The 143147-nt window shown below is 37.2% G+C and overlaps 1 protein-coding gene and 1 long non-coding RNA gene across 3 annotated transcripts; both read left to right on the top strand.

The window, feature by feature from the left end:
- The first annotated feature begins 43465 nt into the window (after positions 1 to 43465).
- Positions 43466 to 44805, top strand: LOC137020273 (uncharacterized). Its single transcript, XR_010895172.1, has 3 exons — positions 43466 to 43499; positions 44430 to 44494; positions 44612 to 44805. It is a non-coding gene; the product is annotated as an uncharacterized lncRNA (long non-coding RNA).
- Positions 44806 to 70996: 26191 nt separating this feature from the next.
- Positions 70997 to 127624, top strand: runx3 (RUNX family transcription factor 3). Of its 2 annotated transcripts, XM_067386056.1 has the most exons (8): positions 70997 to 71555; positions 71775 to 71888; positions 97749 to 97993; positions 98983 to 99139; positions 100513 to 100617; positions 113354 to 113512; positions 118903 to 118974; positions 124072 to 127624. In XM_067386056.1, exons 2-8 carry the CDS (start codon positions 71831 to 71833, stop codon positions 124593 to 124595), a joined length of 1320 nt encoding a protein of 439 aa, XP_067242157.1. In that variant the 5' UTR covers positions 70997 to 71555; positions 71775 to 71830; the 3' UTR covers positions 124596 to 127624. The 2 variants fall into 2 exon arrangements, with proteins under 2 accessions (XP_067242157.1, XP_067242158.1); XM_067386057.1 differs by lacking the exons at positions 70997 to 71555; positions 71775 to 71888 and adding an exon at positions 75951 to 75954.
- Positions 127625 to 143147: the final 15523 nt, after the last annotated feature.

Genomic DNA, 143147 nt, shown 5'->3' with positions numbered 1-143147 from the left:
GTGAGTCTCCTACACTATTTACGTTGTAGACACAGTGCAGTGGTTCCAAGTTCTACGTCAGAACGCTGGCTCAGTATAGAGAGGTATATAATAATATCTTAATTTGTGTTTCGAAGATGAACAAAGGGGTTTGCAATGACATTAGGCTGAGTAAGTAATGACATAAATTTCATTTTGGGGTGAACTAACCCTTTAAAATGTTAATATGATTGAGATTTGTCTGTAAATTTACCCACAGTTTTTCATGAGGAGTATTAGTCGATGTACAAACAGCATTCGGCCAGTGTTTATGAGGATCTCTACAGGGACAACAGGGAAAAATAAATCCAACTGTCCATTCAGGCGTCGCACTAAACGACAGGCTATAATGGGAAATGAAGTGTTCAGTGAGTACTTATGATATGGGACCCTACAGAACACTACAGAAACATCACACTCTTTGTGCATTAATATTTCAAAAATCACATGTACACAAGCACACAACATGCTTTCTCACACAATGATGTTGGTGGATATCGAAGAAGGGCATGGGTGCTGAATAGTGATATGTACAACTGGAGAACAGGTGTCTCATGTCTTATAGTTGCTATTATATTGTTTTTAGCATGACTGGAGAGCAGTATCGACCAGTCAACATCCAGGACTGGAACTTTCAGTTTTATTATCCTAATTACTGATAAAGATAAAAGAACCTACAAACAAAGGATTCTACAATACAAGTAATTTATCATAAGGACACCGTAACATGAGAAGAGCGGAAAAACAAAGTTCCAGAATTGGCAAGAACAGCACAAGCCTGGACAGAGATGTAGCGTCTCACTTTGGCAGCTTGTTAGTGTGGATTAAAGAGTTCAGTGATAAATGTGTGAAATCTTTTCACAGTTATCCCTTCACTGTTTCTGGATTTTCCATCATACTCCAGTCATCTCTGGTTTAATTTCTGATACCCAGAGTGAGCGGCACCGACTCGTACCCTCTGCCAGAGCCACAGCTGGTTCGTATCGACAGTGTAATCACCTCCAGAAGCTGTTTTACCCGAGATTTAACAGTTCTAACGTATTTTTCACATCTCTGACATGTATGCCCTCACCAATAGAAAAAAAGCCAGTGCTTTTGATCAAATTTACACCACATGCATCTCAGAGAAGATGAGTTTGGGGTTGTGGAAGTGCATTTTATCCCTGTTTTGATCAGGCATTCTCTTTTCTTGTGATCCAAAGGTTCTTGTGTATGTGCTGTGGGTTTGTTCCAGAGTTCTGTGGTGAGGTTACACCAGAAAAATGGGTCTTTCTGGATCTTCTGCTGCATCTGTGTCAGTGACAGAAGAGGGATGAGCAACAGGCTTGGAGAACATTCATCTACTCTGATGCTGAGCAGAATCACCACATGGGCATGTTTAGTGGCTATGGACAATAGTTAAGCCACAAATCTCTCTCTTTCTCTCTCTGTGTGTCTATTTGCACACAAACTGATCCATATGGAAAGATTTCTGCTAAAGTTTGTACCAGCATGTTGGTGTCATACTGCAAATCTTCTCTGTTTGAAAAAGAAAAAAAAAAGGCAATCAATGCCTCATATCAACTATCTCATTGCTGAGACGGGCTAAATGAACCGTTGGCAGTTAGAGGATGGCGCTTGCAATCAAGACCTGAACCAGTTTCTAACAAAGCACAACCACTGGAAAAAGACTGCAATCAACAGAAGTAAACCTAAAGCCCTGTGACTGTCCATATCAGTGGAAACACTGGAGAACAATGGCTGTAATGAAGCCAGAGAGTTCAGGTCCAGACAAATGTTCCTGAACATCAGACAAGCTCTTCAAAAATAAATCTGCTTCTTAAAGGATCTGTGACGGGAGTTGATTTCTCTTTGGCATCTTTGCAAGTCTCAGTTTGGTCCAGAGCTACTCTCTCCTCTCCTCACTTCTCCTCTCCTTCTCTTCTTCTCACCTCTCCTCACCTTCTCTTCCCCTTACCTCTCCTCACTTCTCCTCTCCTTCCTCTCTCCTCACTTCACTCCTTCTCCTCTCACTTCTCTCCTCAATTCTCCTCTCTTCCTTACCTCTCCTCTCCCTCTCCTCTTTTCTCCTCTCATTCTCTTCTCCTCACCTCTCCTCACTATACAATCACCTTCATGGCAATTGTTTCAGTTTGCAAATTTAGTAATGTACCAGATACTGTTTTTCATATATTTTCTGATTGTTACAGAATTATACATCTTTCGGATCTTATGGAGGATATTTTCAAAGATTTTGGTTGGAACTTTTCAAAAACAATATTCATTTTTGGGTTTAAATATTTTAAGTCTCAAAGTGAGTGCAAAGTTAAATATTTGGAAAGCATATAAAATTGAAATTGAAGGAGGATGAATAAATATAGTAGAATTGTTTAAAGCCTTGGTGGAATCTAGGTGTTAAAATAGAGTATGAATTTTATAAAACAAATAATGATATGTTAATCTTTAAAAGGAAGTGGTGCATTAATGTACATTTTATTTATGTGAATGATGATGATAAATTAGTGTTTCATTGGTATTGTTGAAAATTTGATGAAATCAATATTGGTTAGAAGTTGTATATTGTATTTATTATTAATTGTTATTGAGTATTATCAATTATAAAACATTTTTTATAATATGATGGTAAAATAAAGTGTGTAAACGTATCCTCACTTCTCTCCTTCTCCTCTCTTTGTCTTCTCCTCTCCTCAATTCTCCTCTCCTCGCTTCTCCTCACCTCTCTTCACTTCTCCTCTCATTATCTCCTCACATCTCCTCTCCTTCTCCTCTCACTTCCCCTCTCCTCACTTTTTCTTTTCTCCTCTCCTCACTTCACTCCTTGCCTCCTTCTCCTTTTGTCACTTCTCCTCTCCTTCTCTCCTTGCCTCTCCTCACTTCTCTTCTAATGTACTGTTGATGTATTCTTTCAAAAGACTGGGTTTATATGGAACTGGTTTCACAGCTCTCTTAAGTTCTTTTAGAATTTTCTTCACTTGAGGAGGAACATAGTCAACTTTCATTGTTTTTCTGATCATAAACTTTTTAAATGCATCTGTTTTATCAGGTAATGGTCTGCAAAGTGAAAAAAAAAAAAAAGTTGTATAACTAAAGTTATATAATCTTCATCACCAGCGCTGAGAGACGCATACAGTAGCGCCGGATCTTCATCTGCCATCAGGAGCATTGATTTATTAATGTTAGCGAGGCCTGCTACGCTAATAGGGTTTAGATCCAGGAAGTGAGTTAATGTAGCTGACAGCGATACAGGAATTTAATCTCTCGAGTGCAGAGAATTATGACTGCTCTCTATCAGAGCCGTCAGCGAGGGGGAGAGGAAATCAATTGGTGCTGAATGTGGCCCACTCACAGCAGTTTAACAGAGATAACACAGACTCCTGTGATGTGCATGCAAGGTTGCAAACTTCAGTTAAACTACAGTGACATCAACATGCAATAAATCATTTAGAAAAAACTATAAATGAAGCTATTTAAACTGTAAAGAGGGGCTACAGACACCATATTTAACATTATTTATTCCATTCCTACAGTGGCCCATCCCCTCCACGTATGTGTCTGATGCCTTTTTGGTTTTCATTGAAATAAAGTTAATATTCTGACTAACCTGAACTTTTCTGTAAATGCTACGGATATTATATGTAAAAAAAAAAATGTATATTTTTAGATGTTTTGTTTTTATTTTGCACTATAAGAATTTATACTTTTAAATAAAAAAAAACTAATATATATATATATATATATATATATATATATATATATATATATATATATATATATATATATATATATATATATATATATATATATATATATATATATATTTTTTTTTTTACAATATTTTACTGTACAATATGTATTGTTTTGCCAAACATATTTTTTTTCACCACACATTGTAAAGTAACTTATTGTTATGGTTAAAGTATTTATTAAAAATGAATTAAATTGAATTAAACGTTAATAAAAAATTATATTTAAACTCAAACTACAATTATATGTAAACATTATAATAATTTTTTATTTATTTAATGTTAAATTTTAATATTTGTAATATGTTTATTCTGTAAAATAAGTATTGTTTTGCTAAACATACCTTTTCACCATATATGGTGTAACTTATGGTTGCAGTTTGAAAAGTAAATATAAACATTTAAAATATATTAATTATACACATTTATTAACTGTTATCTGTATATGTATATATCAGTTTATAATTGTTTGCTGACCTTTAGATTTTTATTGTGCAGTATAAAAATTTATATTTATTTATAATTATTTATATTTTTATTAAAAACAATATTTATTACAATATTTTACTGTAAAATTGTTTTGCTAAACATACATTTTTACCAATCAACAGGTTTTTATTTTAGCATTTTATAGTATTCGTCAGTTTAAACTGGTTAAAAATTACAGTGTAGTTTCATGAATAGAAGTAATTTTCGGTCTCTATTTTCCTGACTGCATAACCTCAAAATACCACCGAGCCAAGAAAAAGTATTTGTCCATGGAAAAAGCTTGTACTTCTACTAGAATTCATCAGTAATTGAAATTGGTACGGAGCGACCCAGCCTGTGCTGTGCGTCTCGAAACGTAAAGCTAAAAGTAGCACACGGCTGGTGGTTTGTCTGTATGTCTACACTGACTCAGCTGTAATTGGCTGTTGGTTTAGTAGGTGAGGTGGTGTTGAAACGCTGGTGCCGGTGGGGCGATCTCTTCTAATGGTGTCCAGCGGCCTGCCCAAAACCACACAACACACTCAGCATTCACTCCACACGCAGTGCCGCCCAGACAGACGAGGTGTGTGGGCCTGGGTGTACAGTAGAATCACTCGCTCTCTGTGTCTATTACTTACTCCTTTCTTTTTCTTCTTCTAGGAAATCACAGAAATGAGAGGTCATTGTAAGAGGAAGAACACATGCAGAGACAATGAAGCTTCACATCCAGATTCACTTGTGTTTAGCAAGGAAAGTATAAAATGGAGGGAATATTTATCTCGCCTTGTTGGTGGTTCATACATGTAAGAGTTATATAATCTATATTATATCATCTCAACGTGTTCTTCCATAAGTCTTACATCATTTATAGTTATATCTTATATAGTGATATGTCCATATTTTACACAGAATTTTTGGGTATAATATGTCACAGTTTACTTTATTTTGCTATCCTCACTTACATAAATGAACTATAGTGTCCTGCACCCACTAGTAAAAATATATAAAAAATATAAAAAATGTCTGAATAATTTTTGGTTTGACTGTATGTGCTTAGTTGAATTTCCAGATTACTATCAATATGATCAAATGCAAAACAAAACAAAACAAACAAAATAAATAATCCCATCCTAATTTGAAATAAAGTCTGTTTTTGTGCAAAAAAAATAGACTTATATGTGAACTATGAAAAATAAAATGCAACAAAAATGTAGAATAGTGCATTGCATTTTTTTTAAAGATGCATTTCATCCTAATGAGAGTCCACAAGCCAGACTGTTAGTGGAAACCCAGCGTGACCCTATGTGTCCGTAGTGTAATGGATTTAGAAAAGAGATGGATGCATTAGATGAGTCTCTCTCTTTCTTTTCTCAGAAAGGAGAAGGACCGCGCTGCCCACACTTCAAGTCCTCTTGCCCCGAAAACCGCATCTGACCACCAGGACCTCAGGGAAACCACGGCCTGATGGAGGAATAAACGAGAGTGAGAGAGGCAGAGAGAGGTGGAGAGGCTTTGGCCCCACAACAGCTGATGGCGGTATTAAGATATTAATTGCTTTTTGACATTATTTGGTTGCGGGCGGGTCGGTGAGCCCTTGTTTTACACTGAAGGCCACACAACACACTTCATTCTCCCTCTGCCTGAGCACAGCACTAACATACTGAGATACATATGCTAGGCTGAATTTCCTAAATTGCACACAAAACAAAACAAACGTTTGTACGTCAGTTCATGGCCAGAATAAGTTGCAAGGCACTGTAGATCTCACTTTATGCCAACAGTTAATAGTCAGGCTATGCTAACACTAACCTTGCAAAGACGCAAACCTTGTGTAACCTGCATGAACACCACAGGCCCATAAACACCAGCGTTCCTGGTCAGGATCAGAGTGATGGAGAAAGTGAATCACCAGGCATTTGCTCTGAAGGACATAGCCTATACTTAAACTACTGCCGTCATCATGCATTCAGTCTGTGTGTGTGCATGTGTATTTAAATACAGGCAAGCTCACGTTACATATATTAGGTGACTCTAATGCATTTTTTTTTTTTTTTTTTTTTAAGAAATAGCTGCAATTTAAGAAATCTCTGAATGGGTATTATAGTATTCTGTGTAAAATCCCTGTAGTCATTTTGCTGACTTTTCATTTACATGAATCCAGTCAATCTGACTAGAAACTTTGAAAGTCAATAATGAGTTTCATATGTTATATTTCACACATTATATATACACTGTATTGCCAAAAGTTTTGGGACGCCTGCTTTTACGTGCACATTAACTTTAATGACATCCCATTTTTAATCCGTAGGGTTTAATATGGAGTTGGCCCACCCTTTGCAGCTATAAAAGCCTCAACTCTTCTGGGAAGGCTTTCCACAAGTTTAGGAGTGTGTTTATGGGAATTTTTGACTATTCTTCTAGAAGCGCATTTGTGAGGTCAGGCACTGATGTTGGCGAGAAGGCCTGGCTCGCAGTCTCCGCTCTAATTCATCCCAAAGTTGTTCTATGGGGTTGAGGTCAGGACTCTGTGCAGGCCAGTCAAGTTCCTCCACACCAAACTCGCTCATCCATGTCTTTATGGACCTTGCTTTGTGCACTGGTACACAGTCATGTTGGAACAGGAAGGGGTCATCCCCAAACTATTCCCACAAATTTGGGAGCATGAAATTGTTCAAAATGTCTCAGTATGCTGAAGCATTAAGAGTTCCTTTCGCTGGGACTAAGGGGCCAAACCCAGCCCCTGAAAAACAACCCCACACTAGCCTCTCCGAAATTGCCTATCTTACCTTTAAACAACAATAATGATTTGGCCGTACAGTGAAAAAGCAGCTAATGACACCCTGGTAAACACCCACAAAACCCTATCAACTGCATTGCAATGCCCTGACAACCATCCAAAACACCCTAACATTGTGATGACAACAAGTTAACACTTCTCACAACATTTTCTTTGGAAAAGTCTTGTTTACTGTATAATTTGAATGAATTTGGTGTTACAGCCAATTAAAGACAGCAAAGTTTCAGTGCAAAACAAATCTGTGTGTGTATTTGCATGGTCCTGAGATGTTATAATTAACGGTTTGTGTTGGTTTGGTTGATTTTGCTCTACCTAGGTGCTGGATGATATATAGTCCCACACCTCGGAGGGAAAACTCAAGCAGGAGAAGTGTTTCCACTACTGTCAAAGAAAAACAACATTCATCAATAGACCTGCACTGGAAAACAGAAACATGTGCCAGAAGAACAATTATATCCAGAAGGTATCAGAATACATATCATTATAGTGTGATTTTAAGATACAAAGTGAGATAACAGATAAATATTTAGAAAACAGAACGGTTCCATGGAAACTAGAGACCTAATGATGTTCCTTTGGAATTATATTTGAAATGAAATGACATAATTGCAAGATGAGTCTTCAGTTACCTGTTTTAAACAATTGTGAATTTTAGGATTTTTATATACTATAATTTATCAGTTTTGCACAGGGCTCCAAGTGGTTTAAGTGTGTTGCTATCAGTGTTGTTATTGTTAACTAAAATATTGTTAACTGAAGCTATTATTGAAATAAAACAATAATAGTTTTGAAAAAAAAAAAAATATATATATATATATATATATATATATATATATATATATATATATATATATATATATATATATATATATATATATATATATATATATATATATATATATATATATATATATTAATTTATAACCCAGATTTTTAGTTTATCTAGTAGTGGAATTTATCTCTCCAGATTATTTATCCATTCCAAATTATAATCAAAATTCCATTAGCATTCCTTTGGAATTCTTTCTGACTCAGTCATGTATAAGAGAATATTCTAATCCTTGGATAATCAGTACACTGTTTTGCTGCTGGAACAAGCACTTTTGTCTAGTCAATAGCAGTTTAACATTGACATTCTTGGTGTGCATCTCTGATGCAGAACTCTGGACTGCAGCTCATTAAAAATAGACAGAGCATTTAGAGAGAGTTAAAGTCCTAATGTAAAATCTTTACCAGTGACTTAAGTATAGCACTGAGATCTGTGTTCTGCTGAGCGTGCTGAATAATAAACTCACTTTCTACTGTGCGCTGAGTTACAGCAATGATGTCTGTGAGGGGCTTTTATTTGATCTCTTTGTTTTTGTCTTGTTAAAGTCAGCATGAATCCTATGTATATGGGTGTGAAACGGCTTCTCGAACAAGAAAAAATGTAGGGAGGGATTTGATTTTGTCAATGAGGAATTGATTGGATGGTTGTGCTTTGCTGTTGGTGGATCTCATGTGAGTGACAGGATGTCCCGCCCTCACACCAGTAAACATTATTAGAGAAGAGATGTCGCTGCAAGAGGGAGGGGAAGTTAATGAGAGACGAGTGCGACACACAGCTTTGAGAGCAGCGGAACTTTTATTATGCCACAGTCGGCGCTTTCGCTTCTTTCAGTCAAGGGTATGTGGGATAACACAGCGCTGATAAAAACACGGCACTCGCGGAAAATCAAGAAAACGAAATTCAAACAGTAAGACTAAATGTGTTGAGCTATATAACAATGATTAGTTTTCTGTCTATAAGAGTGTACTCACACTAGGCACTCTGAACCCTCAAAGCCCAGTTCGTTTGACAAGTGTGAGCGCTCTGTTCGGTGCCCTGGCGCAGTTCGTTTAGCCGTCCCTGACCCGCTTGGAAGAGGTGGGTCAGAACGTGGTTCGGTTGGGCTCGAGCGGGGTTCGCATGCTGTGTGAGCGCTAACTGTGCCTGAGCACGGAACAGCTATACTTTTGTGTGCGCTACTGTCATCATTATTAAGGCAAACATCTTTATTACTAATCTAATAGTACACTTATCAATTCATGTAATTAATTTGAGTGTATTTGGGTTTATAATGGGTCTGCTTCTCACTTTATTGATCAACAGGAATTGTAGTTTGCGAGTAAAGCTGCAAATTCCTCCATTAACATCAGCTGCTGTAATAATCCTCTGATACGTGCAAGTGAAAATCGCTTGCGCGGCATAAATGGTAAACATATTAGGCAGTATCTTAGTGAAAGAGCATTTCTTCCATTCAAAAAGTTGCATCGTATATGATGTAAGCGTGCACTGGCCCGGAACGTTAAGTGCAATGTGAGTGCGGGCCAGCGGGGGAGTGGGGAGGGGGGGACAATTGCGCTCCGTCTCGGGTCAAGGAAACCGTGCCTAGTGTGAGTACACCCTAAATGTATCCTAACAGTTGTTCCCTTGTCTAATAAAACATATATTAAAGTGTCTTTGATGTTTCCATGGTTTCTACAAAATAAAACTGAAATTGAGGGTAATGCAGATATGATGTCATTGATGGACGACGCACGGACATGGTCTGTGTCCTGGATTTCTCTGGATTTACACATTCTTGTAAACATTTGGGATAAAGTAAGTACAGTACACAAGTCAACAATATATATAACACTCTTCTAGTGGTTTTTGAATATTTTAATCCAACAATGTTACATATTGTGCCTTTAACTGCATTAGTGAACATAAATTAGCAATGAGCAATACTTCTACAGCATTTATTCATTAATGTTAGCCTCAGCATTTACTAATACATTTTTAAGATCAAAAGTTGTATCTGTTAACATTAATGCACTGTGTGGACTGACATCAACATGAGCATTCAAATAAACAATCCCAAACGTTTGAATGACAGTGTATCATTGTCCTAGCAACTGCCTAGCAACCACTCAGAACACTCTAGCAACAAAGCAACTCCTTAGCAACCACAGAATACACCTTAGCAACAGCCTGGCACCCACTATGAACACTTTAGAACACTTTAGAAACTATGAACTACACAAAACTTATATAAGCATCTGTTTTAAACGTTCAGACAAGGCAATGTCAAGCCAGTTTGTCTTGACAAACTTTCCATTTCTAGTACTACTTAGCATTTGGTTAATTCTGTGTTTACTTACATACAGTTTAAATACCATCATTTTGCAGGCTTTCACTGAATAATCCCTTCTCTCCCTCCCTCTATGTCTCTCTTGTACAGCTTCTTTTCAGTATTACAGAGCATGAATGTGAAAAGCGTTGCCGATAGGCAGCCGCACAATACCACTAACGCGTTAAAATGACTTCCAGATGTATCCGACTCCTGATCAAGAGGAGGAAGAGTAGGGGGGAAACCAGAAGAGTACAGGAAACCAAAGCAAAATAAATGATTTGCAAATGTAGCATAGGGGTGGGGGAGACTGACGGACGGCTAGAGACAGCGGTCTGGTGCTGGTTAGATGTGGTGCTGGCTCCGGGTGGGCTAGTGTGGGGTGACAGTGATGGAGGAGGTGAGAGAGAACGCCCGGTGTGATCGAGCAGACACCTGTGCCAGTGCTCGTATCAGCTCCTAGAATCCATTAACAGATTGTCCATCCCTTGAGGGCCCCCGAGGGCCATAAACTACAACAACACTGAGGTACACATGATGAACCTTTGTTTCAGCTCACTAACACTCTGAAAAATAAAGGTTCCACAAGGAGGTTTTCACAGCAGTGCCATAGAAGAACCATTTTTTGGTTCCCCAAAGCAAGTTTGAGTGAACATTTCTTAAAAGAACCACTTTTTTCTAAGTGTGAAGAACATTTTAACAATCTAAAGAACCTTTTTCCACTATAAAGTACAGTGGCCGAGAGAGCTCAGTGTGCTGCAACTGAAAAAAACTCACGCAAATAGAAAAAACACCAGCAAATTAAGAAAACATCTTCATCAGTTTGACAACACATGTCCTGCAAATACTCACAATGCAACCATATACAGAAACGCACTGCAAATACTCATAACGCACTTGACGCAATTTGAGCAGTGGCATGTAATGCACTCACTCCTGCTAGCCACTTTGCCGGGATACATTTTAAATTATATATAGCCTAAATGTACATTTTTCAATTGTAGTCTTTTAAAAAGGCAAAAATTAGCATTATTGTCAAAAATATAAATTTTCAGTATATACTGATACTGAAATATTTGAAACAATTCTAATACTAATTTTCCACAGAATAGCTGCGCTTTCTCGCTCTCTCATCCCTCCGACTGAGTTGACAAACAAACCCACTTCCCCTTACTTATTCGTTACATTTGCTGCAGATGAATATTGTTGGTGTTACAGTGCTCGGATTTTGCCGTGGGATTGCGCATAATTTTACTCATTCCCACAGATTTTGTGCTCACAACCAAAGTGTGCGAGCATAAAGCCGCCTCTCAGTACCGCTGCTTATAGCTCTTAAACAGTCAAATAAAATTGTCAAAATGCAGGAATGGCAAGTATTCATGTAAACACAGTCAGTTATGTTTTAACGCATGTGTAACACTATAATGGATCCATGTGTCAGGTCTTAAAGTGACAGTAGCCAAATGATGAGATAATAAACATATCTATGGCAGTTTTTTCCTTATGGTATCAGTGTCAAAATTGTGGCCTGTGAAAATGCTGAGTGGCTAGTAACTTTGGAAAACCAAAGTTAAAATAATAAAGATACTTTAAACACACACACACATTTGGGGGCCTCAATTTTGGGGTCACATTTGAGGTGACTTTACAGGATCTCAGTGGTGAAATCTAAGACGTTAAACTCAAATCTGCAAATTACTGTTGTTTTTTTTCAGTAATATTACATGTAGAATTAGAGGGAGAATATTCTTCCACAGATCTTCTAGATACAAAAGGGTACTCTACTCCTCATTCTGTAAACAACACAAGCATCATATGATGAATGCTGGAAACAAATATTTTTCAGTGTTAGTGAGCATTTAATAGGAGTGGAATTGAATCAAGGCTTAACCTTCAGCTCAGGGACCTCAAGGGAAAGACAGAGAGGAAGGGAGAGTGAATACAAGGGGAGGGCAGCATGTAAAATGTATGGGGAGTTAAAAAAAAAAAAAAAAGAGTAAAATAAGAACTACACCACAAAGCATGTGAGATGTTTTTCTTTATTTAATGTAAATGTAACAATTTTTTTCTTTTTATGTCTTATATTTTATGATTTTGCTAAGGTATTTATGGTGTTAATTGGATTGTTTAAAAAATAAATATATATATATATATAGATATATATATATATATATATATATATATATATATATATATATATATATATATATATATATATATATATATATATATATATATATATATATATATATATATATATATATATATATATATATATATATAATATAATATAATATATATATATATATATATATATATATATATATATATATATATATATATATATATATATATATATATATATATATAAAACACACATTTTGTCATTTACACAACCATTCAAAATTTTGGGGTCAGTAAGACTTTTGTAATCAATTAATACTTTTATTCAGCAAAGATTTAATTGATCAAAAGTAAAGACTTTATTTCTATTTCAAAAAAAAAATGCTGTTCCTTTGAACGTCCTATTAATCAAAGAATCCTAGAAAACACTGTTTTAAACATTGATAATAATAAGAAATGTTTCTTTAGCAGCAAATCATCATTAGAATGATTTCTGAAGGATCATGTGACACTGAAGACTGGAGTAATGATGCTGAAAATTCAGCTTTGCATCACAGGAATAAATTACAATATATTACAAAAGAAACCAGTTATTTTAAATTATAATAATATTTCACAATATTACTTTTTTTTTTTTTATCAAATAAATGCAGCTTTGGTAAGCACAAGAGACTGAAAATTTGTATTGACAACAACCATGTGAACGGTTAAATAAAAATTAATAGAATGTTAACTTTATTTTGATACCCTCATGTAAGCTACCTGTCAATTATTTACTGAGCTATAACCAACTTAGCTGTTTATTTCCATTTAAATTTACTTGCTATTGTGTAAATAGTAATGAAAAATTAAGTGCCTAAGCATGACCAGGGCAAATTTCTGAAAACGTGGTCTACACTTGACTTCATTAAATTGGAACACAGGCATATTCATTATAGTAGGAGAATTCAAAACAAAAACCAATATGTGTTTTCATTACTAAGTTAGCATTAAATGATTCTTTCAGCATTTTCACTTTAAGCTTTGCTTCTCTCCATTTAAGCATTAATTTCTCTTTTTCTGTCTTCCGTCTACTCTGCTTCACTGTTTTCTCTATTTGTCTCTCTCTTCGGGCTCAGAAAGAGTCAATTATAGGGCTATAAAGTTCTCTTTAGCCCAGAGACGGGCCGCCCGTGTCGGGGGAAGCTGAAAGCTAACATGATTACCGGGTAAGTTTATAAGCTGTAAGTGCTGAGATGAAGTGAATGCTCTCTCAGAGGAGACAAACAGAAAGATAAACTCTCTTATTCTCTTTCAGAGTGGAACAACTAGCAGCACACAGGAGACACACAGGAAAACTGTGTACATGCCTCTGGAGGTTAGCATTGACGGATCTGTGTCCTGACTGCATCCTTTTTTCTGGGTAATGTAAAGCCTGGAGAGTTCATCAAGTTGGTGAAGTTCATTTGAAATTCTTTGAAAAAGTAATTATCCAGGCTATCACTAGCAAACTACTTTAAAAATGTAACTAGATAAGTTACACTATAGAAAAATGGTATTCATATTGACCAGGGGTACCAGAAAGGCCAGAAATCACCACAAAAGTAGTTCATATGGCTTATGCATGATATTTTAAGATTTCTGAAACCATACAATATGGTGTAAGTAACAGGACTACATTCAAGTCAGTCATTCATTAATTTTCGTTATTCTGAAGCTTGTATCTAATTTGTTTTTGAGTGCCATTTTTGACTTATGGCATATATAATGTAAAGCTTGAGTGTAACTCTACACCCTTGCTTCATTTAGTATACACGGAGCCATGGATATGTAAATAAGTCCCTTCCTTCACTCAATCACACCAGCTCGGACTACCCGATCCACTCGGTCAACTTTAGAAAACGATACACAATGGCGAGTGGAAATATTGATTTAATTCAGTCATATACTGTATGTTTGAACCAGAAACTGATTCAGAAGAAGAAGTGGAAGAGCGAATTACACACGGTCATCTACACTACAAGTCAATGTATGAGAATGGTAATGGGTTTTAAGTGTCACCCTCTACAATGTCGGACACATAACAATAATTGATAAGATTAGACTTTGGCTTGACTATGTTATCAACAGCTAATAATGTTTTGCTAATGTTACACAAACCATGTTGCCATTCGCCAACTCAGAGTCAGACAGCTGCCTTCTAAAAATCATCATCTTTAGAAAAGCTTTGAATATCATAGAAAGTCAGTGGAGAAAAGCCTTGCACCATGCATTGACGGGATTGGTTACATGTTTGTGACGGTAGGAAACAGGCTTTTTTTGAGACTGTCTTTGGTACACTGCCGTTTTAAGGAGAAAGTACTCAGCAATGATGTAGACTGATGAATTCGCACATGGTTTATCTTAAAGCATATTAAAAACACCACATAGACATATAAACAACATGATTTCACCACAGGGGGTCTTTAAGATATATTACAGTATGTAATGTAGTACAGTATGTAAATCTAAGGGTGCGTTCACACTTGTCATGTTTGGTTCGATTAAAACGAACCCTGGTGCGAATGCTCGGTTAGTGCGGTTCATTTGAACATAATGTGAACACTTCCAAATGAATTCTGGTGCGGTTCGAATGATATATGAATACAACACGGACCAAAGACATGTAACCGAACCAAATACAGGAAGACGAGACCCTAAAAAGGACAGAATCCTCACGCATTTCGGTTTTTCTCGTCATAGACGCGAGTTTGCCCATCACAGGCATCAGATGCGCGTCTCCATGCAGCAGATCATTTGTGTGTGTGACTAATCCCCGCTGTTTTGACTACTTTACACATTTAATAAGCTCTTCACGAGTTTCCAGCTGGCCAAAATACCATCACATGCAGGCTACGCACCGCTACACACACACAACACACACACAACGAGCACATTTACCTCAGCAAACAGCACTGTTTTGGATGTTCAGTAAGTTCCGTCTCAAAATAGGCAATACGTCATAAAATCCGACCAATCATGTTGTGAATGTATCCCTATGCCTTAAGGTTCGGTATCTTTTGGTTCGGTGATAAAATTGCCAATGTGAACGCTAACCGGACCAGGACTAAATGTTTTTTTTTCTTCTTTGGTCCGGACCAAATGAACCAAACGAACCGAACTACAAGTGTGAACGCACTCTAAGTTGCCAAAATAAAGATTATTAGAGTATGATTTACAAGAAAATACTATTTGAGTCTTTCTACTTCACTTGCTGTTTCTTTGTTAATTAATTAATTAATTGTCAATTTACTAGTAATTTCTGATTGAAAATTGTTTTGACGCCACATCTTTTTTCAGTATATGCACAAATTGAAACGAACAGCCCTTTCCTTCAATGACCCCTTTAGATTTTTCACTAACTGTGTTTTATTTCACCCAGTGGTGAAATCACACATATCTGAGGAGAACCACTGACTAAAAATATCTCCTCTCCACAAATGGAACATCCATTCACACACACTTCTAAACACCACATACTGTACACGTGTGAGCGAACACACACTCACAGCACCGCCCCGGGTACAGCTTGCCCTCAGTTCTCCTGATCTCCAGCCAATGTCCTGCCAGTGTTCTGGGTGGTCCCATTCCTGTGGTTCTGGCAACCCATCCATCCACCAAGCCAAAATATTACAAACACACCCATTTACTTGTCATGACAGAGTGAGGTTAAATGACTAGATCATGAATGTTAGTGACCCTCCTATCCAGTGGTCCCATGTGCCGTACACTTACACATTGTGGACTATTGTACGGCTTCAGAAGACTTTGAATATAGCGCCCAAGTAGAATTGGTGACTGTTATGGTGCTTTTGTCATTTTTGGAGACTAACAGCGAAAAAGCATGTCCACTTGCAAAAATTTAGCTTTGGGTTAAGTCCTGGGAAAAGTTCTGGTAAAATCCTAAGAAACAAACCGATTAAGACATTTTCTTATGAGAGTGTGTTGAACCTGCAACCACTGCAAACTAGAACTAGGCAAACATTTTGACATATTTCTACCAAGGGATGCCATGGTGGCCAGATACTTGTCTTGCATTTTGCATGAGTTTATACATTTTTATATATTATACTGTATTACAGTAATCAGAATCACCATTGCAAACAATATATATATATTATAATACAGCATTTTAAAATACACTTTATTTTGATGGTCCACTACTATTATAAGTAGATATAGTTAGGCTGGTATACATTGCAACTACAGGTCAACTACCAGTCATTAGAGTATAAATAGACTGTTAGTTTAGAGTTAGTAGAATAAGTTGCAAAGTTACTTATAGTCAGTAGAATGTCTAAATAAAGTGTTAAAAGATATTAATATAAAAAAATAATTAAAATAATAATGGTTACATGTTTATGTAATACAATATTAAATACAATTTAATAAAACTCTGCTCAGAATCACAATTGAGATTACAAAAACAAACAAAAAAAGAATTATAATACAATATTTAAATAGATATATTTTTATGTAATACAGTATTTTTATTTTTTTATGTAATTTAATAACAAAACTGTATTACAATAATTAGAATCACCCTTGAGAATAATGGGAGTTAAATAAAAATTGCTTTAATAATTAGGTGTAATTGTGTTTACATCTTGGGGCTCTGTTAGTCTCGGACACAAATTGCACACCCTCGGACCACCCACAGCCCAAGTGCTGATTGATGTACTGACTGAAATTCATCAGATCCAATTGGATTGGTTGGATGTTCATCAGTTCACCTTGATACAAAGTCGTGCTTACAAGCTACTGAGTTGATACAGTGAGCACTTCTGAGGAAGAACTAGATTGGATTTTGTCCTCCAGGTTAGTGGAATCAGATCTTTGAATGATATTCAGAGCTTTGTTTTGGACATACAAAAGTTATGATTACAAAATCTCTACACATTTCTGCTTATATAAATGTTGTGTAAAGTACTTTAGATAAACCCCACACCTAGACAAAGCCTAAAAAAACGAAAACAAATTGTTATTGTTTTTTTTTTAAGTTAGACTTTCTGAGAGAGTGAGACTGCAAACTAGACCAGAATTCATGCTGATAGTCAAACATCTGACTATTGAAACTATTGCTGCGTCTTAAATCGAATACTTCTCTACTGTATAGTATGTGAAAAAGTATGCCAAAAGAGTAGTATGTAGTACATACAATACATAGTAATGGAAAAACAGTAGGCGAAAAGTCCTTGGATTACCTACTACTTCCAGCAAGATTCTGAAGTGCAGATGGACACTTTACTATCCCATGAGGCCACAGGAGGGGATTTTTGAACGGCAGTGAAGAGATGCAACTGATGCCCTAGGTCACTTGACAATAACAACATGGCGGATATTGTATGTCCAAATTCCTTCATACTACCCACATTAATAATATATAGAGTGTACTTTTTCTAACGGTCACAAAGTCCATTCAAATTCAAATGTAGTTACTATTCAGACAGTATGCGATTTCGGACTCAGCGTATGCTCTTGTTTGTATGGGGACTCTGGCTATAGTGATTTGCAGCTAAGAAAGTGGGTAGAACTTGTTAATTTAAGTTGGTGATTTCTGCATGTTGTGAATGCAACATACAACAAACAATACAGCCAGTCTGTGACCTCCAGAAGTAAATGCCTTAGTAAGGCCTGAGTAAGACCAGCCAGCAGTTAATATATCAGATGGAAACAGCAACTGTCTCACCATTGCATTTATCACCTGAATTTCATAACTTTATAACAGCGTGATTTATTTTTCTTTAACACCATCCATACTGTACCCATTAGTCCTCTCTTGGGATGTGTTTCATGCAGAGGAGTTGATTCATGAGTCCGCTACTCTGTTCTGGACTGAGTTACTTGCAGCAGTTCACCCCGCGAACCACAAAATGCTGTTGCTTTATAGCAACAGGTGTTGATGGATCACATAAAAGAGAGATAAAAACAGACTGAAAGGTGTGTGTGAGTGTAAGAAAGAGAGAGAGACAGAGAAAGCGAAAAAGAGCTCCCATCTGCTCTGCATTAGCCACCATTCTTCGCAGGTCAAGGTTTTGCTCTTTGTAAATGTATGTTTGCACAGGTTCGTGTCACAATAACTTGCAGAGTAGAAACAGCAGTTTTTCAAAGTGTGCAATTGCTCTCCACCCTTTAACCAAAGAGTGATGTTCGCTCCATCCTCCAGGTCTCGCTTATGTAAGGCTCGTACCCCCACGCCAGCTTTGGCTTCCGCTCTTAATGAGATCCAATTGGAGAACTGCTGCTCTCGTGGCTTTTGATGGCTGTCACATGTGGAAGTGATTGCCGAATCTCGTGCTGCCGACAGTAAGCGTGAGGACCAGAAAGCCCCGGGTGTGTCTCAGCAGTTTCGGTGTAAGCTGTCCAAGGGAGAGCAGTTTGTAATGGAGGCCTCACAGGGGCAGATTCACTGAAGGTATTTTAGCCCAAATAACATTGTTATATATTCACTAAGTACTAGTGTTTTAGTACTCCAGACCATTTGTACTCAGTCTTGTCTCGGTCTCAGACTAAGCGGACTTGGGGTTTTATTTCAAGATTGGTCAAGACCACAACTGTGCATTGTCTGATTTATTTGTTAACATCATTAATGTGACTTTAAATGCAATAAATAACTTCCAATTTGATTTCTGTTGTGCCGGGTCAGAAATGAATGAGATCTTGATTTTATATTATAAGATATGCTATAATTAAGCAATTGTGCACACCACAGGTTCAACAAATTTTTATTTTTAAAACATTAATCTCAACATTATTTATGCATGTTTTAATTGTTTAATTGTACCAATTCAGATGCAACTCTGCTGTGCAAAGATGAATTTTGTTGTTACTGATTTGATTTGATTGGTAGCAGCTCTATATAGCGTCTTATCATTTGGGTGGATCTTTTAGATGGATTTAAGGAGTGCTGGTCTGGTCTTGGTCTCGACTCGGTCTCGCCCTGCTTTGGTCTTGGTCTCAACCCCTCAAAGTCCTCTGGAGTTCCATAAACTTAGACCTGTCTTGTTAGTCATCTAAATTTTTTCTTCAAGATATGTATCGTATTGTGAAGCCCTTGCCAATACACAGCCCTAATAAATAAAGTATTACAGTTATCAAAAATGCCATTGAGTAATTGGAATTACAAAAATAAATCAAATTTAAATGTCCAGATGCACTGCTGCAGCAATGTAATGAGAATTTGGGGGTAAATGGGCTTAAAATAATTTAAAAATACATTATTGTATACACAAAATACATATATAATTCATAGGGTTCGGTAAGATTTTTTTAAAAGACTGCATTAATTTGATCAAAAATACAGTAAAAACAGTAATATTTTGAAATATTATTACAGTTTAAAGTGTTTTGTTTTAATATATTTGAATATGTTTTGAAATGTAATTTATCGCTATGGCACAGCTGAATTTTCAGCATCATTACTCTAGTCTTTAGTGTCACATGATCCTTCAGAAATCACTCTATGATGATGATCTGCTGCTCAAAAAACATTTCTGATAATTATCAATGTTGAAAACAGTTGTGGAAACACAATATTTTTGTGGAAACACATTTTGTTTCAGTGTTCTTTGATGAATAGAAATTTCAAAAGATCAGTATTTATTTGAAATAGAAATCTTTAAGATTATAAATATCTTTACTGCCACTTTTGATCATTTAGATGCATCCTTTTTGAATAAAGTATTAATTTATTTAAAAAAAAAAAAAAAAAAAAAAACTTTTTTAACCAAAACTTATAGACAAAACTGTTTGCTGGAAGCTTTATTTTTCCTTATCTTGATTCAGGCCTCTTTCTCACACAAACTCTGTCTTTCCTCATTTCATCTTTTCCCCAAAGAAAATGACAGGAAAGCCCCTGAGAAGCACAGGCAGGCCCTCCTCATCTGTAAGCCATGTGCATGTGCATTAGAGTTGTGCGTAATAAGCCCTCAGAGGGATCTAATGGATTATGGGCCAAACACATGAAGACCTGTACAAAGAGCAGGGCCAGAAAGACCAGCATTGTGTAGTGACATTATCCTTGTCTAATGAAGGTTCTGGTGAATAAAGGAGAGTTGGGTGAGTAAATAATGTATTGGTGTTGTTTAGGGGGGATTTCTCTCAGTATATGAAAACACACAAGCCATAGAGAATGTATTTAATGGGAATACATGACATCATTTCCCAGAGGAAGGAGAAAGGGTGTCATTTGATTAGTTCAAAAGATAGACAAAAAAAAAAAAAAAACACATATGTTTTAGTTTTTGCACCAAATGTGGGACAGGTAGAAAACTTCTGCTGATTACTTTCAAGGTTCCAGTATCAATGCAGATTTGGGGCTGTTCACACTCTGTGAAAAAGTTTCAAAGTAAATCCTACGCACATTTTTTTTTTTAACTTTGGTTAATCGGCATGGGTAGTTAAGAAGCCCGGAAAGGACACCAGCATCCAAAAGTAACAAAGAATCTGAGCATTTATGTATCCGTTTCTACACTTTATCTTTCATGTTATTTATTGAAAATCCTTGAACATATTTGAAGAATGATACAAATGACATCAGACAGTCATATGCAGGAAGAAACGCATCATTTTAATAACATTGAGATGGAACGTGTGCGCTCGGTTAAATAGAACAGAGGCAGATTTTTATTGATATGCCTAATGAAAGACTGCGGACGGATAGATGGATATATTTCATGCTTTGACGGACTGCCATTCCCGGAGACGAGGCTGAGGATCAGTGTCAGCTGGTGAATAATAGATGTTGTTTATGAGAGTATATATTCAATCTGACCCCAGAGGTTACCGACAGAACTGCAGCACAACTCCCGTAGGAGGAGAGAGAGAGAAAGGGAGAGATAGAGAGGGAAAAGTGACAGATGATGTTCGTTCAGGGACGTGATAGGTCATTGGGTGAGGAGGGACTCCACATGAGCCATTAGTGACACATCTCAAATGGTCTAATAGACACACACACAGAGCTATTAGTGATGTCAAATGTCTCTGTAAACATGTAATAACACAAAGCACTCAGTCATATGGTGCAACAACATCACATGTGCTGGTATGGCCTGTAAGTGGGTTAAAGACAAGGACATCTAAGATCATGAGAAGATAAAAAAAAAAAAAAAAAAATGTTATAAAGAAAACCCCACTGACCTTGACACACAGTTATGAGAGTGTACTCTGTGTGATGTAATTTCATGTTGAATGGTTTTACATGACAGTAAAATGACTTCCTGCATGTTGGTTACAGTGACTTTGATTTGGTGGACAAAGTTTTTTTCAAATACTCCTTCACTATTTATTTTTAGAAAACTTAAAGGGGTAGTCCCCCCAAAAATAAAAATGATGTCATTAAATACTTACACTCATGTTGTTCCAAACACTTAATACTTTCGTTCATCTTCAGAACACAATCTTTTTGATGAAATCTGAGATCTTTCTATCCCTCCATAGACAGCTACGCAAGTGACACTTTCAAAAAGTTCATGAAGAGATCGGAACAGATTTAATTTAGGCTTTTATTCACTCATCAGCTCACACATCAGTCATGGTAAACGGAAGCTCAAGCATGTTTGCTTGACATGCGAGAACCAATGAGGTTCGTTCTCGTGTGTTACACAACACGTTTGAGCTTCCGGAAGAGGTTGTTCTCGCGTGTCAAGCAAGTTTGGTTGAGCTTCTGTTTATGTTTGCTGATTAATATTAAAGCCTAAATTAAATCTGTTCTCCATATAAAGCGATCAGTTCATATGGATGAGTTTTACGATCACTGTCAGTTGCATAGCTGTCTACGGAAGGACAGAGAGCTCTCAGATTTCATCAAAAATATCTTCATTTGTGTTCCGAAGATGATCGAAGGTCTTACGGGTTTGGAACGACAGTGAGGGTGAAATTAATGACATAATTTTCATTTTTAGGTGAAATAAGCCTTTAAGGTTTGACTACTTTGACATGTATGAAATTATATATTTATTTTATATTTATTTATTGTTATTAACTTATTTTATTTTTTTATTATTGTCTTTTTATTTTTATGTATTTATTTATTGTCTTCTTCATTTATTTAATTATTTTTATTGTCTTTTTTTAACCACAAACTATATCAAAATAAGTTGCTCCCCAAACGACTACTATACACTAATACTATGCACTTTGTCCCCTGCTGCTTAGTGTATGAGTTTTATAAGGTCATTTTGTCATCCAGCATCAGAGTCTGTTGCCCCTCCCCCTCAACTACATGAAGCGAAGCATGAAGTGTCCAACATTCCACACTTCTGTTTGTTTTGTTTTTTTAGATTAAGCATCATTTAAGTATTTGCACTTTTTCTAGAATTTTAAAGTGTGAACGCACTCGACTGTTTGTGCAAAACAGCATAGAATAGTACATAATTACTGTACGCAAATAGGGACACACCTAATATTTTCCTCGTAGCAGTGATTGTGTGTATGAAATGCATTTTAAAGTTAATATTTTTATTTTTATTTCATAAATAATTTCATTATTTAATTTCATATTATTAATAGGTCCATGCCAAAGAATGAGCTTAACATCACTGACCCAGATATGTTCCTCACACAACCATTTATGCATAAATGGTTCAATACTGACTAATTAATTCACTCACTGTACATGCATGGACTCACATGTTTATGTAAGTAAACTCAGATGAATGGAGTCAGTTACTTCTGATGGTTTACATGCTGTCAAATCTGATTCAGATACAGAAACATCAGTCTGATTTGTGTCTGCCAGCAGGTGGAACCCCGTGTCTCCATATCACCCTCTCCTGTGACAGCTGCACGTCTTTCTCTCTCACTTTTTGAGTTCTTTGTCCTGTTTAACTTTCATCAATCTTTAAATCAACACCTACCAGCAGTTGGGTAAATGTGTATTTGTTTTTTATAAAGTGTTTTATTGCTTTATTAAAAATGGAGCATGCAAATTGTGAAGCACAGAAATTCATGCATGCACATAAATGTGCAGACTAAAGTTTGCACTGATGAAAAGTTGCCTCTTCTGAAAGTTAATGTATCTGAGTGTGGGCTTACTTGGCTATGTTTTGGCGCCAAAATTGTACTTGACCCAAAAGCTGCCTTCACAAATGCATATGATATATCTAAAAGAAGAAAGCCTTTATTTTGCAGAAGGGATCTCAAGAATGTCTTAAAAAATATATAATAATAATAATAATAATAATAATAATAATAATAATAATAATAATAATATGGTGAATATACAGTCAAACCAAAAATTATTCAGACACCTTGAACATTTCATTCATTAATACAGTTTATTCATTATCGTTTAAAAAAAATGGTAATAAAATATGACAAGATCTCAAAGTTAAACTGTGTCAGAAAAAAATAATCTTAATTATGTCAGATAACACTGGTCTGGTCAAAGTGTCTGAATATTTTTTGGTTCCAAATCTTTATCAATTTTACTGGTAGTCCACTGAATGAAGAATTGTTGGGTATAATATGTCAGTTTACTTAATTTTGCTATCCTCAATTACATAAATCAACTATAGTGTCCTGCACCCACTAGTAAAAATATATAAAAAATGTCTGTAAAAATGACTATACAGTATATGCTATACTATCCACATTTACTATCCATTTGTCTATTTTTATTAGGAGGATGTTTAGGATAAATATCTACAACAAAGTTGATGCTTCACTGAAAAAATTGAAAACTCATTAAGTCTGAGCTCCGAAATGGCAATTTCTGAGCTATAATGTTTTCCTCTGAGGATAGCTGGGTAAATGTGTGTGAGCATTTTTGTGAGATAAAGTAATATGACCCAGGATTGATAGAGGATTTGTGAGAGTAAGCAAGTTCATAACACTCTCAGATCTATTCATGACAGTCATTTGTCATGCCTTCGGCCCTCTAGGGACTTACTATCCACTATAAACACATGATCATCATCATACAAACTAGTTCTGCGTCTCACAGTGGGCTGTTCTAGACAATATGGGCTGTCTGTCTGTTTTGCGGCTAACGTCCAGGAAGCAGAAGTGTGAGAAATTAACGAATCGTTGCTAAATGTTGCCTGTGGTTTCAGACTCAAATATTTCTGATAACAAAGTGTGACTGATAATATAAACATGTTTAAAAATGACTCAGAATAAGGAACTGTCTGGCTTCTTAGGGGAAAACTTAGAGAATAAATAGAGATAGAATCAAGAGTGAAAGAGAAAATGAGAGAAGCAGACTTTAAGTGAGAAACGTATGAAACAATGTCTTGAGGATAGTATAAACACGCAGAAATGGTTAGGGCCGGAAAATCAGTGGACGTTTCCATTATGATAGAGTGTGTACATTAATGAGGGGTGTGTGTGATCACAGTTTTGTCTTGTTTAATAATTAACTTGTCTTGGGACAGTCCCTTTCTGAGCACATGTCCATTAGAGATGTCACGCACCTTGTGTGTGTCTCTGTCTCTCTGAGCGCTGCTGTAATAGACCAGAGGTCACAGGTTAGCATAGCAAACACACGACCTTTAACACTAATGTGCTCACACACTCTTGAAGCCATTTAGCACGGGTTAGAAATGGGCCCCAGCAGGCGCTTGATCTCTCAGACACACACATACATAGGCCAACATTTGTCTGCAAACAGAAATGTTTTTTCTTTTATTTAATGGCTTTTGTCTTTAAATGACAGGACATTGATGGTATAGTGAGAACGATGGGATTTGAACCCTTGTTGTGAGCGCTACCCACTGTGCCACAGCTCTGATGAACAATGCTGTATGATCATCCTCAGCTTTTTTCACTCTTTGATTGAGTCCAAGATTGCAGCTATGAGGAAAAATTAAAAAAAATATTATTAAAAATTAAAATCTTTTTGGCTTGGCTCTATTAATTGTTTTAAATTTAATTTAGAAAAATATCAGTCTGTGTTGTACATATCAGGAAAAAATAAGCATAATTTGTACAAATTGATTTGTAATTAATTATTATTATTTATTTGAATAATTAAATAGAAGTGTATTTATTTACAGTAATGCTTTGTGATTATTAATATTGATAATATATATATATATATATATATATATATATATATATATATATATATATATATATATATATATATATATATATATATATAAGTAATTAGTTTTAATAAATAGCATTTGTTAACTCTTTCACCACCATTGACAGAATTTTCTGGCATTCCATGTTTTTAGTGTTATACAGAAGGGGCATTATTACACATCTTCTGAAAGAGTACAGATCAGTGTCTGACAAGAGTAAAGAATCTCCGGATCAAAACACAGGAGAAGAACAAGCAGAAAACTAAATACTGAAAAACCAATACTGAGCCCGCATTCAGACAAACACTGAAGCTCTGCAACGAAAACAGCATAGCATTATGACGGGGGCAGATGAATTTGTTGAATAAAGTTTTTATTTTTGTTTTGTTTTTGAGCATAAAAAGTATCCTCGTCACTTCATAATATTAAGGTTGAACCACTATAGTCACGTCAACGGTTTTCTTTAGTACCTTTCTGGACCTCAAAATGTGCAATGTCATTGCTGCCTATGTGTGGATCAGACACCCACAGATTTCATCAAAAATATCTTTATTTGTGTTCCGAAGACAAACAAAGGACTTACAGGTTTGGGACGACAAGAGGGTGAGTACTTAACCCTCTGAAGTCTGAGGCTGATTTGGGGCCTGGAGAAGTTTTGACATGCCCTGACATTTGTGCTTTTTTCAGTTGTTCATAAACATATTAATGACAAAAGTGTTATTACACTGTATTCAGCACAAACTAGGCTACCATAATATGTGAGGAACATGTATGCACATGTTTGTGTTTTTGAAGGAATAACGTTTATGCGTGGTTATTGAAAAAACAAAAAACTTAAGTCACTGAAATAAGGCCAAAAATATATATTAAATCTGTGTTAACAATACTTCTGGGTACTGGAGGTTGTAGGCTAGAGTTTTTGCTTCAAAATTATGTAAAAATTATAATGCCTACTTGTTCATATAAAACAATATATTGATTTAGTTTTTGCAAGACACTTTTTGTCAAGAAACACAGTATGCGTGGAGGCGTGAATCATCATGAATAATGGCTCATTTACACCTGAGAAGACAAAAGAATTACATAACAATGACCTGAAATTACTTGCATATAAATGAGGCCTTTCAGTCAGGTAGGTTGTGAAAAAACCTTTTTAATCATGTCTCAGCTCAATTTAAAATAATGGTATTCTATTATATTCTTTAAAATATAATGCATTTCTGTGATGCAGAGAGTCTGAATATAGGCTTTTAGTTTAAAAGCATGCACATTTGGAGAAATATTGATGGATTCTCATATGTTTATGTCAATTTTCTATACAGAGGAGTTATATTTATTCTATATTCATTGTCATAACTATGAGCGCTGGTGTTTTCAGGTGATACTTGCAGCCGGAGGGCGCTCTGTACACCTTTAGTCCACAAATTATTCTACAGAAGAAGAGGAAATATCAGGAACTAACGGCATGTCTTCCAAAGGTCATTAACCATGGCTTTTACATACAGATAAACACTTTCAAGACAATAAATACTCGATTGAGACGATGAATGCCTGTATTGACTCATAATTTGCCTCTGAAATAGCGCTGGCTCCATGGGCGTGGCCGCATTAGCAGATAATGAGCTGAATCATGGACTTCTGACATGTCTCTTTTCACACAGATTACATAAACACAGAATTTTTGTTTTCGATATGACTTACACGATTTAAAACCTGACATTTCAACGTGTCTTTAGACATAAGTGTAATTTTTATGTGATTAGTATTCACTAAGTTATAGTTTATTTTCTGAGAACTATCAGATTAGACTGTTCAGAGGGAGAGGACAGATCATGCATCGTTTTAGTTTTCTTTATTTTACAAAAAGCACAACATTTTGTTTTTACTCTGAGTGTATACAAATAAAAGAAGATATTCTATAGTTTCAATTGATATATTACTTATGTCTCTATGACAAAAAATGACGGAGTATTTTAAGTCTGTTTTGCTGCAATGTGAAAAAAAACTGCAAAACGCACCAGCGCGTTTTCAGACCTCAGGGAGTTAATGACAGAAATTTCATTTTTGGGTTAAATAATACTATTTCATGTATTCTGACTTATTTACACTGTTAAAGAGTTGAATTCTCATGCTAAACATGGCCAAAGAGTTGGACGTATGATGTAGTATTTCTGTGCCAAAAATACTCTTCCAAATCCTCATAAACTTTGCAGTCTTTTTTTCGATTATGTGCCTGTGTGACATCAGAAAATTCAGAATTCCTTGTACGGGCACTTCTGCCGGAAGAGCACGCACACACACATCGACCAGAACAAGAGACCAAGAGCACGGCCATCAACGTGCATTTGGCTTCACGAAATTTGTCGGCAGCGCTGCACAGGTCACAGGACTTCACAACATCAACAATGTCACCAAAAAAGTGTGTTTTTGGTTGTGAGGGAAAGATAACCTTGCTTCTCAAAGAACCCAGCATTAAGTGGAGCTGAGAGTTTTGTGCTCACACATTATATTGATGTGCTCTCGATATTTGTTATTAAAGGTGCCGTAGAATGGCTTTTCAAAAGATTTTTTTTAATAAATAATTTTGAACTGCCTATTTTGGGCCATCATTAACTATGCACCGTTTCAGGCTACGCGGCCCCTTTAAATCTTGTGCTCCCTGCTTGTGCTTAAATACAGTTGTTTAGCTGACCATTGATAGCTTGCAGACGATCGCTACACAAAAGCTGTGCGTGCTCGTGACTCTTTAGCTCCGCTCACACAGCACGCCTCCAGGCGCTCGGCTGTTTTCGGAAAGACTTGGTACAGCATATCTATCTTTTATAAATATGATAAAACTAAAGACTTTTCAGAGATATGAAGGATGCACTACTACTCTATAAGTACTCAAGATTAACATGAGATTGACCGAAACTGTGTGTGTGCTACAATAAACATGCTTATTAATAAAACCTACTGTAATTGAAAAACAGGAATTGTTTTCAATCTAATTAGCCAAACTTTGACCCCCTGGTTGCTGTGGTTTAGTTGATGGTGACATCTGACCTATGACCTCTGACACTCATAGTTGAAGAATTGAAATGCACAGCACAGATGATACATGTGAGCATGTATGTGAGAGAGAGTTAGATAAGGCAGTTATTTGTATAACTCTCTCACTCTCTTTTCCTCTCTGGGGCCATAAAATGTTACTGTGACATCTGATACCACTTGATTGGGCCGAGGGCTGTCTGACCCACTGCCTGTCAGCAATTACCTCACGTTAAAAAATCCCCCTTGAGTTGCAAATTTAATCAGGCAGGGCTATCATTGCCAGCCCTGTCTCCAAACTACAGAGCTGTAAACCAGATTACTGTGCCGACCTCTCTAAGAATCAGATCTCTTACCCGGTTGATCAATATCTGAATATGTCTACAGGCGGCCGTGAAACTCCAAAATGTCTTCCTCAAAATGGGTTCCTCAGACGGGACAATGAAATCTTTAGATGTGGAAAAAAAAGAGCTAGGGTTCATGATGAACTGCTAAAGACAGGAGAACGAGTTTAGTTGATGGTTCAGAACATCTAAAGCTAGCAAATTATGGTGAAATGGCATCTTATGCCTCTTTTACAGATTTAATTGAGTACATGTACAATGTTCATGTAAAATGAATGTGTAAATATGCACTTTTTTATCTCAGGATTTCATTGGTGCGGTGCATTTGTGGGCAGTAAATGGTCATTTTCAGCATGATGATGGAGGAAGTGGTCATAATGGTGGTCCTGCTAAGTCACAAATGGGATTGGCAGGTTTTGTTATGTGTGATTTATGTCTACTGTGCATTTCCTGGAAAGAGGGCAATCAGTAATGTTAATAATGTGGTTACATTTGTATGTGATAAATGGATGTGCAAGATGAATAACGTAGTTATTCAGAGTGAGTGCATCTGCACAAATATACACACCCTTATCTATATACGTCATGATTAGATGCTTTTCTTATGGTATGTGCGTATGGTGTGTGTGTGTGTGCATGTGTGTGTGTTCTTGTTGAGTCTATGGAGTATGTGGTCAGCGCTGGATTCAGTGGTTTAGGTTTGACCATGGTGGCTCTCAGCTGATGGCCGTGTCTCTTCTACCTGATAGAAATGGGCATTATCATTTGTTAAGTGCCCTCTTTGCCTCTGGCCAATAACTGTTAACGCAGCCTGTGGTCACTCTGAGCGATCGGGAGGGTAAAATATTCATTGCTCAGAAGTGGTGGTTTTCCTTTGGCCAGGTCTAAAAGCTCGGACTGGTTTTGTGTCTTTTAACCAGGCCTCTAAAACTCGGTCGCTGAGGGATTAGTGCTGCCTGGAGTAATGATCACTGCACTCAGATGTAATGATCACTGCAATCACAAGTGATGATCACTGTTGTCAGCAGTAAAAATCACTGCAATCAAGAATAATGATGACTGAAAAAAATCATTGTCGTCAGAAGTAATAATCACTGCAGTCAGAAGTAACATAACTGCGGTCAGAAGAAATGATTGTTGAAATCACAAGAAATAATCACTTAAGTCAGACATAATGGTAGCTGAAATCAGAGAAATTATTGCTGCAGTCAGATGTAATAATCATTGCAGCCAGAGGTAATGTCATTGCTGTAAGACATAACGTCACTACTGTCAGAAGTAACGATCTATACAATCAGATGTAATAATCAATGCAATTAGACATAACGTCACTCCAGTCAAAAGTAATGATTGTTGCAGTCAGATGTAAAAATCACTGCAGTTAGAAGTAACGCTCACTGCAGTCAGAAGTAATGATTGTAGCAATCAGATATAATAATCACTGCAGTTGGAACTCCGCAACATCGAGTCCCTGGCCAAAAATAGTTGCAGTAGGATGGCATAAAGAGGTGAAAATATGTAACAGAACATTTCCTAAAAATGCATTCAGATACATTTGCGCATGTCTACAGTTCTCTGAGGTTGCATGCATAATTGTTACTTTGACGTTCAGCTATGTGTAGTTCAATGTATAATAATTAATAAGATAATGTCAAAGACATCCGTTCAAATTTCCTTTTGGAACTGTTGAAACAACCCCCAAATAAAAATGCTTTCATTGTGAGCATGAAAAATCTTTCACTGTAATAATTACTGCCATGCTATCATATCCGATTATACATTTGAATTATCGAACCGAGAACAAACACTTTCACTATTCCAGAATATTAAGAATATTATATACTATAAGTTCTGCATTGATTCAGTATTCCACATATTCTGTAGCTTATAGAAATAAACTAATTTAAAGCATTTAGGCACTGACACCGCAAAACAAACTGCACCTTATCTCTGCATTTGACAGCACATTTTGTGAATTTGTGAATCCTTCAAACCTAGTGTCCTTCATTATACACTGTGTTCATTTAATTGGTACATGTCATTTTAACAGAAGATTAAAAATAAATATTTTGTAAAATTTTGGACGGATTCCCCCAACCACCCACATGAGAAAACTCAATGGTTCTGCACGAATCGCAGTGTTGGGTATGTTACTTCAAAAAAGTAATTCATTTACTAATTACATCATCAATGTTGTATTTAAAATACTTTTCTAATTACTCTGTCTGAAAAGTAATTTAATTACTCAATAAGTAATTCAACTCATTACTAATTACTTCTTAAAATCCCTATAAACCTTGACCAGATAGACAAACAATAGAAAGGAAACTCTTTTAATAATTTAAATACGAATCAAACATGGAATAGTTTAGCCTTTGATGGCTTTTTAAAACATTTTAGCTTTATTAAAACATACTAAAAAAATATTTACTAACAAATAGGGATGCCATGATACCAAAAATCTAGTAGTCAGTAGAGATACCACCAAAAGTGCACAATACTGATAACAAAGTCGATACCACGGTAAAAAAATATTTAAAGATACAAATAAAAAAATGCTATATATTTTTTTCAGGTAGGACTAATATTAGTAAGTAAAAATACCACAGAAAATGAATAGTCATAACTGTATATATTAAATATAGATTAATCCTTATTAAAGCTTTTCTTTTGTTGTTTGATTATCATTTATAATACATACAGCCAATAGTAGTAGCATGTTAAAGGCTGCTGTCACTAAGACCTAATGGACGGAGACAATATGCTGTTACACATGCTGTTCACATTCACATAACCAACGCGAATATACGCCAAGATGGGCATTTTGAAATAACTGTGTGTGTATTTGAACGTTAATGTGTAATAAACCGCGAAAATCTGACACTCGCGAGAGGCGGCTATGTGTGTGCACTTTGGTTGAGAGCGCACTGACTGAAGACCATCTCTCAGAGCGCGAGCAGGTTTTTCTAGGACATACAGTATATAGCTTACATTTTACCATAACGTTCTTGCCTACCTGTGTCAAAAAAGTGAAGTAATTGGAATATTTCCATTCACAAAACAGAATGTTTTCAGACAGCAAATATGCAGCCAACTGCACTACAGCCAACTGCACTACAGCTAACGATTTTAAAGAGGCAGCGTTCACTTTTACCTTTAGATGACAAATTTTGATTTTTAAATTCAAAATTGATTTAAAAAGAACTGCTGAATTAATTTACAGTATGTAACGCAAGTCCATTATAATTAACTGCAATTAGATTACCTAAAAATGAACAGTAATCCCTTACTTTACTTTTTCAGTGGATAAGTAAGTTAATTGCAGTACTAAGTAATTTAATTACATTACTAAGTAACGCGTTACACCCAACACTGGCTGTGTGACATATTTTAGCTACAAAACTAAGAAATTCACTAAAAGACAACAACATTTTGTAGGCTACCTACAATATTCTAAGATTAGAGTAAACCCTACACTGTAAAAAATGACCGTGATTTTAACAGTAAAAGACTGTAAAAATGCTGCGGTGAAAAACTGTCAATTGGTTTACAGAAAGTTTCCGTACTATATATGGTGAATAACTGTAATAGATCTAACGGTACATTTAATGTAATTTTACGGTAAAATACCGTTAAATTCACAGTTTTTGGAAGTGAAAAATAACAATTCATTGTAAAATTTACAGTGAAAAAACATAAATTGACATTCCCACAATTCCTTGCGTGACACTTCACATTTGATATATTTTCGTTGAAATAACTCTGTTTCTTCTTAGTTTTTCTCATTTTTTTCTAATCAGTTATGTACATTAGGGTTTTATGTTACATCTAATGTTGTTAAATTAATGTGTATTGCATTTTTAAAATGTAATGCATGTTACCATGATGGTGTTCAGTGTGTGTGTGAATGACACTGTGTGCACCTTCTATATATTAGTATTGTCCTCCTCAGCTTGTGGAAAAGCTGCTTGTTATGAACTTTGATCATGTGACTCTTATCACCACTGTGTTTGGTTACTATCAGTGTATTATAAAGGTATTAAATTAGTACTTCATTAGGTTGGTAAATTAACATTATATCAGTTAATGAAATACGTTATTTTACCGTAAATTTAACAGATTTTTTTTTTACGTTGCTACTGTATTTTTTACGGTAAAGTTCTGTTAACCACAGCTGCCGTTTTTTTACCGTAAATTTTACTGGGATTTTTTTTACAGTGAAATAGTTGTGATACATGCCAAGTGACAGCGTCCGTCTCTGTCTCAGTGTCAGCAAAAGCATGAACGCAGAAGAACGTTCTAATCAAATTATCAAATGTGAAAATATTATTTCTTATTTCTGTCTATTGGAAGCTGCATTCAGATCCAAATCAAAAATCTGAGGGAGCACGTGCCCTCTGGGCCTCATGACGCCTCTGGTCACTGCAGTCAAAAGTAATGATTGTTGCAGTCAGATGTAATAATGACTGCAGCAGCAGGAGTAATGTTTCTCAATCAGACTTATTAAAATGCTAGTTCTGATTATTCCCTGGTTTATTTCAGTATAATCAAATTGAGTCAGTGGAATAAACTGCTAAACTAACTGCTGTTTATTCAGAAAACTTGTGGTTTTTGCTGAATATTTTAATTGTTTCATGCGTCCAAAAAAATATACACCAGTCAAAGGGCTGAACACACTTGGCTGAATTTGTTTCTTTTGATCTTAAAACATTTTGATTTAAAAGCTTAATCAGTTTTATAGACAAACATATATTTTGCTTATGTACAAATTTCTTTACAAGACAGAAAATGTAAGTCTGTGTTGTTAGACTGCAAATAAAATGTAGCTACTGCATGCTCAAATCGCAGGCAAGTCAGGAGCAAACAAAAAGAATCCTGCTCATATGGGACATTCCTGTAGGCACGTACCTCAGATGAGTTTCCTTTACCTGTCGTTCTTTTTATATGTCATGCTGCTACATTCTGATTCATATCTAGATCTGCTTTTAGAGTGCAGCACGCTTCAGAAGGTCCCCCGACCCCTTTTGTGAGCGTGCTGCTCTCTCTGGGTTTTTCCAGCACAGAGTGCTGCTAAACCACAGGTCACATGAGAGCAGGCTGACCTTTAGAAAGGCCCGCTCAGTGTGTCATTCGACTGCTGCTGATGGGAACGCTATGATGAGTGAAAATGGAAATCAATCTGTGTGGTCTATAGAATGTCAAAAGTATTGGGGCCGTTACTGATAAGTGCATGTTGGAATTTGACGTAATAAGTATACACCGACTGTAAAAAATGATTTTACGAAGTTTATTGGAGTATGCTTTAAAAGAAAATATGATTTCAAAATGACATTCATTTAATCCAATGTGTTACAAGCTGTTAAATTAAATAAGTGTGAAATTTACTAGCAATTTCTGAGTGAAAACTGTTTCAAAGGAACCATATTTTTCAGTGCATTTGAATAAATAAATATATGTTTCAATGTTATTATGTAACATTGTGCAACCACAAGTGGAAGTTTAGTCATTATTTACACGCCTTCATGTTTCATTCATTCATTCTGTTCTTCTCTTGCCCACCCATTCTATCTCTCCCCTTCTCTTCCTCTGATCTGTGAGTTTGCCATGGCTCTCACTGGGATGTAGGCAGTGGTTTCTGTTCTTTCACTTCAGGCCTCAAATCATATCTGTAGGGCTCTCAGGCATCACACCGCCGGATCCGCCCGTGCGCAGCCAGACCCTGGTGGCATGCTCGGTCAGCCATGCTGGCTCAGCCTGCGCCAGTTGTGGCAGGTGTGGCCTCAGCAGCGTGGTGGAGAGGGAAACTGCAGGCTGCACACCACACTGCCATTATCACGTACTACTCCTCGCCACATGCAGCACGCCTGCCGGAGATCTATAGAAAATGGTGTTTAAACATCTCAGAGTAATATTTTCACTTTAAAGCCACCAGAGGACTGTTGACTATGAGACAAGGCTTAAAAGCTTGCCTCTCAGGATGCAGATGTGTTAAATGAGTAATGTCTCTCATTGTGGTTTTTATAGTTAAATTTCCACTCTTTCTCCATCAGCATTTTTTTAAAGGTGCCATCGAACGTTTTTTTTACAAGATGTAATATAAGTCTAAGGTGTCCCCTGGATGTGTCTGTGAAGTTTCAGCTCAAAATACTCCATTAATTTTTTTAACTGCCTATTTTGGGGCATAATTAGAAATGCGCCGATTCAGGGCTGCTGGCCCTTTAATTGCTCGTGCTCTCCGCCATCGGAGCTCGCACTTGCCTTAAACAGTGCATAAACAAAGTTTACACAGCTAATATAACCCTCAAAATGGATCTTTACAAAGTGTTCGTCATGCATACTGCATGCATGAGTCGGATTATGTGAGTATTGTATACTGTTATATTGTTTACATTTGATTCTGAATGAATTTGAGGCTGTGCTCCATGGCTAACGGCTAATGCTACACTGTTGGAGAGATTTATAAAGAATGAAGTTGTGCTTCTGAATTATACAAACTGCAAGTGTTTATTAATGAAAATAACGACTCTCTTGTCTCCGTGAATACAGTAAGAAACGATGGTAACTTTAACCACATTTAACAGTACATTAGCAACATGCTAACGAAACATTTAGAAAGACAGTTTACAAATATCACTAAAAATATCATGTTATCATGGATCATGTCAGTTATTATTGCTCCATCTGCCATTTTTCGCTGTTTTCCTTGCTTGCTTACCTAGTCTGATGATTCAGCTGTGCACATCAAGACATTAATACTGGCTGCCCTTGTCTAATGCCTTTCATAATGTTGGGAACATGGGCTGGCATATGCAAATATTGGGGGCGTACACCCCGACTGTTACGTAACAGTCGGTGTTATGTTGAGATTCACCTGTTCTTCAGAGGCCTTTTAAACAAATGAGATTTATATAAGAAGGAGGAAACAATGGAGTTTGAGACTCACTGTATGTCATTTCCATGTACTGAACTCCATGATGATCACGCCATTTTACATGTGCATTAGCAATGCTTCTATCACTTGTTTCTGCTTCTTCTTCACCTGTGTTTTGATCCAGAGATCAGGGTTGCCAAGTTTTAACTACAAAACCCTCCCAATTGCTACCCAAAGCTAGCCCAAAACTAGTCCAATCATTTTTCGGGGGTGTCCCAGTAAAAATAGCATTCCTGGGGCTAATCATATTATTTGGGGTCGCTTCAACCCTCTGACATGAAAAACAACCAGTGGAAACAGTGTTAAAGAAGCCTAATTCTGCGGGAAAACTGCAGACAACACTGGCAACACTGCCAGAAATTCTGTACTTTATAACAGTGAATAGATGGATTGCTGGAAAATTTTGTCAATGGCAGAGAAGCATTGAGTCATAAAAGATGAAAAATTCCATCAATGGCAGGGAAAGAGTTAAACATCTCTGCTGAAAAAAACCCTAAAAAAATTTCTGGTCTAAGCTGGTTTAGCTGGTCTCCCAGTCTGACCAGCAGGCCTTAAAACCAGCAAAACATACCAGACTTACCAGCCTGGCCTTGCTGGGAGACTAGAAAATCACCATGAAATCAAAATAGACCATTCTTATTTATTTATGGAATATTGCAGTGTTTATTATAAGTAATTTATCCATGAGCATCATGTGTCTAGAATAGATCAAGTCCCATCCTACATGTTTTTTCATTTTTTTTAATAATTTTTTTTTTATTTCCATCACAATAGGGAAGAAAAGATGATCACCAACTTAAATACTTAAATAGCTTCACATTAACATGTCTCTAAGCTAATCATGTGATAAACACAGAGTACACATAAATATTGAGTTAAATACTTGATTTGTAGTTAGATGGCACTATTTTATAGATGCATTGCTGTATTTACTAAAATGTAAATATATTTTATATTTTTAAAATACATATATATTTAAATATTTGCTTGTTCCAATGCATTAGATTTAGTTTCAGTTTTATTTAACAAACAGGTCACAGCTTCAAGTACAAATAATGAACTATACAGCAATATTTAATGCATATAATGTATGTCTTGAAACATAAACCATACAGTGATTGCTTGCTGATTTCAGAGCAGGATATTTTTACTACCAAACCGGAGACATGACAGAAGACATGAGATGGAAGGAAAAGGACAGACGGATGGTGTGAGAGAGAAAGAGAGAGTGAGAGAGATAACAAAGGGAAAGAGACATAACGTGAAAGTAGAGACACTTCTTTTGGTTTTTGCTGGAAGGACAGAAGACAGTCATCATCTGTGTATGAAATTCCATCTCAGGTTTAATATACATTGAGTCTATGAAATTCTGCCCGATGCAGACTACCTCCAGCCAGGCCGCAGTGGTCAGGCCGTGGGCAGGATAACCCTCTCTCTCCCTCTGTTTTAAAATTTGATAAAGATCAATTGTCATTAGTTTCTCCTAACTCGGGAAACTGAGCCCAGACTCTGGAAACCTCAGCTTGAGCTCACTATCAGCAGGTCAAAGCCATTAAAACCTCGATGGTGGTTCATATTTATAAGCAGCCTCTCATACCAAAACCTCTGTGTTAGCATGACGTTAATTCTGATGTTAGTTATTTGATATATTTCTATGTAGTCAGAATTACACTCTAATAGAAGACCTTTTAATGGCTTTTGTGGCTTTTAGTTCATGTTTGTTATTTTACCTTTTACATATTACTATTAATATTTGGAATATTTTATTTTATTAGTTTATATTTTTATTATAGTTATATATATATATATATATATATATATATATATATATATATATATATATATATATATATATATATATATATATATATATATATATATATATAATATTTTTTTTTTATTTTTTTATTTTTTTTTTTTTAAGTATTTCTATTCAGATTTATTTTTATTTCAGTTATAGTAATTTTAGTATTTCAACATAAAAACCTTAAATGGAAATGCAACATGTTGAAATAAGTTTAAGTTCATTAATATTACATTATCCTACAAAATTAACATTTTAAGCTTTTCTCTTTCAATTTATGGTCTGTTTGATTTAGAGGAATAAAATATCTGTTACTCCAGGGTTCCACACTTGATTTTTTACAGAGTTTTCATTTACCGACAACCATTTTTAATAGTTTAAATCAGCACTTCTCAAAGTCCAGACTCTGGTCCGGATCCGGACCCGGAGGGAATTCCATCCGGACCCGCCTCCATTTTGTATTTCAACAGCAGTAATTGTGTGTAAGGGATTAAAAATCCGGATTTCCTACTTTGATAAACACATGTCAAAATCATTTGTTTAGTGTTTTGGAGATGGTCCGAAATTAAAGTGAAGGTGAGATATTTAAAGTTTTCCTCCGTGATTCAGTTGCCATGACATCCAGTGAGTCGCGCAACGCGTTTGAATGGGTGTGGAGCAGTGGTTCTCAACCTGCGGCCTGTCACAAATGTAAATGCGGCCCGCGATATGCCGACCACAATAATAATAATAATACTAATAAATAGCATACAATTTATTTTTGTTTTAAAATTTAAATTAAAGTGAATTAAATAAATATAAATGAGCTATAATGCTTTATTTGTCATATAAAATAATTTTGGTGAGCATTTATTATTTTCAGACATCAGGCAATGTAGGCTAATGATGCAATCAGTTAACGAAACAAACACAAGTGCGCGCTTAGGAAGAGTTCAAACAGTAGCCATTAATTTTGTAAATTTAAGCCTCAAAATGGTCAAATTTGTTATTAAAGGAGAAAAGCTAAATGTGGAAGATAAAATGAAGAAACACATGCAAACAAGAAGAGTCGCAGCATCAGCAGCAAAGGTAAGAAGAATGGAAGAATCAGTTTCATGTTAATGAGCGAGATGGGCAGCCTTCCTGTTTGCTCTGTAGTAAAGTAGTTGACAAGCCTTCAGTCTTTCAGAAGACTGAACTGTGGATTCGATGTGTTTGTTTGATGTATTTTAAATCAGTAAAAATAACCACATCATCGCACCCGCGGCTGGAATGAGCCCAACTCTGCGCGCGCTCGCGGATCCGATGCTGCGCGAGGGATTGCGACATGACAGAATGCTTGATATCGTCAGAGATTGTAATTAGCCTACAGTGCGCTCAGTGTTGTTTGTAAAAAGAGCTGAGTAACATTTGCTTATTAAGGCGTTTATGTGATTGTTTGGTGACTATTGCGATGCTGTTGAAGAGAATCATACAGAATTAACAGAATACAGAATAGCAACTTAAAGTGATGTATATACAGTTTGTGTGTTTATTGAGCATTACTGATTATTACTGTAAAGCTAATGTCAGTAAGTTAGTTTTTATTTGTTATCTATTGTGTGCAACATATTGGTATCATAATATTATTATCTGCTAATACCATAACATTAAATCTGATTGGTTTGCATTGGTGACGTCATATGTAAATTATATGCGGACCGTGAGACTTGCACTTGGACCATTGTGCGGCCCACTGGGAAAAAAGTTTGAGAACCACTGGTTTAAATTAACAATAACAACACTAGTCTGTTAGCTTTGAGGTCATCTGTATACTAGTTTATGCCAAATATATATATATATATATATATATATATATATATATATATATATATATATATATATATATATATATATATATATATATATATATATATATATATATATATATATTCTAGTCCCTATAGTCCCTCATATATATATAATCTGTACATTTTAAAATTCTAGAAAACCAGACTAAAAATATTGATGACTGTTCTTGTTCACAGAGGTGAGTACAAGTCCCACCCAAATAATGCCAAATGGCAAAAACAATTTTTCTTTCAGTTTCATTATATGCCTTTTTTGCAGACACAGAGCCGTGAGATACAGTTAAAAACAACCAGATGAAGACATCTTTGTAGACAGGATGTTATGCAAACAATGATTCAGATGTGTCTTCATGCCTTCCTACCAATGTATGCTGCCTGCAGAGCAAGCATTTTTCAGGTTTGGACAAACACACTCATATTAACAACATAATAATATGTACAAGATGTAAAAATCATACAACTTTTTTTGTAACTCTTTTTTCCTATTACAGCAGTGGTTCTCCACCATTTTGACTCAAAGTCCCTCATTGTCCACAACAATATTTGAAGGCTGCATGACTTCTCCAATTGTTCATCATTTACTTGATATGGATTTTAAAAAATATTTCTACTCATATTTTAGAGCTTGGTATAGAAAAGAGCATGGTATATTAATAATATTCCCACAAATGTCTAGGGGCCAGATTTACTAAACAGGGCAAATTAGCACAAGAGCGCAATTCGACAAATGCGCCGATGGGAGTGACATGTTTTGCGCATGATCTACTGCTGATGTGCGAGTTAAAGAACACAGACGCAGTCAAATCATTTACGTAATGACCAAAGCAATCTACCAAGAGCAGTGCAAATTAGCATTGGGTCGCAAATAAACAGAGATGTTGCTCATCAGGTGTGAGTCGACACAGGCGCAACTTGTTACATGTAGAGTGCATTCGGAAAGTATTCACAGCGTTTCACTTTTTCCACATTTTGTTATGTTACAGCCTTATTCCAAAATGGATTACATTCATTATTTTCCTCAAAATTCTACAAACAATACCCCATAATAACTACATGAAAGAAGCTTGTTTGAAATCTTTTTAAATTTATAAAAAAAAAAAAAATAATAAAAAAAAAATCACATGTACATAAGTGACACTCAAAATTGAGCTCAGGTGCATCCTGTTTGCACTGATCATCCTTGAGATGTTTCTACAACTTGATTGGATTGACTGGATAATTTCTGCAGCATTGAAGGTACCAATGAGCACAGTGGCCTCTATCATCCATAAATGGAAGAAGTTTGGAAGTCTTTAAACCACCAGGACTCTTCCTAGAGTGGGCCGCCCGGCCAAACTGAGTGATCAGGGGTGAAGGGCCTTAGTCAGGGAGGTAACTAAGAACCCGATGTGTCACTCTGACAGAGCTACAGCATTTCTCTGTGAAGAGAGGAGAACCTTCCAGAAGGAAAACCATCTCTGCAGCACTCCACCAATCAGGCCTGTATGGTTGAGTGGTCAGACGGAAGCCACTCCTCAGTAAAAGGCACATGAAAGCTCACCTGGAGTTTACCAAAAGGCACCTGACGGACTCTCAGACCATGAGAAACGAAATTCTCTGGTCTGATTAAACAAAGATTGAACTCTTTTGCCTGAATAGCAAGCATCATGTCTTGAGGAAACCAGGCACCGCTCATCACTTGGCCAATACCTTCCCTACAGTGAAGCACAGTGGTGGCAGCATTATGTGGTGGGGATGTTTTTCAGCGGCAGGAACTGGGAGACTAGTCAGGATTGAGGGAAAGATGAATGCAGCAATGTACAGAGACATCGTTAATGAGAACCTGCTCCAGAGTGCTCTGGACCTCAGACTGGGGTGGAGGTTCATCTTCCAACAGGACAACGACCCTAAGAGATAACAAAAGAGTGGCTACGGGACAACTCTGTGAATGTCCTTGAATGGACCAGCCAGAGCCCAGACTTGAACCCGATTGAGTATCTTTGGAGAGATCTGAAAATGGCTTTGCACTGACACTCCACATCCAACCTGATGGATCTTGGAAGGTCCTGCAAAAAAGAATAGGAGAAACTGCCCAAAAATAGGTGTGCCAAGCTTGTAGCATCATACTCAAAAAGAGGCTGTAATTTGTGCCAAAGGTGCTTTAACAAAGTATCGAGCAAAGGTTGTGAATACTTATGTACATGTGATTTTTTTTTTTTTTTCTGTTTTTTATTTTTAATAAATTTGCAAAGATTTCAAACAAACATCTTTCACGTTGTCATTATGGGGTATTGTTTGTAGAATTTTGAGGAAAATAATGAATTTAATCCATTTTGGAATAAGGCTGTAACATAACTAAATGTGGAAGTGAAGCGCTGTGAATACTTTCCAGATGCACTGTAATATATGGATAACGTCTTCCTCTGGCATTCCAAAGAAATTAATACGAGTGGAAATATTTTCTCCCTTCTAACATGCGCTCTCTCTTCTCTGCAGTGTCTCCTCCTATAGAAGCAACAATTGCAGCCATGTCGCAAAATAGGTTAAGACATTTACATTTTTTGGGGTGTTAAATAAATACCAGTAAATTGACGAGTGCAAACATTAGTAAATCATGTTGCATGATTCATCTAAATACTCTCCTCCCATAAATTTTGCATCTGAAGGGAAACTCGTACAAATGCATATGCAATACGGTCAGCTGCAAAAACAACTGCGTGTCTTTAGTACATCCTGACAGTACTTTTTTAATGCCACAAGAGGGTTTGTGCTGGCACAAGGTGTTAGTTAATCTGGCTCTAGAAATTTAGTTTTTGAGGAGGTGAAATTAAATTTTTTTTTGTCTAAATTTAAATAATTTTTAAGTGATGAAGATTCAGACCCCCTTATTGAGAACCACTGTATTACAGTGATGGTTAGGTTTATAGTTTGGCTATAGAGGTTCGACTTTATGGTTAGATTTAGGTTTAAATTGTTTATTTGTGTATAACCCACCTCATATGATTTCTTCTTTTTGTGATTTTGTATTGCAGCTTCTTGAGGTTGGGTTGGTTTGGACACAGCCTTTGTTTTGTGATGTTGACTCCTGAAAGTCAGCCTATCAGATCAGGCCTTGCTTTGTGCGATCAGACAATCCATGAACCACTCTTGGGCAATCTGCGGGCATTTCTTCTGAATCTAATGTCCACCACAAAGTTAAGGAATAGGATGGTCATTGCTGTTTCTCGTTGGTTAACGAGGGAAGGGATGCGGCCCAAACCAGCTCTACACTTACTTCTCATCATGTTCAGTGGTTGTTTTTATGTCATATCGTAAGTCTTTTATGGTTAGCAAATGCAATCCCTGTTACTCTTATCTCTGAGTGTTCAAGAACCTGCCTAACCTTGGTTTGTGGCAGCTACCCTCAGTAACAGAAGCCTTTCCACATCTCTGTAAACACACTGAAACCTCATCACAAAGACGAAGTAAAGGGCCTCTCTTTCTTCCTCATATGGCGAATATAATCGCAGAGAGGAGAGTGGTTTTTAACAACCTGAATGCAGCCACTACATGGTCTTGAATCTGTCGAAGGGTCACCACAGTCCTCTGCTAGCACATGTGGCAAACAACTGTCAATTCATAATGCAGCCTGGGATTGGGTTATTGTGGGTGATATCATTGATACCATCTTGCCACATGTGAAATTACAGTACCTATATCTCAAATCTGTCTGTCTAAGAACACCTAGACATGACCTCAGCTCTGGTGTTAAAACTCTTCTCTTTCTTCACCTTGACTGTAGCGCTCAAATGTCATTCAGTTCAAGCTGCATCGAAAACCATTGGGCTAAGTTTAACATGAATGACTTCAAACTGGGCAATGCATCTTGATGCACCATACAACAGCAGAGAGCAAGATTTTCAGCAAATAATGACTTACAATCTGGTCTGTTTCTCACACATACAGTACACTGTTAAATGTCGCTGTAGATTTAGCAGCACATTACTGTAAAAACCTACAGTACAGTACCACATTTCTATATTACAGTAAAATACTGTAATTTATATTGCATTCTGGGTAATTTAGTTTGAGCTGGAATATTTTACAGTATATTTTAGTATTGCTGTAACCCTGCTGTAACCTGGCTGTAATATACCAGGCAACAATACAGGATTGCTGTAATTAACGCGCCACCTGACATCACATCACACAGACAGAAGAACACAATCCGCTGGTGACTGGAGAAGCAGAACGGTGTATTTCTGGAAGTTTGGTAAGTTAATTTTACTATTAGGTTTTTACAAAGTGCACCGTTCTGAAATGAAACTGCACATTTAGTCAGCGAATGTTGCTAGCTGTAGTCGAAAACACTGTTATTAGATGTGTACGCGCTGTTTCGCCCCGCTTCTCTCCTCACATTTTAAAATCTAACTCAGTGAATTAGCTTACGGTTTATTTCGACCAAACTCGATGTCAATGACTGTTGGAACCGTGGAAAGATGAAGCGAAACGGGTTTGGTGAGTTTTAATTTGGTTCTGTCGAGTTTGAACGAAGTTTGTTTTACTAATGAGCGCGAGGTTGGAATCTGCTGGGAGATCGATAGACGGCCGTTTGTGTTTAAACAAAAAGGATCTTGGGATTAAAAAAAGTCTATTCCTGTGGGGATCCTTTCCATAATGTTGTCCGATCCGAGCCTGTTAGTGACAAAAACAAGCACTGACGGTGCACAAAAGCTCAAACGCATTATATTTGCAGTCCGCTGACGGCTGCAACGGCTGCAGCGGCTGCGGTCAACACTGCATCTTCAGTTAGTGCTTAGGCACAAAAACATGGAAAAAGATGGCCCACATCGAAAATACATAAGTTTCACTTGAAACTTACTGTAAATGGGTGGTTTGGGGTCAGAGAGATTGGCTAATGTTAACTTGACCAGATTATTACTGCATCTGTTTGGGCAAGAAGTCCCTGTTCTGTAGCATTGTGATTGTAATGACAATAAACGATTATGATAACAAAAAAAATATATGAATTAGGGTGTACAGTAAATTACTTTTATCACCATTAATAATTATCTATTAGGCAACAAAGCAAGTATAATGCATGCCATGGCAAAATATTCAGCACGGTCAAGGATATTTTACGAACCTAGATGTATTACTGAAGTGTATGAAATGCATAGCAACAGTGTTAGCCTTCTTCCAGCAGTGTGGTCCACTTGTGCATCCTGGGAAGTGCATTGCTGTCACAAGGAAGCGTATGAGTATTTTGTAAGTATTAGCCATAATAATACAACCTTTTAAACTTTAAAAATAAGTTGCATTTTTGTTGTGGATAACAGTTTTTGTAATAAGTGTATTTGTGTGTGTGCCTTGACTTTGTTACAGTTTCGGCACTGAAGGGAAGAAGTGTACTGCCAGACAGAGAGTGAGCAGAAGATCAGGACGGTGGTGCAGAGTGATGGCCATCAACCTGTATGTCAACAGCTTCGTTCGGTCCTTTGTGTTTAAATGGAAGACTTCACACTGAGGGTCTGTGGCCTGTTTGCAACCATCCACCTGCCCTTCAGTTAGGGGTGAATGTTGTGGGACACTTGTTGTTGTTGCTCACTTTTTAAGATAAATCAAATTGCTGATGCACTTCACCAGGGCCATTGCTGATGGGGCGAAAGATGGTGACAATTCTGAAATGTTTTGAAATGTTTAAATATATTAATTGAATAAAAATATATATTTTTAAATTTACTCTGTTTGGTTTGTATGTATATATATATATATATATATATATATATATATATATATATATATATATATATATATATATATATATATAGTAAAGTACAGTAAAAATTGATCAAATTACAAAATACTGTAAAAATACACTAAAATACTGTAATATAGTTATACAGTACTGTTCTTTGTACTGTAAAATTGCCGTGCTGCCAGTACTGTACTGTAAAAATACAGGGAAATCGTTAACAGTGTAGGCTACTGTTCAAAAGTTTGGGGTCAGCACGATTTTTAAAGGACTTACCAGTAATACTTTTATTCAGTAGTTCAACTGTTGAATGTCTTCAGAAGACTGTATATATATATATACACACACATATATATATATATATATATATATATATATATATATATATATATATATATATATATATATATATATATATATATATATATATATATCAATCATCAAATAGATCTATAAAGATCTATAAAGGTGCTCTAAAAGCACCTGAAAAGGAAAACGCCACACCATCTCAGCATTATCAGTTCCTTGAGAATAGTACAAGGAAGTAAAGATGGAAATTCTCAGGATTTTCCAGCACAAGTCAGCAGTTCAGTGTTTGGCCACAAAAGAAACTCAGACTGAAATGATTTACTCCATAGTAAAGCTGGCCATCATACAAATACACTGTAAGAAACTGCTTTAAATTTACTCATTTCAAACCCGTAAGGCCTTCGTTCATCTTCGGAACACAAATTAACGCATGTGTGTGATGCTGGCGCAGGAGCCGGCCAATACAGAGTCGGCGTTCTGACGTAGTACACGAAAACTCTGTTCTGCATTCACTATGTGAACTGCGTAAGGAGACTGACAGGGAAGAGAAGAGATTGTTGAATAAAATCTTTTTTAGGACCTCTTGGATTTCATCAAAATGTCTAAATTTGTGTTCCGAAAATAAATGAAGGTCTTACGAGCTTGGAACCACATGAAGGTGAGTAATTAATGACAGAATTTTAAAAGTTTAGTTTTGCAATTATGGTTAATTCCATCTTTCATATAGATGAGTCATAACTAATACTCCCATGTTTAGCCCTGTCATAACCTGTCCTGTCGATGTGAGGTGTGGTATCACAGGGCAGGAAGGTGACAGGTCTGTGGTGGGAGTTCTGGTTTCTTCAGATGACATTCACCTACTGTAGTAATTATAAATATAGCATCACATAGTGTGATTCTGTATTGCTTTTGCATGATCCTATAAAAATTAACATTTTAATTTTTGCTCTTTCAACTTGTGATCTGTTTGATTTAGAAGAATAAAGTAAAATTCTGTTATTTTTTACTCCAGGGTTCCCACACTTTTTGACCTCCGTGATTATTCCTGTTGTGTGTTCACTGGATAAGGATTTCATTTACATCTATTTGGCAGACATTTTTATGTAAATTACTTACATTGCAATCAAGGTATACATTTAATCAGTTCATGCATTCCCTGGGGATCGAACCCTTGGTATTTGTAGCACCATACTCTACTGTTTGAGCTACTTAAATTTCCAATTTTTATGATTCAAAGTGATTTGAATCATTCAGAGCAATTTGTGAACCAGTTCAACCAATGGCTAGCAGGAACGTTTTAAGGCCTGTTCATACCAAGAAGTATAACTATAAAGATAACCATAATGATAATTATATTAGCATCCACACCAGTGGACAATAATGCTCTGTTTATTCTAAGTGTGTGCTACAGGTTGGTTGTCTGCCAGTTTAATACTTAAGCTCTTTAAAGCAGAATGGATTCTAATTGGCTGTCGATGTTCATCAGTTGTAAAAAAATCTTTCTGAAAGTGGTTCAAACAATATTGTTTCTTTGTGCCATTATCGTTATAGTTGTGGTGTGATCGCTGCTATTCTTTTATATTCAGAATGATTTTTAGAACTATATCTTTATCATTATATCATAGTTACCGTCCTTGGCATGAACGGGCCTTTACTCTACAAAAGCTCTACACAAGAGCTCATGTAAATGTTTTACAGCAGAGCATAACTAGAATAATGTATATTTACTATAGAAATCTCCATGAGTTTTAAGATTGTAATAAGTTCTTTTATTATTAATATTAACTGTATTAACTTCCATAACACCCTTAAAAACACTATTTCCAGATAAGTGATTATGAAAATCCTGCTCTTCACCTTCACTGTCATTTCAAATTTTACAAAAGAAAAACATGGTACAACATGAGGGTGAGTAAATAATGGCAGAAGTCTCTTTTGGGTGAATTACTGTTTCTAAAAAAAAAAAAAAAAAAAAAAAAACATCTACAAGAAAAAAACATTAAAAAAAAAAAAGTAGTGGAAATGTACAAGGAAAAAAAACATTTTTAAAAAGAGTTTTAAAAATTTTGAGAGGGCCTGACAAGTCAATTAAGTCTATCTGTGAATATAAAATCATGCTACGATGAAGGAAATGCTACAGTGAAGTCTGCTTGTTCTCTGTTGACATGTAAAAACACATTTCTCCAAAGATCAATAGAACCGTCTTGTCCTTTCCCACGCCAAACATCTGACTGCCCCCCTCCCCTTTGTGAGAGAAGTCTGAAAACCACTGCAATGGCCATCAAAAAACCAACAACTTCCTCTGTCGCCTGCTCACTTCCTGTTTCTGCGTCTGAGGGCCCAACGGTGCTGTGATGATTAGCCGGGCCTTTGCGTGACTGTCAGGCAGCCAGACGCTTTTAGTTTCCCCCATTCAGACCGGAAGCAGCACTATTGCAACGGTAAACTGTTTCTCACTTCTGCTGCGGCAGTCACAGGCCACACGCTGTCTGAACATCTTATAAAATGTGTATTGTTTTGCTTCTTATTTTTGCAGAATCATCTGTGAAATCTGTCTGCACATTTAAAAAACAGGAAGTGTGACTGAGATCAGATAAAGACCCTCTCAATTTGATCCAGATCACACGGGCATCAGTCATCAGGTGTCTCAGTGGGTGTCCTCTGATTTTTCTGATTTCTAAACATGGTTTGTGTTAATCGTAATTTGTTGTGCATAGCAAATAATTGGTTCCTGAGCACAAAAAATCATCAGAACTTTCATAAACATAATAAATTGTATGCAATTTATGGTAGAGGATTACATTTTTTTTGACCACTGTATGCATGAAGGTTTATCTGTCCTGCTGATTTAATCATCAAAGAAAGTTATAATATTTTTACTTCGTCTGGCTTGATCATGCATATTCAGATTCAGATCTTGGATGCAAGCAGAGTTCGATTCATTTGGATGATATGAATCCTATCTTCCGAACTTGGATGCTTTCCCTTGAACCATACCCGAATCCACTTAACCCTTTCACACGCAAGTTTAAAATATTCTAGCTGAGCCCCCAGGATTTTTTTTTTTTGGACGACCATTATTTCAGAATGTTCCCCTTATTGTTTTGCATGGCGGCACGTCACGCTTGTCACGTGACACAATGCAGCCACAATAGCGCTGTTTGACAGATATATCGCTTCTATGTTTTTCCTTTTTTATTCAAAATATTCACACACTTGTTGGCTAGGTCATCAACTACCTGATATTCCGATTCTCAAATATGTGTAAGTGAATATGTTTTGTAGTTTAAAAACCTTTATAATGATCATGTTGTGTGTGATCTATAATGCGCAATGGGCGCCGCCATGTTAGTTTGCGCCGCATTTCATCAGATCTGTTGGATTTACAACACGTAAATCCACTTCTCCCGAAATACATGAAAGTAAGTTGCTGGTGCAGTGGGAGAAGAATAGAAGAAATGTTATAGTAACCTATACAATGTGTATCTGATATGAGTAATCAATTTATCATTTATAATTAAAATAAATGACGGTGTGATCATACGCAACATTGCGGTTAAAGAGGGTGGTCTCGGGTACGGTTCACGTGAACTCTTGTACAGTTTGCTGCTGATATGAATGCAATCGTACTAAGTCGAGGAAGTAAACCACAATTAATTACATGATTTGATAAAAATGTGTGTTTGTGAGTCTTTTACTGTAAGCAGAGTGCTGTTTTTATTTCTTTAGAGCATTTGCAGCACATTCGCGGCAGATAGTGCCGAGCATTTGCAGCACATTCGCGGCAGATAGTGCCGTTACGTACGGAAATTTTGGAAACAAAACCAATGGTTCAACCAATGTATTTTTTGATGGCGCAAACACACCAGACCCAAATAATATAATCTGAACACAGTCCAGCGGGTGCAAAGGCAGGGGGGAGCAACTGAACTCAGGTTTGGATCAGGCAAAAGTGTGAAAGCACCCTTATTTGATTATTGTAGCTTTGACTTGGTACAAGTACACATACATTTGTCATCCCTAGTATTATGATCTGTGTATAATGTGACCCGTCACAGAAACCAGGGACACAAGTCGGCAGCACAACTATTGAGCAAACTGAGAAAGAAGCGGTTTTTTTTTTTCAAAATTGGTGATTTTCGTTTTTTTTGCAGAATCTGTTATTTGAGATCATGAAGAAGCATCTCCGTGTTTTAGATAGCAGTATTGGTTTATTTAAAAGCTTACATTTTGAGGTTGAAATCGGCTTGTTTTTCAGAGATTCTATCTCGCAGTAGGGGCGTGTCATTGTCTGTTTGTATTTCCATACTGGAATCGGATACACCGGCTTTTGTTACTTTTGTTATTGCCGCCGCCCTCCAAGGGAAGCGTGGCTACTTATTTATGCAACGCTCTGGCCGGCTCTAGCTGATAGCAAAATTTAATGAAGATGGACGCCGAAAAGAATATCGCAGACGAGCTGAACTGTGGCTGTTACACCGAAAATGTTTTGAAGTACAACATACGGCTGGATTCTTTAGCTGCGGAAAAAGAGTGGCAGGACATGCAAATTATTGAACATTTAGAGGCAAACAGATGCATAGTGCAAACTTCAGAGATGGTTACATCCACAAAGAAGACCCCGACAAAGAGAAAGTGTGCCCGAACAACAATTTCAGGCATCTTTTCTGTTTCTTATGGGGTGAGTTTCTATAAACATTCAAAGTTTGTTCATTCTAAGAACACGTAGGCTACACGTTATCTCATGTGTCTATTGTTATTAGCTAGCTCAGGACTGTCGTTTTAATTGTAATCGTTAGCATCGTATCACTTGCCAAAAACCCCCATTACTATAATGGGCTTTTAGATGGTAATGTTAGCATGTTAATTTGAATAACGCTTCAACTGCTTGAATTGAGGAATTGCTCCTTACTATTCTTGAATTGAATGTGACGCTAATAATTTTAGCCAGTTACTACTTCTTAACAAGGATTTACTAATGTAATAGTAAATGTATCAGATTAAATTCCTACGTAAGTAAAAGTATAAAGTATCCATAGCCGTAAAATGTGCGTTATAAGTCAAAAGTAAAAGTATTGAAGAGTTTAATGTACAGGATTTTTTTAATCCTTTGACTCAAACCAGGTCTAACCACTAACTGAGGTCTAAATCAGGACTATACGGTTATCACAGAATCCTGTTCAAAAAGTTCTAATGTCAAAAAAGATAAATTACTGACATTTACAATGCACATTATCTTTTATTATTAATAGTATGCGGTCCGATTTTCCCATTGCGTCTGTCGTTGCTATGCAACCATGCAGCTTTACAGGGGGTATGGCTTATCTAAATGAGATGTAAATGAAAACCCTAAAAAAAAAGCCCTATTGTCACTCCCAGCAGGTGAGAACAGGCGAGAACTGCAAAATCTTTAGGTCATTTTCTGCCCTTTGAGCTTTTTTGAGTTCCTACTTTCAAATGGCCACAACTTCTCCAAATATTATCAGATTTCCATGTGTTACACATCGTTGGAAAGCTTGGAGACTACACTTTCAGAATCTGTGAATAACTCAAAATGCCCCAGAACCGACTTGTGTCCCTACTTTCTGTGAATGGTCACATATGTGTGTGGGTTATCATATTTTTGTGGAATTTTTTTTATTATTTTTATTTTATCATATTCAAAAGCCAGATTTAAGTCATGACTCACTGCCTCTTTTCTCCAGAATAAATGTGAGTGAATTGGTTTGAGCACTACTGAATTTAGGTCTGAAGTTTCCATGAGTCATTGGACTTGTCATAACGTCTGTCCACTAAACCTACAATTGCATTTATCACATTAGCATCAAATAGTGCTGAGATCATTTTCCATGATTAGTTGATTCCATTTTGCAGTGCATCAATGAGATGTTTATCAGTGGAAGTTTTGACTGTGCACAGAAAAACAAAATCTGTTGAGGCTGGTTTGGTGCTGGTTTAGATGATGTAACATCCCAAATAGCTGGTGAAACTGGATGACCATCATGGTCTTTCAAGTGACATTGGTCAATCCAGGAAGTCTTGATAGTTAAGCTTGTTACTTGTTAGGTGGTTGTCTGGCCTACTTTATTTTAGAGGTTTATGTTAATATTGTTCTATAAATCCTAAACAATAAAAAAATTAACATTTATTAAAACTATCATTTTAATAAAAATAAAAGTTCAGTGCTAAATAATGCACCATTAACATCTAGGTGATGGCCTGGACATGCAAGCTCTTGTCCGATTATATAGTAAAATATCAGGATTGTGTAATATCTTGTCAGCGAATAATAATAATAACAGTAATATCTTGTGTACTCTTTTTGTGAAGAAAAAGTACATACTTTGAGTGTGTAGCAGAATAGTAGGCAAACTTTTGGACATACTAGTTCGTCATAATTGCGTCTTTAATGAACTGGTCTGTCACTTAGTTATGCATCCTGCACAGTTAAAATCCTCCACATTCAATTTAATTTTCTACCATTTTGGAGAGAAATGTAGTAGCATGGTTATCTGGCAGACAATTTGCATAATGATGCATTTAAAACTGACCAACTGTATCTTTAAAAAAGTTCATAATGCTGTTGCAGATGAAATATAATTTGGATAAAATTGAATAAATATCTTTTCTTCAGGTTAGATACTGGTTATTAATCACTCAAACCACTTTATCTAAACTTCTCTACTTAACCGTCATATTTGCACATTCGCCATGTTTGTAGTTTTTTTAACACTTTTTATACGTGTTTGTAGTTCTCATCGAATCCTTGTCCAACGCGCAATGGGTTGTGAGCAATATTAGCCAATGGAGTGTGCACGGATCTGCACTTCGGATTCTAACCAGAAAAAGTAGACCACCCGGGTATCTTTTGTCTTTTGAATTCTAATTTCGACATATGATTTGGGACACACTAAATCTAAATTTGAATACTAATTAGTCTCGATAATATGCGAATTGGGACGCAGCACCACTGTCTTGCAAAGTTTATTTCCAACCTTCTTCAGCTCACCTGGCCTGGGATTTTTCAAGCGATCCTGAAGACCTTGAATAGCTTGTCCAGGTGTGTTTGATTACGGTTGTAGCTAAACTCTGCAGGACAGTTTGGAGCAGGGTTGATGAATCTAGGCCACAGGATATCAAAGATCAATGTTAAAATGTTCATAATAATTAAATGAGTTAATCTAAAGAGTTTAACAGGGAAAATGGTTTGAAAAGATCTTCTTGTGTGAGTCAGAGTGGTACCAGTGGTTTGTTTAGATGTCACTGTGGCCATCGACACCCACGTTTCAATGAAATAAAGGTGAAATTGCATGCATGTGAAAGATGTATACGTGTTAGGATGGAAGCTCTGAAAGGCCATTCGTTATTTTTTTTCCTGTCCTCTTTTCTCATAATCACACCTTAATTTATATTTATGCATTTAGCCGACGCTATTATCAAAAGTTACTATTTAAACAGCATCTGTCAAACATCATGCAAGCGTTCGGTCAGCATCTGTACATTACACGAAGTTAATTTAAATTTACATCATGCAGACAGGGGCGGAGCCAGGGGTCACCACCCCTTTGGCCACCCCGCTCACAACCGCTGTTTCAGAATAAATTTTTTTGTTGACAAGAATTGCGTTTATTTAAACGCAGAACCGTGTCTTTAAGACCACAAAAAAACGGGAGACTTTTCAGACGCGCACTCCAACTTCGCCTCAGCGCCAGGCTCAAGTCAAACGCGCGCAGAAATGATACAGGTGCCGAATGAGCTTCATCAGAATTAACAACAGTGAACGGCGAACATTATATAGCTTACGTAAATGTTTCTCAACTGGTGGGTTGCAAGACGCGCAGTTTTCAATCACGCGCAAATACGGCGCGCGGTATATTAGCTTACTCACAATAAATAAAGCGTAAAAGAAACTACGAGCATGCAAAGTCGTAGTTCTGTCGTCTATTAAGTTATGAAATGACAAAAAAGCGATTAAAACTGCATTAAAACTGTGCATGCATGTATGTAGGCCTATTTTAGATTTATGCGTCACATGTCTCTGGACTAAAATATTCTGCTATGTCAGATCACAATATAGGCCTAAGGCACAAACTGATATGTAATTTTTTTAATGCATAAATAAATGTAAGAACTGTGCATTTGTATTAGAAGATGCTAATTTTGCAATCATTTATAAAGTACAAACAAAAGTTATAACATTTAAATGCTTAAAATAATTAATTTTACATTCTGGCATTTATGTGCTGTTGACTTCTGCATCAGTAAATGGGAATTCAAAAGAGAACACTTTTTTTTCTTTGTACTGAGTTTAATTTAGGTATGATAGAACTGTTGCAATTATTTATTTTGACTATATAGAAAGTTTAAAATTTAGTGTTTACTTTTTTGGTTAATTTTTGAAACTACAGTATGTAGTTATCTGCATGTCTCATCCATAGATATGCAACAATGGAGAACGTCTCGGGTTACGTTTGTAACCCTGGTTCCCTGAATAAGGGAACTAGACGCTGCATAGTCGCTTTGGGAACGCCTCTGCGTGATTACGTCTTGAAGCACTTGTGTAATCGAACCAATAGTGTAACGGGACGTCAGAGCGGGTGACGTCACGGACCAGGAAACTATAAAGCACCCCTGAGAACAAAGAACGCTAGCTTCTGATACGGATGAAGCAAGCGCTCACAGGCGTGCAGGGAGTATGGCTAAGCTACGCAGCGTCTCGTTCCCTTATTCAGGGAACCAGGGTTACAAACGTAACCCGAGACGTTCCCTTTCATAGGAACATCGACGCTGCGTAGTCGCTTTGGGAACGCTATCCCAACTAGGCCATAAGACCAAATGCCTGTCTGAATCACCTTTTAGGATGACAGTACTGAGGACCCTGGAGTGGAGCCCAAGTCAAGGTTGTAGAATCTAACGAAGGTATGATGAGATGACCACCCAGCAGCATCGCAGATATCATTGAGGGGAACCCCCGAAATCAGAGCCTTTGAGGCAGCCATACCCCTGGTAGAGTGTGCCCGGACGGCCAAAGGCGAGGGCTGTCCGGATGACTTATAAGCAAGAGAGATGGCCTCGACCACCCACTTGCTCATTCTCTGCTTAGACGCAGGACCTCCCTTGTTAGGGGACCCGTAACATATAAACAGCTGTTCTGTTTTTCGCCACAGGGCAGCTCTGTGGACATAGGTGTCTAAAGCCCTCACTGGGCAGAACAGATTTAGTTTTTCCTGATCCTCATTCGTGAAAGGTGGAGGATAAAAGGCCTGCAGTACAATAGGCCCTGGGACATGAGTAGGGACCTTGGGTATATACCCAGTTCTAGGATGCAAGAAAGCTTTGACCATTCCAGGCGCAAAGTCTAAGCATGAAGGAGCAACTGAAAGTGCCTGAAGGTCTCCAATTCTTTTAAGAGATGTAATAGCCAGCAGAAATACGGTTTTTAGCGTGAGGAACCTCTCATGTACTTCCTCCAAAGGTTCAAAGGGAGCCGCAGACAGCCCTTCGAGTACAATAGCTAAGTCCCAGGATGGAGTTTTTGTACGTACAGCCGGCCTCAGCCTCTGGGTGCCACGGAGAAAACGTATGACTAGTGGGTTTCTTCCCACAGAAACACCCTCCAAAGGAGAGTGATAAGCGGAGATTGCTGCTATATAGACCCTTAATGTAGAAGGAGTTAGGCCATCCAAGAATTTTTCTTGGAGAAATTGCAGTATGTGACTGATAGAAGAGTGGAACGGGTCCACTTGAGACTGGCTACACCAAGTAGCGAACAGCTTCCACTTGTATGCATATAGTTTTCTCGTGGACGGAGCTCTGGAGTGGAGTATGGTCTCCACAACCTCAGTTGGGAGACCAGATTCTATGAGCTCGGCCCCCTCAGAGGCCAAGCCCACAGTTTCCATAACTCTGGGCGGGGATGAATTATTGTGCCGCCCGCTTGAGACAGAAGGTCCTGCCTGATTGGAATCTCCATGGGGGAGCCGTCTAGAAGGGACACTAGGTCCGTGAACCATACTCGGGTTGGCCAGAACGGGGCTACCAATATGAGACGGGCCCCGTCCCGCCGAACCCTCTCCAGAACTCCGGGGAGCAGAGCAATCGGGGGAAAGGCGTACAGACGCAGCCTCGGCCACGTCTGTACCATGGCATCCAACCCCAGTTAGTGAGTACCACAGCGGGCAGTGAGACGTCTCTTTCGAGGCAAATAAGTCGACTTCTGCGCGACCGAATTCTTTCCATATCAACTCCACCGCCTCGGGGTGAAGTCTCCATTCCCCGGGCCTCGGCCCCTGCCTCGACAGGATGTCTGCCCCCACATTTTGATGCCCCGGGATGTAAGCTGCTCTCAGGGAGAGGAGCTTCCCCTGGGACCACAGGAGGATCCGAAGGACTAATTTGTACAACTGACGAGACCTCAGACCCCCCTGATGGTTGATATATGAGACCACCGACATGTTGTCTGTATTTCACCCCTTTCACGGTTGAGAGAATGGAATTCACCCGAGCAGGAGACAGACGTGCCTGCATCGTAGTAGAATCCCAAACTACCCCTAGATAGTTGGTAGTCTGAGCTGGTAGAAGCACACTCTTCTTGGCATTGAGTCTCAACCCTAACCTTCTCATGTGTGACAGAACTACATCTCGATGTAGAACTGCCTGTTGCTCTGATTGAGCTAAAATCAACCAATCGTCGATATAATTCAGTATGCGGATGCCCTGGAGTCTCAGAGGAGCCAGGGCTGCATCCACGCACTTCGTGAAGGTGCGGGGTGAAAGGGATAGGCCAAAGGGAAGAACCTTGTATTGGTAAGCTTCGCCCCCGAAAGCAAACCTGAGGTACTTCCAATGTGAAGGATGGATTGACACATGAAAGTAAGCGTCTTTCAGATCTATTGTCACAAACCAGTCCTCGGACCTGATCTGAGTGGTGATCTGTTTGAGTGTTAGCATCTTGAACTTGAGTTTTTGTACTGAGCGATTTAACATAAGTAAATCTATTATGGGACGCAACCCTCCATCCTTCTTCGGAACGATGAAGTAACGGCTGTAAAACCTTCTTGAGACAGAAGGTCCTGCCTGATTGGAATCTCCATGGGGGAGCCGTCTAGAAGGGACACTAGGTCCGTGAACCATACTCGGGTTGGCCAGAACGGGGCTACCAATATGAGACGGGCCCCGTCCCGCCGAACCCTCTCCAGAACTCCGGGGAGCAGAGCAATCGGGGGAAAGGCGTACAGACGCAGCCTCGGCCACGTCTGTACCATGGCATCCAACCCCAGGGGGGATGGATGAGTTAGTGAGTACCACAGCGGGCAGTGAGACGTCTCTTTCGAGGCAAATAAGTCGACTTCTGCGCGACCGAATTCTTTCCATATCAACTCCACCGCCTCGGGGTGAAGTCTCCATTCCCCGGGCCTCGGCCCCTGCCTCGACAGGATGTCTGCCCCCACATTTTGATGCCCCGGGATGTAAGCTGCTCTCAGGGAGAGGAGCTTCCCCTGGGACCACAGGAGGATCCGAAGGACTAATTTGTACAACTGACGAGACCTCAGACCCCCCTGATGGTTGATATATGAGACCACCGACATGTTGTCTGTATTTCACCCCTTTCGCGGTTGAGAGAATGGAATTCACCCGAGCAGGAGACAGACATGCCTGCATCGTAGTAGAATCCCAAACTACCCCTAGATAGTTGGTAGTCTGAGCTGGTAGAAGCACACTCTTCTTGGCATTGAGTCTCAACCCTAACCTTCTCATGTGTGACAGAACTACATCTCGATGTAGAACTGCCTGTTGCTCTGATTGAGCTAAAATCAACCAATCGTCGATATAATTCAGTATGCGGATGCCCTGGAGTCTCAGAGGAGCCAGGGCTGCATCCACGCACTTCGTGAAGGTGCGGGGTGAAAGGGATAGGCCAAAGGGAAGAACCTTGTATTGGTAAGCTTCGCCCCCGAAAGCAAACCTGAGGTACTTCCAATGTGAAGGATGGATTGACACATGAAAGTAAGCGTCTTTCAGATCTATTGTCACAAACCAGTCCTCGGACCTGATCTGAGTGGTGATCTGTTTGAGTGTTAGCATCTTGAACTTGAGTTTTTGTACTGAGCGATTTAACATACGTAAATCTATTATGGGACGCAACCCTCCATCCTTCTTCGGAACGATGAAGTAACGGCTGTAAAACCCTGACTGTTTGCTGGGAGGAGGAACCCTTTCTATAGCTCCTTTTTGCAAAAGACTGCTGGGGGCCCACCACTGTAGGGAGGACCCCATTGAACCGGGGCGGGCGAAACCCGAATTGTATTTTGTAACCCTTTTCTATCATACGCAGTACCCATTGAGAAATGTTGGGAAGACGTTTCCATTCCTCCAGAAATTTCACTAAGGGAACCAGCCTCTCGAGACTGGCCTCTGGTGTTTTTTGAGCACTTGGCTCGGTGCCCTGAAGCGGCGTACCGGCAGGGAGCAGCCGAATCAAGCGCTGGCCGACCCCCCTCAGAGGGTCGGTGGGACCGCTGCGCCCTGAAGCACACGGGGTGGCAGGGTTGGCAGAACGGCCCCTTGAGGGTGCCGGAGAGGAGTTAATTTTATAGATTTTAATACAGGACCCTCTCCGGAGGGGGCTACCCTCGGAAGTCCTGGGCCACTGGCGTCAGGACTTCTTCGAAGCCTTCCTGGCGATAATAACAGTCCTCAGATCTGTTCTACCCCGGGAAGGCTTCGACTGTGTTGCCCGTCCCGGTCCCCAAGCTCTTTGCGGGGGAGCACGGGCAGCAACACTCTGTTTTTGTTGCGCTCTCTGCGCGGATGAGGAGCTGCTAGACGCCCGAGGCTGCTCCCGCTCAGCAGCCTCGGGCGGGAGAGAGCGGCGAGGGAGGAACTTCTGGAAGGCCGCTGACTGCTTTTTTGCCTCCTGGAACCTCTCGACGACCGAAGTGACAGAGTCGCCGAAGAGGCCCAGGGGAGACAGCGGCGCATCCAATAAGACGCTCTTATCTCTTTCTCTGATGTCTGATAAGTTTAGCCATAAATGCCTCTCCGTTGCCACCAGGGCTGCCATAGAGCGACCGATTGTTTTTGCCGTCTCCTTGGTGGCACGGAGAGATAGATCAGTGGCTTTACGATGTTCCTGAATCACATCAAAGCTAGCCTCACCGCTCTCATCGATCTCCCCCAGCAGGTCAGCCTGATATGCTTGAAGGACAGACATTGTGTGTAAACACGCTGCGGCCTGACCTGCTGAGGCATATGCTTTGCCCACCAGAGCTGATGTTGTTCTTAGTGGTCTGGTGGGCAGCGTCGGGGATTTTAGGGACGACGCAGACTCAGGCGAGAGATAGCTCGCGAGCGTCTCTTCGACCCGAGGCATCGTCCCATAGCCATGTTGTTTAAGCCCCAATATATTGGAATATATAGATGTTTGAGGGTTATATACACGATATTGTGCTGGCTTTTTCCACGACCTCGTCACCTCGGTGTGGAGGTCGGGAAAGAATGGTAATCCCCGACCCTGAGGCTGTGACCGGGCAGGGAGAAAGCGCTCATCCAGTTTGCTTTTGTGACGCGCTTCACTTTTTTCTGCTGGCCATTCGATATTAAGTTTTGCCACTGCCCTAGTCACAACCTCCAGCAGCTCCTCATATGCTGGAGATGAGGATGGCGAGTCCTCCTCTCCAGCTTCAACGCTCACCACATCCAACTCCTCAGAGCTAGACAGGTGAAGCGCTGGTGCCTCTCCTCTGGGGGAAGAAACCGCAGCGCGTGCTTCCGCAACCAAAGGAGAGACACTGGGTCTGGCGGGTGAGGGCCGAGATAGGGCTGGGCCCGTCTCTAACCCCTCCACCAGATCCATCTGTGAACCCCAGGAATGCAGCCGCCGCTGTGCCTCAGCAGCAGCGGGACCCGATCCCTGGGGAACACTCGCCGCGGCGCCCTCTTTATCTTTCTCGAAGAACGCCCGGCGTGAACGGAGTGTACGGAGCGTTAACTTTTCGCAATGCACACAGACAGCTCCCTCAAGAGCTGCCTGGGCATGCTCCACTCCCAAACAGGCTACACATAACTCGTGTGTATCCCCGCCCGTGATGAAGCGAGGGCAGGGAGAAGCACACTGAATGAACTGCTGCTTGCCTGTTTGTCCTGCCGCCATATTTCCTTTTATAAACGTGTCTTTCAATATATATATATATATATAAGTGCTTGGTGGACTGAAAATACTCTTGCCCTCGGACTAAGAGATATTTTTGAACTGTATAACGGACAGACAACACCAAATAAGACACACAATACACAGAGCGCTTGCTGAAGACGCAGAAGCTAGCGTTCTTTGTTCTCAGGGGTGCTTTATAGTTTCCTGGTCCGTGACGTCACCCGCTCTGACGTCCCGTTACACTATTGGTTCGATTACACAAGTGCTTCAAGACGTAATCACGCAGAGGCGTTCCCAAAGCGACTACGCAGCGTCGATGTTCCCATGAAAGGGAACAAGTTATTGGGGGTTTTGAGAACTAGAACAAGCTGACTGAACAAGTTGAAATTTAGCTATAGTGTGAGCCACTTTACTAATATGCCTGCAAGTGAGGAACGCAAAAATAAATAAATAAATAAATAAATAAAAAGGTCACATTCACTCATCTCAATTAATTAAGTACAAATGAACTGTATTAGTTGTGTTGTAGGCACAGTTCAGTACTTTATAGTCAGACTACTTTTTATGTTGAAATAATGAAGATTTCTGTGCCACCCCAGACTGGTTGCTGGCCCCCGCCTTGCCACTCCTATGAAAAAATCCTGGCTCCGCCACTGCATGCAGACTATAGATTTAATGCATATTAACACACTGGTTAATAGAAATGTTTAGAATTGACAGAAATATCAAGATTTATGATCCCTGACAAAAGCTGATGTCTGAGTGTTATGAATCAATGTTAAACACACGGTTATATTTTGAAAACCTTACATATTTTTTATGTTTAAACATTTAATTTTATTTTATTCTGCCATTTTCATTTTGTTTATATTATTTCTCTCCTGTCTCTTTTCATAGACCATGTGGCTGTCCTATGAAGGCAAATATTACTCCTCTGCAATAAACAAACAAATAAATAAATAAATAAATAATTAACCTGGATATTCCACAAAATGGCATCTCTGAAATCATGGATGACATGGACCTGTATCAGGTAACATCTAGATCACATAGCCAATCACAATGTGGCTTCAGCTGGTTCCTTTGCATTGTGCCTTGCATATATTCACCATCTTGCATCCCACCTAGCTGTTTTTGAATGTAGTAATCATTTCTAATCCATAAAGCATAGCCGTTGAATGCCAACTACTGTGAAGTGATGAATGTCTCCGTATAAAAAAACAACAACATTTTGACACTTGCAAGCTACTTGCAGTACCATTCTGGAAGCAAACTCATTTTATAGAAATAGAAACTATAATTAATTTAGATGTTTGTAAAAGTAACTTTCACCAACCATCATAACACAGGTATTGGTATAAAACGCTTTCAGATTTTGCTTCTTTCTGTCATCTAAATTATTTGAGTTGCATTTTTTATGCATTTAAAGTTGCTTTCTACCTCCCACTTTAGTGTTGACCAGTGTAGCATTTAGCGAAAGTGTCTTCTAAGTGAATAAATATCTCAGACAACACACTTGAGCAATGAACTGTGAATCCGGATAAAAAGCAGTCAGCTGTATCACTTTTGGCAGTTGTGTGTGTTCATGCATTTGATTTGGTCTGATTTCCTGAGCTTTATAATGCAGAGTCTTTGCCCACAAACCTCTGCTGTGGCCCCAATCACAGAGCCCACAGGAGCATTTGGCCCTTTTAACCTCCTACTGCAAACCTCTCATACTGATAAACAAACCTCTCTATTCTGCAACCCTATAAATCTCTTCACTACTACACTATGAAGACGACACGCCACACGATGATCAAACGAAACAATGCTTCCTTATGAACCCCCACATACCAAATGAGAAAATTCACCTTGTGCCAAGTAACGTTTTTCTCACTCAGTAGTTTTTTCACACACACTGACTAATAGAGGGCTGTTCTCACTGACCGCATTTGGCTGTGTTGATGTATTTATTATTTAGGCAACAATATATTCGGTAAGAAGTATTTATGGCTGATCATTTTTCTCAGTTGGTGAAAAATCTGGTTAATATGGTGAATAGTTATTTTTGGATCTTAGTTGCACACCTCTAAATTTACACTAGAGTATCTCATGATTAATACAGAATAATACCGCTGGACCAGAAAACAAGCAATGAGAGGATAACACAAACAATCTGGCTTTAAAATTGTATATGGAAAGTTAAATTACTGCATGCATAAGGGCAGACAGACATAGAGAAAGAGAGAGAGAGAGAGAGAGAGAGAGAGAGAGAGAGAGAGAGAGAGAGAGAGAGAGAGAGAGAGATGTTTCCACACACCCACGCTCAGGCACATATCGCAGTGGCGGAAACCAGACCTCGACTATTGTCACGAAAGCTTCATGTGTGACACAAATGATGCAGAATTCAGCATGGTGTGTTCTGCATGTGTCCTCACAGTCAATTCCTTCATTTGTGTGCAGTAGAGCTTTGACTACAACCACAAACCCTGCAAACACCTGCCACCATGAGACACAGAAAGAACACTGACTATCTGCTCTTTGGATCAAACATTTGTTTGAGATCTTTCTGCATGATTATTTTACTGATGTTCTAAAACAAAACAAAGTACAGATGCAGCAATTATGATAGTTTGGCTGGAAATGAATTGAACAAATTGAACAATAATTTTTGTGTAATATATATATATATATATATATATATATATATATATATATATATATATATATATTATACAAGTCCAATAATAATGATAATAATAATAAATTTGTATAATATTTTAAAAGAATAATAGTTTTAATAGTCATGGAATTTTAGAGGGAATTTCAAAAATTCTATTTGGAAACAGAATACATAGAAGCTCACCATTGCACTAAAAAGACATAAAAATATAGATTTCTGTATTCGCTTAAAGTTCATTTATTTGGACAGATCTGGAAGTGCATGATGGTCATGGTTCTCGCAAATGATCTCTTACAATAGATCAGATAATCATAATCAGGTCATTTCCTAATAATGGCAACAGGCCCACAACAGCCATTGTTTTATTTAGAGTGTGTTTTATGTGCTCTATTATGATATGCAGTTGTGTGTGAGAGTATTTCACACTGCATGTTCACGTCAATGTGCAGAGTAACAAAGGAAAGCGTGGGAAATGGCTGTGCGGTCTTGACAAGACATACAGAGAGAAGAGAAAAATAAAGAAAGAGAAGACATTTATCAATAGCATGATATAATGATAATATCTTCAGAATAGAATTTTTGCAACCACCACACTTTAGCACAGAGAAACACATCATATGATGATCACAAAATAATATATTCACAGACACATGAGAAAACATACATACACAACATATGTAATTACACATGTTTCGGAACAGGCATACACACACATGCTCAGATAATGGTAAGTTCTGGATGGCAAACGAGGACAAACTGGAGACAACGGATTGAAATAAATCTCTTTTCTCTCACATGAAACGCACTCTCTGATTCATCGGATTTCTCTGAACCAAATGAGTGATGGGCCCAACTGAAAGCAGGTCATACCAACCGCACAACTAACCATGGAACACACACTCACACTCACACACACACACACACAAATAGAGCCGTTCTAACGTGGAACACAAACTCTCACACTTCACACACTCAGCCACTTTACCGTGGAACACTCATTTCTCAACCTGTGGTCACATCCCTACCCAGAATGCACTCTGGCTGTGGTGACTCATGGCATTCTGATAATCACCCAAAAAACTGAAGTTCCACAGAACTTGAAAGTGTGCGTTTGTGGGGGTGTAAGGAACGAGATGCATGGATGGATGATGCATTTGCAAATAAACAGAAATGAAAATGTATAAACAGACATTTTCATGTATTTTTGTATTCAAATTGATAAAAAATCTATTAAACTACTAGAGAAATGCAAAGCAGCATTTTCACTGGTTTCAGATTCCACTATCTATTGCTTACATTATTTTGTTGCAACTCTTTTCCTTAAACATTTACAATATGATGGACATAGACTTATTTATTATTATTTAATGGTCATTTTAAATTTATATCATGAACATTTACATCTAAACACCCACTGTGCTGCTAAACTGTGCAGGTGGTTAGCATTTATTATCTCATTTCTCCATGTGATGGTATGATTTTATCAGGACTGCAGAAAGATCACATCCATCTAACTGAGAGAGATCACATGCATGCAACATTAACTCTCAAAGGTAACGATCCATTCATTGCATTCACTACTTAAGTTGATGTTTTATATTTGTTGCAATTGACATTCAAACATTTATAAGTGTGCAAATATGTTTTGGGGCTGCTGTATATTGGCTGTATTACATGCATGCACCCAGTATACTGTATGTAAATGTGTCTACATTCAGTGAGAACAACATCTCTACATCCTGTCCCAAGCTCTGAGCTCTTCTTTTTGTCTGGCACTTTCAAACCTCTGTCTGCACCACAGGAAATCAACAGGTCTAATATACACACACTTACAGACACAAACACTAACCCAAACGTAGACACACACAGCCATGCATATACACAGGCATTTAGAGCTGTGTGTCTGCGCTGTAGCACGCACTGCATGACAACACGCACATCGCACACAAACAAAATCGTGCATAAACACATGAACAAAAATATAAATGCACTGTCAACCGTACACACAGATGCAAGTAAAGAGAGGGAAGTAAATGCATTTGAGGCATACAAAATTGGTAAGTCATCTGCACTGTTACTGTAGAAACCCCAAACAGGTCTGGCATGTGAAGTGATGAGCTTGTTTCATCAAAGCCATTTGCAAACGAAACTGAGAAAATCTCATGCTCCGCTCGGGCTGTGGGAGAGAGTGGGAGAGACAAAACGAGAAATGCGAACGAGGGATAGACTGGCACGGCTGTATGTGACACACATCTGCATGCTTGAAGTGCTCTGAATGGTAAGGAACAGAGGTTGGTGGTTGGGTTTTGGTCGACCATGCTCTGGCCCAGATCTGGTGTGATCTGGTCTGGTCTGGTTTGAGGAATGTGAGATGGTGAATCTTGAGGTGGAGACCGTGGCTTTCAGGGCTCCCACGCAGTGGAGTCTGCCAGTGGAACTCTGTAACCCCACATTAATGTTGTTTCACCCCGTCAGCAGCTAATATGGAGGAGGTCATTATAGTGATGCCCCAGGACATCACAAAAATGACAAAGGCAAAGCAGCATCATTAATTTAGGTAGCTCATTACTGACAAAAAATAATCCCGATTTACACTGATTACACTGAAACAAAAATCGCATTCTTAGTGAGTATGTTTTATTTTCCAGTAAAAATATCTATACTAAATTATTTGATAGGCACAGTTTTCTTTCCTGTGATGACGTATTACCTATTGAAACAGAATGATGGGGCAGGACATTTTTTAAATAGCCAGTGGTTTTTATATTGCAACCTTGTACCATTTTAAAAGTTGGCGATATGAAGGAACATTTCCATTCTGGAGAGCATTTGATCAGACAAATTATGTTTGTATAGTCCAAAATGAGTCATGTTAGAATATTTTTGGTTTGTTTTCCCACAGAAGAATGACTGTACATTTTAAATGTGTATATCTGCTAAAAGCTAGTGTTTTTTCAGCTTTTAGGAGTACCTAAAAGGTAACAAACGTGGACTAAAAGCCACTCTAAGATGGATCTCTAAAACTCTAAGTATATGACCAGTAAAGCATTTTAAAAAATAGCTAGCAATGTCTTTATGAGAGTTTGACTGTAAATGGTTAATTGTACACATATTTTTCAGGTTTTTGAATTAGGAAGTTGTGAAGAACTTGATTTTTGGTATATTGCATATTGCACTTTGTGCATGGTCAATAGCGATTAGTTCACTTTAAAATGAAAATTGCCCTATGATTTACTGTGTAAAATTACCCAATGATTTACTGTGTATATGACTTTTTTCTTTCAGATGAATACAGTCAGAATTATATTAATAATCACCCTGATGCTCCTAAGCTTTATAATGGCGGTGAACTGAAACCACCTGTTTGAAGCTCAAGAAAGTGCATCCATCCATTATAAACGTACTCCACGCAGCTCCGGGGGGGTTAATAAAGGCCTTCTGAAGCGAACCAATGCATTTGTGTAAGAAAAATATGCATATTTAACACATTATAAAGTAAAATAACTAGCTAGACCGCCTTCCGTTTTCAACTTAGGAAGAAAGTGTAAGTTCAAAATGCTTATGCTACTTCCTACTCCTTCCGTATTCAACTTAGGACATTTTTCGTAACACGTAATGAATACAGAAGGCGGTTTGGAGAAAGCAAGTTATTTTACTTTATAATGTGTTAAATATGGATATTTTTCTTACACGAAAGCATCGCTTAGAAAGCCTTTCTTAACCCCATAAGAGCCGTAGCTTAAAAGGATCGTTCACCCAAAAATAACAATTCTGTCATCATCATTTACTCAATATTAACTTAATATCTTCTTTTGTGTTCTACAGATGAAAGAAAAATTATGTTCAAGTATGCACAGACATGATTTAACATACATAATTATGCTGCCAAACTATAAGGCAGCATTGCATATATTCAAAGAGGAGAATGCAATCATTTTATTTTTGGGTAAACTGTCCGTTTAAAGAAATTACTCAAATAATTGCACTAGTCATATTAACCCCCTTTTTCAGAGACAAGGCTTAAGCTAGTCCCAGACTAAAACGCCAGTTTGAGCTGTTTTAACTGAAAGCAACTTGTACTGACATATCTTAAACTATGTCAGTGCCATTGTTTTGTCTCAAGAAGATGCACACCAGTAATGTTTTTTCTATACGTTTATAAAGGTACTTAAATACCCTAATTGAACTAAGGCCTAATCCTGGCTTTATCCTAATCCTAAAGTCTAAGCCCTGTCTGTGAAACCGGGCCTAAGTGTTCTAATATTGAATTTTTTAGTCGTCAAAACAGCGACATGACACGATGAAAGTATATTTGTATATGCACTTGCACTATAACTGTAGCGAGGACTGACATCAAAGCTTTCTCGTGAGAAAAAATATTTTTTTACAGCCACATAAACCCAACAAACATGATCTTTAAGGAACTTAACGAAGGGGTAGTGGGTGATAGGAGACTGTGTGAAATATCGGAGTGAGGGTGCAGATTGGGCATTTCAGTTACAAAAAATTTGTTCACAGATAGTGTGACTGTATTTTTGTGTGTAAAAAAGATTGGACAGTAACAATCAAATTTAGAGGCATCATTAATGTAGGTAACCTGCAACATCTTGTATATATTATGTTTGATATTCGTTATATTGAACACTCATTAATATGCACCACTGGAATAACATTTAGCCCAATTGCTTTTTTCTTTAATATTTAGCTTCAGAAGAAAATTCGGTCGGCTGGTGTGTTTTTCTGCCGGTAAAGGCTCTGTGGTTGAGAGAGAGTGTGAGAAAGCGGAAGGCGGGAGGTGCGGGTACAGCTCTGTGGAAAGGGGCGGAGCTTATCAGACTGGCAAGGCGATAAACAGGCACAAGTTGTTGTTTTTTTTTATCTCTCACTTTCTCTCTTTTAAGATTTAAACTTGATAATTGCTTATATTGTACAAATATTTTTTTGCAACGAAAAATATTCAGCCTAATTTTACTTAATGTGCTGTCTTTTCTAACTAACTGAACTTGCAGTTTTCCAGTAGCAGACAAAAAACTGACTGAATGTTGAAAGTAAATGAGTAAATGAGATTCCTATATTACTTTCAAAAAATCTGTCCAGTTCAATTCGCATCAGCAGTGGCAAGAAAAAAGTTGAAGCGAAACCACCATCAGCTATGGTACCTGTGGGGGGAAAAAAAAGGATCCAACACTTATTTGAGCTTTATGTTATTTTAGAAGTGTGAGAAGTCTGGGATTGACACAAATGTTATCTTTCATTAACACATATGAGCATCCACTTCCCCATAGAAAGGGTCTCAAACAGGACTAGTCAAAAACAGACAAACACGATTATTTTAGAAAGAATGCTATAATAATGATATGTAGCAATCAGGAGTAAAACAAACACATTTTTAGTGTTTATGTATAAATATTTCTGGCCTACCCTGAGATCTGACATTGATCAATTACTGATAATATTAATGATTCAGTTACGTCATTTGCAGTGCTGATTTTCTCATAAAAGACCTAAAGTACCTTTTGTTCTTCAAATATACTGTAATCAAATGTAATGTGATGAAATCTTGGAGCAGGTTGGTTTAGTTTATGGCTTCCCTATGGAGAAAATGAATGGGGAAAACCTTCAAAACAGAGGCCGCGAAAAAGGTAGGAAGTCCGTTTTGTGCTCTCTCTATATAATATTGATATAATAATTGACTGAGAATAAACATTTCAGTTTCCACAGAAAGAAGAGATGATAGTAAGAGAGAAAGCGATCAGTTGTGGGGCAGGCAGAGTGTGTGCAGGAACACGTTGAACGATGCTGTGAAAGGTTGTTTTTTTGTGGTATAATTTTCTGCTGAAATGGCCTGACAAACATCTTTTTTCCCCTGCTGATGAATTAACTACACATTCACAGCTCTTCATAGATGTTAACACATCCTAAAAAAAAGTCATCATGTCAGCATACAACTAATTGTTGATCTTGCATTTCCTGCTAAGCGGGTTAATATCATGCACATATGCTAGTACTACAATTAAATGTTTAAACATTAAATATATATATATAGTATATATACAGTGCTGGGTGGATAACTGTAGTCTGAGTATTTTAATATAATGTAATTACAAGTATTTCATTTTTGGATTCTGATTAAGATGAATATAAGACCAGTAGGAACATTTATCAAGAAATTTAAAGGTGAACTAATTTCTGCACCACTAGTGTCACCAGAATTTCTCAATCAATTATTATTTTCAAACAGGTTTCCATTAACTGGAAAAACAGACAGTCAATGTTGCTTTAATAGGGTCAATTTTAATCTCACGTCTTTCATTTTTAAGAAATTAAACGTCACAGGATTAATCAAAAATCCATACAAAGATTATTATTCCGGGATTAATGAAATCGAACTGGCTGACTGTAGTTCGTTTCTCATATTCGTTTCTCATCCTTCCATCCAAGAGCCTAGATCCCCCTTCAGCGGCATAGACAGATTTAGACTCTGGGCGTTCGCTTTTGGTCCGAAAATGCGTTTGAAGTGAAGATGGCCACCTCATCACTGTATTTTTCCTTCTGTCCTTTGCTGTGTTCCCCCTTTATGAGTTGCACATGGAGCAGCCTGCAATTTATACACCACAAAATAAGCCCCTGCACATCTGCGCTCACGACCGCATGCTCTAGCCACCGCCCCGCTCTGCCCCACCCGTGGGGTGGAGGGACATTGGCAACGTTTGGCCCACCGCAGGTCTCTCAGCAAAACACTACAGTTATATTAAACTTAAATACAGGGGCTTGATAAACAAGAGAGAGAGGAAGAAAAAAAAACATCTCTGTCCGATCGCTGCCGCACTGCTTCGACCATTTTTGCTTGTGGTTAGTGAACGACGCTGCTAAGAAACCCTGTTCCCAAAACACAGAGCAGATGGTGTTTGTGTCTGTGGAAAGAAGCTGGATGGCCCCATCCTCAACGTCTGATACACACTCTTCGGGAATACATGCACTTGTGGTGTACTTCCTAAATTAATACAGTTATAATATGCATAAAAATTAGAATATCTATTTTGGACTTCAAATTTAATGTCTTAATAAATACGTTTCATCTGTGCACATTATTCCAAAAATGTTTTTTAAAAAGTTGAAAAGTTCTTTAATCCTTGTTTTAGGCTACCATTGAAATAGTCTTGCTAAAATTTTGCCACAAACAAAATTAACATTACTAACTCTACTAGTTGTGTAACATTCCAGCAACAGTAGCAAATAACGACAGATTGAATGCATCAAGATGCTATCAAGGGTAATTTTGACCTACAGCCTGCACTTCCTCAAACAAAACAAAACAAACAAACAAAAACAAACCTTCCATACCATTCTGATACTAAATGCCCACTTGTATCCAATCAATTCCCACTTAATAAAATCAAGTCCTGCCCTACAGTGTTCTCTCTGTTACACTCATGTGAAAATGACGTTCAACTATCAAATCCCACACAGGTGCACACACAAACACACACTGACCGAGCTAGGTCATTCTCATAGGGGAAACTTTGAGATTGATTTGCATGTGTGTATGTGTGAGGCTGGGATAAGGTTGATAAAAAGCCCTGAAGTCATTCTGTGGCTTCACCATAGGCCACACTCCCTGGAAGTGTGTTATTTGCCTCAGTCACACACACACACACACATGCCAGCAGCCAGCTGACCAGCACACAAGTGCTCATTTTCATGGCCCTGTGGCTATAAAGTGACAAGTTACAACATCAGCTCAATCACACACACACAACACAACCTTCTACACACATAATGATCTATCGATCTATCAATCTATCTACGGGATTGACACAAATGTTATCTTTCATTAACACATATGAGCATCCACTTCCCCATAGAAAGGGTCTCAAACAGGACTAGTCAAAACAGACAAACAAGATTATTTTATAAAGAATGCTATAATAATGATATGTAGAAAACAGGAGTAGAACAAACTAATTTTTAGCGATTATGCATAAATATTTCTGGTCTACCCTGGGATCTGTCATTGATCAATTACTGATAATATTAATGATAATAAGGCAATATTTTTTGTTTTGTATCATTTGAATCAGTTACGTCATTTTCAGTGCTGATTTTCTCATAAAAGACTTAAAGCACAGTCTTTTAACTACTTTTTCTGATTTTCATATACTTTTGTGGTTCAAATATACTGTAATCAAATGTAATGTGATGAAATCTTGGAGCAGGTTGGTTTAGTTTATGGCTTCCCTATGGAGAAAATGAATGGGGAAAACCTTCAAAACAGAGGCCGCCAAAAAGGTAGGAGGTCCGTTTTGTGCTCTCTCTATATAATATTGTTATAATAATTGACTGAGAATAAATGATTCTGTTTCCACAGAAAGAAGAGATGATAGTAAGAGAGAAAGCGAACAGATGTGGGGCAGGCAGAGTGTGTGCGGGAACACGTTGAACGCTGTAAAAGGTTGTTTTTTTGTGGTGTTATTTTATCTATCTATCTATCTATCTATCTATCTATCTATCTATCTATCTATCTATCTATCTATCTATCTATCTATCTATCTATCTATCTATCTATCTATCTATCTATCTATCTATCTATCTATCTATCTATCTATCTATCTATCTATCTATCTGTCATTACATGTGAGGTTTGTTCTAGGGACAAATTTCACACGCACACATATCCATATCTACATGCACAGTTAGATGGCGTAGATAAACAGATACACATTTTTGCTTTTAATAGGGCCACTGAAATCAGGCCATACATGATAGGTGTGTTAAACACCGCAAATATTTCGGAAATAAAAAGTAGGCCGCCCACAGCCATATTAAACTCTGAAAGCAGAGAGTATTTAGTACAAATTAGGGTAAAAAAAAAAAAGAGCGGGAGGACGAATGAAAAATTACTGGCATGGCTGTTTTTAATGAGGCTAACACTGAGATACTATCAAGTGGTGAGTGAGGGTGGAAGGGTGGTTTAACAGGCCCCAAAACCACGAAAATACACTTCAACACTCTCTTTTCCCTAATAATTCTCTCTTGTCCTGCATTTTCTACAATTTCTTTCACTGGAGAGTTTGTGTATTTTTGTGGTCCCTCTTATAGAAGGTCACATCATCCACTGAGAAACCATTTAAAAAACACCTATCAGCCAATCATGGGTGAGAAACACACTGGGAAATAAAAGAGAACTTCACTGCATGCAAGTGAGAGAGAGGGAGTCATGTGACCTGAGTTCCACCAATCAGATCATGGGATTTCCGTGCAGCAGCATTACCGCGGGAGCTGTGACCTCGGATACCTCAGACATGCGACTGACAGGCCGTTACCACGGAGATCACCATTGCAAGAGCGTCAGACACCTGAACTTTCAACTATCTGACTAAAACCACGTAGACACTACAACAACTACTTCTAGAGGGAGACAGGCAGACAAAAGTGTCCATCGTCAAAGGTGAGTCCATCTCTCAGAGTTGCTATCCTCACTTGGTCTTTCTCTCTTTCTCTCTCTCTCACACACTCTATCGCTCGCTTTCACCACACGGCACATATGCTGTTCTGTTAGTCGGCTTGTGGCGAAAGATTCCTGTGGCACTCTCAAACCCCAAATTCTTGGTTGCAGGCAGTCTATGTAGTTTCTCTATTTCTCTTTCTCCGACTGTCATTCTCTCAGGCTGAAGTCAGTAAGGCGGTGGAGAGGCCAGTTCTTTTCCCTCCTGAACAGGACACATGGCTTCAAACAGCATCTTCGACACATTCTCCAGCTACTCGCCCAGTTTACTGCGAGGTAAGTCACCCGTCGTAGCATTCCCTTCCCTCCTTCTCCACCAGTGTGGTGTCCAGAAAGTTAGTTTTGGCGGTTGTAACGTTCATAAGAGATCTGTCTGGTGTGTCTGCTGTAGTTTGCATGTGTGTCTGTGGCAGTTTAGCAGTTGTGAACGTGTGACAGTGCATGCTTGCTTGTATGTGGGTTTGATGTGTTGTATATGGACTACAAACCCACTATTGTTACACTTTTTAAAGTGCAACCTGACAGTTTACAGTATTAATATAGACCAGTTTACCAGCTTGTTTTGTTTTGTAACAAACTGATTTAAATGTCTCTTTTGATGTAATAAAGCATCATATGAATGTTTGATGTTGTGCCTGAATGGCCTTCTGAGATACCATGGCAAGGTACGAATGAAACCTAGACCAGGGTATTCAATGCACAAATCTGTCTTCTGATGTAAACTGCATCTATAAACTTGGAGTCTAAGTTACCTGCGCATTTATCTTCCTTACGATGTTTGTTTTATAATGCCGCAGTCTGTTTGGAGCAGTTCTGATGGGTTTGGATCATAATGGCCTGCTCACCGCAAGCATTAGCACTATAAACGCACTCTCAGTGCAGGGCGCAAGGGAGGAACCAGCTAGACCAACCTTTACTGGAACTCACAAACCAGTCAACTTCTGGAGCCAGGGCACTCTCGGCCTTTCTGTGGTCACTGTGTATATGTGTGGGTACGAGCCCAAGTCAACATTAGTGATTTACTGGCATCTGCATCTCCTGAGCTCCTCAGAAGAGGCCATTTGTCACTATGGTAACGTCAACATGTGATGAGGTGCTTCCTGTCCTTGGATTGAGGTTTCGTTTTAAAACAATGGCAAATCATTATCCTCATGCAATGCTCATTTAGGGTGAGATGGTGAAGTTTAGTTTACATCCGATCCTGTTTACTTTCTTAATGGATGTACCTGGTCTAATTGTGCATGATGCATTACTGAACATTACTCCAAATTAGAAATGTCTGTCTTTATAATGATTTTCTTAGTCAGCTGACATCACAAATCCCTCCAACCACCTGTTATTCTCATGAGCAGGTTTTTTGAATCCCCGTTTTTACAATCCAGTCCGTTCTCAATGGATAAATTCAAGTCCCCTCCTACATTTTTCAAAGTTTTACTTATGTAATATTAAGGAAGTAAAATTGGTTGCAAACTGCACTTCATTTGTTGACTAATTTGTTAATCATTTTGTCTGATGACACAAACTTCATATATATAATGCGTATATATAATTTTATATACAAAAAGAGCCACTCCTCTTCATACTATGCCTATTTCTTCTTTTTTTCACTGTTTTGAGTGGCTTAATGCCTGCAATCACATGATATAAGATGCTAATGTTTAATAAAACATGCAGTTTAATAAAGTTTACATTTGTGCATTTGGCAGACACTTTTACTGATAGCATTGCACTGGATTCATATATCTGGGGTCCGTTCTTCATACCTTGCTTAATACATCTGAGATGATTTGACAGATGCCAGATCTTAATTGAACTCTGGCTAATTTGGTTCTTCAAACAATTTTGCTGATTGGATTAAAATATCTGGATTAAATTGGCTGAGATTACTGCACGTTCTTGTGTTCCTCGAAAAGGGCAGTTGTATCGATACTCAAAACCACGATCAGCAATACAGCGATTGGCTGCCAGAGAGCTGTCATATAATTAAAAAAGACACCTGACGAAAACGTGACTCATTTCTGGACCTTTATAAGAAAGCAGGCAAGCAACCAAAACAACATAAAAGTTATAACAGATAAATGAAATGTGCACTGTTTTTTTAAACATGATTCCAAATCATTTAGGCTATTTTCACGATTTCCTCCAGGCTTTACATTTTTATTTCAATGGTGTAATTAACAGCAATTCATTTAATTTTACCTTTGAAGGCAAGGCAAGGTAAGGCAAGGCACAAATAAATAAATCTCTCACAAATACATCTCTCAACGAGTAAAACTGGCGGTGTCTTTATTATGATAGCCTATAAAACATTATAATATTATTTACAAATTTATTTAAATCATTATTATTGTCCCTGGTTCACATTAGGGTACTCTTGTAAGAAAGAAACAGTGGCTGGGACAGACTTTATGCATCACCTCCGCTTAAAAAGATGCAGTCTAATCCTGTTTACATACAATAAGCCTGATCCCAAGCAGGTTTATGCTTACGGATCTGTTGCTATAACAGCAAGTCCAGGATGAGCATTAAAGAACCGAACAATCCAAGATCATGCCAAATCGTCATCAATCCAATCCAGCTAACTGAGTTAGCGACGTATTAAGAACGAACCCCAGTTCATGCATTCCCTGGGAATGCTATATATTAGTAATAATTCTTCTAGCAAGCACAATTCATTAGAGTAGGCTGTTTACTGTTGCCAAGCAATGTATTGTAGTAGCAACTTGACAAATTAATGAAACTGCTTGAAGAATCAGAATTAAGAGTCAAAACAAGTTTTTTCGAAAACAAGTTGTGTAAATTTAAGATCAAAGAAACGAAGAGCAAATCACCCATCGCCAAGATTACAAGTGATGCTTTCGGCCTTGTTAATTGATGACACCCAGACCTGCAGAGACAAAATTAATACCACCTGCCTATGTTGTTTTTTTCTACTTTGCAGTCCATTTCACAAACTGTAGATGACAAAGATCCATCAACATCCCACTCATCTGCTCACATGAAAGTGTAGAAGTTTGAGTAATTGATCCTCACATGTACGGTCGAGTCTGTGTTTACATGCATCAGCAGAATTCTGAGCTGGTTAACATTACCGTAGAGTCTGGGATGGATCTGTGTGTGTTAAATAAAGCAGCTCAGAATTGGACAGAGTGAACACTGATGTCATCCGCTCTATGTAGTAAACAGTAGCTGAACGCTAGCAGGGGGTTATGTTTGCTATGTTCCTATAAACTCCCAGCATGTTGTTCTACTCTCCCTCCAGCGTTCACTCTCATTCTTCATGTGAACTATCTTGATTAATCACTAATCAGAACATTTGGGTAGATGTATCCCAATGTCTGTGGTAGTTATGTCCTTGCTTGATGAGCTGAGGGTTTTAGTTTAATTTAAATAAGTGCAGACAGCCAAAAATAAGGAAGAAAACGAAACACAGAGACGAAAAACAGAAGTGTTAAAAAATGTGTTTGCTTTAGTAACAGTGTTGCCAAAATAAGAGTCTGGGATGAAAGAGGTACCAGCTCCAAACTGTTTGCAGGATATTTTTAACCCGTTGGTTTCTGTTTAAAGTCAACATGAAATATCATTCGCAACCCAGATTTATTTCTGTAATCTAACTTATTTACAATGAAAAAATGTAGGGTGGGGATTGAGTGTATTTGCAGAATTGATTCATAAAAGTCAGAGGAGCATATCAGAATGGCGTCAAGTTATTGAACACGAGTTTGCGTACTTATGCACTAATCCATGCCGTTTTGTAGTATAAATGGTATGAGGGGTGTGTTCACACTGAAAACTTAAAAAAAAAATGTTGGACACTTCATGCACTCAATTGTTGCAGCTTTAATTACATAATAAAGGGGAGAGGCTATCAGACTCCAATGTTGAATGACAAAATAAACTTGTACAATTTATACACTACATGGCTAATTACAGTGTACAAGAGCATATTAGTGTGTCATTTGGTACACAACTTGTTTTTACTAGCAATAATGTGCATTGATGAGTCGATAACAATAATAATGGGTATTAAGAAAGGCCCTGTTTCTACCTGGTATTTAGATGCGTTTTGGTCGATCGGATCACAAGTGGACTAGGGAGACACCGGTTTACATCTGGTATTTTAATCCATCTCTGTTGTCCACTTTTAACCACTTCTGTCCTGTTTTCTTCAAGGGGAGGGTCTATGGGCGGGTAAATGTAAGGGTTTTTTCAGATCTTTTGATCTAATGGACAAAATAAGCTTATGCAATTTACATATGAATGTGACCATGAGGACAGAAAAACATACAGAGAGAAGCAGCTTTCGTTTCTGCTCTGACAGCTGCAAGACTGGCCGAACGTGGTGAGTGTGTGTTAGAAATAAGGAATGGTGAGAGAATATTGTTCTTGGTACATTTTTCGTCTTCAAACCAAACTGGGGTCTTTAGATGACAAAGTTTAAATCCCATCTGGCTAGCGTGCTTTCCATAATGTTTATGTATTAAGTCAGTAGGCAGAGAGTAGGTGTATTTAGTGGCTGTTTGAACACATTTGACCACATGAGCATCTACACTGTGAAAGCAATGGAGGTGGATGAAAGTGGACAAGCTCAAAACGTTTTACACCCCGTTTACACCTGTATTTAGCATCGTACACTTGTGATCCGATCGACCAAAACGCATCTTAATACCAGGTGGAAACAGCCTAAACAGGCTCAGTTTTGATTTCATGAAGACTTTCAACAGTTGTAGATCTTTCTTCCTTTCTTTCTTGACTAAAAGAGCTCTGATTTTTTTTTCTTTTCTGGTTTTAGTCAGAATTTCTCAGATATGAAAACATCACTGTAATCACCTTTGGGAATCATTTGTGCTGTATTTGTGCAATATCCTTTTTCAATTTGTTCGGCAATAAAAAAGGAAACCAAAGTGAATCTGTTAAAAAGACTAAACATTAACCCTCAGTTTCACAGACAAAGCTTAAGCCTAGTCCTAGACTAAAATGCATGTTTAAGCTGTTTTAACTGAAAATATGTCACTGCCATTGTTTTGTCTCAAGATGCACACCAGTAATGTTTTTCCTAAGACACATTTATAAAAGCTACTTAAATATCCTAATTGAACTAAGGCCTAATCCTGGCTTAATCTAAGCCTAAACCTAAATCTGTGAAATTGGCCTATATTATCCAGTCTGAGTTTTTCATATATACATAAAAAAATCATCTTCATCAGCTCATCTTCATTGGAAGAAGACAGTCATAAGACGTATGCCACACACAGCACGCACACACACACACACACACACACACACACACACACACACACACACACACACACACACAACACACACAGCACACACACACACACACACACACACAAAAATTATAATAATAATTTTAATGTTTAGTATTTTCTTACCTGTTATCCAGTACAAATATTTAACCATGCTTAAAACAGGATAAATTTACTTGAGAAACAAAATTGTTTGAGATATAAAGACAGTTATTCAGATAATAAAGCTTATTTTTCTTACCAAATTGGAAAGTTTGTTCTTGATTTATGCATAAATCTAACAGTTGCTGAGTTTAGGAATAAAACAAGAACATTTGCCTGTAGGGAAATGAAAATAAACTTAATTTAAATGCATATATAACATTTTCTTGTTTTAATTAATTTAATGAATGAATTTCACTGGAAAGCACAAGACAAAAATATTTAAGAAAAAGATTTTTCGCAGTGCAAATGTACGTTGATGTATGAAACAGAAAGGATCTCGTAAAACAGTTCACATGCAATAGAAACTGTGTGAGAAAGAAAATTGATGGAACAAGTCGAGAGGGTTTGTGTGTGTGTGTGTGTGTGTTGCGTGTTAATCTGATGCAGACTCTGTTTGCTTCTGCTGCTCACCAGCAACCACAATGAGGTCACACCTGTTGCACTGAAACAGCAATCTAAAACACACACACTAAATATATAAATATATCTAAACGTATTTATACAAGCCTACATACTTACAGAGATATATGGACGCATACATGAACACACAACCACATGCACAAAAGTACGAAATACAATGCACAATCTTAAACATGCAATGTAAAAATTATTCATAGATAAAGTAAATAATGTTCATTTACGTGATCATTTACATGATTTATGTAATTCTAGCAACTTGTCATATTCAGGAACTATACAGTCTGCAAGTGTTTAAAAATGAAAATAGCGATGGCTCTCTTTTCTCCATGAATACAGTAATAAACGATGGTAACTTTAACCATATTTAACAGTACATTACCAACATGCTAACGAAACATTTAGAAAGACGATTTAAAAATATCACTAAAAATATCATGTTATCATGGATCATGTCAGTTATTATTGCTCCATCTGCCATTTTTCGCTATTGTCTTTGCTTGCTTACCTAGTCTGATGATTCAGCTGTGCACATCCAGACGTCCTGCCCTTGTGTAATGCCTTGAACATGGGCTGGCATATGCAAATATTGGGGGCGTACATATTAATGATCCCAACTGTTACGTAACAGTCGTTATTATGTTGAGATTCGCCTGTTTTTCGGAGGTCTTTTAAACAAATGATATTTACATAAGAAGGAGGAAACAATGGTGTTTGAGACTCGCTGTATGTCATTTCCATGTACTGAACTCTTGTTATTCAACTATGCCGAGGTAAATTAAATTTTTCATTCGATAGCACCTTTAATATAAAGTTGCTACTACTTACATGTTTCAAATTAGCCATATTTGAGGTTGATGGATGATAGGCGAACATTTGGATTTCCTGACCGACATACTATAATTACCACAAGGTATATTTTGGTCGAATAAGCCTCTTCTAGTCGACTAACAATTAGTCAACTATTAGGGGGCAGCCCTAGTTGCATATGTTTGACTGTTTGCCATTTATTTACACAGTTGCTGTTGACACATTTAGTAACTTGTTGTCTTGTGATGCCAGGATAAGCTTGATCCTCTATGCAAAGTTGACTTTTACCCTTGTTGTGTTTCATATACTGATTTTTGAGGTCTGGTGTTTTAAGGATTTTTATTACTTTTTTTTTTTTTTTTTTTTTTTTTATTCTCATGATTGTTCTTTTGGAGTTACTTAATCTAAACAGTTAATGGACTTATTGATGAAAAGTATGGCAATTTAACATTTTAAATTCAGTTGAAAGCATTTACTTCTAGTTATAATTCACCCAAAAATAAAAAAATGTTCATTTATTTACCCTCATGTTGTCCCAAACCTGCATGGCTTTCTACTGTGGAAAATAAAATAAATTATTTGGGGAAAAACAATTCCATAAAATTAATGTTAGTGTCAAACAGCATTGGACCCCAAAGTTCTTCAAAGTATCTTCTTTTGTGTTCCACAGAAGACAGAAATGCATACAGGTTTGGAACAACATGAGGGTGAGTAAATGACTACAGCATTTTCTTTTTTGGGTGGGTTAACTATACTTTTAATAATTGAATTTAACTCAAAAGCCATGCAAACACCTTATTCTGTACAGTGTGCAAGCATGTGTACACAAGCATACATCTGCATGCATGCACATACATAGGTGTACATAGTGGAGTCAGCAATAGAATCCTCCCTGAGTATTCCGGTTGAATTCTACTGACATGACCTTACATAACACTAAAAGCAGAACTCCAAAGCAAAGCCAAACTCCATCAGTTGGAGCTACAGAAAACATTTATCACATTATGCTGAGTGCTTAGCCTGCAGATTTACCAATGCAGCATGTAGGACATTCAAAACTTCAGATGACTGCACAGAGTTTATTAATTTCATAAACACATGGTTCGTGCTCCTATAAATTGATACTTCACTGCACTGGAGCACATTCAAAGACTTTTGACTCCTGCCCATTACCCTCGGCCCCTGAAAATATCAGCATCCATGGCAAGAACTGAAATCTGTAACCAGATATTGAGGGTCTAGATATTGGACAGGGAAGAGCGTAATGAAAACTGCATGAGGGTCTCAGCGGAGGGTCTGGCTTCTGTGTCTAATTTAGCTCAGAACAATTCCTATTTATAAAGCACAGGCTCTGTTGTGGGACTGGAGTTGATTAGGGAAATGTCCTGAGTAAGGGAGAGTGTTTTGCAGAGATTTCTTGTCACTGGTATTGAAGCTAGCGATGTGTCAGGGCATAATGGCAGTGATGAGGGAGAGATTTCCTCCTGTTGTCGCTCTATATTTTCAGAGGGATAATTATTTACAGTTTCATTCTATTTTCTGAGAGGGTCTTAAGGGGTTGTTATTCTAGCTTTTATTTAAATTGTATGTACATTTGCATTTATTATTTTAGCAAACATTTTTATCTAAAGTGACTTTAAATATGCGGGAACATGTTTGAGGAGGACGTCCTAGGTTGACTATGTAAGCATGTAGACAGTTTTTTATGTGAAGGACTCGGGACGTTTTTGAAAATGAAATTGATGTGATGTTTGCATGTGCTCCAATTTATGCTTATACAATGCTCAGGGTAATTTCCAAGCTAAAGAGCCATTCTGTACTGTAATGTCAAAGTGACTTGCAAAGAAAAGGGATTAATTTAAACTATAGTCTCGCATAGCCAGATCTATACTCTATAGTCTCAAATATACTTTATAATCAAACTATCATAACAGTGTCATTTTAATTAGCCTACCTCATATGTCGACATGATGTCGGTGAACTGCAGAACTTGTGCAAACATCCACATCGCTATGATGCTTTCTTAACTACTGCTTTCTCACTGCAGTCATTTTTGTTGTGTTTATTTTGTTATTGAGAGGAAAGCACACAGCACATATTTACATTTTCATCTAAACATCGCTCTCAGCAGTGTGAAGTGTCAGGATTTTCGTTTCGTTCGAAAAGAACTTCACCATGAGCATATCAGGGCCTTGAATCACATTCAGTCTCTTGTATGTGTGATCGTGTGCGAACCAAGCACGAGCAATAAGTTGCTGGCTGCAGTTCACTTAATGGTCACCAGTGTCGCTAATAACAAGGGTTTCTAAATTCTATATTAATGTCCACAAACACGCTTTTAACATCCATGGAACCTTTGCATTGCACTTAAGGTTCTTTATGGTGGAAAAAAGGTTATTATTGAAATGTTCTTCACACTGAGAAAAAAAAAAAGGTTATTTTAATAACTGTTTATTGATAGGTTCTTTGGGAAAGCATAAAAAAAGTTCTTATACAGTATGGCATTGCTGCAAAAACTCCTTTTCCTTAATTTTTAAGGGTGAAGACAGCATCCTATTTGTACATAATATAAATGTGCAACTCATGCAAAGTGTAGGATAAACTTTACTCTTTCAATTGAGCTTGTGTGAATAGATTGCAAATATTTCAAAAACATTATACATACATAAAATATAGGTCAAATTTTTGTATAAAATCGAAGAGTTTTAATTGAATGAATAAAGAATATTTATAATCGTCTTACAGTTTGTTGGAATGTTTTTCACTGAGCATGTGGCAATGCATTATTGGATTGTCTCCTCCACTAAGAATGCATGCAATGAAGTCCAAAAGAAAGTATCTTAAAAAGCAGCATAATTGCCTTTTGAAAGCCTTTCAACTCTATAGTGTGTCTACGCATACTTGAACATGATAGTTCACCCAAAAATTTTAATTGCCATCATTTACTCGCCCTTATGTCATTCCAGACCTGAATGATTATCTTTCTTCTGAGAAACATAAAAGGAGATCTTTTTTTTTTTTTTTTTTTTTTTGTCCATATAATGAAAAGAAGAAATAAAATTTGCGATGTGCATGAGCGCGAGTTATTACAACAGAATTTTTTGGTGAACTATCCCTTTTTTGCTTAGTATGATTCTGTTCAATTATTCTTCTGCCGTGACTGTAGAAGATAATTCACTATAGTGCAATTGCAGCAACATTGTGATTGCATACTTAAGTTGATTTATAAATTACACTCACAGATATTTCAGAATGCAAAGATTAAACAAAAAATAAATCAACAAAATCAAGTATGTGTTAGTTTTAAGATTTTGTGTTCACATACTAGTATGTTTCGGGCTTAAAATGCTGCCTGAAACAGAGCAGTGTGTTTCTTTTGTAAACCAGAGTACTAGACCTTTGAGTGTGGCCATTGAGTGTGGATCAAAAGTGTTTTTCATGTATGTGTGCTCCATTCAGAGGCAACAGTGTTCTGGGTTCACCTAGAGTTATTCTGTTTTCAGCACTTGGGTGTGTGATTGTGTGTGACAGCATTGAATGAAGCCGAATCCTGGGTGTATGCTAAACACATTACCACAACACACAGTGAGTTTGAGGAACAAGAGGTGTTCGGTGGTCCTTGCATAACGATCTGTCATGATATGAGGAGGTAGAGGGATGTCAATGTCATTTATAATGTCTAGACAAGCTATTTTTGAGAGACCCTCACTGCAGTGGAACAAACGTCATGAAGTCAGGATGTACACTTCCAGAATATCCACAGCACTGGAAAGCTCAATGGAAATGCTCATAAAATAGTTTCTGTTTGATTCTTTGAGCATGTTAAAATAAATGCATCTAACATCTCTATAGCTCACATGTTCCAGTGAGTAATGGACCATTAGGACAGACTGCAGTCCCACAGAGCAGTTTGTTTCTTGCTTATGAAAAATTTCTATATTTTTATTGCAGTACTGCTGATTATTGCTCCTTATGATAGACTGCATGTTTGTGATTTTTTTTTCATTCACTCATTAAGTTTTTCAGAGAAGTGTATGGCACATGACTAAAATGAAATGCAGTACAGATAACTATAAATTTTACTTACGTATATTTAAAATATATATTTAAAAAAATAATGTATTCCTGTTGAATTTTTAGCATCATTACTCCAGTCTTCAGTGTATCCTTCAGAAATCATTTTAATATGCTGATTTGTTGATCAAGAAACATTTCTTCTTATTATCAGTGTTGGAAACAGTTGTGCTATTTCATATTTTTGTGAAAATTAATGAATAGACAGTTCAAAAGAACAGCATTTATTTTAAATATAAATAATTTGTAACTTTACAGATATATTTACTGTCAATTTTGATCAATATAATGTGTCCTTGCTGAATAAAAGTGTTAATTTCTAATACTGACCCCAAACTTTCAAACAGTATACGACGTGCACTTGCAGTATATGTAGCATATATAGCGTTTGACGTGCTAATGTGTTCCATCCAAAAATGGCAGTTGGCCATCAGCATGAGAAATCAGCCTCTAGCAGATCTACTGTTAAAAAATATACAGTGATAAGGTCTGTTTTGGGAGTGAACTTGTTTGTGTGGTGTGACATACATTGTTGATGTGTATGTTATGTTTTAAAGTTACAACATTGTGGAGTGAGAGGAACTGAAAGGTTTACACCCTACTTTCAGTATAAGAACATCAACAATTGACAGCCTTTTTTTCATAAACCATAATGGAGCACCTACACTTCCAGTCAAAAGTTTGGACAGACCTCATTCTTTATTGCGACTATTGTCCACATTTTAAAATAATAGTAAAGTCATCTAAACTATGAAATAACAGAAATGTAAGTAATGATGTAGTGATCAAAAAATGACATAAATGAAAACTCTTATATTTGAGCTTCTTTGCTAGATGTTCTGTCAACCAAATTCAAGAGGTATAGGATTATATTTAAATGGTATTTAAGGAGTTGCAGCTGGACGCTTGTTGGCTGCTTTTTCTTCACTATTCAGTCCATTTACTATTTATCCATTGAAAATATATAAATAATATTAGGGTTTATTCATAAGTAGAAAATATATTTATATTTCTATAATTCAGAAAAGTGTGTCCAAACATTTGACTGGTAATCAATAGTGTGAGTTTGGGGAAGATTATCTGTTTAATAGAAGACATCAGGCCACACTTTGGCTTTAAAGGATTAGTTCACTTCAGAATTAAAATTTGCTGATAATTTACCCACCCCCACGTCATCCATGATGTTCTTCTTTTTTTTCGTCAGTCGAAAAGAAATAAAGGTCTTTGAGGAAAACATTCCAGGATTTTTCTCCATATATTGGACTTCAGTGGGGTACAAATTGCAGTTTCAGTGCAGCTTCAAAGGGCTCTACATGATCCCAGACGAGGAATAAGGGACTAGCGAAATAATCCTTCATTTTCTAAAATAAAAATGTAAATAAAATAAAAAATAAAAATGTATATACTTTTTAACCACAAATGCTTGCACTGCTCTGTGATCCACTAGGCATCACGTTAGAAAGATCACACGTGATGTAGTTGGAAGTACCACAGTAGATCGAAAAACAGACATCGTTGTTTTACCTTTTTTTGTAAAGGGCGTTTGGCTTAGTCTTCGCATGTTCGTAGACACCGGATCGGTACTTCTGCCTACGTCACGCGTACCCTTTCCAGCGTGATTACGCCATTCATAACAGATCGCAGAGCAGTGCAAGATGAGCATTTGTGGTTAAGAAGTATATGCATTTTTATTTTATTTTTTTTAGAAAATAACCAATCGTTTCACTAGACAAGTCCCTTATTCCTCGTTTCTGATCGTGTAGAGCCCTTTGAAGCTGCACTGAAACTGCAATTTGGACCTTCCACCTGTTGTACCCTGTTGAAGTCCACTATATGGAGAAAAATCCTGGAATGTTTACATTCAAAAACCTTAATTTCTTTTCGACTGAAGAAAGAAAGACATAAACATCTTGGATGACATGGGGGTGAGTAAATTATCAGGAAATTTTAACTCAGAAGTGAACTAATCCTTTAAATACAGTATATGCAAGAAAGACGTTACAATATCACAATTAAAGACGTAAGAAAGAAGACCAATTGTAAGATTGTGAGATTTTCAAACTTTTAAAATAGACACGCAAAAAAAAGATGACTGCAAAATGCTGTCTGGTTTATTATTTAGTGTTAGAGGTTTAGAACAAGAATATTTGAGGAATATCAATACGGTCATGCTTTAATGTGTTTACAGATTGGACTATTATAGTAATTTTTACTGTAATAAGAACATGCAATATAAAAATTGAAGCTTAGTTGTGCAGAGCCACAGACCATAGGAATTTTATCAGATGGACCGAGGAAAATCTGGTCAGTCTGATTTTGTGTGTTTTCCGCTTTTCCAATGTATCATTAAAATGTCATTTGTTTTAGCCAGTCCTAGCTCTTGCTGTTATTTTTTTTGCTGTTGTAAACTAATCATGCATTTTCACCACACAGCTCGACACCTGCTCTTAAATGCTGATAAGCTTGTTTTCCATTAGTATTACTTTCAGACCTCACCCAACACCTGAATCAAAGTGCAGAGAAGCTAACAAACATTCGCATTTCAAACAAACACACACAGATCCTCCCAAACACACCCTATAACTGTTATTGCTATGGCCCCACCAAGATGCAAAACCACTAAGAACATTAGTGCCGCATTTTTAGCTCCGGTTCACACTGTGTTTTCACAGTATAACTTGAACATTTCCACATTAGGACTTTAACCCTCAGAGATCCACTGTCAGAAAATGGCAAAGCTTCTTAAAAGCAATAAAGTCATGTCTACTTTCACCAATTATAGGTTAATATGTCATAAACAGTAAATATAATATTATAATATGAAATATAATATTGCTACAAGTAATGTTTACAATTTTGTACAACAAAGTTTGGTCAAGAATAAATGAAATACATGGAAAATTAGAATTCGCAAATGATTGAATCGCCTCGTTAAAAACGTGCCCTGAAGCGTCTGCACACAATCGTTTTATTTGTCGTTAAAACCTCAGACCGATGCGTCATCAGTGTCTCAATTATCCGTCTGACGGAGAGTCTTCTACCATGAGAACTCTCGTACACAGACAAAAATCCTTAATCGTCTTCAAAAACCTCTCCCTTCCTCTCTCCCTTATTTGCCAGAGTGCAATAAAACAAGTTAATTATGGCGTTGAAAATATGAGGATAATGATAGGATATAAGATGATGGTCGCCCTGAGGTTATGAGTTCTTGATTCTCTCTGTTGCCTTTTTGTTTTGTTTTTTACTTGCTAAATCCAAGGCGCCCTTCCCAGAAAAAGCTGAAGTTGTTTACAAGTGGTTTATTGACTTGTGTTGGGTGATGGTAGATTTTTAGGTTTGTGAAAGCTTAGAGATCTTTAGGTGAATTATTTCAGATGATTATTTCAATGCATCTGTGGTTCACTCCAGTTAGAACAAATGCCATATAGAAGAAGAAAAAAAAGAAGAAGAAGAAGGAATAGTCATCTGAATAACCCAAATAAAATTAAATTTGCTATTTTCTATGCATTGTTAGGCAGAATGTACATGCTCGTTTTCTTACAGTAAGAGTGGATATCAAACAAGAAAAATGTAGGGTTGGACTTTATTTTATCTAAAAGGTATTAATTGGATTGTGAAAGAAGTGTCTCTATATGGCAGGTGGTTTGAGGGAAGAGGTTGAAAATTAAGATGGCTTGGTGACATCAACAACAAATGAAAATTGTTTGAAATTGGTGGAAATTGAATTTTTACATGTTTAAAAGGATGAATTACAATCTTTTTGATTTGGAATAACATGCACAGATGAATCATCCACAGTAAGACCAGTAACATTTATTATGGAAATAAATAGGCCCCTTTTTGATTTCATGTTGACTTTGAAGTCGCAAGCTAAATAGACACATGCACAAACATCCAATTTTATGAAGCTACTGTGCACACAGTGTGCATTTTAGATGGGCAGCCTTAAACTACAGTAATCTAGTATCTTTGAACAGTTCATAAACTATAGGGAGCTTGAGAAGGTGGCCTTTTCATTCATCTGATGAGTTAGTAATTTTAGTTTCACAAGTGAACTAGTTTTAGTTTTAATTTGACAATGCCTGGCATAATTTATTCTTCAACTGTGCACATGCTTGACCTGAGGTAGTGCAACAAGTGTGTTTGTGTGTTTATGGAGCTGCTGCAGTTCCTTTTTGAGGAAAAGCCCCAGACAAACAGACAGGGATTCCCCCTTCCTCTCTCTCTCTCTCTCTCTCTCTCTCTCTCTCTCACACACACACACACACACACACACATGCATGCTTTCTCTCTTCTCATTCATTTGCCCTTCCGTGTCTGGACTTTGGTCAGACTGTCTCAATCGCTCTCACGGCATTCCCATGCAGACACACTTACATAATGTACAAGTTGCAAAATCTCTCACACTTTCTTTCATTCTTGAAGACAGATGACAGACATCATGCTGCTGACTCGTTATGTCACAGTGATGACTTTGCGATTTCGTTCCATCTAGAAAACTTCATGATAAATTTTCACACTGTCACTTCCTGTTGGACATTCCATGCTTCATTTAACTGTTGTCTCTTTCAAAGTGCAAAAAACAAATTTAGGAAGTGAACTTAGAGTCAACATTTAACAGGAACATTCCTCCTAATGCAGGTTTTAACTGCTTTTTTTCCACATGAACTGAGAAAATTTACCAGCAAGAAATATTTTGTAATGTCTATCAAAATTTTTATATATATATATATATATATATATATATATATATATATATATATATATATATATATATATATATATATATATATATATATATATATATATATATATAATATAGTATAATATAAAATATATATTGTTATTATTATATATACTTTTTATAGTAATAATTATATTATTATATGATTATTATTATAAATATCATTTAATTCAATAAATACACTTTTGTTAATTATTTCCTAATGGCAGTTATTCAGATGTTTTTTCATATTGTTTGGTGGCTTAATGCAAGGAATATTGCACATTTGTCTCAACTTAGATTTCACAACAGATGTTTTCTTTAGTATACGTTTACTAAATAGATTTACGGTTACTACATCGGTTAATTTTTACTTTACCTTATTTATTATGTTGAATTTCCTGATGAAGTCATTAATTTTTTATTTATTATATCATTTATGAGTTGGTACTTGAGAGGATCAGCACATGTAATGTTTTAAAGCTTCATTGTTTTTACATTTATTTCTCAGGAAAAACATGTTTGCCAGCAAACATGATCTCAGCAGTGTGAATACACTTTTATCTCTCATTTCCCAGCCACTGATAGGAAGTCAAACTTGCCAAGCTCATTATGAGTGATTAAACATGCAGCAAGTCTGTTAACAAGCTCATTTTAAAACTCACTGGTAATCAACTCAGTGGTAAAGACTTTACATGCTCTCGGATTGATTAGCTCAAATAATAGTACTGAGTGTGTTTACAAACACACCAGAAGAGGGCTTGTTGACATCAGCCATAAAGGAAAATTGTTTTAGAGGCCGAGTAGTTCAAGGCCTGATTTGAAATTCAGATACTGTCAAAGTTTGCAGCATATAATAAATGTCGAAATCATTTAAATGATCAAATTTTTAATGCCTTTAACAGATGCTTTCATCCAAAGCAACTTACATTGCATTTGAAGATGATTTTAGCAATGAATTAATTCCCTGTGAATCAGACCCATGACCTTGACGTATTATGTTGTGCATCTGTGCCTTGTGCGTTGCAGTCAGAAAATCTGCATCAGTATAATAATGCATGTTCACAGCATCATGCATCATGTACACATGCTCTGACAAGCGTACTGTTATGATGAATTCCTGTTTTATGTCGACCTACTTTTTAAATTCCCTCATTCCTTTCATATACAGCATACCTCCTCCCTCTCAGACGCTCACGAGATGGAGCGCTTCGTCTGAACAAAAAAAAAGATAAACATGTGGCTTTTGTTGCAGGCATAAATGAACGACAGCATTCCGCATGACACCACATGAAAGGCATCCCATATCTCACACCATTTCTGTTCTTTCTTTTCTACAACTTTATGATACTTTCATTTTTTTTTTCGTTCAGCATTTGTTTTCCTCTCTTGGTTTTAATTGCCCTTTTCAAATATATCTATCTATCTTTCTATCTATCTATCTATCTATCTATCTATCTATCTTTCTATCTTTCTATCTATCTATCTATCTATCTATCTATCTATCTATCTATCTATCTATCTATCTATCTATCTATCTATCTATCTATCTATCTGTCTGTCTGTCTGTCTGTCTGTCTGTCTGTCTGTCTGTCTGTCTGTCTGTCTGTCTGTCTGTCTGTCTGTCTGTCTATCTATCTATCTTTCTATATTTCTTTCTTTCTTTTCCCCCCTCTCTCTGTCTCTTTCTCTGTCTGTGTGTTCCGGCTAAGAGAGGGCCCACCGCACGCAAAAACAAAGGGGCATTGTATTCTGGGTAAAATGTGGTAAGCAGACGCTGGTGGACGGCCCTAGCGGTCGCTGGCAGGCAGACACACTTCCTAACGCTGCCGGCACATGAGCTCTTGTTTTGGGAAAGCCCTGAGTTATGGCGGCTGTGGCGAGGGGCATTTATGAAAGCGGGACGTGGCTTATTTTGGGAGCCAGTGGGGTGGAGTGTGAATTTAGGCCCCACCGCAAGGTCACTCCTGGATCTCTTTCTTTCTCTCTCCCACATCTATTGTCAGGGTGGGACCACCATGTGCCCACTGAAACTCTTCTCTCACTTAATCCATCAAAATGGTTCCAACAAGTCTGAAAATGCATCTCTATGCAGTACTCAGGGGTCTTTTCCAGGGGCTTTGAAGTTTTCCTAGAGGGTCAGACTTCCTAGCGGTGGTGGTGGATTACTGCGGTTCTGCTGTAAAAATAGAGCTGCATAATAGAACTGTTTGCCAATTGAATTATTTCCATGAGAGGGTGTATTATATAGAAATGTGGGAGATTTTTCAATTAAGGATATTTTTATTTTTTTTCCCAAAGATTTTTTTAAATAAAAAAAAAAAACAGTTTTAGTTTTAAAGATGATGTGTGTAATCTTTTAAGTACTTTATTCTTTTTGCATGCTTAATGTGGAGAAACTACAAAAACTTCACAATACATAGCCATCCGCAGTCATTGTGGTACTGCGTTCAAAATTGCTCTGTGTGTTCAAGCATCACAAACAGCCAAACCTAGCTATACTGAATGAACCAATGATGTGTGTTTGGGGGCGGGACAATCTATTTGCTGACCAACTTCAGATGGTGCTCAAGAAACCGGTTTGAAAACTATCATTATTTAGTGTTTTTATTTGGGGGTGCTAAAGGCACAGAAATTATACACTTCAGGATACATCATCTTATAATATCTTATATCTTTATATATATATATATATATATATATATATATATATATATATATATATATATATATATATATATATATATATATATATATATATATATATACACATTCACTGATGCTCCAGAAGGAAACATGATGCATTAAGAGCCAAGGGGTGAAAACTATTGAATTCAAATATCAAGGTAAATTGTACTTAATTTTTCTGCCGGGAAACATGAAAGGTTTTTTTTTAGTACTAAATGAAAAATAATGATATTTAAACAAAATAAGAAAAATTGTGACATCTTCATCTTGTTCAAAAGTTTTCACCCCCCCCCCCCAGCTCTTAATGCATCGTGTTTTCTTCTGGAGCATCAGTGAATGTTTAAACCTTTTTTAATAGTTGTGTTTGAGTCCCTCAATTGTCCTCAGTGTGAAAACACAAATCTCAAAATCCTACAGTAACTGCTGGAAAGGGTTCAAATATGCAAAAATGCTTGAAAACTGATGAATCTGCAGAACAGAGCTCAGTTTAACTGCTCAGGACAAACAAGAGACTCATGAACAACCATCACAAAACATAAAAACAGTCGTAGATCATCAGGTAACCACACACAGTATTGAGGATCAATGGTTCACATACTTATGAATGGGGTTATTTTAATAAATTCAGCTATTGTTTTGTCTTGTGAACTAAATGCAAACATCTTTTATGTAAAATATCTCACTCAGGACAGTACTCAATAAAAAAAATAACATGCATTTTGTATGATCTCAGATTCTGCAAGGGGTTCACATACTTTTTCATTGCTCTTTATATATACACACAAATTCCTATACATAGGGTTGTGTGCGTAATGATAATGGTGATAACTCTATGAATGACATCATAAATGTATCACAGAGTCATGGTGATTCTCATGTGTTGTGAACTCATAAATGAATGCCACTGGTCAACCACAGTCACAGAGGCAAAAAGTGCTTGGTCAACGGTATAATTTTAATGAAATACTGTACATTGTCTGACCACATATGAAAGAACATTTTAAAAGAGCAGACTTGAAGAGTCTGAGAAAGTGACTTTCTGGCTTGAGAAACACAAATGTTTTAAATGAAGCATATTTTGCTGGGAAAAATCCGCCTGCGGTTCTTTACTATGGTGCAATGTGTTGTAGTCGGTTTAGAACCTTAAGACTGGTGTGGTGTATTTTAAAAAGGATTCAGAACCCCTTACCTCCAATATGGTATTTTTTGCACCAAAGAAATGCATAATTTAGTTTTATATGCACATTTTACACCCTCTCTCTGGCTCTTACAATTAATTAACTATTTTCCTGCTGTGCCTTTGAGACTCTTATATGTGAACTTCCTCTGCATATTTTAAATGAGATAAGGCACTGTGCTGCACTTACGCACAATCTGTGGATTTGCTGGGGTTTTCTTTTAGAATTTTCTGTCTTTTATAGATTTTAACTGCCTGAAACAAGCAATTACCGTAGATTTCAGATTCAGTATCACAGCATCAAACAGATAGTGAGAAACAAAGTCATCTCATGAATGTGTGTGTGTGTGTGTGTGGGTGTGTGAGTGCAGTTGTGATTGCAGATGTTTGTGTCTTTACAGATCATGTGCAAACATAAGAAATTCAACCTGATGAATCATAATACTACTAAACCCAAAACTGGGTTTAGTACTAAACTGATGTTTATGCACATTTAAACAAGTAGAAAGAGCCAGGGAGACCGTGCAAATATGCACTAACAAACACTAGCAAATACGATGTTTGCAAATCAGAACTTACGTTGTACTGATGTTTCCTGTGTCTCCAGCCAGTGATGTTTCAGAAGCCTCGCTTCAGCTGATGCACAGACCGTCTCCTCCTCTATGGGCCAGGAGGGCGACTCTACCGCCATGAAGTTAGCCAAAATCCAACTGAAAGAGGAAATGACACTTGAATTGCACACATATCCATAAAAAAGCATTTGATTTATTTCTCAAGGGAGGCATTTTACTCAGACAGTTCTTGCTTCGGAGTCTCAATATTCCTAACAGCGTAATAAATCTGTACTTTTCTACCGCAAACATTAACTCGGATCTCTCTTTGTAAAACACTTCCTGCATGCTCCATGAAAAACAGACTTGTTTTGAATGCTTTTTCAGTGTTATGTCACATCTCTACAGCATCTGAGCATTCTTAGTTTATTAACATTTCTTGTAAAATAGATACTTCTGGTGCATTCAGCCATGCAAAAATGTAGACATTAGTATTTGAACCTTATCACTTTAATAATGAATGAGAAATTGAGAAGGCTGGTGTCATCTGAACCCATCAGATATTTCATTGAGTAATGAGTTTTTTGGAGAAGTTTATTCATCCTAGACAGTTTCTGTGAGGAAATATGGCTTTAATTCTGTGGTCTGTGACAGAGTGAGCACTTCTGGACAGAAATACAAAATAATTGTTTGTTTTACATTCGCTGAAAAGATCCATATACCTTGTGAATGCCGTCATCTGTAATATTTCTGTGCAATAACAATTCAGATTCATCCATCAGCCAAATATGCTTTGATCTGACATGCTTTACTTAAAATATAAAACAAATTATAGCTTAGAGTGAATCATTCACCACAAGCGTCACTGTATTTGACAAAAGACGGTAAACTAAGCTTCATTACAGTCAACAGCGCCGAGAGTGTTTATATATTGTATTAATATGAGCGTGCATTGATGTTTTTTCCTCATTTGAATTTACATTCATTTACAAAGTATTAGCTGCATGCAATGAAAATGAAAAGATGACATCACAAAGACTTCGCAAAGATGCATAGGACACTGTGATGATGTCATTAGGGACACCTTATATGAGGTGGGGCTGAAATTCAAGCATGTAAACGGGAGATTTAGAGTTGACTGCAGGTCATCCGTGCTGCTTTCTCAGGCAGACAAACCCGCAGTTGAAACACAAGGAGACACTGTACGGAAGGAATGCTCTCTGTGGCTTCCAGACTTGCTCCCTCTGTAATTTGTAAATGTACAGAAATGTGCTGCCGCCCACAGAGGGGGGAAGATAGCAAATCCACAGACTTATGTCAGCATTTTATGCCCCGATTTGATTTTTATCTGCGGGTACGGTGGCCGGTGTGTGTGTTCGGGGGGTGATGACTAATAAAGTAATGCTTTACCAGAGCATTTGGGCAAATATCTGTGGTTTTTTCAGATTCAGTATTCTTCAGACTGTCGTACCGCTTTTGCAAGAAATCTAAGTAGGTTCATTTGTGTCTGTGTGTGCTTTCATCATTAACTTTTGAGACATATGAAGTTATTTTTGACTTGCTATTAAAAAAATTGTGATTATAGGTTGGCATGTGAACATCTTTCTCACAGGGTTCAATGGGGTGAAAAGCCTACATTTAAGGATTTTTTTTTCACACAGTATGACTGAGCAGCAACATAATTTGTGTCAAAATAATTTGTTAAGTATATTACAATGTAAGTTTTGATGATGGCAGAGGGGAGTATATTGAGTAGATATGGGCAACAGTTATTTGCAAAAAATACATGATATTTTTGGAATAACATTTAAGTAAATACTCTAAAATAACAACTTCAGCAATGGTTAACCAATGTTCTGTTTATTTAACCACTTTTGGCAATTCATAACCCCTCAAGTATTTTATACGAGTATTGTTTTTCTTTTAGTAGGGTGTGTCTTGGAGCTGCAGTGTATAAGCGTATATTACAAAATGAATCTCCATTGTGATTGGAGCAGACAGTGTGAGCCCACTTTGCACATCCTTTGCAATAAATCTATTCCATCCCAATTATTTAAAGCAGTTTGTTGCTGTTCAGGCATACTGTGTCAAACCCGTGCCAACCAAATACTTTTTGGTGGCGTTTTTGGCCACAGTGTTTTTTCTTTTCTCCCACATAGAGCATTTGGCTCAACTTAAAAAAAAAAAAAATAGCCTTTTGAAGAATGATTAATTTAGTATATTTTAGAAAATGTACTATCCTTCTTCTTAACATCATACTTATCTGAAATAAAGTACATGTGGTTTTACTTTTATCATCAGATAGTTTGCTTTTTTGCAAGTCTGAAAGGGATGAAACTTTTAGGCTTTTTTTTTTTTTTTGTAAAATTGTGTAGAGGATTCCCTTTTGTTGCAATGTTCTTAAAAAATGTTTGCTTTGCTTAACTCAAAATTATAAAGATATTCGCATTAGCTACAACATGTTTTAGTAGTCTAGTAATGTCAAGTTATGTTAACATTACATGCAGTGACTTCATGAATCAGGATGCTTGTGCAATGCATAGTGACAAACATGTTTAGGAAAGAGCTGTGGTGTATTTTTGTTGCTGTTTAGTGTTTTGGGAGAAAATAAAATCAAAAGGATTTTTTACTCCTGGAGGCATTTAACCCCATTGTACCCTTGTAGAGAATGATGGCATGTGGGTGCTCTCTGAGTCCGTGTCTGGAATATTTTTCACTGTTTGAACTTCAGGCTGTTGTTGAGGCCTCGTGCCTCTTTGTATCAACTCACATCATTTCTCAGCGCTTGATTACTCGATGTGTATTTGACGCGGGCTGTAAGCTGCGCCTCACTCAGATCACATATCAGAGAGACGCGCGTCATTAGGGAGGGCACGTTGCTGCGCGACTGTAACCGTAGAAACTGCGCGCGGAGTCTGAATATGACAGGCGCGCGGAGTCAGTCTGAGCTCGTGCGGTCACATATTAATAATGAACAGATGCTGAAAAATCATCGATATATGCACCCACAAAGACCTCTGGCCAGCTTGTGTTTGGGGAGGTTTCTTGGCACTTTCGTGTTCAGAATAACAATGTATGTTACAGTGCTCTTGTGAAAGTACATAGCCTATTCTTATATATATATATATATATATATATATATATATATATATATATATATATATATATATATATATATATATATATATGTTTTTTTTTATTTGTAAAGATGACTGACGTTTAGAAAAATATGCAAGTAGCGTCAAAGGATAATTTACGCAGCGCGAGACTAATCTTGACAGATTGCGCTCCAAAAAAAACAAACATTTATTTTTACATGTAATTATTTAGCAGACGTTTAAAATTTGTCTACACATATAAACATATATATTACTATACTATAGCATATGTTAGTCTACTACATGTTATTGTAGCCTAGATATTGCAATATATTAATTAAAACAAATGCATGCTTATTGTTCATTAGAAATGAATATATTTTCTAGTACTATACATAGCAAGAACACTTTGATGTAAAGTGTGAATCTGTCATTCCGTATCTGTAATCAAAATATTCTGCTTTTTAAAGTGTTTACTGTGTGCAACACGTCAGCATGTGCATCTATTTCAACAATATTACTCAGTGCGACGCAATGCAAGGAAGCTGAAAATGTGAAGGCGTGAAAAGAGGAAGATATATTCGCAATAAGTCCTTCGAGCAGGTGTTGATGAAACATGCTAATGATCTTGAGAAGTAGAGTAATGTGCACATTTTTGCTCTCTTAGACCACTAGTGTGGGTGAGACTTTGACTCTTCTGTTCTATATTCACATTTTTTCCTTACATCGAGATAAAGATAAACCAGTGGTTTAACAGCGATAACAGAAAAAATAACAGTCAGATTCTTTAATAATAATAATAATAATAATAAACTATTATTATTATTATTATTATTATTTTACACGGCTGTTGTTTTTTATTGTAGGTCTATTTAATTCTAATTATTAATTTTTTTTTTTTTTTTTCTGTTTTTATGAATTTATTTGTGGAGTGGAAGTGTTTTGTGAGTGGATGTTCTCTCGTGTCTCTCGCTGGTTTCAAACTGAGTTCATCTTTAATTTTTAGCATGTAAGCCCGCAAAATTCTGGCACGAATCCTGCCGGCATGAGTTAAACCTCAAGCCCACTGCACATAAATAGCTCGCTGAAACATAAACTCGCTGTCCGTCGCAGAATGAGCTAATAAAATAACGAATAAAAGTAGAATAAAATGAAATAAATGACCATTACGAATTTATCTAAATTTAAAATTGTAAATGACTACTGTGAAGACATATCTGTTGGCTTTGAGTGTAGTCAATAAATAATTTAAATTGTAATAAAATTACATTTTTATATAGGAATAATTTAATAATAATAATAATAATAATAATAATAATAATTTGTTTTGCGAATCATTGACGACCAAATTAAAAAAATAATCTGATTGCATTTAAATGCTTTAGCCATGCAGAGTAAAACTCTTTATTTACCTCAGTATTTAAATATGCACTATGCAAGATATTGTATTAGCTGTCGGGTCATTTGTGAAGTGAGAAGATCTGTTTTTTAACTTGTTAATGTACAATGTTAAAAGGACCTGTTAATCAGCTAGTGAATACATTTTTAGCGTCACGTTTTCTGTATCATCACGAATAACCTTTGAAAAAAACTACCTAACTCAATAGAAAAGGATGGATTATATCAGATGATCAACAGTAAAAGCGCGAATCGCTTTGTTTTTTCTGTTTTCAGTTTTCTCTCTGTCTTTTTCCTCCCACTCAGTGTCAGTTTAATGCTGCTTTATATCACTTTTTGAGGAGACACTGAAGGTTTTTAAACGACAAATGCGCCTACTAGTGGTGAGAGCGTGAGCTCAGGGTGTGTCAACCACACGAGAACTCATTAGATTCTAATTAAATACCATGTATGAGACTTATAAAATAGCCTAGGCTACATTATCTTAATTATTGCTGTTCTGTTATGATGCAGCAAGCCCATTAGTTCATTAATTAATTGAATTCAGCACAAAGAATTGTCAGTTTTTCCTTTTCAAAAATAGCTGTTTAAATGTTGGCACAATTTGAACGTTGCCACTGAATGTGTTTAATTATTGTTATTGCTGCTGATTTTGTTTGAAAGATATGTGTTGAAGCACAAATGAATGTTAATTAACCATTATTCTTGGATTGCTCAATACATTATCCAAGTTTTTTTTTTTTTTTTTTTTTTTTGGCAAAAACAATATAATGGTAAACTGGCACACAGACATAAATAACTTCAACAGAAAATATTTTAATTTTTGTCTGTGGTTTTTAAAGGTCACACCTGGCAGACTCTAAACCTTTATCCATTATGTGCCATAACATGTGAGGAGAGGATTCAAATATTTATTGATTGTTCATTAAGTATATTGCTGATAATGGAGGAGCTTTCAGTTTTGCTTCGGCGCGTTTGATGTGTGCATCAAACCCAGCCCTGTTCGCTGATTGGTCAGTTAGACCCAGCCCTGATCACTGATTGGTGGAGCGCTCAGCGCACTCCAGGCTATAATGAGATGAGTAAATAACTCTTGTCTGCATAGCGCAGAGCGCCGCGTTTGCGTACACGCACGTCTGACTACCAGAAACGTCTTTCTAATTTTGACTCACTTTTTTACGCTTGAACATTCATTTGGAAGCAGAACATTTGACAACTAAAGAGGACTTTATTGCAGAAACTCTTCTGAAACTGTTGGATTAATTTGTTTGGACTTTATTTTCGGAAACTCTGGACTGATAGGACGGAAAGTGTCGCTCTGAAAGTAAAACTGACATCCAGGAGCAGCACAGACCTGCTGTACACACTCTGGAATAAATGCTATTTAATAAGTGCATTTAAAATAATAGTTTCATATGCTTTGACAGGCATACTTAAAACAGTTCTGTTTTTCCCCCATATTTCTTCTATCGTGCAGCACGAGAGAGTGTGTGCGCGCGCGTAGCCTATGTGTGTGCTTGCGGTTTTTTGTTTTTTGCTGAAGTCAGTGGGAAACTCAAGCGCACTTTAACGCTTCTGCATCCTTTGTGAGGCACTGAAACGCAAAGTAAACGGTCACGGAGGAGTTTTCCGTGTCCACTACCACGGACTTTCTGTACTTACTTCACTTAGGTGCCTGAGCTCTTCACGGGGTCTCATTTGTAATCTGTTGTGATGCATATTCCCGTAGACCCGAGCACGAGCAGACGGTTCACGCCGCCCTCCGCCTCGTTCCCGTGCCCTAAAGTGACCGAGAGCCCGAGCATGAGCGCACCGGGTCCACTGCGGTCCGGGCGGCCAGTGGAGGCCCGCTCCGTGGTGGACGTGCTGGCCGACCACGCCGGAGAGCTGGTGCGCACGGACAGCCCAAACTTTCTCTGCTCTGTGCTGCCGTCACACTGGAGGTGCAACAAAACTCTGCCTGTGGCTTTTAAGGTAAATAAAACATTATTTTCTGTAATATAACTTATTTAATGGCTTTGTCAATTAGATTACAAGTCAGTCAGAACGCGCCAAATAGCTGCTTGTGAGCAGAGCTCGCGCTCTCCTGAGGAGATAACCATAGCAACATCAGGCTGCTCGAGAGTTTTAGTATCAGTACCGGATGGAACATCAACAAATTAAGTACTATTTTTATTTATTTTTTTTAATAATTTTTTACTTATTTATGTATCATTATCCTGTAACAAAATGTGTTTTTAAAAATCTGTAAGATAGTTGACGTTTGGTTAACCATAGGGGCGCCAAAATACAGTTCTGCTGCGCGAGCCAAGTTTACCAGTTCGTGCCCTGGAAATTACAGACAAGAATCCTTTAAAAAGTCCACTTACCTGAACTTAACTGAATAATTCAAACACTGCTTGTAGATTTGATCTATTTTCTGATAGCATTGTGACATAATTCTACTTATCCGATAATATGAACAAAATTCGGCACGATTTTCTCCACTCGGAGACTTTGCATTGAACTTTTATTGTCATTATTATTATTATTTAATTGTAAATATAGCAATATTTTTATAATTATCGCAACAACGACATTTCGGTTAAAATATATAATTTACAAAAATAATATATTAGGCCACTATTTTTTTTCATTTATTTTTATATTTACCGTATAGGCCTATACAAATTTGTGAATTTTTTTTTAAAAGTAATTTAAATAAAATTGCTCCTTATACATTATCTGTGAAGGAAACGATGTTCTCTACTCGTAAAACGAAATATTTAATATGCTATGTATATAAATAGAATATTAGTAACATTAACCGCCAATACATTATAATCATAGGCTATATGCATTTCACTGTATTCACAAGATTATATTGTAATAATTATTATGAGAGTTGCAACCCTGATTTGTTTGGTTTGGGGTTTGTGTGTGTTGCTGATTAGGTCTGCTGGGTTAATCTGTGTGTTTATCAGGTGGTGGCTCTGGGTGATGTTCCTGACGGTACTCTGGTCACAGTGATGGCGGGAAATGATGAGAATTATTCCGCGGAGCTAAGAAACGCGTCTGCCGTCATGAAGAACCAGGTGGCGCGATTCAACGACCTGCGCTTCGTGGGCAGGAGCGGCAGAGGTGCCACATCTACCAATCTGTTTGTGTATCTCTCTGTCTGTCTGTGGTCTGATGCATGCATGTGGTTGAAATTCAACAACACGGTGATAAAAAAAAAGAAGGAGACAGAAAGAAATTAATTTAAAGCATAGCAGTTCATTCAGACAAAGACAGGACACAACTTTAACTCCTGAAATGTCAAGCATTTAAACTTTTATTGAAGATTTCATAAACAAATGGTGGAGCAAAAATATAAAAAGACTAAAACAGCATCCTTCAGTTACTTGTCCCAGAAAAATAATTTCCCCACAGCAGAATTTTTTCTTAAACGATTTGAGCTTTACAAACCATCTTGTTTACACACCTAAAAACACCCTACCTCTTACATAGCTCACATTCTTTCAGAAGCTTTTCCTTCTCGTCTTTTTCCTCTTGGCCCCGCTCCTCGCACTCACATTTTTCCTGTAAATGTTACACTTTAAATAGTTGCAGACGGATGAGTGGAAAGCGCTGCAGTGTGCGAATTAAAAGTACCTTTCATTTCTGCAGTCAATTACCCCACCCTCACAGCCCTCATACAAGCCACGGCTTTCTCCCCCTCAAAGCGCAGCTTCATTGCATTTAGAGATCACACACGCACGCACACACACATGCACACAGACACAGTGGAGTCCCGGGAACAATCTGGAACATATTGTCTGACTAATCCACATCATAAACGCATTTGAAAGCGCATCAAAGCAGTAGTGCTGTCTCTTTTCAGAGGAAACTCATTCATTTCTCCCAGCTGTATGTGACCCACCTCACTCGGATTGTGCATGAATCTTTATTTCATGCAGCCTGAGGGAGTTCCTATCTTTACCCGAGGGCTTTTCCGGAACATGGCAACTTTATATGATGTTATTTTTCACAACCGAAAGAACTAATACAATGATCCTTTTCAGATTTAAAGCATGCAAATATAATTTAAAGGTTATTCACATTGCTAAAATACTGATTGCACAATATTTGTTTTTGTTGTAAACCACAAATACTTTTCCTGTTTCTCGTTGCTACACTCCATACAAACAGTGGGGTCGAAAAATCTGAAACCACTTGAGAATGTTTTCTAATTTTTCATTACAAATGTAATTATCTGCATAATATTCTCAGAGAATAGCTGAACTGAATAATTTAAATTTGGGTAATTCTCTGTTTGCTTTAATGAAAACAGCACTCACACTACATGAACAAAACTTGATCATGTTAGCAATATTGATTTGAGAATTTGTATGTTTATTTAAAGGATTAAATGAATTTATGTCTGTGGTCTCAGACTTTTGGATCACGCAATACCTTTTCAAACCGACAAGTGATCATGACATTGAATCTCTGTGTATTCCTTTCGTCTTCAGGAAAGAGCTTCACGTTGACCATCACAGTGTTCACTGGCCCACCCCAGGTCGCCACATACCATCGTGCTATTAAAGTCACCGTGGACGGACCTCGAGAGCCAAGACGTGAGTACAATTCCCCTAAATGACTATCAAAAAGAGTGTTAACCGACTGTTTCCAGAAGCGCTAACATTTACAACATTATCTTGGTTTGATGACTACTTCTTTGTAACACAGTTTTCTGCTTGAACTCAAATGGTGTGTTTTATCAAGTATTTTATAGAATTTAGAAATATTCAATGAGTTATTTGAACTGATTTGGACTACACAGGACTTGCTGTGTGTTTCTTTGTGCATTCAACCAATGCGGCATGCAAAGAAAGATGTCTTGTCTGATTTATTGATGTATTGTCTGCATATAATTTCATACTAGACTGCAAATCACAACTCTGTTAAAATTGCATTTCTTTTGCGGTGAAGGAAGCACTTTTTCATGGCGAAGGAAAGTATTTGAGGAGATGATATAAGATGAGATAGTCTCTTCTTTGTGTCTGCTTTATACCGTGTTATTTACTGAAGTAAAAACTAAGCTGAGCAGTCTTTAGAACATGTGCCAAGTAAAACAGATTAGATAATCTGTTGGTGCCTGGAGTTTTCTTTCTGAATTAACGTGGTAGGTTGATTACTGCACACTGCGTTGCATTGTATAGCTAAATTGGTGATGGCGCGTAATAGTTTTGATATTATACTATGTTAGGTGGAGTATTCAGATTGGGCGACGAGTATTTTAACTATTTGCAGAACACTGACGGCTTTAAAAGACCTATGAGTCATCGCAGATGATACCAGGGAATAGAGCCACTGTGTGTGTGTTCCAAAAACGTACCGTACAGTGTATTTCTGTGAGTAAGTGTTGGTTTCGATGTCTCCTTGTATTCTCATGTTTGGGTTTATACATACCTGCACAGCAGTATGTGTTAATATTAAACAGCGAACAGTCCTTCGTGGTCTAGATGGTTGCCAACCTCAGATGTCAGTTGTGGTGTGTTATTAAGCCTTTCGGCACAGAGAGTGAGGGTGCGTCTCTGAGCCGCAAACACAGAGGGTTCAATGAAAGTGGCCACTCTCTCTGACCAACGGGGTCAGCAGTGCCTGACCGCATTAGAGTCGCTGAATTAACACAGCACTGAACGCCTGCTAGGGGTACGGATCCATAACACTAATGCAGCCGCGACCACAACCAGAGAGAGCAAGAGATAAAGGAAAGGCAGTGCTGCTGTTTACAGAGCTGTTGTTGTGTTTTTTTTTGACAGCGATTTTGTCATATTTTTGTGTGTACACCAGCTCCCAAAAATAATTTAGACACTTTAATGAATTTATTTAATTACAGTAGATATTAAATCAAGTGGCATTTAAAGAAAGATGGCACAAGTGCATGTTTCAAGCAAAAGCACAATTTTGTTTGGTTTGAAATGATAAAACAAAGTGTTCAAAATGAAGATAAAAAGTATTGTGAAACTTGCTAGTGGAACTTGTCCATAGTAAATTTGATGAACTACACCTGTGGTTACTGAACTTGAGGAGAACTGACTTCATACATCCACAAAAAGTTACAAAAACCCCAGTTGTTTCAAAGTACCTGAAAAAAATGGTTTTGTGTGGGGGAAAAAAGTGATGTTGGGTCTCATGAATCTCAAGAAGGCTGTCAAGAACATGCCTGACTCATATTTCCAAATTAAAAAAATAAAAATAAAAAAATTAAAAAAATAAAGAATATATATTATATTTTGCTTAAAGAGAAAGCCTAATGTTAGCACGAATATTTTTTTTAATTTGTTTGTTTGCATTTCAACATTATTTTTGACAATTAAGCACATCCCCTCACCAATTCTCACAATTGATTGCAAAGACTACTGTAGTCATAGAAAAAAAAAATATATACATTTTTATCTTAATAAATATATTAAAATATTTTAATAAAAATGTTAAATTAATAAAAATCTTTCTTTTGAATGTTTGAAATGTGACCTACCCAGTTAGGTCTATGAAAAGCTCTAGCATCACATGAGCAAATGCCACTTGGTTTTATATTTTATAAAATGCAGTGATATGTAGTAATGTAAAGTATATACAAAAATCGCTTTTGGTTAAATCCGGGGCCTTTATTTACCTTTTTGCTACGCTTGTAATGCTCAATTTCCTCATGCGTATCATATTTATCATGTTGGCTGACTGACATTTGGCCTGTAATGATTCTTTAGAGCTGTTTCCTGTAGAGCGGGTCACATTGCCATAGCATACCTGACCTGTAGCCTACGCTCACTCAACTATCACTAATGAACAGGTGCATCAGGCACAATGCAGTGGGAAATTGTGTGAGTGAGTGATTGATTGATTATGGTGCGGTTACATTAGTTTTGGAGTATGCGAAATGACTTCGGACTACACAATGAAAATGAGACACAAGATATGAGAAACGTTTTTTTATAAATGATAAATAATAATAATAATCTGTGATGTTTACATCACCTATTAAAAATGTTTTTTGAAACCCAGCTAAAATACTCGCCCCTATCTGCAAGTGTATGGAAGTGATTGGAACACTAAGTAACCATCCCATAATGTGTTCACCACAATGATAGATTGAAGTCTTTGAACTCATTGTGTTGTTCATTTGCTGTTTCTGTGTGAATGTGCGTTGGAGTTTGTGTGTATTCAGCTTTTGTCAGATATGTTGTGTTGATGGCATCTTTCATGAGAAAAACCACACCCTCTCCTCCCCCAGGCACAGGCTGACTGAGGCTGTGTGTGTGTGTGTACTTTGATAGTGCTGGCAATAGAATAATACCTCATTAATGTTTACTTGTGGAGTTGATAAACCTGATAGACGGGACCCCCCATGCACACACAATATACAGAAGCACAGGCATTTTGAAATGATGAACTTAGTATAGATACAGTGACTCCAGAAATAGTTGGACATTTTAGTCGCACTTAAAATGCCCTGTAAAAATGTCAGCATTTGAGCACAGATGCCAGTTGAATCGATACTGTATTAAGAGAAGAGAAGAGAAGAGAAGAGAAGAGAAGAGAAGAGAAGAGAAGAGAAGAGAAGAGAAGAGAAGAGAAGAGAAGAGAAGATAGTCAGGGGTTTCAGGTTCGACTGTATTTGCATTTTGGCACACATTTCGTAGATGCCATGTAAATCTGTTCACAATATCATTTGCTGTGTTATTTTTCCACATATATCATTCTGTTTCTGTAAATAAAGGAGTGTACATGCATACATTACTATGTATGAGTGTGCGTAAAACACCTGCCAGGTGTTTCATCCATTAAATAATGTATGCCACACCTGTATATATGAATATTGCAGATGATAATAATTCAAAAACAAAGAAAAAATATAGATAAAACTCCTACTGGGCTCTTTGGGAAAGTCTGATTGTATGCTTTAAAGGGATCATATCTGCTGTCTTTTTCTTCAATTGAGAGGTTGAGATATCATTTGAGATCCTATGGGAGGATAAAAGTTGTGCATTTGTGCGTGAGTTCTGCAGTTTTTGATGGTGGTGTTATCACACTAATGCTATTAACAGTCGTTCTGCTATTTGTGCATCATAAGAATGTTTCTTCAAAGCAACACTGGTGGACATCGCTAACGGCAACTAGCAGCTTTCGTCACCACTGACGCTAAATATGAATGGAGCCAATATCGGATGGCAAATGAATGGAATGCGTTTGAAAAATGAACAGACATTTCATTACAGTGAAAACAAATGGTCAAGCATGCAGTGCAGTATGGTTGCTTTAGCATGCATGCCATGAATCCTTGCAGATCCTAGAGCTACAGCTCAGCATTTGACAAAAAAGTGTCTTTGAGGATATAAAGGATTATTCTGTCCTCATTATCTTCACCTCCCAGTCATATTTTCTTTTCATTGAGGGATAAACTTGACAAAGGCTGACAAAAGAGGCATTGGGTATCTACACCCCTGCACAAGTCACAAATACACACTGAGTATCTCCATCCAATATCTTCCAGGCTCAACCTGTGTTTGTGAACTTCCTTGTTTATTGTTTGACCCAGCAGACACCATTAGCAGCTTTAAAGACTAATTTAATAAAGTAGCATAATAAAGCACCTCACAGTCCATGATAAACGTCTGAGAGACATTGGGTAGGAGAGAGACACAGAAAGGAGAGGGAGGAGTGTTACGGGAACATTATAGTGAATCATCTGTTTATTTTTCTGCCATTTTTAACAGTGAGGAAAATTCTGCAAATAGCCTAATTGAAGAAGCGAGATGTGCCCAGACTTCCAGTAACACACACACACACTGAGCTTGTTGGGAAAAGGAGAATTTCTTTGTCAGAGCACAGTGTTTTAACATTTTAAATGGGTCATATCATGAGGAATCAATTTATCCTTGATCTTTTGAGATAAAAGACTTCATTGTGCCACGAAAACTCCAACTTTTCAAGCTCAAAACTTTCTGCTAACATCTTTTGTTACACACTTCCTCAACTTTCTGACGTCAGACAGATACATTTGACTATGACCACCACACATTAATGATGTGCGTTTGAAGTTCAGAAACGTGGCCAAGTCAGTGATGGTAAGATAATAAAGAGGAAATGGAATAAATTCTATTATTTATAAATATGAGAAGATTTGAAGATAAGATTAGTGGGGAAGTATGTCAAATTGATTCTGAAGAATCCCATTATTAGAAACGAGTCTTAAAGGGATAGTTCACCCAAAAATGTAAATTCTGTCATCATTTACCCACCCTCAAATTGTTCCAAACCTGTATGAATATCTTTCTTCTGCTGAACACAAAATAAGATATTTTAAAGAATATGTGTAATGGTCCCCATTGACTTCCATAGAATGGAAAGAAATACAAAAGTAGTAAAAGCTGTTTCTTATTTTACATATGCAGAAGACATTTACATAGAAGTCTTAAAGGAACAGCAGCAATAAATGGCCATTTGATTCTAAGGCTCAAGAGAAGGTGTATAATGGTCAAGGCTAAACTAAATGATGACTGTATTTGGCACAAGAAAAATTTAAGAAGAAAATAAATAATTAAAAAGTATGATATGACCCCTTTAAAGGCAAGTACTGTATTTGTTTTTTTAATCAGTGTGTGCATATGCTTAGCTATAGTTTGTGGACAAAAATAGTTTGTCTTCAAATGTGAGCTTGATCTGACAAAAGATTTTTTAATTTTTTTTTATTTATAAATTATATAAGATTTTCTTTTAAGGTTAGGGTTAGATAATTCTAGAATTTAAAATGAAAATATATTATATATAGTCTGTTGTATGTCCTCATTTAGGACATACCACATTGCTAAGTAAACAATTGCTTGTGTGAACTGTAAGATTGAAACCTATTCTGCACGACAGATATATCTCTGTATCTTTTCTCACACTCCTGCAAGCTGCAGTTGCGTCAAATCCTGTCACAGCCACACACATGCGTAGGCGCTTGCATTTTGAAATTAAGGGTCTCTTCCTGCCTTTTAACACCTCTAGCATTTCTCATCAGAACACCTTTCTCTGTCATCTCTCCTCTAATTTCCACTCCGTCTTCCAGAATAATCTCAAATAAAGTCTTCAGACAGTCAGTCTCCTCTTAGAGCAGCATGTTTAAAGAGCTGGATGAAATTCCTCACACTGAAACTCAGTTGCGTTTGAATTTCATTAGTTTGGCACGGGAATGCGCTCCTAAATCACGCTCTTAACACAAAGTGTGCTCGTTCTTTTGTCCTATAAAACCCAGGCATTATATTTCAGAACATTCCAGCTGCGTACAGCCAGCAGAGAGCAGAACACCTCTGTTAGATGCATGTTTGCTTGAAGACACTGTGTGCTTGCAAGAGTCAAAAGCATGTCGAATCATCTGGGTCAAAAAGGTTTCTTGGTTTGAGTTACAACTAGGTCAACCAAAACCAACCAAACACCAAACCACTCAAATGCAGGTGCATGCACATTTGAATACAATATCACTGACATGCACACTGCCAGTCAAAGGTTTGGACGCAAACCTTTATCCTCGTTCTTTATTAGGACTATTTTACACATTTTAGAAAAAGAAGAAAGTCATCAAAATGATGAAATCAGTGTGAAAATTATAGTGAATTATGTGTGACCAACAATTGTGAAACAAGTGAAAAGCTTTTTCTTTGTCTTTCATAATTCACAGTCATTCATAATTTACAAATAATTATTTTTGAATGTTTTCTAAAGATCGAAAGAAATATATATATAATTATTATTATTAAAATATTTTAAAATATATAATATTTTTGTCTGGGAGTGTTTAGCACACATCCAAAAAAAGATGTAATTTCTCAGTGAAGTCACAAAAAACCCACAAACACATGTGCGCTGTTACACCCTTTTTGTTTTTAATGCTTTTTCTGCATAAGACCTGAACAGGAAAAGCAAAGAGGGTGTAACAAACACAGACATAGAAAACACAAAGCGGTGGGTGACTGCCTCTGGCTTGTGTATTGTCTAATGGATATGGGCACTATTGAAGGGTCTTTATCTCACCTGCTCCAACTTGCCCTAGAGAAAGAATCAAGGAAAAGAGATAATAACAAAAGAGACTCTTTATTCCCTCGGCACCATTCGAATTGTTTCTACCATTTCCACATGATGAGAACTGTTTGAGAAAAACACTGTACAACTTATTACAGGGACATGTTCAAAGTTTATGCCTTAACCACTACACATGAATGTTTTAATTTCATTTCTTAATATACATATTAATATGGTTGAATATTAATATAAATATTAACTAATTTAATTAAAACATTTGAATGTAGCTTTCAAGTATTTCTCAGTTAGGAAAATGCAAATTAATTTCTTCTTTATTTTCTTGCATATATTTGAAAGCAGCTGTATCAGTAAGACACAACCTAGTACCAAAAAAAAGTACTGTAAAAATTTCTTTAAATGATATTTAAGTACTAACCTGCTGCTAGACTATATTTGATATCCTTATTATTAATATTTGAGGGGCAAAAAAATCAGCAAATCTCAGAAAAAGAGTGTCGTGTGCAGTTTGAGGTTGAATAGAGGCTCTGTTAAGGATTTTAGTTTTCCTCCCAACACACTTCACTGGCACAAACCCACTTCCTGTCATGGGCTGATGGGATTGGTCACACACTGCTCTGACATTACGACAACTCTCAGATGGACAGAGAGTGAATGTACGAGTAGTTCGAAAAAGAAGACAGGTGCAGAGATCTTAGCAGATGTAGAAACGTCTCCAGCGTTCGTTACTACGGAAGCACACTTTCATTTGAGGCCTCGGTTTCCACACCTGACGTACGCACAAACTCACTCCCACCAACTGTCAGCTACAACGGTGGAGAATAAAACAGGTGGAGCTCTACATTCATTTAACATATCAAGACATTTCAAGTCATATAGAACTGCTTTACAATGCATTGATGCTGGAGTTGATGGTAACCCTAACAGATTCAGACTACTCTCATCCTCAAACAGGCCACCCAAAGTCTAATATTTCCATGTCTTTGTATATTGGTTTATTGTCTGTAAATGGCACATAAAAAAAATAACTGGTGGGTAATTGTATGCCAAAAGTCAAAATTATGCCTATGATTTGCATTTAAAAATGAATTATTTTTATGAAACATAGCACATGAAAAATAATTGATGAAATTAATTGTTTGTTAATGTCCCTCATTTTGAAAGGTCTGCAAATTTCTCGCTTCTTTTGGTTAATTAAATTCTTGATGTTTTTAGCTATCAACAAGAGTCTTTGTTTAACACATTTTCGAATATTTTTGCTGATAATCCCTCAAAAAAAAGCACAGAAATCTCAAAAAATTCAGCAAAATCCATCTGAGCCTGCTTGTTTTTTTTACAGCTCTAAACTAATTTACAGCTAAAACCTTCAGTCAGTTGAGCTAAAGCACTCTTTACCCTCAGTCTGTGCAGATCAATTTCACAATGTTATCAAGTGCCTATCGGCCCCATTTATAGACACCCGTACAAATATTAACAGTGTGCCCGCCGTAACATGTCTGGCCCCTCCACAGTGAATGTCGAGTTTCAGCCCTGCCCAAATGCATACACACTCCACCAGAGCTAAAAGAGCCTGTGTTCTGTCTGTCCAAGGGGGAACATATGTTTCTTTCTTTTCATCGTTACAGAGAGAGAATGAAGAGAGAGAGAGAGGGAAGGAAGCTGGGCGTATCAGTCAGTTGATCAGTGCGAGTATGAAAGCTGAAAGTGTGTAGAGAGGGCCTCTGGGTACACATACTCCATGTGCAGAAAGTACGGACTCGAATGAACAATGACGATAGCTATACTGCTTATATCGCAGAACTGTTACTGGGGAGGAACTGTTAGTTTGCATGTCGGTTTGCACATTATTGGTGTAAATTAGTGTGGGGTCATTCATGAACATGTAGTTTATAGCATCTGTCACATGACAAATGAATTAAAGACTCAAGAGGTGAACTAATTTTTGTTTCTTACTATTTATGCTTATCTCTGGTTACATTAAATTATTTCCTAATATGGAATATGATCAAAGATTGTTTGTGAACTTGTACGGGGAATATGGCTAATGAACATATAACATTTTAAATTCATAAAAATAACTTAAATAAAGACTTTTTTTTTTTCATTTTGCTGAACAAGATCAGAGAGACTCTAAAATTATCTGATCTTCCCATCACTAGTGTATAGTGACGCTTCCTGCAGGCTTCATTATTACGGCAGTAGGTGGCGACAAGTTACTGTCCATTCTGATTCATGAGTGAGTCATTGAATCATTCATTCAAATGATTTGTTCAAAAACATTAATTCATTCAGAAACAAATTAGGGCTGCGTTCCACTCCAATTTTAGTCACATACTCACAAACTTCCCTAAGCACTTCCCCTCGGTGAAATCCCTGCAGCCGTTTTGAAGTGCGTTCCACTTCATGAAGTGGACGAGGGAAGTTTATATGGACAGACCCTCGCTCCCTCGATTTTGACGCGAGTCTACTTCATATGTACACTTCAGGCAGCTCCATATACCACAATGCAACATGATTGTGATGTCACCGCATATCGCGTTTAATTTACCCCACCACAAACAACTCTATGATATATAATTTTTTTTTTTTTTCAATATTAAAAACAACCATATATATATATATATATATATATATATAGAATGCTGCATTAAACAATTTTGTAGGGGAAAAATTAAATAATAAATCAACTCCATAGCAGATTCCAAGTGATCAAGGGCTTAGGACGTTACAATTCAGCCCATTGCAAAGGTTGTGCCAGTAGTGGGCACTCATGTAATGTAAGCAATGAAGTACATCCGAGTCAGTGAGACTGAGGGAAGTTAGCGAGGGAAGGGCATAAAAAATTAACTGGAACACAGCCCAAGTGATTGAATCATTGAATCATTGAATCATTTCCTCAACTTATTCATACGAAAACATTAAAATGACTGTTTTTGAGTCATTAAATCATCGGGGGTTTTTTCGAAAATATACATTGTAAATATAGTTTATATAATTTGTATATAACCTGATATATAATATAATCTGACAATCTGATAAAGCTTCTACTTTTGTGACTTGACAAATTACAGTTTGTAAATTAATCTATGACACATGAAAAATAATACATACAGTACAATAACCCATGGTAAAACACAAAAATGCAAGGTGAGAATTTGATTTTAACATTTTTATTTTAAGAGTGTATTGTGTACATGTATATCTCCATCATACAGTGTGTGTTGTAGTTGTGTTCATCCCAGACCATTTCCCCATGACATGTGCGTGTGTATGTGTGTGTATGAGAGGGATCCACTCTAATTAGTGTGTCTGTGTGTGTTCTGTGGTTATGATATCATTCTCACAAAAAGTCAACATTCCTGTCTAAGTGCCCCCTTACCTATGAAATATTCATTCATCCATAATAATTCAGACAGGGTGGATGTAGGCTGGGCAGATGTAGGGCTTGACCCCACAGCCATCCAGGAGAGACACTACCCATGCTAGTGCCTGGACAGAAAGGGTTTAACTGTATAACTTTACAACTGCATTAAGAAGATATACAGTATGTCACACTAAAGTGACTTAAAGTACAGCTTTAACACAAATGCTTAGTAAAAGTTAGTGCCTGAGGATGAAAGTGTAATATTTATGACTATGCATTAGATTTGACTTGCTCTTTCATACATCTGGAGCTGTGAAGGAGATCTCAGTTGTTTTGCATTTAAGTATTAACTTTGTGTCAGATATTTCTTCTGAAATGTATTGAGAGAAATAAAAATCGACACAAATGAGTCATACAGTAAGAGTAGAGCTAGAACATGAATGTGGATAGCAGCTCATATCATTTAATGATACATTTGATTGACATTGATTGCAGATTTTTGTTCAGATCTTTTCTGAGACACTTGTGAGATTTCTCCTTTTTCTCAAGAGAAACATCTGAAAGTAGGAGAACAAAAGTAACTAGTTGGTTTCTATTTAATCTCATTGTAGACTAGGAGAAACAACTAAGAAATAATTTTCTTTCCTCAGGGAGTGTTTGTTTATCTCGCACTTTATAAACAAACCAAAAAGTACAAAAAATGACTACTGTATTTACCATTTAGATCGAATGAGATAGGGAGACAAATGGAGGGAGCGATAAACTATCAGAAATTTTACCCCAGGGGTAAAAAAACGTGGAGTGATGCATTGCCCTTGGGTGAAAGAGAGGGCAAGAACACACAAAATCCATATCACAGCGTCTGTTATCCCTCTATATCTGAATAAAACATTCAAATACAGCCATTACTCTACATTAAAAACCACAAAATGTTCACATGTTCCTCACACACGCCACTGATAGTCACATTAAACTCATCCATTAGAGCTGACCAGACTACACATATGATGATGACGGTGTGTGTGTGTTTGTGTGTGTGTGTGTGTGTGTGTGTGTGTGTGAGTGTCTGTAATGGCTATTGAAGTTGGATGGCAACTTATTGTCAGTGATAAACACACACACACACACACTCATAGCAAGGTTTTCTTGGTGATTTCCTCTGTGGATCATCAAGCATTACATGAGTCACGACTGAGTACACAGCTCTGTCTGAAAGCCATAAGCTCCTTTCCAGACCGTTTACTCAATATTTGTGTATTTTTATGCTTATTAGAACATGATGTTATTAGCTTTGTGAAACGCTACTGTGAAATTTTATTGGAATAATTTGTGAGTTTGCTTGCTCCAGTGTGAGTTACTGCCTACCATCTAAAAATGCTGGGATAAAAACAACCCATGTTGGGTTGAAAATGGACAAATCCAGCAGTTGGGTTAAATGTTTGTGTTTCATTTAACCAATCTATTGAACATTTATTAATAAGCAATTTAATATATGTTCATTGTTTAATTATTATTCATTAGACTTGTTAATAAATGTTAATAAATGATAAATTTCCAACATAGCAAGCAAGCAATACAGTAATTTTTAAAACAATAGTTGAGTTAATTAAAACTACCTAGCAGTAGGGTTGGGTACCAAACTCGGTACTTTTAAGGGTACCGACCGAATTACATCAGTACTACCGAGTACCGATTCACATTAAATCAATCGGTGACAAATGTCAGTACCTAAGAACGCATCTGGGCATGAGAGGTATGTTAGAGAAAAAGAGAGAGAGACCATGCAACACATAGGCCAGTGGCTAAGCGTTCTGAAGTGTGGTTACATTTCACAAAGCTAGATGCAGACTATTTGCAATATGTCCATAAAAACTTGAGACACGCTTTCTCCAGTCCGTTATGATATATCATCCGCATTGCGAGTGTTGTTAATCTTATCGCGGCATTCCACGCAGAAACCTTTCACATGCGCTCCGCGTGTTGTTCCATAGCCTACTAAATATTGTCACAGTCGTATTTTCCATGTGTTAGTCAAACTCTAGATCTGACAGCATCGTGAAAATGAAACAACACTTTTTTGCTACTGTGTTGAGGAAACATACACTCATGGCACATGTGTCCGAACGGAACGCTGAACAGCAGAAGGAAAGACCAGCGTGAGAAACAGTCTTTCATGACATTTGAATTCTCTGCTGTAATGCGTTCTAATGCATACTACAGCGCACACATTGTCTAGTGTATAAAATTTCTAAATAAATTTTTAAAAAATGCTGAAATTGAGCGGTTTGGACTTTTTTTTACTGAAATAAATGTTTTTTCTATTACACAGAGAGTAAAGTACCGAAAAAAGGTACCGATGGGTACCGGCACTGAATTTTAGGTACCGATACTGTTATCGGTGCAGGTTATAATGTGAATGGTACCCAACCCTATCTAGCAGGTTGGGCAAACATTTAACCTAATTGCTGGGTTTGTCTATTTTCAACCCAACTTGGGTCGTTTTTAACTTAGAGTGTATGTAAAGTGTTCCAAATCAGGTTCCATAAGTTAGTTAGAAGGCAGCTGCCTGTGTATTTTAATTGCTAAATATTAAAATCTGTCCTTTTTATTAAGAAAAAGGGCGTGTTCTGTAAATTAATGTTATGGAAATTATATTAATTATGAATGAGACTACTGTGACAAAATTTCTTACTGACATAGCAACTTTCATGTAGTATGTGCATGATTCCAGAGAGGGAATGTTTACAGTAATGCATAACCATATAGTCAAAATAACTGAATTAGTCATTAAATTGAAGCATTTCACATTTCTGGCTTGATTTACTTCAAATAAGTGTGTTTACTATAAATTGTCTTTACCAAAATTATGTTCAGGTTCATTCTCATTCTAATAACCCATTGAATTTCTCTCCATCTTTCTGCAGGTCACCGTGTGAAGCCGGAAGACGCTCATAAGCAGTTCTCCGACCGCCTGAGTGACATCGAACGTTTCCAGAGGGCCAGTCTGAGGATGAACCCTGGCAACGGAACCGCCCGTCCCCACCAATCCCATTACAGCCCCTCCGGCACCACACAGATACCAGGTGTGTGTTTTGTCCCTGGATGCCCTACAGATCCCGTGTATGTGTTTGTTTGAGTCAGACGTTAGCTCGTCACAACAACTCGCACCTCGACGTCTGGAATCTAGCAACCCCTCTCGATCTCGGCTCCCACGTCAGCTTGTGTGATAGTGGGCGAGGATACGTTCTCAGACGCATGTAAAGGCCTTTGAGCATGATGTCTGCTAGCAAATCTCTCTCACTCTCCAAGGCACGTATGCACTTCGCTTACAGTCTATCTTTCTATGTTCTGTCCCTTTCGCTCAAATAGACATACACACCCAGGCAGATTTCACACCCCACCCTTCACTCACCCACCCGTTCTCATACACGGAAATGTGTGTGTGTTGCTGAAATGTGCTTCTTTTATTCATTCTTGTTTGCTCACTGTTTCTGCAGTGTAGACTGAATTACTCACATTTCTAAAGAACTCCAACTGGTGTGTTATTATGGTCATCGGAGCAGTCGTGACTCATGTTTTAATCAAATTCTTACAGTCGCTCATCTCTGCTCAGCATAGTCATTAGGTAAGAAAGATCAAGCGTTTATGAGCATTTTATTTAGTTCTTTCAAACATTAGGGTCGTAAACTTATGAATTTATTCCTTACTACTCTATTTGTAAGTTGGATAGTGTTTGTAAGCTGGATACACAGTAAAATCTTCAAACATCAGATATGTTTTGATTGGCTTTGATTTTGTCATTTCGTTAAACAATTTCGCCTTTTTTATTTGTTTTTGTTTGCTCACTGCATCTGTAGTGTAGGCAGAATAGCTTATATTTTGTAAAAACTCAAACAGAGTTGGCGTGTTTACGATTATCTAAGCAGTCGTGACTCACATCTCTCTATGATCAATCAAAAAGTGAGAAAGACCAAATGCTCCCGAGGGTCATATCACGGCCTGCAGTTCTTTCATCTTTCTTTTGTTCTTTTGACCATTCACATATATATATATATATATATATATATATATATATATATATATATATATATATATATATATATATATATATATATATATATATATATATATATATATATATATAATGTATCTGATTTTATGTAACACTTATCTAGTTTTGATGTATTTTGAAAACAATAACTTATGTTTGGTTAGGACATGATGTAATGATCAACCGGAACCCATAAAAATATGGTTACTTTCGTAACCTTCATTATTTATGAGTAGTTTATCCATCATAAGCTGGTGAATTAGAGACCCTGAATGTTTCTGTGGTGTTTTTGTTTGGGGTTTTTGGTAAATTCCTCCATCAGATTGACCTGAATTCTGAAGGGTGGATGCTTACACAAACATTCCTGCAAAACCAAAGCCGTGAATCACCCAGAGCTCAGAAGAATGGGAGATTTACACTTACTGTGTCAGGAGTGTACTTGAGCAGGTTAAGTAAGTCTAGTATCCATATCTGCAGGTGGATTAGGAGAGGAATTATGCCTTCATGGAGCTGTCAGAGGCCATGACTGCCGACACACACACATTTGAAGCAGACATAACACATTAACGGAGCTTTAGCTGTCGGGAGACTGCGTGTCTGTCGCTGCTGTAGGCCTGTGTGTGATACATCAAAACCTCACTGTTATGTCTGATATTAACATAGTTATCTCTCACCTTAGGGCACTGTCTCTCTCTCTTTCTCTTTCTCTTTCTCTCTTTCGCATCTTCCCAACTTTATACCTAAATCTTAACACATACACACACACACACATTCTGTCAGACAGTTCTGTGTGGTATAAGGTTTGCAGACAGACATGTGTAAGATAGACATGTTTAATCAGATTTATTACCTTCATCACACAGTAATTAGATGGTCTCTCATTCCACCTGAGTGATGCAAACTGTGTGTGTGTGTGTGTGTGTGTGTGTGTGTGTCTGGTGTTGGTTGCATCATCCTGGAGTCTTGAGGTTAGCAGAGTGGTGATGACTGTAAACAGATATTAAGTTACAAAATTCACAGCACAAACACAGACATGGTTCATACTTAAACAGATTTGTCAAAGCACACAGCACCGTCCCACAAACTCACACGTAAACACACCTATTGTCATGCCAGAGGAGCAGGGAGGCGAATTAAAGTTGGCATTAGTTAACATGCAGCAACATGCTTCAGACAAAAATAAAACGAACAAGGAATAAACAAACGAAAATGGAGAGGGAGTTCATTGAATAAGAGAATAAAAGAATAAGCGCACAGAGATGCGGGCAGAGCTGTGTGGTGTTTACTCATGCGCTCATGCACTTCCCACATGCTGCGTAACTGACTCGCACACATCAAATATGTCTGTGAAAAAGATTAATTATTTTGCATGAGTATAATGAAGCCTACTTGTAGGATCATTAAACTTTTTGCATTGTGACAGTTTTTATTTTCACCATAAATTCCATTTACTTTTTTTTTTTAAATAATTATTATTTAAATAAAATTTTAATACAAAAATTTCAATAATAATTATTTACCTAGGCTTACATAATTATATATTTTTTTATTAATATAAAAATATTTTCTATTAATGATATATTTTTCTTTTCTATTAATTTTATGTTTTTATAATATATATTATTTCATAAATATAACATTACGATAATAGAACAGGAAGGAAAATGTGCTTAATTGTAACAAAATAATGTCACAAAAAATCTTTTGGCAAGCACTATAAAACAGTCAGTGAATGGACAGTCCATTTGAGTCTTGGACTACATGTGTATGTGTGTGTTTGTGTGTGGACTTCAGAGAGTGTTTGAGTGTTTTAAGGAGGTGTGGCAAAAGATCTGACATAAAACCAGACTTCATGGTGGCTGTGTTTGTTTTTGCTGGTACTGAGGAAAGCCTGCATTTCCACTCAGCGTTATACAGCTTCTCTCTCTCTCTCTACTCTTAAATTCATTGTATTTCAGAAAAAAAAACACCATCTATGTAAATACTTCACGACAGGGTGTTTAAATGAATCAATAAATAGTTTATTTGATCAATGAATTAATAATTTACATGCAGCCTAACTGAACTGATTCACTGGAACAAACTGATTCAGGAGTTCAGTCAATCTACACTGCTGTTTGTTGACAACATATAGCCAAAAAACAGATGAGTTACTGTTATACTACTGATAAATGTATTTAAGGTAGTTGCATTGCTATTTTAGTTAGTTACTGCCCAACATTAGTCCTCTCAGAGATGCACAAAGCTCTCAGTTAGGCACATATTGTACTGCCCACAGACAGTGTCTGACACGCTGCTTTTATAGCAGTAGAGATCTGTCTGTTATTGACGTTGTGTAACGGCCAATCAAAATATTTGAGTGAGATGTTTATTTTCAGCAGAAGCACCAGCTGTGGCCTGAATAAGAGCATTTATACTGAAGAATTTATCATTGTGCAGAGAAAACCAGAGAGTGAGAGAGACTGGGAACAGTGTGCCATTAGTGGTGTTTGCTAAGGCAAGCATCATTATTACTATTGCACATACTTACGGTTATAGGGATTTATTCAAACTCCTTACCATAAGTATTAAATTGTGGTGTGTAACTTGTCCCATAATGATTGTTTAGGACACATGTGCTAGTATTTTTGGATCTGACTTGATTTCATGATTTTAAAAATAAAATGGACAAATCCAGTAGACTTGTATTGAAGGAGGGGCCCGGGACTGACTGGAATATGACTTGGGTAACAATCGTCCCTCCAGAACACCTTAGAAACCACCGACTAGCATCATGCTGACAAGTTTTGCATGGAAAAGCACCATTCATATTTTTCTCAGAAAATGTAAAAATGTAGTTGCATGCATCTCATATCTCATACGTGTATGTGTGTGTGTTGCAACAATTAGCTTGTAACAACTATCTCTTCTCGGACTAAGAGCAAACAGAACTCATTTGCATTTCAAATTGGCAGTTCAGTGCACTGACACACACACAGATATACTCTGTAATTCCCAAAGTATCTTATTTTAGACTCGTTCAGCGACTTCTGTGTGTGTGTGTGTGTGTGTGTGTGTGTGTGTGTGTGTGTGTGTGTGTGTGTGTGTGTGTGCGAGACAGCTGCATGCTAATGCTGATGGAGTGATTTAAATGCTCAGATCGTACACACACACATAAAGGCGTCACATGCTAAAGATAAGATATGTGATAAACACACACACCTTTAACAGACACCCAAAATATCATTCCTCATGACACACTGATACTTTTCTTGGCTTGTCAGCAAAACAGAAAGATTTCAGTTATCTACTCATACACATGCAATTTTAGAGATGGGGCTCTGTGTGTGTGTGTGTGTGTGTGTGTGTGTGTGTGTGTGTGTGTGTGTGTGTGTGTGTGTGTGTGTGTGTGTGTGTGTGTGTGTGTGTGTGTGTGTGTGTGTGTGTGTGTGTGTGTGTGTGTGTGTGTGTGTAATGCGACACCAGCATAAGATTTCATGTTTGTTTTTCTCGGCACCTTTGATGAAAACACTAGCAGCTCTCTCAAACTGAGCATGTGTGGACAAATTCACTCTGTTGCAATCGTACAAAGACACACAGATAGGGCTGGGCAGTTATAATATTCACTGTTTATTCATGATGGGTTTGCTGCCAAAATAAAATTAAAATTGAGCAACAGTATTTCTGGTTTAAACTTCATTAGCAAAAATGGTGTTGGTAAGTTTAGATGACTTCCATAAATCAAATTAATCAACTTTCGTTCAGTGAGCTGATTCAAAACTGATTCAACAATTAATTTGTTTCATTATACTAAAATTAAAAAATGTTTACATGTAATAAAATATTCAAGGAAAAATATCTGTATGCATTGTATCATTATGTATTGCATATAAATGATTAAAAAAAGTTATTTTATTATTATTTGTATTAATTTAAATAGACTTTTAAGAGCAAATACATAAATATCAATATAGAGATATCTTAAATATCGTCAAAAGGATAAAATTTTCTTTTAACTGTATTGCACAGCACTTTATTATTTATTACATTAATATATATGTTGGTTTTATATATATTTGTTTATCAATATGTGTTATCACTGCATATGAATTACATTTTATTTTATTATTTTTTGTGTTAATTTACAGCTATTTTAAAGAGCAAATACACATTAAGAGATATAGTAAATAATGTCAAAGGGATGTAAAATATTGAGTTTTTTTAGCAATATCACATTATTTATTTTGTATTAATGAATATTTTGGTTTGATAAATTGACAAAAATTGAATATATATATATATATATATATATATATATATATATATATATATATATATATATATATATATATATATTTGTCTGCATCTGACAGATTACCAGTTGACAAGTGATTAAATATGTATATATATATATATATATATATTTTTTTTTTTTTTTTGCAGGATTATGGCCAGATCAGATTGATCCTCCTGCACTGAAGACGTGCAAAGTGGAAGACGACTTGCGCTGGTCAAGTAAGAGACTTTACAAACACACACACACACACCAGAACACATTATGTCTTAAAGGAGTAGTTCATCCAAAGATATTGTTCCAAACCCTTTTGACCCCTTTATTTCCTTTTTGTGGTGATCTATTCCTCTTTTATATTGTTGGTAGTTGAATGAGAGAATGAATCACTGTGACATATAGATCATCAAACCACACACACATACACACACACACACAAACAATGTTGTCCTCGGATAACTTTTAATATGCAAATGTGTGTGGGTGTGTTGCAGTCATAATGGGTGAATCATAATATTAATGTTCCAATCAGAATGCAACGTTTTTACGGAGGGGCTGAAACAAACAGAATGTAGAAAATTATCTACTTTCGCTTTCACATGCACACACACGCATGGGCCCAGAAACATCAAAAAAATATTTGCTGTGTGTGAAATACACACACCCACCTGCTTTGGCACACACACACACACACACATATAAACACTCTCACTCGAAAACATTCACACAAACTCTCGCTGCCATGGACACACGGCCACATACCTGGTGCTGGCATGGTTTTCTTTCCCCACGGCGACGCAGAATTCCTGCCCTTCCTGTTCCCGCAAACCCCAAACATCCAAATCAGCTGAGTCATTTTTACCTCCACCACACACAAACACACACACAAGTTTCCCAGCTGGTGTGACATTTAAGTTACAGCTTTCTTTAATTGCACTTTGATTGATTTATTATTCCTAATAGGCTCGCAGTGTGTCAGGTGGCATTTTTCAAAACACCAGATGGCAGTTTCATCATAATTCATGCTCAAATATTTGACATTTATTAAAGGCCACATGCACACTACAGCCAAATACATTGTCAAAACTAGGAGTTTAATTTCATTCTGGACAGTCTGTAGTTATTTATGGGAGTGATTTTTTTCTGCATATTTTCATTTATCAAAAATAGCAGTATTCTTTTTCACAGCCATGAGATGCCAAAACTTTGCTTGTCAATTATTTCAAGATAATTAAGAGTATTCACTCCTACATTTTACTGTGGTTGTCATTCTCGTAACTTTACAGTGTATACGTGGCCAAAGAGAGTTTTGAAACTTATTCAGGCAGATTATTCAGTCTTATTTGGAAGATGAAATTCTGTTTTAGAATTCGCAGATTTATTCCAGAACCTGTTCATGACTTCTAAATGAATTTGGAGTGTATTCAGATCGATCACGATTACATTAGGTTAGATTAGATTATTGTAACATTTGCCAGAAAATCATTTTATTTCTCATAGTTTGCTCTTTCATCGCTGAGAAGATTTAATGTCTCATTTAAGTATCAATTTTGTCTCAGATGTTTCTCTTCTCTTCCAAATTTTTAATAAGCAAAAATTAGTTAATTGTTGACATACAGTAAAAAGACCAAGAATAGCTCAGATCATTTGGTTTTGGAAGAACTTGATGAGAAATGTTTGAGTTCATATTGAGATGTCTGACTTTGATCGAAGGCTTATCTGAGCTCAGCATGAGACATTTTTGAGATCTCATCTGAAACTTTAGAAGAGACCAATAGGGTCTTTTTCTTAACGGAAGCATCTGAGGAATAGAGTTTCCTTTTTCTTACCCTCTCATTGCTGTCCATGAGAAACAATTGAGATATTAGATAGATCTCATTTGTGCTTTCTCTGTCCTGTTGGCTCAGATACCATGTGTTCTCTGCTGCAGACTTGCGTGAGTGTAATGTTGACTCACCGCTCTGAACTGCAATGATCAGAAACGCCTACAGGAATAATGAGATCCAACAGTTCTTATATTTCATAATAATTGCTTCCGAAAGAACTGAATATTGATTCCCTTCAATGTCCTAGAACAGCAAAAGCTGCTTAATAATTGTGATTTTTGGATCAATGATAATGCAGTCATTTCAACAAATGGATTTTAGAGTCAATAAGATCAAATTCCTCACTGGAAAAAAAAAAAACAACATTCCTGATCTATTCACAAAATGTGTCTCATTGTGATCCAGGTCTTGAATCAATGACCTGATTTGTAAATCTCCAGTACAGTATCAGATGTTTGTGAATGGTAACCTGACCCATCCTGATGTATGAGATCGCAGCGCGGCACATGTCGGAGATGAGCTAGTTTGCATGCGACGTGCCGTGTTGTCTTATGGACTACAGCTCTAACATAAACACACAAGATCTACATGTTTGCCTGCGTCTCAGGTTCTCTGCCTTTTGGAGTTATATGTCATTACCTTCAGTTATCATTTATCAACATCCAGTGCAAACATTTTGGCCCTGCTTCAGTTTTCTACCTATTAGTAAAACCATCAGATTATCACTTGGGAAACTAGGCTCTAAATGTATTAGACTGAAAGTTACTCTACTTACATTTACAGTGGCTCCACTTAAGATACTGTGTGTGTGTGTGTTGCTTTTCAAGCAAGATATCTCATAAATAAAATATACCACAAAGAATGTTTTCTAGGGGGGGGGGGGGGGGGGGGGGTAAATAAAAAATAAAAATTCTTATGATTGTCAAATGCTAGCGGAACATGTCCATAGTGTGCAACACCAGTTGGTTAAAAGTAATAGTTTGGGGCCACTGTATATGGCATAGTTGACAAGTTGTAGCGATTGTTTGGTTGGTTCCTGTGGGTTTGTGTCACTAGTTGAGCATAAAACCACAAAGTAGAAACTCAAACCATGAACAAGTAAGCAAGTCTGGAATCCACATCATTGTATTATTGTTAGATATGCGGCATTTTTGATATCCTACATTCTGACGCAAATATTCACGATTTGATTAGATTATATAGAGTATCGAGTATATATTTCAGTCTTTATGTCTCTATGTCTTTCTCTCTCCTGGCCGCATGATTTGCCTGGTCCAGGTGTAATCCATCTGTTTTTGCATCGCCATTTTACAGGTGAGGGCCGATATTTGCATCCTCACCAGAACCCTGATCCCATACACAAACATGCACAATTCCTGCTGAATAGCTACTGCTTGCTCTTCTGTTAACAAACAAAATCAGTTTCTACTGCAGTCAAATGAGGCAAACCTCTGTAGTGAGCCGGGTTACACGCTTGACTGTGGGCTAGTGGAACACGGCGAACTGAACTGCTCACTGTGATGGGCGAGAACACAATGGGACGATAGGGGGCATTTTTAAGAAACTGTGACAGTTTCTTCATTTAATTTCGTTTGTATAAATCACTGCTGAACTTTAAAGAAGTTCTAAATGCCAGGGTCATAACTGCCATAAACTTTAAGGGACTCCCCAGAGAAGAACATTTCCCTTCTACTGTTGAGACTAGTCATCAACAAATAGGAGTTGGTTTTTGTATTTTTTATTCTATATTGCTTCTGCTAAACAATCCTGTTGACATGTCAAATATGAGTGTAAACATAATAAAAATACATAATAAGTAAAAGAGAACTTCTGTTTGAACTGTGTGGACAAAAAAGGGAAGTCACTCTCTTAAATGTATTAATAATATTGATTAATAGTAATATTTTTCTGTATGTTATTTTCCCCATAATTGTTAGTTTCATTTCTTCATAAAGTTATTTTCCCCATTTATAATAATATTATTAAAGGAGAAAATGACATAGAATAATGGGTTATACCACATACTTTCCCTCTCTTTGCTCTTTTTTTATCTGTTTTTAAAGAGTTTTTCCACTGATACTAATGTAGAACATGTGTGAGGTGGTTATACATGGAAACACCGCTAGTAATTCTCTAGAGCAGTGGTCTTCGAAAGGGGGTCAATAATGTGTTTTTATGATTTTTGTGGTGTAAACATCTTAAAGTATGTCAAAACATTGATATGGCACTATATGCAAGTTATCATTGGCCAGGTATAAAATTAAACTCTCAGTTTTTATAATAGCAATCACAATATGCTCAAATGGTTGAAGACCTTGTTCTAGAGCAACATTCAGGAAACGTTCATGTTGTTAATAACCTGTGAGGCACTAGAGGGAGACACTGATTCTGAATGTTTGTGCATCTACGAGGTAATGAGGTTAAACAATGTGTACAGTTAGGTGTTATATCTGGTTTGCAGCTGTTTCTCAACTTATCCGTCAGATTTAAGCTTTTAGTATTTAATCGTGTATGGTGTGTTTGTGTGTGTGTGTGTGAGAGAGAGAGAGAGAGTCTGGCTGGAATTCATGGCCATTTCAGTTGAATCAACAGCAGCTGAAATCTTGAATTCTCCTTGGTTCGAATCAGATTCTGGCCCTCCAAAAGAGTAAAAGAGAAAGTCAACACCCCTCAGAGAGAAAGAGAGAGGGAAAACATGTTCTCTGAAGAAAAGAAAAAAAAAACTGAAGTTGAGGAAATTGAAATGGAACTGTATGCTTTTCTCTCTCTTTCTCTGTTTCTGTTTGTAAATGGACCCAGTGCCCCAGACAAACGGGGGAGAGACTTTTAAACAAGTCAGTGGCACGCACAGACGGCATTCTCCTCCCTCAGGCGCCTGCATGCCAAAGCCTGCTCCAGTATCCCAGCAGCCCTTGCTCGATTGTAGGCAATAAGCAGAAAAATAAAGCCAGAAAACAACAAACTGGCAGAAACAGGCAGCAGTTTGTGTGCAGGTGCACAGATGTTTCCATTACACCTGTTCTCACAGTCATGACACACACAAGACATAAACACTAAATGAAAAAACCTCAGACGTCAGAGCATACCAGCATTCATCTTCCTCCCCAGCCTCGTAACGCTACGTTCGCACTGTTTTCACTTTGACCCTTTTTAGGCGATCATGTGGAGTTCACAAATGACACTAGGTGGCGCTAGTTCAGTGTGTCAGTAGGGTTCTGTGGCAATTGTTCATCTGCTGAATTTGACAGATCATTTTAATGTTATATGTATTAAATATTAATATAATATAATAATTTAAATGGTAATGACAATTTTAAGATTTATTTAATTATTACATTTTAAAAACATTTTTTTTAACTGTATTTAATATTTATCTTGGCATTTTGGATCATTTCTGGGTCACAAACATTTTTGTATTTTTTAATGATTTAGAATTTTAATCAACACATTATTGAAGTTGTTTAGATGTTAAAGTGCCACTTTCTTTATCTTCAGGTACGGAGCTGTTCCAGCAGAGGACATCTTTCCCGTCTCTGTCTCCATTAACGGCTCCTCGTTTCTCTGATTCACACATGCATTATCCGGGTCCTTTCACCTACTCTGCTAACCCGTCCAGCACTGGAATCGGCGGTCTCAGCGTGGCCGGTATGCCCACCTCCAGCCGCTACCACACCTACCTGCCGCCTCCCTATCCTGGCAACCAGAACCAGAACTCCCACTTCCAGACCAACTCCTCGCCGTACCACCTGTATTACGGCACCGGATCCGGCTCGTACCAGTTCTCCATGGTTCCGACCGGCGGCACCGGATCGGGAGGCGACAGGTCGCCCACCCGCATGCTGACGTCCTGTACCGCGGCGGGTGGAGCCGGTGGCACCGCTGGCGGAAACAACAGCCTGCTTAACGCCAGCCTCGGTAACCAGAGCGATGGGGTGGATGCCGACGGTAGCCATAGCAACTCGCCCACAGCAATGAGTGCGTCGACACGCATAGACGAGTCCGTCTGGAGGCCTTACTGAGAAATAGTGTGCGGAAAGACTGACAGAAGAGGTCAATATTAAGAGAAAGGTGAAAGTCATGCATGTTTGATCGTTTTATGTTTCTTTGTCCTTCTATGACGTCAATCGCTTCTAAGACTACCAATGTGATCAAATGACCAGAAATTAGTTGGCCGACTGTTGACCTTTTGCTCTGGACGCTCTATACGGCACAGAAACTGACCTCCATTGATCAAAACTGAAGGAGGACACAAGTCTCACAGGAAATTGATGTGTATATAGAAAGAGTAAAAAATTATCATAAAAAAATGAGGCTCCATAGTAATATATCAGCGACTTTTTTGTTACTGAAAAAGCTGAACAAACCAAAGAAAAGAAAAGCAGGTGGACATATTGTGATGGGCCTGTATCTGAAAACAGACAATTTATCCAGCCTTACAAACCAATCTGCCTGAAAGCTGTAATTCCCAGAGTGCTTTGCAACCACGAAGCGTTTGTCATGCAGAGAGTATAAAAGAGCTTCACGGAGCTGCAGGACTGTGGGACTTTTAACTCTGTAAATATACCAAAAATGTCACCCTCGACTTTCAGGTACTTTCCAAAAATGCTGAAATAGTCTTGAAATGGTAAGATGTGTATAATACAAATGTGTGTCAATGTGAGCTTTGTGAGATGTTATGCCAATGGGTTTTTCATTGAGAAAAAAAAAATCACAAAGGGTGAATCACAAAACTTGTCAGGAACATATCCAGGTCATGTTTATTGAGAAATGAAAAATCATATTTTGCAGAAAATTATGCCATTATTATTTTTTTATTTTTTTTTTGCATTCCAACATTATTTTTTATCAAAATGAAGCACATTTGACCCCCAGAAAAAATAAAAAATAAAAGATGCATAATTTCATTTGCAAATCATTTACTTTTACAAAAACATAGGCATAATTTTTTTATGCAAACAATTTTTTGATTTTGGGGTAAAATGTGATCTGGATGTGTTTTTGTGAGATTCACCCTTTAGCTATGGGTTCTCGATTTGTAGAAACGTGAAAGAGTGTCTATATTCCAAAGACAGACAGGTGTTTGATTTTTTTTTTTTTTTTTTTGGTTTCTTGCTTTGCATCAAAATCACAAACAATTCAATTGTCTTTGAACTTGTGGCAACTCATCTTTTTTGGAATAGTTTTTAGAGTAATCTTTTTTTTTTTTTTTTTTTTTTTCTCAGTGTTGATCGCTTTTTATGACTTAGCAGTTTCTTAAAACGATTCTGATCAGTTTGCGCTCAGTTTTATTATTATTTTTTTTTATTTATTTGAGCCAAAGTGGATGCGTTCCTATTTCAGGTCTGTTCCAGGTCTGTTCCGGGTCAAACATTTCGTATTTCTTTTTTTATTATTATTCTTTTTAAGTTTCTTTTTTAATCTTTGTTTTAATATAAAATTGGAAGTTGTGCTACTGTAATATATTCTTTCTAAATTATACAAAACAAATTTTAATGTAATGTCTATGTTTTTCCAATGCAGCTTTAATGCACTAAAACGTTTATTTAAGAGGTTATATGTCCTTGTAAACCACATAATGGAGACATTCTTACCAGATTGAGTTCCACATGATATTTAGTCATACTGCCTGAAAGACCTCAACCCTCACAAGCTAAAGAGTCCAACAATCACCTGTTGTCAACTATGTCTGTAAAGTGTGAAAAATATGTTGCTCTAAGCACCTACATTATATGTCTATTTTTCCTACCTTGTTCTTGGAATGACTGAAATCGGAGATAATAATTGGGCACGTTTGAAAGGAGATCGGTCTCGATTATTTGAATAACAAAACCATGCACATGCTCATACAAGGAAGGCAAAGTGGCCATGACACACACACACACACACACACACACATTCACGTAACAGGTGTAAGTGAATATTTCAGCCCATAACCCAGAGGTTTTTCCCATGCTCACACCTGCTGCCTTTACCTGAGGGCAAAGAGCCCCAAAAGAGCAAAGGAAACAAGTAGAAAGATAGATGAAGAGATCCATATCTCCTTTCGCAATCATTGGTCATCCTTCAGGCCTTGTTATCCAAGCAGAAGTGCCCGTGTTCAGCTTGATTCACGGCCGCTTTGATGCCTTTATGGCGGCGGTTATTTTCCTTCCCATTGTGCCTCCCCTTGATTATTGCCTAAAGCTGCAGGCTACAGGAAAGATGGATTCAAAATGTGAGCTGGTCTAGTTACACGCGGGAGTCTATTCTCTCCTGCGAGGACTTCTGGGTAATAGAATCCTGTGCTATGGGAAACATTTGCTTCTGCAATTCTGAAGTATGGTTTAATGATTCTCTCAGTGCCTCAGTCTGGATCTATTAATGTCTGTGGATATCAAATCCTGTCGTCTCATCTTATGTGTTTGTTGTGATTGTTGATTATGATTGAGATGGATCAAGAATCCAAATCAGGCTAAAATATTATTTGCTGGCCCAAAATAAGACCAAAGACGTATCTATTTATTTCCACTATCAATAATGATTTTTATTTTGCGTTGCATTGAACAGTCTGTTGACGCCAAGGCTCTGTTCCAAAACCTAATGAGCTTCTTACATAGAGAGCACAGAGGCTGTAACAAAAAGTAAGTGGCTTATTTATGCCTGTGTAAAGCATTCAGTTATTTAAAGGCAGATGTCTATGTGGGCAGCAGCGAAGCTCAATATGTTTTGGAACACATCCCAAATGTTGCCAGTGAAGTGAATATCACTGAGGAGTCTGTGATGTTTGTAAAAATGCACAGATTATAATCATGCTGAAAGAGCTAAAAAGCACAACACACTCCTGTAGAACAAATCGTCTTTTTCACTCATTGTATGTTTGCAATTTTGGTTCTGAAATATGCTCTTTTGTTCCTTCATTGTGTGCTATGATGTAGTTTTTTATGCTTTTTAATTAAAAAAAAAGATCAGGATTTGCTTGTGATTTCATTTACTTGTCATTAATGTTTTTGTAATTCAGCCGTTGATTTTACAATGCATAAGAAAAGTTATATAAATTAAATTTCCTCAATATTTCCACATTTCAATAGTGTCATTTTATTGAGATTATACTTAAAGTGTAACTTTGCCTATTTTCAACCCGCTTTGTATAGTTACAATGTCTGTATTATAATGAACAGTGATTAGGCTACTCGTTTTCCGTGTTAACTGGGCCGAGAAATTCACATTTATTTGTCAGCAAAAGTCAGCATGATGATGCAAAACGCATCATCGGGTGCACTTTTGACAGCTCCAGGGCTTTCGTGAAAACGTGTACTCTTTGAACTCTTGCACCCGGGAACAATACAAGTCGACACCATTATGACTAAAAGTTTGTAAAGAAGTATTTCCTACTAAAGCAAGGCGGTATTTGACTCCGGTAAGCGTATCCATAGCAGACTGGTGGGAGTGGCCTAGTGCATTATGGGTGTTGAAGTTTTTTTTGCAACAGCATTTTTTTCTGTTCTTTAGTCAGGCACTGATTTCAAAAAAATATTTTTCCCTTTCTACAGTACAGGCACCAAAGTTTTATTGAAAGCCCATTTTAGCAGTGGTGAAGTACCACTTTAAATTTAACATATTTTAGTCACTTAAAAACAGCTTTACACTTGAAATGAAACTTTAAAATGATGTACCCTCACATAGAACACTTTATTATACACAAAATATTAATAATACTCAAATAATAAATAAAAAAGATTAAGTCATATATGCTACCATTTAAATGTTTAGGGTCGGAAAGTGTTCTTTAATGTGATTTTGAAAGAGGTCTCTTAAGTTCAACAAGGATGCATTTATTTAATCAAAAATACAGTAAAAACGGTAATATTGTGAAATATTATTAATTTAAAATACCTTTTTCCTATTTGAATATATTTTATAATGTAATTTATTCATGTGATGGCATTTATTTGAAATAGAAATCTTTTGTAACATGTCTTAACTGTCACTTTTGATCAAGTTAATGCATCCTTGCTAAATAAAACCACATAAATTTTCCTTTAAAGACCGCAAACTTCTGACCAGTGTAAGTGGCCTTTTATAAATCATACATAATGTATGAAAACTGCTAAATTGGCTAAACCACTAAATGTATTATAAACATAGCTGAGGAAATACTCATATTTAACTGTCAAGTTTCACATCTTTCACATAACCTTCAAATGTGAAGGTTTGTTTTTTAAATTTTCAAGCCAACATTCAAAGTTTGTCTTGACAAACCATCGTTTTCTAATTGAATCTGAGAATATTTATGTGAGGATGTGTTTGCTGTCACTTTAGAGGAAGCTCATGCTAAAAACTTCACACATCACATAATCATAGTCGAGTTCAGTTTTCACACCTTTCACTCGACAAACAGCAGCTGCTCTATATCTTCACAGAATGTGAAAGATGTGTGAAGATTCCCATGGTTTGTGATAGTTCAATCACCTCTGTTTATCAGATTTAACTATAACTTTTGTCTCAAACCCCTCAGGACACAAACACAGAGTTCTGCTGCTCGGACTGTGTTCAAATGTAATGCTAATGTAAACATGGCCGCTCTTCCAAACCTGTCATGCAGTCAGCAGGCATTACTGTCAGACCAGGTAATTATTTGAAAAGACTTAATTGGATGTGGTCAATTGAATCACTCTCAGCAGAAAGTAAATATAGACAGTGAATTCACCTAATGAGTCATGTTCAGTGAATATGATGGGGTTGATGGGTGTGTGCTGTATTTCAATATAAGGACACTACTGTCATGTTTTAGGATCTTGGGGGAACATGCATAAGTTTGATATTGTACAAACTTGAGTTTGGTAGTCTGTCTATCTATCTATCTATCTATCTATCTATCTATCTATCTATCTATCTATCTATCTATCTATCTATCTATCTATCTATCATCCTTCAGTTTGTTTATCTATCTATCTATCTAGCTATCTATCCTTCAGCATGTCTGTCTATCTATCCTTCAGTTTATCAGCCAACCAATCAATTTATTTATCTATCTATCCTTCAGTTTGTTTATCTATCTATCTATCTATCTATCTATCTATCTATCTATCTATCTATCTATCTATCTATCTATCTATCTATCTATCTATCTATCTATCATCCTTCAGTTTGTTTATCTATCTATCTATCTATCTATCTATCTATCTATCTATCTATCTATCTATCTATCTATCTATCATACTTCATTTTGTTTATCTATATATCTATCTATCAATCTATCTATCTATCTATCTATCTATCTATCTATCTATCTATCTATCTATCTATCTATCTATCTATCTATCTATCCTTCAGTTTGTTTATCTATCTATCTATCTATCTATCTATCTATCTATCTATCTATCTATCTATCTATCTATCTATCTATCTATCTATCCTTCAGTTTATCTATCTATCTATCTATCTATCTATCTATCTATCCTATCTATCTATCTATCTATCTACCTATCTATCTATCTATCTATCTATCTATCTATCTATCATTCAGTTTGTTTATCTATCTATCTATCTATCTATCTATCTATCTATCTATCTATCTATCTATCTATCTATCTATCTATCTATCTATCTATCTATCTATCTATCTATCTATCTATCCTTCAGCGTGTCTATCTATCCTTCAGTTTATCAGCCAACCAATCAATCTATTTATCTATCTATCTATCTATCATCCTTCAGTTTGTTTATCTATCTATCTATCTAGCTATCTATCCTTCAGCGTGTCTATCTATCCTTCAGTTTATCAGCCAACCAATCAATCTATTTATCTATCTATCCTTCAGTTTGTTTTATCTATCTATCTATCTATCTATCTATCTATCTATCTATCTATCTATCTATCTATCTATCTATCTATCTATCTATCTATCTATCTATCTATCTATCTATCTATCTATCTTTCAGTTTATCAATCTATCTATCTTTCAGTTTATCAATCTATCTATCTTTCAGTTTATCTATCTATCTATCTATCTATCTATCTATCTATCTATCTATCTATCTATCTATCTATCTATCTATCTATCTATCTATCTATCTATCTATCCTTCAGTTTGTTTATCTATATCAAATTCAAATTCAAAATTGCTTTATTGGCATGACTGCAAATGATACAATATTGCCAAAGCATATATACATAAAACAATAATAAAACATCTGTATAACAGAAGAAAATATGATCAAATATTACAACACTATCAAATATTACAACATAACTTAAACTTAAATTAACAGTGTAACAAATTAGAACTTGTCTGAACATTTAATACCACAGTGTTTAAACATATATACACACACACGTACTGAGGGTCACTGTGGGTCAGACACACACACACACACACATTACACACATTCACCCTCTGTTTCTCAGGCTGCGGCACATCCACACGTATCTCGCGGCCATTGCTGCTGTCTGTCCCTGTCCTAATATTTTCTTTATTTGTTCTATATCAGTCATGGCTGTAAAGTTCTTCATTGAGCTGCTGAATTTGGTGAAGTAGAGTTTGGTGTGTATTTGTGGCAGTGAAGGAGTAAGTGCGTCTCTCCTCTCGATCTCTCCTGTCCTGCAGTGAACACACACCCTTTGCTCTCTGGGTAACCAGCTCTTTCTGTGTCTGCCGGTCTCAATGGCTAAACTGTGCTCACTGAGCCTGTACTTGGTCAGGATCCGTCTCTGCTTCGTGTCTTTGACACTTTGGAGATATCTTTCATAATTTCATTTTAGAGTTTGATAGAATTGTAATTTACTTTGTGTTTTAGTTTCCTGATCCCAATGTTCCAGATATGTATTTTTAGTCTCAGAACCAGCTGACTGAGGGAACTTTTTTCGGGGTTCAGTTCTTAGGTTTGTAATGCTTTAAAATGTAGCAATTCTGTGGGACTTGATTTTACATCCAGAATTTGAGGGATCTTTTTTGCATATTACAGTTTTTCTTAGTCGCTTTGGTACATTTCTCAGATCAGAATTGAAATTCTCAAAACTACCTGTTCAATTCTCACATCATTGTGTCACTTGTGCACATCAAAAAAGCAGTTTCTCATTTCTTTGAACAAGTTGCAAATGCTTTGGTACATCCATGCAAATGATTATGTACAATTCTCTGTTGTTTCCTACATTATCAGTTGCTTATGTCATGTTGATCAAAATGTATTATATTGGGTCTCTGTTGAATAGTCTCACCCCCCACAACATTTAGGCACAAGCTCATAGCATAAGTCTTTACATGCAAAATGGTTGAACAAGTTATCATAATATGTCAAGCATATTTCTATACTTTCTATATTTCCATTAGACTTTTTTCTAAATCTGTCCTGAATTGGTAAATTGCTCCCAGGTGAATCTTGACGACATGACATGACTCAATAACGACATGACTCAATGACTCAATGACATGTTCTGTCAATAAAATACAGTACAAACAGTAAGAGAGTAAATTTGAATATTTTCCATTCTCTTGCAATTACACTCACACATACACTAAGATGTAACTTATAATTGACAATAATTGTCATCAAAACTTTAGCCATAGTTTCCATCAGAACGTCCCTCCAGAGTAAACGGTTATATTGAGAACATGACTAAACAATTTGACTGTCTTATCCGTACACAATGACACAAGGACTTGTCATTCTGATGGCACTGACATGTTCATTGACACAGATATTTACTTTTGAGAGATGAACTAAGGATTTTGAGTAAGAGAGTGGCTTTTGCAGGTTATCCATGGTGTTTTGCTATTTGTACAAATTGTTTTGAGAAATGCACTTACTGTTTTGCAAATTGTGAGTTTGATTCGAGAAATGTACCAAAGCGACTGAGAAAAACTGTAATAATCAATGGGAATCGGCCTAATTCTGCCCTACATGTATTATTAGGTGTTCTTCTTTGTTCTTCTTTTTTTAGAATCATTTTGCAGAATTCTGTGTGTAGGGTGTGTCTGATGTTTGTCCCATCTAGTGTAGCTTTGATCACTGAGTGGACCCCACACCTCACAATGGACTGAATCACACTATCAAAGATTTTACACCAGATTGGAATTGGTAAGTCAATGTTTTGGAATCTTTTCTTGATGGGGTATAGAGCTCTTCGAGCTTTATATTTGAGAGCATTCACTGCCAAACTGAAACTCCCAGATGCAGTGATGATCAGACCGAGGTAAATGTACTGCATTGTGTGTTCTAGGGCGGTGCTGCCTAGACTGAACTGGTATCTATGTTCCTGACATCTGGGCTTTTTCTGTAAGACCATAACATTGGTCTTCTTGAGGTTTACTGCTAGGCAGTAGTTCTCCAGCATACGTCAAGACAAACGTCAAGCTTTTAATTAACTAAAGCTCAAGGGAAAAATTGAGCAAAACTAATGTGCAAGAAAGTTTCTCTCTTTCTTAAACTTTATAAACACACATGGTTATCAGAAAATCTCTTATCTTTTGCAAGCCTGGTCAGCGGTCAGAGCTTAAACACCAGAGAAGGTCACAGGATAAGCCTCTTGAAATAATTGATGGAAACACAACATGGTTTCATCATGAAGTTTTAATTAAAGCTTAAGAAATTATTGCTTTAGCTTAAACTGTGTCAGCTTTGTTTGGGGTCATTAAGGATTTTTTTTTTCTTCATTTATTCAGCAAGGATGCAATAAACTGATCAAAAGTGATAGTGAAGACATTTATAATGTTACAAAAGATTTCTGTTTCAAATAAGTACTATTCATTTAAACTTTAATCAAAGAATCGTGAAAAAATATCAATTTCCACAAACTGTTTTCAACATTAACAATAATCAGAAATGCTTCTTGAGCAGCAAATCAGCATATTAGAATCATTTTTGAAGGATCATGTGACTCTGACTTAATGATGCTGAAAATTGAGCTAAGATCAGCTTAGAATAAATTACACTTTAAAATACATTCAAAAAGAAAAATTGTGATAATTTTTGATAATTGATTTTTTTTATAAAATAAATGCAGCCTTGATGAAAATGAGACTTTCAAAAACAAAACAAAAAAAATCTTTCCAACCCAATGGGGTTTTGAATGGCACAGTGTGTGTGAGAATATATATATATATATTCTGAAAAACAGCATCTTTATTAACTGTTGTTGTGAGAGGGCGGCTTCACGTTGTTTAAAACACATAAGAAAAAGTGAAAAAGTGGGACAAAGACAAACAAGAGCTGATATATTTTGGAAAATAGGGGACTGTCAAAAGCGGCTTTGGTTTCTCATGGAAACCGCTTCCTGGGTCATGGGGGTACCTGCATGCATACGAAAACCATTAGAACTGTTCTGACCTCTCTTTTCCCAGCCTCCGTGAGAAGAGGGAACAAGCGGGCTGGAACCGGTTTACTTCGGGAGCCCGTGAGCGCGGGACTATTTTTTAACTGGACCGGAGAAAAACAGACTGGGATGGGAAAGAGAAACTGTGTCCAAAATCGCGATTCCCACACAGAGACCGTGAAACAGAGACCACAGGGACCAAAAACTAATGATTGTTTTCACATTCCCACTCACAAGGGGAGAGAGAAACCAAAATGACTTTTTCTTGAGAAGATATAATAGAGAATAATGATGACAATGATCGATTAAAATCTCATCACTAATGTCTTGTACAGCAGCAGCACAGCACCAACACATATGAGAGAAAATTCACAAATGAGATGTCTTTAATAGCTCAACTGTTGCTTCTAGACAACAGTGAGATGACATGGAGATCAACAGAAAGTGTTGCCTGCTGCTTGTCAAATATTTCTCCTTAGAAAAAAGTAATCTCATATATCATTAATGTCTCAAACTGTGCTCAGATTTGACCAACGTCTTTCATCAGAACTCATAAGATCTCAATAATTACTTCCAAAACTAAATCATCTGAGCTGCCAACCAAGATAAGACAATGCTCATATTTAAATGAAATGTAACTAAAATCTCCATTATGTTTCCCGAGATGTCAAACAGCAACCTCTGAGTGATACAATGTTCCAAAACGACCTGCGAAATGAATCCTTAAATGTACTGTATCTGACTGAAGATCATTCATTCATCTGATTGTGTGATAATCATACAAACATTAATGTCCACCTTCCAAGCTAAAAGTAAAAAAAGAGGCCCAGTTCCCATAATGCATCATGAGAACTGTTGCAACAGGCTGGTTTTCTCACATAAAAATGACATGCGATCAAACTCCAACAAGAATAGATATTGTTTCCTGCAAAACCCGGGAAATCAGGAGGAGGTGCACAAAGGGCTTGAGACAGTATCTTATAAGGGATCTTGGCTCATTAGCTGATTTTGGGAGAAACAGAGATGGGGGGGTTAAACCCTCTCACACCGCCTCATTCCCCCTCTCCATCTCCCTATAGACACAGTCCACGGGAACAGCACTCCTCGTGAAGATCTGGGAAATGATCTCTGCTTGTTATGACATTTTCATTGGTTTCCTTCTAAAAGCAGTAAGATTAAACAGATGATAGATAGACAGATAGATAGATAGAATATAAATATTTAATAGAACATTATCTTCATGCACATTACGTGAATGTGTATTTAGAAAGTAAACAGGGTCCATTGTGATTTAACTTTAATCTGTATCTAATAATGCAGCATCTTTAATCATGTTCCTCAGGCTGTCTTTGAAATGGTGTAGAGTTACAGTGAGCAATGGCAGTGTGTGTGTGTGTGTGTGTGTATGCGAGGGGGGGGGGGCAATTATGGTAATTATAACAGTAAAATAAGTAAGCAATGACATACAGTCTGAGTCTGGTGATGATCAAGAAAAACTGGTCCGCTGGGGGTCGGATCGTCTCTCTTCTTATCTGGGACTCGTGATTCAGGGACTGGAAGGTAATCCATTCCAGAGCTATTTATTTTGAAACTCACCGAAAAATACACAAACAGTGTATATTTGAATTTAAAGTTCATTACTAAAGGGGGGGTATCACACAGAGAGATCGTCTACACAAAGAATAGCATGTATAGTTATCTTTATTGAAGTGAATTAGGTTTAAATCGCCGTCATGCATGAATGAATGATATTTTTGCAATTTTACACATAATTATCCACGATGATCACATTACACAAAACTGAATTGCACATCAAAATAACAATGTTGTCAATATTGTCAATATTTTTTGAGACCCCCCAAAATTTCACAAATCACGTTTTCAGGGGAGGCCATGTCTTATTAAAGGGATAGTTCACCCAAAAATGAAAATTTGATGTTTATCTGCTTACCCCCAGTGCATCCAAGATGTAGGTGACATTTTTTCTTCAGTCGATCACAAATGATGATTTTTAACTGCAACCGCTGCCCTCTGTCATTCAAATCATTGCAGTAGATGGGAACTTCATCTATAAGAGTGAATAAACCTTGCTTAGACAAATCCAAATGAAACCCTGCGCCTCGTGACGACACATTAATGTCCTAAGACACGAAACGATCGGTTTGTGTGAGAAACCGAACAGTATTTATATCATTTTTTACTTCTAATACACCACTATGTCCAACTCCGTTCAGCTTCCTGTTAGTGAGGTCTGATCGCGCTCTGACAACGGAAGTGATGTCTCGCGCTCATTGAAGTATATGGGCGAGACATCACTTCCATCATCACAACGCGTTTTTTGACCTCACTAGCAGGAAGCTGAACGGAGTTGGACATAGTGGTGTATTAGAGGTAAAAAATGATATAAATACTGTTCGGTTTCTCTCACAAACCGATCGTTTCATGTCTTAGGACATTAATGTGTCGTCACGAGCTGCAGGGTTTCATTTGGATTTGTCTAAGCAAGGTTTATTCACTCTTATAGATGAAGTTCCCATCTACTGCAATTATTTGAATGACAGAGGGCAGCGGTTGCAGTTAAAAATCATCATTTGTGATCGACTGAAGAAAAAATGTCACCTACATCTTGGATGCACTGGGGGTAAGCAGATAAACATCAAATTTTCATTTTTGGGTGAACTATCCCTTTAAGGGGAGCCGAGCCGTAGTTCGCACCCTGATCCATGGATAACTTTTGAATAACTATAATATAGCATATGAATGATGAATAATGAATTTATGACTTCACTACGTTCGTGTTGTTTACATTATGCACTTAGGTGTCTATTGCCAACAAAACAGACATTTGAAGCAGTTTTACTCACCACCTGCGGTTCGACTCCCAATGATGATTGGGATCATTATAGCTGTGACCGCTCCATCTTTCAGTTCGAAATGATCTGTAAATCCAGTGTAGAACTGGGCCTTGTTTATGAAACCATAAGCGCCGATCCTGAGGGCTCAAGCAGCCACGGAAAAACAATAAACCAATTTTAACCAACAAAAAAGTGATTGCAACTATCAGTTTCTATGATTATTTTAATAACAAATATTAAGAGCACAACAATATAATGTGTGAGCACAAATCTCCCAGCTCCACTGAACACTAGGTTCTCTGGGAAGCAAGGTTATCTTTCCCTCACAACCAAAAACACTTCTTTGGTGACATTTTTGATTTCATCAGTCCTGTCACCTGTGCAGCGCTGCCGACAACTTCCGTAAACCTGAACGCGCGTTGATGGGCGTGCTCTTGCGCTGTCCACGTGTGCGCGCGCCCTTCCACTTCTTGCCCTTACAAGGAATCCCGTCCTTGTTAACATCACTCAGGCCGATACTCGAAAAAAAAGGTCAGAATCCTGTGAGGATTTGGAAGAGAATTTTTGGAACAGAAATACTCCGTCATACGTCCAACTCATGTTTTTTTTTTTAACTTTGGCCATGTTTATCATGACAATCCAACTCTTTAACAAGTCACGAGTCACAAGTCCGATATTGCTCTTATACAATAGTTAAAAAATTAACAAGAATAGTTAATATTAACAAGACAAGTTAATAAGTTAATAGCCTATAGGCCTACCTTGCATTTTATTTACACATAACACAAGATGCGTCATTCATATTGTTTTGAATGGGAGAAATTGCACACGCAATATGGTGGAACAAGTCCCGCCTTCTAAATGAGCCAATCACCGATTGGTAACGCAGCTCCGGTTCCTATAGAGCATTGGCCGCCAACCCGTCGATCGCGATCGACCAGTCGATCTTTATCACTGGTCCAGTAGCTCGCGAAAATAACAGAAATATGAGTACAAAATAGCCTACATTACATTACATTTCTCCAGTCTTTGTACTGTATTTTTGTATTTATTTTTCTGTTATTTTCGGGAGCTACTGGGACAGTGATAAAGGTAAATAGCCCACATTATGTCTCAGTCTGTAAAACGGCCGTAAACAAGAGACCAGAAATGCTGAAGATGGACGTGAAGAGGAGAAAATTCTGTAGCAGGCAGAGCAGATCACTGTTCACGATGCTCGAAATATAGGAAGAAAATATAAATATTGAATTAGCGGTGAAGGGTTATATAAATGCATCTCTAAAAGGAATTACTGTCTTCAGAAAAAATTCGATGGCAAAGGCATTTTATTTTCATCTTACCTCTGAATAAAGTAGCTAATTATTAGCGCAGTTCAGCTTTGTTTACAGAGGTAACCAAGGAAACGCTGTATCACTGCTGCTCCATAAGCGCCCCCTGCTGTCAGAGAGTGAATCTGCGTCTCATTCAGCCTGCTGTTTTTGTTTCATGCTTTTTTGTGTAGCATATAATTTCACAAAGATAAAGTCAGACCGTTCTGTTTTTGCTTTAAATCTTGAAATTAAATCTCAATTAATTCAAATAAAAAACAACTGCTCATGCAATGTGATAGCATCTTTGTTTGGATTGTGATTAAAAAGCAGTGGTTCCCTCTAATTTGAAATGGCTATGTATTTTTGTTTATAATAATAATAATAATAAATATCTGCAACCAGTATCAAAATCGGCCAATTTGCTTGTAAAAATAAATAAATAAATCAGAATCTAAATTGGTCTTTTTTCTATCAAGTAGATATTGTCTTTCATAAAGGTCGAGGTCAGGGATCTTGGGCTTAAAAAGGTTGGTGACCACTGCTATAGAGGGTATGCACGTGACATCACCGTCGACCGTTAGGACTGCGGTCACGCCCACTGAGTGGCAAGAGACTGCGTGGCAGCATTGGTTTACAGTGTGAATGCCGCGAAAAACACACAAAACACATCCAAAACGGAAAAAACTTTGTGATTGACTGTACAAATAGGTTTGACACAAAAACTGAGGTATATTTTTACAGACTGCTGAAAGTTACAGAAAAGAGAATCACTGCAATTCACAGAAACAGCTGGACTCCAGGCAGAGAAACATGTTTTGCAGTTATCATTTTGTGTCAAAATGTCGGATTTTGGGGTAAAATCATACCGTATATATTGTATTGTTATATATCGTGTTGACAACTCATAATTTTAATATTTACCATCTTATATTCTGCATAATTTGGTGTTTTTAAATAAACACTGACAAAAACTAGAGCTAGACGATATGACGAAATATATAACATTGATATAAGCGATTTAGACCTACCTATATTGTATATAAAGTGTTCACAGGCAGATTTGCTTTATGTGTTTCCCCGGCGTTGAAATCAGGCACATAAATGTCAGGAAACACGACTCCTGGCTGCATGTCAATTAGGTTTCTTTGACATGTCATAAGGATCACTTTCGAGCCCAACCTTTAGTGTAATCGTTTGTTTTACTCGCGTTTTCGCAGTTTCCTCTATTAAATCCAGTCATGCAGCAGCTTCTTTTGCCACTCAGTCCAGCTGAGGGAGCGCGTTCTGGCGGGAAAGTGACGTCGATGCATACCCTCTATAGAAACAGTCAGACACGCAAATCGGAAGCTTGGCAAACAGCTTTGGAGAATTTGATGTTTCCCCATTCAAAGAGCTGCACTTGCATGCCCAAGAGGCGTTTCAAAGATAGAAAATGACTTGTCTTAAAGGGACTTTGGTGTTACTATTAGGTATAACAGATTCATTTTGTTAACAGATAAAACACCTGGCGAGAGTGTGTAAATAGAATGAAAGGTATAGGCCTAATTTATTAACTCTTGTTAATTATTAAATATTGTAAAAGAGCAATAGGCTAGGCCTATCAGACTCGATCAGTCTGTTTTGTTTTTTCTTTTCTATTCTTTTAATTTGCTCATTAGTAGGCTAACGTTTACAGCTTCATTGTGTTTGTAATCATGCTCTTGCAAAGTAGCTATTCTAACTTTCAGGGGAAATTATTTTTTAAATAAAGAAAAAGCTGTCAGATGAAGTCATGCGACCGTGATGATGTAGTTTGTTTATAGCTTACATTATATTTCTGGCGATTGTATTTGGGCTTTAAATTTCATAAAAGTTGTATTCATTTGTGAAGATTATCATAATGAACAAACATATCAGAATCATAAACATTTGTTGATCACAGAGCTGATTTTCTGCAATAATCCAAATGCCGATGGAAAACTCCTGTTGGGTTTTTGTTAAGGGAACCAGGATGATAACTTCCAGGTTGAACTATTTCATTTGGAGAAATAAAAATAAATGCAATTGAGAGAATTGAGCTGTAAAATAAATGCAGCAATAACTCGTCATTCGTCCTCTGATGAGAAATGTACTGACATTTTAACTTTAATAGTGGCATTGCTGAGATGTTTTCTAAAGCTGTAGAGCAGATACATGTGAAGTTAGTGGGGTATCAGTCCCTCAGATCTCGATTTAATCATATTGAGAAAATGATTGCAATATTAAATATTGTGATTTTATGTCCTACAGGACACAACAACTCAACAACCCAACATCAGTGTGTGTTCATATATGTTTAACATTCTCGGAAATCGAACACCTTCACATCTGCTCCCCTGAGGCTGAAACAGAGCCATCTCTTCTCAATAGCTCCATCCATCTAGAGGAATTCACATTTAGACATAATTACTGAGATAAAACACAAGGAATGAGAGGAGAAACAAAGCTCACACTCTTTTTTTAGGCCTGGAAAGAAAGAGTCATGTTGATGAGGGGGTTTTCCTCAGAGATGACAGAGCGGAGGTGGATCACAGAGAACGTTTCAAACGTGTTAATGCTCCAGATTACCTCACCAAACTGACCGTGTGTGTGTGTCTATGTCTATTCTTTGATCGTCCCTGCTGCAGATCCTCCACAGTACTTTGCTTTCATCCGAGACTCTCCTACAGGAAAACCGAAGACTAGATTCAGCCTTCCTGGCATCCCGTCTCATTTGCAGTGTGCGTGTGCGTGCTGTAATGGGCCATAGCCTGTTGTTTCATATCAGGCCTCATTAGTCAAACTGCTTTTGAGCAGCACTGAAAACTAAGTGAAATTTTGGACATGAATGAAACACTCTAAAAACAGACATTGGTCACGAATAAAAATTTGGTTTAAACGCCACAATTTTTAAACCTCTCTGTACTGCTTACATATGTTTTATGTGTTTTTGGTAATGTGCATTATAAAACAGATCGTTTTCAGGAAAATTGCCTTCACTATTTAGTTTTGGATTTTAAGTCAACGTATTTGCCATATGCCTTTAGGTGGCAGATTTTAAAGTCAGCATGAAACGTAAATAGCGATAGTCTTTTCTTTGTGACATAGGCAGTGCCCAAGGAAGTCGACCGGAAGTTGAAGTCGGCCGGGTGCCGCCATCTTGTAGCAGAACTTCACTTGCGTTAGCATCCCATTGACCCCCTATTCATTTTGGCGTCACTTTGACAGCGAATAACTTTACATCTGAGGCGTTTAAAGAGTCCATTTGTCCATTATTTATTTCTAAATATACACAACAATGTATAAAGGGCTCCATTACCTTCTATGTTACATTATGGCCCCGTAGAAAAAGTTTTTGTAAAAATAGGCTAACGATTGCGTCATAACCACTCTACTCTCTGTCACACAGTAGAGAAATTACCGTACAGACAGGAAGAGAAGCTCGCAGGCAATAGTATGCATTAACTTAATATGGCGTACTGGCGTTACATTTTAAAATACTGTACAAAATAATTAATCAGAATACTTACTCCTGCTCCCTCACGCCAAAGAACTCCCCGCTCAAGCTCGCCGTCTCTGCAAGATTAACGATGGCAGTTTGCACACACAGCTACTAGAAGATTTACATCTGTCAGACAGGTTGCTGACGTCATCAAGCTTAGTTTGAGTCTGCGGGTCAGAAACAGAAGTGCTAAAAATCGCTAAAAATGGGCTTCACTCGTCTCAATTGAGTTCCAATGGGGTCGCTGTGTCCATTTCTTTTACTGTCTATGCATATAGGCTACCTGAGTGAAACACTTCTCGAACAAGAAAAAAAAAGTAGGGCGGGACCTGATTCTGTCCTTCTGAAAATGATTGTGTGGTTGAATGGTTGTGGTTTGCTATTGGTTGATCTCATGTGAGTGACAGGTTGTCCCGCCCTCACACCAATAAACCCGTCATCAGAGAAGATCAGAGATGTTGCAGGAAGAGGGAGGGAAAGTTCTTTTGATTAAAGATTACAGGGACACATTTAAAATAAATAAAGATGTGCACAGATAAATCATTTATAATAAATACTGCAATATTCCATAAAAAATTGGTTTCATGCGCACTTTAAGCAAAGACTATAGAATAACATGACGTGTCACTCGCATTGTTTTGAATGGGAGAAAGTGTAACGCGCAATATGGCGGAATAATTCCCGCCTTCTAAATAAGAGCCAATCGCCGACTGGTAAAGTCATCGCGTCACTGCAGCGGCCGTAGAAGCACCGGTTTCTATTCGGTTAAGTCTGACGTCACGCGGCAGCGCTTCCGGGTCCTAACGCTCTATCTCATACCACAAGAAAACAACAAATGGTGCTAATATACACACACGATGTGGTGTAATACTACAAAAAATATATATAATTATAACCTTTATCTCCATACCAAAATTCCAGATGGCCAGAAAATGATTCATCTTTTATAAATCGTTAAAATATTAATATCTGTGACGCTGTGAGCATGGAGACTGTTGTGTAGACTGTAAGTATTTAAAATGTTTAACTTTTTAAAATGATTGATGTTTAAAATGAATAAATAGCGCTCATAAACGGCCGTCGATGGCATTCTCAAGTGAAACGAGTCAAGACTTGGACCCAGAAATGGCGTTCCTTACGTCACGACTTAACAAGCGATAGACGCGCGCCTCCGAAGTGAGGCACAAGAGAGGAGACGCGCATTTAGTTCTGCGCATGCGCATTAGCTTGATCCAGCATAAAAATACAGGCTTTTTTTGTCATGATTTGATCATTTGGGGGGAAAAAAAGTATGAGACAGTTGTTGTCAGATTTCAGTGGTGATTTCATATATGAAATTTAATCGAAAGCTTGGCAAACAGCTTTGGAGCTGCATGATGCCCAGGATGCCTGAGGGGCGTTTCAAAGATGGCCGCCGAGTGAAATTACTTGTCTTAAAGGGACTTTGCTTTAAGGCAGCATCACATATATCCTTTATGGTTAGGGTGATCCCAGAATGCATTGTAGGTGACACAATGGCTAAAGTGGCTAACAAAACAAACAATTATAATTCATTCAAAGTATAGTAAAACTTTTAATGCTTATCAGAGTAGGCTATCATATTGTTAGCAACATTC

This window comes from Chanodichthys erythropterus, chromosome 5, assembly GCF_024489055.1.
Source record: "Chanodichthys erythropterus isolate Z2021 chromosome 5, ASM2448905v1, whole genome shotgun sequence".
Lineage (NCBI taxonomy): Eukaryota > Metazoa > Chordata > Actinopteri > Cypriniformes > Xenocyprididae > Chanodichthys > Chanodichthys erythropterus.
This window is presented reverse-complemented; position numbering and strand designations above follow the sequence as displayed.

Bases quoted from the DNA above. Each gene is read 5' to 3' on its own strand.
- runx3 (XM_067386056.1), top strand. From the start codon at position 71,831: ATGGCTTCAAACAGCATCTTCGACACATTCTCCAGCTACTCGCCCAGT. The intron at 99,140-100,512 runs GTGCCACATCTA...TTTCGTCTTCAG, and splicing joins CGTGGGCAGGAGCGGCAGAG to GAAAGAGCTTCACGTTGACC. The intron at 118,975-124,071 runs GTAAGAGACTTT...CTTTATCTTCAG, and splicing joins AGACGACTTGCGCTGGTCAA to GTACGGAGCTGTTCCAGCAG.